The 144,179-nt window shown below is 41.4% G+C and overlaps 1 protein-coding gene and 1 non-coding gene across 5 annotated transcripts; both read right to left on the bottom strand.

The window, feature by feature from the left end:
- Positions 1–37,627: 37,627 nt before the first annotated feature.
- OPA1 (OPA1 mitochondrial dynamin like GTPase) lies at positions 37,628–139,238 on the bottom strand. Of its 4 annotated transcripts, XM_056121962.1 has the most exons (31): positions 139,040–139,238; positions 127,028–127,346; positions 126,317–126,413; positions 123,765–123,872; positions 122,368–122,421; positions 120,367–120,434; positions 109,641–109,751; positions 104,744–104,797; positions 102,860–102,964; positions 101,188–101,274; positions 96,363–96,476; positions 94,522–94,602; positions 94,353–94,427; positions 92,775–92,846; positions 92,586–92,685; positions 91,578–91,708; positions 87,290–87,362; positions 87,126–87,198; positions 85,952–86,067; positions 85,051–85,115; positions 84,398–84,474; positions 78,026–78,191; positions 75,967–76,119; positions 74,977–75,085; positions 74,043–74,122; positions 69,337–69,477; positions 66,885–67,001; positions 62,185–62,278; positions 61,759–61,869; positions 40,220–40,295; positions 37,628–37,755 (listed from the first exon to the last, which is right to left on the bottom strand). In XM_056121962.1, exons 1-30 carry the CDS (start codon positions 139,069–139,071, stop codon positions 40,231–40,233), a joined length of 3,048 nt encoding a protein of 1,015 aa, XP_055977937.1. In that variant the 5' UTR covers positions 139,072–139,238; the 3' UTR covers positions 37,628–37,755; positions 40,220–40,230. The 4 variants fall into 4 exon arrangements, with proteins under 4 accessions (XP_055977937.1, XP_055977939.1, XP_055977938.1 ...); XM_056121964.1 differs by lacking the exon at positions 109,641–109,751; XM_056121963.1 differs by lacking the exon at positions 122,368–122,421.
- LOC130030891 (small nucleolar RNA SNORA40) lies at positions 129,828–129,955 on the bottom strand. Its single transcript, XR_008793552.1, has one exon. It is a non-coding gene; the product is annotated as a small nucleolar RNA SNORA40 (small nucleolar RNA).
- Positions 139,239–144,179: the final 4,941 nt, after the last annotated feature.

The following is a 144,179-nucleotide window of genomic DNA, read 5'->3' as shown; positions in this document are numbered from 1 at the left end:
TTACAGTGGTGGTCGGCAATTAGGCAACGGTTAGCAACAGTTTCTAAGTAGGGTACAGTGATCCCTCATGACCGGCCAGACCCAACTGTCCAATTCCTTATCTCGGCAAGTTACTCAACTGGGAGTTTGTCAGAAACTACAAGTCCTGCTTTGAGGAAACAGAAACTGAGGCCTAGCTGAGACTTAATGTTAGCTGCAACTTGTCATGGCATCAGTTTTGCCTTCATATGAACTGTCAGCTAGTGACTGTGCTTAATGCACCCACATTCCCCAAGGTATGACTCCTCACCAGGACTGAAGTGTAGCCAAAATTCTTTTCCACTGGAGGTCATCTCACTACCCTTCAGGGCCGCCTCAGTAGGGTGGGAAATGGAAGGATGATTCTTTTCTCTGCAGACATGAGAGAATGAAAGATACTCAAAATATCAACAAGGCCAGAGGACAAGATGTGTGTGAATAGACAGAGGAGACATTTGGGCTCCTGTATTCATCGCCGTGTCCTTCACAACAGCCACGATCTGGAAACAACTCGCATGTCTAAGGACAGAAGAGGGGAGAAAAGCAATCTGTGGTATTATCTACACAACGGAAGACTACTTGGCTATAAGAAAATATGAAATCACGCAATTTGCCGCTCATTGGATGGAACTGGAGGATACTGTGTTGAATGAAACTGACAGACACAGAAGGATCTCTCTCAAATGTGGGATGTGAAAGAAACAGAGGCAGAGAACCAATGGCCCAAGGCAACAGAACCTGGAGGCTGGTCTGCAGAACTGAGCAGGAAGGGGAGAGGAGTGTGTGTTTAAGGGGGGGACCCTGAGACAATGGTGGAGGGAAGTGGCACTGGTGATAGGGATGGTGTCGGAACATTGTGTGCATGAAACCCTATCTTGAACAATGTCGTAAATCAAGGTGCCTGAAATAAATGTTTTAGAATAGCATGTAGTCTGCTTCGCCCTGAGGCAATTATTACTCAAGGAGAAGGGTCCTCCACTCTGGCTTCTATAAGGACCAGGTGGACCAGAGGGTGTTCTGCCAGGTTGAGGCTCAGTGAGCTGGGCAAGCCGGTGGGTAATGGACGAGAATATGGGTAGGAAGGCACCTGCTTGTTGAATCACCCGACTGTCTCCGTCTGGCCTCTTCCAGAGCTTGACCAGAGGACATTCACTAGCTTCTGGAAGTGCTTTAGGTCATTTTAGAAACGAACTTCAAGAACCAGACTTGGTGGCAATTCTCTAATGTGCCCTTTAAACAGCCCCTTCGACTCTCAAGTTTGGGTCAAGCATCTCTTATGCAGAGCATGTACCTGGGGGCAATCCCACGTTATCCCGAGTCACTCTCACTTTCTGGACACGCCTAGGGTCTCACTGAGCATCCCTTGTTGTCCTGGGACCTTGCCCAAGTGCCCCCACAGGACCTGCCACATCCCTCACCCCTGTAAAGGACATCAGGTTTCCTCTCTGTACCTGAAGATCCTGAAAGCATTGTAAAGGACCTGATGATTGATGATGCTTTGTCTCAGCGGTGCTTCTGCCTGAGAAGCCGCTGTGAGTCTGTGAACAGCTACAGACCCGCGCCCCTTAACTCCGCAAAGCTCCATCCTGTCCATTACTTGATTCCAGCTTAAACAGCCCCATAATCGATCTCTCCGATGCCCATCTTAGAGGTGAGGAAACCATGGCAGGGAGAGCAGGGCTTGCACACAGGACCCCAACTTCTCTAGCCCCTTGGGAGCATCCTGAATTCCTTCCTGTCTGTGTTCCAGAGCTGCTCTTGCTTTTCCCTTTATAAATTTATCTTTCAAAGCCTGGAGGAAAGAGAGAACTTATTTTGGAAGAAAGAAGGTGAAAGAAAAAAAAAAAACAAAGAACAGACTGGAGGGTCCTGAGAGTCTGTGGCAGCAACTAAAAATGCTCTGTGGAAACCTGAGGGAAGCAGGTTTGGGGTCTGGCAGGGAAAGTCCAGGGCCTTGTTATTGCCCCCTGCCCACGGCCTAACAGAGGCCACACACTGGCTAGTGGAGGACAGAGGGTCTGAAGGCCAGGCCTGGACCTGCAGCGCTTACCCAGAGGCCGCCCCAGAGCTCCCAAACTCCAACAGCCTCCTTTGAAGGAGGGCCAGGATGTGGCCAGAGCAGGGAGGCCCGGCCAAGCCACTGGCCAGGGCAACCTCGCCCAGCGCTGTCGTTTCTAAGTAACACAGACCAGGGAGGGAGCATGGGATCCCAGCCAGTGCCGGCCTCAGCAAGGAAGAGCTCAGTGGGGCTGCCCCTTAGCTGGCTGGGGCTTGGCTCTGAGCCTCCACCCGGGGTTATGGCGCCCTCTGCCTGGGGTGGGCCAGAGACCATGAGAGTACAAGGCTTTGTGAGCAGGAGGCATGGCAGGAGGAGGAGGTTCTAGGTGGTTGGCACCTGGTCAAGTCGGAGCACCTCAGGTGAGGGATCCAGCAGGCCAAGGTCTCTCACAGGAAACCTGTCATGGTGGACGAGGTCTGGGGGCTCATGGTGGGGAGGAACTAGGGCAAGGCGGGAGCTTCTGAGAGAAACTGTTTGTAACCTTAGAACAAGGGGACAAGAAGAACTTCTCCATCTCCTCTTCTGGGTTCCTGTGACAGCAACTCCCACCCACCCCCCAAACACACACACACACACACACACACACACACACACACACACACCAACTTCCAGACTGGTGACAGGGAAGATTTTCCTGATGGGAGGCCTCTGCTGGCTCCAGGCTCCCAGCCTGTGGAAAAATTGTAAACAAACACATATTCTCTTTTTATGTGACGAACTTGGGGATGGGGAGTCATGGAAAAAGATAATTTATTTTGGGGGGTGGGGTGGGTCCCCCAGAGACCACGATCTCTGCCATATTCTTTTGACTCAAGCTGGGTCTGGTGCACCCCCTTAAATTCCTCCCTATTTCAAAGCTCTTCTTTTAGGTCTACCCGTCCCTCGTATTTTAGAAGAAGAATGTTCTTTGTTTTTGTCTTTTTTCTTCTTCTTTTTTTTTTCTTTTTGGGTCACACCCGGCAATGCACAGGGGTTCCTCCTGGCTCTACGCTCAGGAATTACTCCTGGTGGTGCTCGGGGTACCATATGGGATGCTGGGAATTGAACCTAGGTCGGCTGTGTGCAAGGCAAATGCCCTACCCGCTGTGCTATTGCTCCAGCCCCCTCTTCTCTTTTTTTAAATTTAGGCCATAGCCAGCTGTGCTCAGGGCTTACTCCTGGCTCTGTGCTTCAGAATTAATTTCTGATGGGGCTCAGGAGACCATATGCAGTGTCGAGGATCAAACCCCAGTCAGCTGCGTGTAAGTCAAGCAACCTACCCATTGTCCTCTCTCTCTCTCTCTCTCTCACACACACACACACACACACACACACACACACCTTTTGAAAGGTATCTTTATAAACTAAAAACACACGGGAAAGGGGCTGGAAAGACAGTGCAATGGGAGACACGCTTGCTTTGCAAGCGACAGACCCAGGGTCAATCCCTGGTTTTGCAGATGGTCCCTGGTGCTCCAGGAGTGATTGTGGAGCCCATAGCCAGGAGTAAGTTCTGAGCAGAGCAGAGAGTGGCCCAATCCCTCTTTGCCCCCCAACTTTTTTTAATTCATGAGAAAATACATAGGTAAGTCTGGACACAGGGGACACAGTTGTGGAAGAAAACGTGTCCCTGGGCCCTGGGCAAAATGTGTCGCTGGGCCCCTGCAGGGACAAAGGAGACATGCAAAGCTCAGGGGACCCCAGGCAGAGCGTGGGCATGCCCGGGCTGTGACCTCGAGCCGCGCTGGAGACCACGCTGGAGACGGGGATGGAAATAGAAAACTCATCTGTCCCCGTTCACAGCGCTGGGGGAGGTCAGGCCTCCCCCTGACCCGCCAGCCCCCCTCCACTCCCTGGTCTGATCACGTGCAGCTCCCTGGGGGCCCTATTGTCTGGCCCAGGAGCGGGGGTTCATTGGGGAAACCCGTCTCTGGGAATGGCAAGGGAGATTTCAACCGTGGAGTCGGACTTTTGTGTCACGACAACTGTGTTTTGTTGGGGGGATTGTCTTTTTTTTTCAAATCACAGCACACAGAGAACCCTAAGAAAGTCCTCCCCCTACCCCCCAACCCCACCCCGCTCCCACCCTCCCCCCCTGGGCTGTGACAGACAGACGCATCGTTTCTTTTTTTTAGCCCATCAGTCAGGGGGGAAAATGGGAAAAAAGAGAAATGAAAGGGAAGAAAGGAGAAAGCAGCCCCTGGAGATCCTCCCGTCAGCCACGTGGGTCGCACAATCAAATCTCAATAGCTCCTTCCAGGGCTTTGTAGGGGCCCTCTCGGAGGGGCGTCATCCTGGGGCGCAGAGTGGCTGTGCCCCCCAACTGCTCCTTCCGGCCAGACAGACTCCTCTCATTTGTGGATTGTGTTCCCAGCCACGGGGAGCCTCGGCCAGGCCTGAATCGCCTGGGCCAGCCTGGAAGAGCTGCCCGTCCATCAGGAATGCAGCAGGGGCCAGCGCTGCCTGCAATTGCTTTTCATGTGGCTGCGAAGCGAGTTCAGCTCAAGCATGAGCTTGGCTGAGAGCAGGAGCCAGGGCACGGCTGCTGGGGGTCCCGGGGGCAGTCAGCATGCAGGGCAGAGCGGGGGTGCCTTCAAGATCATCTCAGAATCCTGTAAGGGGGGAAACCTGTAAGTTTCCTACTGATCTGCAAATCAACTTAAGAGCCTGGAACATCTTAAGGAAGTGCTTTTTTTTTTTTTTCCTGCCTGAAACCTCAGATCTGCTTAGGAAATAGGGAGCTGCCTTGCACGCGGCTGACCCGGGTTCGATCCCTCACATCCCATATGGTCTCCCAAGCAAGACCAGGAGTAATTCCTGAATGCAGAGCCAGGAGTAATCCCTGAGCATCGCAGGAAATGACCTCCCCGCACCCCCCCCCCAAAAAAAAACCCCTTAAGGAAACAAAACAAAACAAAACAAAGAAATCTCGTTAGGTCTTAAAGTTTCAGAGGTGTGTATTGGGAAGGTGTCCAGGAGATGCGCCCACAGATATGCAGCCTGCATTTTTATGGGGCCATTGATTCTTTGGACATGTCAGTTTAGCTTTTTGATACTACTTCTTCCAGAGTACAGTAATAGTAACAAAAATAACATTATTCACTGTCTTCTGCCCTTAGTGATGGTGAAGAATTATTTTATTTATTGATGCATAACTGACATATTATATATACATATATATAAAGCATACAACAGATAAGTTTCATAACATGTGAAACCATTACTGCCAGCAAGATTGTCAGCCCCAAAGTTCCCTTGTGCCACCCCGAAGTACCTTTCCCCTGCCCTTAAGTAAACATCAAAATGATGTCTATTGATCCACTGACCTATCTAACTAGTTTGACATTCCTAGCATTTTCGTTTTCTGGAAGCATGCATTATTTACTTTTTTTAAAAAAATAACTTCTTTTTGAAATAGTTTTGTTCTTGGAAATATTATTTGAAGATCCACCCATAATGCTGTCTATGTCACTTGTGTGTTCATTTTGATTTCTGAGTGGTATTCATTTGCATGCTTATATCAGAGCATGTCTGTTTCTCTGGTGGTGACTGTTGGGGTTATGTTCAAATTTTGAGAGTTGTGAGTGAAGCTGCCATTAGTGTCTGTGCAGAAACAAACCCTTATCTAGATACATGCTTCCGTTTATCTGCTGTAGAGATCTAGGACAGAACAGCTCAATCATACGGAAACTTTTAGAAATTGTCTCCTGTTTTCCAAAGTGGTTGGCAAATTTAGAAAAGATATGTAATATTCTCATGTAATTTTCCCCATATATTCTTCAGTAAAATATCCAACTCTAGTGCCCATATTTTTAATTGACTTGTTTGAGTCCTTCTGATTGAGTTTTGTGAATTCTTTGTATATTCTGAGTACACCAGATATACAATTTACACGTATTTCCCCCCAGAGTATGGCTTGTCTTAACAGTGTCTTTTGATGACCAGTTTTAAAATGTGATGATATTCAATTTATCAATTTTTTCTTTCATAGATGCTTTAGGTAAGTTATATAAGACGTGCTCGCATAACTGAAGGTTGCAATAGGCTTTCCCCTATGTTTCCTTCTGGAAGTTGTGTAGTTTTACAATTAGGTATATGATCCATTTCATGGTAACACACAGTGTATTAAAAGGATTTGTTTGCATATACAATTGTTCCAGTATATTTTGTTAAGAAAGGCTATCATTTTTTTTACTTCATTAAATTGTCTTTCAACATTTGTCAAAAATCACGTGTATGTGCGATTTAAATCTCTGCTGTCTTCCGTATAATTGATCTGTGTCCAAAAGCCAGTACCACACTGACCAAATCACTCAAGTGTTAAGTCTATCTTTGGCAGGTGGGGGCAGGAGGGAACTCAGTGCTACTAAAATCAAGTTGACTCATGTAATCATGCACTTATAGCGAAAAAAGATCCCTGCCAGCCATGTATGCCAAATATGGATGCATAAAGCTTAACTTTTTTTTTTCAGATAAAAGGGTTAATAAGCAAGGAGAGAAAGCAACTTTGATGTAAAGAATTGTTCTTTCTTTACATCAAAGTTGCTTATACGTCCCTTAGGAATTATGATTTTGATTTGGTTTGGTTTTGAGTTTAATGACAGGGTTGAGATTACACTCCAGTGGAATGTACTTTTTTTTCTCTAGATGTGCAAAAGGCTGACATTTGATGCTTTCTTGAACCGAGTTCTACCCAACTCCCTGTCCTTTTCCCAAACTCCAGGCATCACCCAGTGTCCTCACCAGAAGGGCTTTTCCTTGCCTTCTATTGTTCCTTGCCCCCTGCCAGTGACCTGGTCTCCTTTTTCTTATTTGTGTGGATTTCTTCTTGAACCAGCACCACTCTCCATCACTCGAGGCTCATCTCAGATGCCACCTCTTCTGTGAAACCTCCTCTCACTTCCCCAAGGCTGCAGCGGAGACTCTCCAACCCCCATCCCAAGTGTGCTCAGAACCTCACAGCCAAAATGGAAAGTGCAGTGTGTGGGAGTGACAACAGATTTGGACTTCAGAAGAGAAGAGAGATGAATTGGATGACATAGCCACAGAAACACAAAAGGAAAACAGAGAGAGAGAGAGAGAGAGAGAGAGAGAGAGAGAACCAAAGAGATAAATAAGAGAACAGAAAAAAGAAACAGAACGGTAGGAAGCTGTAGAACAGTTCCACACATGCTAATATATGTATAATTGGGGTCATAGAAGGAGAGGAAGGAATGCACAAAAAATACTGCATAATGACTGAAGTATTTTAAAATTTTATTTTTCTTAAAAAAAAAAAAACACCAACAAGAAACGGCATACCCACAGATCCAAGTAAGTCAAAAAACTCCCAAGCACAAGAAATGTAAAGAAAACTTCAAGGCATCTTTCAATCCAATTATAACACCAATGATAGACTTTTCCCAAAACAATAGCAATTAGAGGGGAAAAAAAAGACAGCATGCACAATGGAACAAAGAGTAGAATATATTCACATTGATTCCACACAGGAAACAATGCAATACAGAAGATAGTGAATCAATGTCTGCAATGTTCCAAAAAGTTAAAAACAACTCAGAGTTCCATACCCAGAGAAAAAAGCTTTGAAAAATGAAGGAGGAATAAAGATTTCTCCAGAGACAGAAAAGCTAAAATAACTCAGCAGCAGCTCTATTGCAAGAAACAGTCAGTGAAATCCACAAAAAATAAGATCAGATGGAAACCTGGGTCTTTAGGAAAGAATGAAAAACCCCAGGCTGATCACTCTTCCGGTGAGCACATAGAACTGTCCTTAGTTCTCAAGTCATTTTCAAAGATGACTGTTAAGAAGATGACTGTTAATGGCATATTGTTTATTTATTATTTATCTTATTTATTTATGTGGTTTAGGGGCCACACCCAGTGGTGCTCAGGATTTACATCTGGCTCAGTGCTCAGGAATCACTTCTGGTGGGGCTAAGGGGACCATATGTGGTGCCAGGGATCAAACCTTGGGTCAACTGTGTGAAAAGCCAAGTACTATGTCTCTGGTCCCAAATAATGGACCATTTAAATAAAAAAATAGTAATGATGTAGATAAAAATTCCATAATTTTTATCAAAGGATGATGATGTATAATGACAATCGCATGGTAATTAAGGGAATATAAGATAGGAGTGGACTTTTGTAAGCTTCTGATACCTTTATGTGAAGATCATATCTTCTTTTGGAGGGAGACTAACTCTGGCGATGCTCAGGAGTTACTCCTGGCAGAGCTGGGGGACTATAATGGATGCTGGGGATTGAACCCAGGTCAGCCGCGTGCAAGGTAAATGCCCTACCTGCTGTACTAGTACCTGGACATAATACCTACTTAATTAAGGATGTCATATAAACTCAAGGTTAGCATTTAAAAAAAAGGAAATGTATAGCTGATATGCCCACAAAGGAGATCAAGTTACATCATCACGATCACGATCATGATCATCCTGTTGTTCAACGATTTCCTCGAGCAGGCACCAGTAACGTCTCCTTCTCCCTAGCCCTGAGATTTTAAAAGAGCCATTTCAATGCTCTTTCAGGATTAGGAGAATGAGACCCATCATTGTTACTGGTATTTGACATATTGAGTACGACACGGGAAAGTTAAATCATAAAACATATTTAATTTATTCAGGCAAAGGTGGGTCAGGTTCACTTCAGCTCTCTCTCTGTTACTGAATCAAGCGAAAGCTGTTAATGCAAAAGTGAGCTGTGAGCTCTGGCTTTGGAGAAGACCAGTCGGTACATTGTTGCATGATGCTCCAGCTGTAGCCGCTCTTCTTCGAGGTTCCCAGTCCTGCCGTCTTGGGGGACTATTATTCCTCTCTTCCTCAAGGTCAATCCCTCCCAGCCTCAGTGGGCCCTAGAGCAGAGGCAATGCCTTTAGGTCCCCCTCTGTCCCCTCTCTGAGCCCAGTGCAGGTTAGATGCCAGAAGCCAAAGGCAGGGACCCTCCGCCCCCCCACGCAGTGCGCACCTAAAGAAGCAGCACCCAAATTCGCCCAGTGCAGTGCAGAGATAACTGCCCGTGTCAGACTCAGCGCCTCTCCTCTGTGAGTCCTGTGAGGAGGTTGGCAGGGATTTAGGAAAAACCTGAAGCTTTAAAAGCACAGGTGAGAAACATCACCAAATTCCCCAGGTTGCAGACTGTAGAGTGACTGGGTCCCCCATGCCCTGGGGTCAGCCTGAAGGTCTCTGCCTAGGCATCACCACTGCCTCTTGGCCTGATAAACGGGGGAATCTGGCGCTGGAGAGAGGGTGGAAACCTGGAGGCTGACCTGTGAGTCGGCTGGCAGTCGCAGGTGGATGAGACGTTTCCAGCCCCGATTTCAGTATCCCCACGTTGCTCACAGATGCGATAGTGGGTAGGGTGCTTGGAAAGGCCACGACTATCACCCGGCCCTGACTGGCATGATGACCGTGGAAGTACATTCCAGAAAGCTTGAGGAGGGGAGGTAGAATTTGATGTGAAATGTGAAATGAAAAGGGAAATATGTGTATGTTCTTTTTTTTTGGGGGGGGGGGCGAGGGGGTGTGTTTTCCAGTGATGCTGAGGAGTTACTCCTGGCTCTGCACTCAGCAATTACTCCTGGTGGTACTTGGGGGACCATATGGGATGCAGAGGATTAGACAAGGATCAGTCATGTGCCAGGCAAACAACCCTCCCCACTGGACCTTTGCTCCAGCCACACGTGTGTATGTCTTTGAGGTTTGACATGTCAGAGACGGGACCTTAACTTTAAGCAGTCAAATCTTTTAAAGGCCTTTAGGACTGGATGAAGTCAGAACTCGCCCTCCACCTGGAGTCAAGAAACGTTCTTCCTGTTGGGGGCCGGAAGATAGTACAGCCGGTACAGTGCTTATCTTGCATCAGCCAATCTGGGTTTAATCCCTGCATCCCATATGGTCCCCCAACCCCATCAGGAGTGATTCCTGAGTGCAGAACCAGGAGAAAGCCATGAGTATCACTGGGTGTCTCCCAAACAACTGCTCCCTCCAAAGAGTAAAAACCCTATCTTTTGGGACCTCAGTTTCCTCTCTTGTGAGGAAGTTGAACCCCCAGGTTGGGCCTGCTTTTTTTTTCCAGCTATTTCACACCTCTCTATCCCCTTCTCCCCCACACACACCTCAACTGGGGAACACAAGGAGAGTCTGGTGCTGATCAGGACACTTTCTTAGGTGCACCATACTATTCCTACCCGGGATTACCCAGCAGACTTGGGACTGGGACACGTCCCAGCGGTGCTGAGGGGACCCTGAGCTTGCGTTTCCTGTCTCTGAATGACAGGAGCCATGGCGGGCACACGGCTGCCCACGCTATGGCATGGGCCATAGCCAGTACCCCTGGGCCCACCTACCCCTCGGGCTCCGTGCAGGTGTGCAAATGTTTGTAAGTGTCAAGGGTACAATGGACATCATAGCCCCTCACCAGAGAGCCAGTAGTTCCACCCCATCCCCTGAACCCCAGGAAGCCTCCATCCGCCACTGTCACAGGGCAGGGCTGTGTTACTGGACTCTGTCTCTTCCCTGCTCTGTTTCTTCATGAGTCACAGAGGAGCAGGAGGACCTCCTGGTGTCTTTCTCCCTCTTATTTCCGCTTGCCTGACCCTCTCGAGTTCCACCTGCATTGGAGCAAAGGCAAGATTTCCCCCATTCCTCACAGTGGGGTGTTGGTCCTTTGGGTTTACACCCCAGCTGCTTCCGTCCCCGCATCAGCCACCTGGAGACCAGGACTGGCCCTGGAAAGGCCCCAAGAGACTTGAAACCAACTCTGCCCTCTCACCCCTCCACACCTGGAGCCAGAGCTGCCTGGCCAGCGAGGTGGTGCCCAGGCCAGGTGGTGCCCAGCCTCGCGGGACATCCCCAGCTGGCAGAGCCAGACGCGGGCTGCAAATACCCAAAGGAAACATTTTCAGAAATAGGGAACTTCAAACATCCAAGTGAGGCTGGGAGAGAAGCCTGCCAGTGCTCACCACGCTGCGCCTTGAGCTGTCAGGCCAGGAGCGTGGTGTGCGATGCGGGGAAAATCCAGGGGCTCACCCGGGAGGCCGCAGGGTGTGTCCCCTGGGGTGGTCTGGGGGTTCACTGTAGGAAAGGGGAGACCCAGAAAGAGAGTGGAGAGGTGTGATGGCTTTTGGGGTTTGTTTTTCACAAATTTATTTTTATTTGAGTCACTGAAATTAGTCGTGATTGGGGTTCAGGCACATGTCTCAGCACTAACCCCTTTCCCAGCACCCACTTCTCTCCTTCATTGTTCTCCCCCAACCCTGTTTGTCTTCCTCCCATCAGTCTGATTCTACAAGAGGTTCTTATTTTTATTTATTTATTTTTAATTGAATCACATGAGACAGACCTTTGCAAAGCTGTTCATGATTGGGTTTCAGTCATACAGTGTTCCAACACCCATCCCTCCACCTGTGTACATTTCCCAGCACCAGTGTCCCCCCCAGGTTCCCTCCCATTACCCCCCAACCCACCCACCCTCTCTGTCTCTGTCTCTGTCTCTGTCTCTGTCTCTGTCTCTGTCTCTCTCTCTCTCTCTCCTCCCTCCCCCCTCCCCCTAAGAAGCTCTCTTTTTTTTTCTTTTTGGTCACAGCTGGCATTGCTCAAGGGTTACTCCTGGCTCTGCACTCAGGAATCACTCCTGGCGGTGCTTGGGGGACCAAATGGGATGCAAGGGATTGAACCCAGGTCGGTTACATGCAAGGAAAATGTCCTCCCTGCTCTGCTATCATTTCAATCCCCCAAGAGGCTCTTCTTAAAAAAAATGTATATACATGTATATACATGTGTGTATATATATGTATATACATGTGTGTATATATATATGTATATACATGTGTATATATATATCACTTGATCACTTGGTACCCCCGTTACTCATCGATTTACTCGAGCGGGTGCCAGTAGCGTCTCCATTCATCCCTGTTGCGTGCTAGCGTAGCCCAATGGCATCTGCTCGTTCTAGGAACATGCAGAGCCTTAAACCGATCTTTCAGGTTCTTGACGAAAAAGTCTGACCACCTTGTAGGTGGGCGTCCACGCGATCTTTTGACGTCCCATGGAATCCAGTCAGTAATGGCTCTGGTCCAGCGGTTGTCTCTAAACCTCATTACGTGTCCAGCCCATATGATTTTTGATCATTTGATCACTCGATCACTTGACTTCCCGTTAATCATTGATTTGCTCGAGCGGGCGCCAGTAACGTCTCCACTTGTCCCTGTCGCGTGCTAGTGTAGCCCAATGGTGTCTTTTCGTTCTAGGAACACGAAGAGCCTCAAACCAATCATTCATGATCTTGATGAAGAAGTCTGACCATCTGGTAGGTGGGCGGCCACGCGGTCTTTTGACATCCCGTGGAATCCAGTCGGTAACAGCTCTAGTCCAGCAGTCATCTCTAAATCTCATTACGTGACTAGCCTATCTGATTTTTGACACCTTGGCAAACGAGACAGCGTCCCTGATTCTTGATCGTCGACGGAGGTCGGAACTCCGTATTCTTTCTCTCATTTGAGTGAAATGTGATACTCCAAGCATAGCTCTTTCAATTCCTCTTTGGGAGACCCAAATAGCATTCTCATCCTGTTTTCGCAGGGCCCAGGTCTCTGAAGCGTGTGTTAATGCAGGAAGAACAGTGGAATCAAAGAGATGTGCCTGGAGCTGGAGCTGGAGGTTCTTTGTCCTCTTAGTTATTTCTTCAACGCTCTTGAAGGCATTCCAAGCCGTTCTCTTCCTCCTGCGTAACTCAGAAGCTATATATATATATATCTTTACACTGTGGTTTGCAGTGCTGTTGCAGATAGGGTTTCATACATAACATGTTGCCGCCTGTCAGCACCACCTCCTTCCTCCTCCTTGTTTAATGCATCCTCCCACCAGAGATGTTGCCCCTCCCTGTCCAATCCCCCAACCCCACCCTCAGCAGCATGCTTCCTTCTGAATACCAGGTCTCCTGGCTTGTGTTCCCATTGTCTTTGGGTATTCGCTATTCCACCATAATCTTTCTTTATGTCCCGCATTTGGAAGTGATCACTGGCTGGGTGCAGTTTAGACTCGGTGTTCAGTGAAGCGCTTGGCCCCGGGGTGTGTCGGACAGCCCCAGCCGAGGCCGGGTGCAGCGATGGAGGGCTGTCGCCTGTGTGTATTGGCAGTGCAAATAGGAGAGCCTCCAGCTCTGAGTACATGGGCTTCTCTGTGTACACAGGGGCTGGGCCGGGCTGCCCCACGCGGCACTTCACGGTGACAAAGACAACAATGCCACCTTCTCCTAACTGTCAACAGCCTCGCTGCGCTCAAGTCTTTGGTTCAATATTTGCGGATCCAGGGGACCCACGTCTGTTTTGCAATATTGACTTAGATTCCTCACTTGCCAGAAAAAAAAATACAGTCTCCAGGCCTCTCTGCCCGTCTGCTGTGGGCTTCCAGAAGGTCGTGGCCTCGGCAGAGGAGGTGGGGTCCTGGGAAACCAGTCTGCTGACTTTCCAACGGCTGACCCTGCCAGCCTGCCCCTCTGCCGGGGGCCCGGCTGCAAATAGGGCTTGGGGGTCTCCTGGCTGTTCATGAGCCGTGCTGGGCAGTGGCTGGGAAAAAAACTTTGGCCCTCTAACCTGAGTTTCCAGCAAAGGCTAATGAGAGCGTTCCCTTCAGCAAGTTTTCTGGGGCAGGAGAGATGGTGAAGGGTTTAGGCACTTGCCTTGCATGTGGCCAACCCCTGTTCAAATCCCAGGAGTGATTTTATTATTATTATTATTATTATTATTATTATTATTTTGTTTTTTGGGTCATATGTGGCAGTGCTCAGGGTTTACTCTGGATTCTGCACTCAGGAATTATGCCTGGTGGTGCTCAGGGGACCATATAGGATGCCGGGGATCAAACCTGGCTCAGCCAGGTGCAAGGTAAGCCCCCTACCTGCTGTACTATCGCTCCGGTCCCCCAGGAGGGATCTTTGAGCACAGAGCCAGAAACCTGAGCACCTCTGGATGGGGCCAAAAAACAACACTTTAAAAAGTTGTTCTTTTTAATGTATTTGCCTTGTACACGGTGGATCCAAGTTCTATTCCCGAAAACATGCTATGCCAGAGGCGATTCCTGAGCAGGAAGTGAGGAGAAATCCCTGAGCACAGCCAGGTGTGGCCCAAACACCTAAGCCCACCCTGACCTCCAAAAATGAAAAAGGTGATTTTTTTTTCTCATAAGAAAGAGGGTCCAGAGAGATGGTATAGCTGGTAGGGCGCTTGCCTTGAAAACGTCCCCCCCCCCCCCCCCCCGCCCCGGGGCCATCACAGGCACCACATATGGGCCCCTGAACTCCTCCAGGAGTGATCCCTGAGTGCAGAAGCAAGAATAAGTAACACAGCTGTGTTTTCCCCAAAAACCCAAAACAAAAGAAAAAAAGAAAAAGAGGGGGAGCCAGCATGGCCACTCCATTCCCTGCACCAGGTCCCCACCGCTGGGCAGCCAGGGAACACCTCTTCAGGGAATCGACCAACTTCCTCCGCAGTTTCCCCTGTCAGCAAGGCCCTGGGACCGGCTGGGGGCGTGGCAGTCACACAGGGGGCGTGGCCTCCCCAAAGTGGGCGTGACCTTCTTCGAGGCAGCCGCAGTTATAGTTCCCACCCGGAGCACTCTCGACTCACATCCCAGCCTTTATCACCTAATTCTTTGGAAAAAATCCTGGTCGCCTCAACTATAATACAACAATAGTCCCCTGGCCTACTCCAATTCTAACAAAAGACCAGTACTCAAGAAGCTGTATAAGCCCAATATAAGAGAGCACCTCCTCCAATGCTTCACTAGATGCCCCTCATAAGCCACAGAATAATGCCTTAGAGGAAGGACAGATTCTAGAAAGGGAGAAGGGTGACCACTATTGACCAACCTTATTCAGAATCCTTTCCCACGATAAGAGGGAACAATGCTAGTGAATTCCAAGGTTTTACCTCTCGACAACCACAACAGCATGAAGAAACAGCACAAATCTCCACTAAGAGGAGAGGTTGAAAAAAAGAGTCCCAGATTTTCAACAGGGGTTACCCACAAATATGCTCTCTCTGATAAAGATTTCCGACATGAAATGCTGAGGATGTTCAAGGAGCTACTCAAAGAATCAATGGAGGAGACATCCAGAAAATTAAAGAAAGAAATGAAAGAAGCAGTGTAACAGATAGTCGTGAAAATACAGGAAGAAATGAGAGCAGAAATTAAAAAGCTACAAAAAGAAGTGTCACAAATAAAGGATTCGGTAGATGAAATTAAAAACTCACAGGGTGCCCTCAGCAGTAGAATAACTACAGCTGAAGACAGGATCACTGAGCTTGAAGATGAGCAACAGAAACCGCATAGGGAACAACAAACAATGGGAAAAGACCTCAAAATAGCTCTAAGGAGAATCAGAGACCCAGGGGATGATACCAAGAGGAACAATATTAGAATCATTGGCATACCAGAAAGATAGGGAGGCAACCCCAATGAAAAAGTCACAGTCAAAGAAATCATTACTGAAAAGTTCCCAGAGTTAAAGAATTCAGACATCCAGATGCAAGGAGCCAGAAGGGTGCCAGCTAAAAGAGACCCTAATAAAAACACTCCAAGTCATATCATAGTCAGAATGATGGATGCTGTGGATAGAGACACAATACTGCAAGCAGCAAAGTCAAAGAAGGAAATCATATACAAAGGAGCACGCCTTAGATTTACAGCAGACCTATCAGAGGAAACCCTCTAAGCCTGAAGACAATGGTGGGATATAATGAAAAAAATTCATTGAAATGAACTCCTCACCAAGAATACTTTATCCAGCTAAACTCTCATTCAAACTTGATGGAACCATTTTATAGATAAACAACAGCTCAGGAACTTCATAGACTCAAAAACCAAACCTAAAAGAAGGATTAAAAGGGCTCCTGTAAGATAAGAAGGAAAACACTTATAAGTACAACCAACCCTTACAGAAAGATGGCACAAAACCCCATGACAATAATCTCTCTCAGTGTCAACGGTCTAAATGCACCAATCAAGAGACACAGAGTGGCAAAATGGATCCAGAAACTGAAACCAACATTCTGCTGTCTACAAGAAACTCATCTGAACAGTCAGAGCAAACACAGACTCAAAGTTAAAGGATGGAAAACAATCCTGCAAGCAAACATCTCCCTCAAAAAAGCTGGGGTGGCCATACTAGTATCCAACAACATAAATTTCATGTTGAAAAAAAATTGCAGAGACAGTGAAGGCCATTTTCTATTTATCAAGGGGTACGTACAACAGGAAGAAATTACACTCTTAAATGTATATGCACTGAATGAGGGACCAGCTAAATACTTAAAACAACAGCTAACAGATCTTAAGGAGGACATTGCTAGCAACACAATAGCAGTCAGAGACTTCAACATCACCTTTTCACTTCTGGATAGATCAACACGAGCAAAACTCAACAAGGAAGCATTGGCTTTGAAGGAAGAAATAGAAGACAGAGGGCCAATAGGCCTATACAGGGCTTTGCACCCCCAAAAGAAAGAGTACACATTCTTCTCCAGTGCACACGGAACATTTTCAAAAATAGACCACATGCTAGGCCACAAAACATACCTCAATGGAATCAGGAAGATAGAAGTAGTATCAACAATCTTTTCAGACCACAAGGTGCTGAAGATAGAAGTGAATCACACAAAGACACCGAGAAACAAATCAAAAACCGGGAAATTAAACAACTCAATGTTGAACAATGATTGGGTCAGGAAGGAAGTCAAGGACAAAATCAAAAGATACCTGGAAACAAATGAGAATGAAGACATGAGCTACCAGAACCTATGGGATGCAGCTTAGGTCGTGTTAAGAGGGAAATTTATAGTGTTGCAAGCATTCCTAAGGAAGGAAGGAAGGAAGGAAGGAAGGAAGGAAGGAAGGAAGGAAGGAAGGAAGGAAGGAAGGGCCTACATAGATAACCTAACCTCAAAGCTCAAGATCTTAGAAAAAGACCAACAAAAGGAACCCAAATTTAGCCGAAGGAAAGAAATAATAAAACTTAGAGCAGAAATTAATGACATGGAAGCCCAAAAAAAAAAAATCCAAAAGGTCAATGAAACCAAGAGCTGGTTCTTTGAGAAAATAAACAAGATTGATGAACCACTAGCAAGATTCACAAAGAAAGAGAACCCTAATAAACCGAACCAGAAATGAAAAAGGGACATCATAACAGAAACCAATGAAATTCAAAAGATCATCAGAGACTGCTTTGAGAGTCTGTATGCCGTGAAACAAGAGAACCTAGAAGAAAGAATAAATTCCTGGATTCCTATCATCTCCAAAGATTGAACCATGAAGACCTGGAATACCTGAATAGACACATTCATATCAAGGAAATTGAAACTGTAATCAAAAGTCTTACCAAAAACAAAAGTCCAGGACCATACAGATTCACTAGTGAATTCTTCCAAACATTTAAAGAAGACCTTTGGCCAGTTCTCCTCAAGTTTTTCCAGGAAATTGAAAAAACAGGAACTCTCCCAAACAGCTTCTATGAGGTACATATCTCCCTAATACCAAAAGCAAACAAAGACACCACCAACAAAGAAAACTGTAGGCCAATATCCCTGGTGAACACGGATGAGAAGATCCTCAACAAAATATGAGCAAATAGAATCCAATGACTCATCAAAAAGAACATGCACCACGACCAAGTAGGATTCATCCCGGGGACGTAAGCATGGTTTAACATTTGAAAATCAATCAACATAATCGATCATATAAACAAAAGTAAAGATAAAAACCATATGAGCATATCAACAGATGCAGAGAAAGCTTTTGACAAGATCCAGCACCTGTAATAGATGAAAACTCTCACCAAAATGGGTTTTGAAGGAACTTACCTCAAGATAGTCAAAGCCTTCTATGACAAACCCATGGCAAGCATTATCCTCAATGGGGAAAAACTAAGGACCCAGAAACAATAGACTTGTACAGTAAAGTCGTAGGCTATAAAATTAATGCCCCCAAATCCATGGCCTTTCTATACGCAAATAATGAGACAGAGGAAAGTGACATGAAAAAAAAAATCTCGTTCACAATTGTGCCCCAGAAAATCAAATACCTCAGAATCAGCCTTACTAAAGAGGTAAAGGACCTCTACAATGGAAACTACAAAATGCTACTCCAGGAAATAAAAGAGGACATGAGGAAATGGAAACATATCCCCTGCTCATGGATAGGAAGAATTAACATCGTCAAAATGGCAATACTCCCTAAAGCATTATACAGATTCAATGCCATCCCTTATAAGGATACCCATGAAATTCTTCAAAGAAATAGATCAAGCACTCCTGAAATTCATATGGAACAACAAACGCCCACGAAGAGCTAAAGCAATTCTTGGGAAAAAGACGTGGGGAGGCATTACCCTCCCCAACCTCAAACTCTACTACAAGGCGGTAATAATTAAAACAGCATGGTACTGGAACAAAGGCAGGTCCGCAGACCAATGGAACAGGGTGGAATATTTGTACACACAACCCCGAATGTATGAACATCTAATCTTTGATAAGGGAGCAAGAAATGTGAAGTGGAAAGCCTCTTCAACAAATGGTGCTGGCATAACTGGACAACCACAAGCAAAAAAATGGGCTTAGACCTCGACCTAACACTATGCACAAAAGTCAGATCAAAATGGATTAAAGATCTCAACATCAGGCAAAAATCCACAAGATACATTGAAGACAATGTCGGCAAAACCCTCCACTATTTGAGGCTAATGGTATCTTCAAAGATGACACTGCACTGACCAGCCAAGTGGAAACAGAGATAAACAAATGGGACTATCTTAAATTAAGAAGCTTCTGCACCTCAAGAGATACAGTGACCAGAATACAAAGAAAATCTACAGAATGGAAGGGATATTCACCCAATACCCATCTGATAAGGGGTTGATATCAAAGATATACAAAGCACTGGTTGAACTCCACAAGAAGAAAACATTTAAAACCCCATCAAAAAATGGGGCGATGAAATGAACAGAAACTTTCTCAAAGAAGAAATCTGAATGGCTAAAATGATGATCACTAATCATCAGGGAGATGCAGATCAAAACAACAATGAGATATCATCTCACACCACAGAGACTGGCCCACATCCAAAAGAACAAAAGCAACCAGTGTTGGTGTGGATGTGGCGAGAAAGGGACTCTCCTTCACTGCTGGTGGGAATGCAGACTGGTTCACTTCTTTTGGAAAACAGTATGGACGATTCTCCAAAAATTAGAAATTGAGCTCCCTTTTGACCCAGCAATACCAGCCCTGGGAATATATTCCGGAGAGGCAAAAAAGTATAGTAGAAATGACATCTGCACTTTTATGTTCATTGCTGCACTGTTCACAATAGCCAAAATCTGGAAAAAAAAAAAACCCGAGTGCAGATGACTGGTTAAAGAAACTTTGGTACATCGACACAATAGAGTACTATGCAACTGTTAGAAAAGATGAAGTCATGAAATTTACATACTACATGGAAAGTATCATGGTAAGTGAAATGAGACAGACATAGAAAGATTGCATTCGTCTGGGGAATATAAAGTAACAAAATAGGAGAATAACATCCAAAAATAGTCGAGATAAGTACCAGGAGGTTAACTCCATGGCTTGAAGGCCTGCAGCATATGCTAGGGGAAAAGGCATCTCAGATAGAGAAGGGAACACCAAGTAAAGGGTATTGGGAGGATCCTCCCAGGATGGGAGATGCATGCTGAAAGTAGCCTATAGACCAAACATGATTGCCACTCAATGCCTCTTTTGCAAACCTCAGTACCCAAAAGGAGAGAGAGAACAAAAGGGAATGTCCTGCCACAGAGGTGGGATGGTATGGGGGAGATGGGGAGTGGGAGGGATACTGGGATCATTGGTGGTGGAGAATGGGAACTGGTGGAGGGATGGGTACTCGATCATTGTATAACTGAAACCCAAGCACAAAAACTTGTAAGTCTACAACTGTACCTCATGATGTTTCACAAAAAAAAAAAAAAAAGGATTAGAAACAGGGCCAGAGAGATCATATGAGGATTAAGGCACAGTGCCTTGTGCAGTAAACCTAATTTCATCCCAGCACCATATTCAACTACGACGGTCCCCTGAGCACAGAGCCAGGAGCAAGCTCCATGCAATTCTGGGCATGTCCCACCCCCATCCATAAAAGAGGCTTTTTTGGGGGCTGGAGCGATAGTACAGTGGGGAGGGCATTTGCCTTTAATGTGGCCAACCTAGGTTTGATTCCCAGTATCCCATGTGGTCCTCCAAGCAAACGCCAGGAGTGATTACTGAGCACAGAGCCAGGAGTAATCCCTGAGCATCTCCCGGCATGACCCCCCCATCCTCTCCCCCCAAAAAAGCCATAATAAATAAGTAAAAAAAAGAGACTTTTTTTTTTTATAAATAACTGGAGTTGACCCCATCAAAAAAGACGCAGTGGCAGGGGTCCCCGCTCCCTGCTCTCTCGGAGGCAGGCACTTCACTGACAAACAGAAGTGACTCCTCCCCAAGGTGCATGTTCCCATGTGTGCTCAAGGCCTCGGCCATGACCTGTGACCTCCTGGGATCCCTCCCTGCGGTCAGCTGCAAAGGCACCAGCCCATGTCAGCTGGACCAAAGAGCAGAGGCCTGAAAAGGCTGCAGTGGGGTCAGGCTCCCTATGGGGGGGCCAACCCCTGGCCTCAGGGTCCTGCCCCCAGGGCAGTCCTGCTCCCCTGTCAGCTGGCCAGGAACTCAGATGCCCCCAGGCTCTCTGAGGTTTCTCTTTTGAGTATCAGATATCCCTCCCAGCCCAGCCCTTTCTCTGTCTCTCACCCCGCCCCCCCCCAAAATGAAAGGGGAAAAAAAACCATTACTTTAGCCAATTTCCTGGGCCACACCATCCCCCAGGACCCCACTTTGCTGGGCAGCAGCAGAACAAGACTCCCCGCTGTTTCCCTTCCCTTTTAATTACACGGGGGACAAGCTTCCTCGGGCTGACTTTGGGAGGCCAAGCCTAGGCCGGCCTGGCCGCCTTCCACGAAACAATGCCCACATGTTCCGAGAATTCCCTCCTCGGCTAATCCGGGCGGGGAAGAAAAGGGCTTTTCTTCTGCTTGTCAAAGGGAGTCTTCGATGCTAAGATACCATTTTGTGTCTCAAGTCCTGTCACGGGACTTCTGCCTTGGCGCGGCCGGCGGCGCTTTGGAAATGAAAGACCCGGGCGTCGCTTCCCCGTGGACCAGAGCCCCCTGTCCTGCCCTGCTCGGGAAAGAAAGGCCTCTGCGGCCCAAGGGGAGCAGGGAAGCCCCCAGCTCCCACTGTTCCTTTCTCTTCCTGGCAACCTCGCTCTCCCCACTATTTGCCCAAAGGATGAGTAGGGAGGGGAGGCCCTCACCTGCTGGTCGCAAGGGTCATGAATATTCTTATAATCCGCTGGAAAGAAGGGCCCTTTGATTAAAAAAGGGGGCGGGGGGGGCGGGTGGGACTGGCCCCTTCTTCCTACCCGCCAAGCCTCTGAGTCAGTCCCTTGGGTTTGTCCACTCTTGGCATCCACTGACCGGCGAACCGGGTTTTTGGTTTCTGTGAGGCGTTGCCATAGGGCTTCTTTTGCAAGTCCCTGTTAGTTATAGACTAAGTCCAGGAAATAAAAACCAAGTGACAGACCGCAGCCTGACGTCCACGGAGTTGGCATCAGGCCCCAGCGGAGGGAAAACTGGGGGACCAAGGCTGGGGGCATCACAAGACCCCACTTTACCTCATTTCGTTGTGGGTTGGGGGTCACACCTAGCAGGCCTCGGGGCTTACTCTGGCTCACCCCAGCGAGACTGGCAGGTATCACAAAGAACAAAGGTGGCCAGTCCCGTGGGGCACAAGGAGCCCTCAGCCACTGCTGTGAGGAAGGCCGACTGGCTCAGCCTCTGTAGAAAACTGTGGAGGCTTCTGAAATAACTAGGACTTGGGCTCTCATATGACCCAGAATTCCACATCCTGCATCTACCCCCAAGAGCCCCCAAACGCTGAAAAGGCATTTGCACATTTGCTTATGTTCATTGTAGCTGTAGTTACAACTGCCCAGATCTGGAAACAAGTCAGAGCACCCAAACAGATGACTGGACAGAAAAACTATAGCTTGTATACACACTGGGATACTACTCGGCTCTCAGAAAATGTTAAATCGAGCGAGCCGGGGAGATAGAATAACAGATAAGGGGCTTGCCTTGCATGCTGTGAACCAGGTTCAATCCCCTGGGCACCACGATGAATGATTCCTGAGCACCACCAGGTCCAGGTATGTGTCCCCCTCCCCCACCAAGAAAAAAAAAACAAGCAAAGAAATCACGCAATTTGCCACTACATGGATGGAACTAGGGGGTATCTTCCCGCTGAAGGAATTCAGTCAGCAGGAGAAAGACAAATACAGAATAATCACTTTCATATGTGGGAACTAAAGGGAATAACGAATGGCCAATGACAGTAGAACCTGAGAGCTGGGCCACTGAACTGAACTGACCAAGGGGAAGGGGCATTGGGCACTGGTGGCGGGGCACTGGCTCTCTGAGGGAGGGTGTGCTGTGGTTCCACTGCGTGCCTGAAACACTATCACTAAACTCCTATAAATCATGATGCCACAATAAAAACTGGATAAATACATCAACAACAAACCCATCCTGGAAGTTTCGGGAGAGAATAGAGATTGGAAAGGGGCCAGCACAGAGCGAGGATGATTTTCCACATGTGTAATCGTTGCATAAGGGAGAAAAACTTGGCAAAGGAGACAGAAAACACACAGAAAGGTAAGAGGAGAATCAGAAGCATATGCGGTCCGGGAGTCTGGCCGAGAGATGCGAAGATTTCACACGCAGGTGGTCAGCAGTGCAGAGGTCAGTAGTGACTCAACTGACACATCGCTAAAGACTACAGATTTTAAGGACAAGAATGCCTGGTGACCTGGGGAGAAGAGCCCTCACGGAAGGGCATGGCTGGCTCAAACATGCATCTCGCACAGCAAACAATAGCACCGTTTCCTGGACGTCCTTCCAGCACGGGCCAGTGAGTTCAAATGAATCTTGAATTCAGGCTAAGAAACGAATAGGCAGTTCTCGTGGGGAGTGCACTGCATTGGATTTTGTAACCACAGGGTCTCCTCCTAGAGCCAAGCCTCCTATCAAAAAGCAGCAGTTTTCAAAGTTTAACGTCTTAAAAAATTGAGTTCTCTAAGGTTTTTTTTTTTTTATTGTTGTTTACTTGGGTTTATGTCTGTAGCACTGTCCTCCCGTTGTTCATTGATTTGCTCGAGCGGGCACTCATAACATCTCCTTTGTGAGACTTGTTGTTACTGTGTTTGGCATATCGAATACGCCACGGGGAGCTTGCCAGGCTCTGCCGTGCAGGCGGGATACTCTTGATAGCTTGCTGGACTCTCCGAGAGGGGTGGAGGAATCGAACCCGGGTCGGCCGTGTGCAAGATAAATGCCCTACCTGCTGTGCTATTGCTCTAGCCTAGGGTTTATGTCTATTGATATTTAATGTTTGCTAAATTGATAATGATTATCTAAAAGTCAAGTCAGCCATGTTTTCAATTACTTATTATATTTTTTTAGGGGCCACATTTCGCTGTGCTCATGGCTTACTCCTGATTCTGTGCTCAGGGGTCACTTTGATGTGTTCCGGTGACCTGAGGGGGTTCTTCGAATCAAACCCATGTCAGCAGCCTGCAAGGCAAGCAACTTATTCACTAAGTTATTATCGCTCCGATCCCTTATTAATTTATTTAGAAGGCAATTTTGGAGATAGAAGATGGCTCCAAGGGCTGGAGCATAGGGTTTGTAGACTTCAGTCCCTGGTCCTGCCAGATTCCTGAGGTTTAGGGATGCCAAGGATTGTTCCTGACATTCCCTAAGCACCACACAGAGGGAAGTTGTGTGTTGCCCCAGAACAAAAGTAAACAATAGCATATGTTAAGGGTTTTTTAAAATTTTTATTTATTTATTCATTTATTTATTTATTTATTAGCTTTTTGGGTCACACCTGGCGATGCACAGGGTTTACTCCTGGCTCTGCACTCAGGAATTACTCCTGGCGGTGCTCGGGGGACCATATGGGATGCTGGGATTTGAACCTAGGTTGGCCTCGTGCAAGGCCAATGCCCTACCCACTGTGTTATGGCTCTAGCCCCAGCATATGTTAAATTTTCCTATGAAAAAATGTAGCAGTAAGAGTAGCTTTTTAAGAGGACATGAGGAAATGGAAAGATATCCCCTGCTCATGAGTCGGGAGACTTAACATTGTCAAAATGGCAATACTACCGAAAGCATTGTATAAATTCAATGCAATCCGTATAAGGATACCCATGACATTCTTCAAAGAAATGGAGCAAACACTCCTGAAATTTATATGGAACAATAAGCCCCCACGAATAGCTAAAGCAATTCTTGGGAAAAGGAAAATGGGAGGAATCAACCTCCCTAACTTCAAACTGTACTACAAAGCAGTAATAATTAAAACAGCATTGTACTGGAACAAAGGCAGAACTGCAGACCAATGGAACAGGGTTGAATACACTGACATCTCCCCTCAATCATATGATCATCTAATCTTTGATAAAGGTGCAAGTAATGTGGAGTAAGGAAAGCCTCTTTAATAAATTGTGTTGGCATCACTGGACGGCTACATGCAAAAAAATAGGCTCAGAACTCTGCCTAACACCATGTACAAAAGTAAGATCAAACTGGATTAAAGACCTCAACATCAGACCAGAAACCATAAGGTACATTGAAGATAAAGTTGGCAAAACCCTCCATGACATTGAAGCTAATGGTATCTTCAAAGATGCCACGCCATTGACCGAGCAAGTGAAAACAGAGATAGATAAATGGGACTATCTTAAACTAAGAAGCTTCTGCATCTCCAAAGAAACAGTGACCAAAATACAAAGACAGTCTACAGAATGGGAAAGGATATTCGCCGAATACACATCTGACAAGGGGTTGATATCCAGGATATACAAAATACTGGTTAAACTCCACAAGAAGAAAACATCCAACCCCATCCAAAAATGGGGCAATGAAATGAACAGAAACTTTCTCAAAGAAGAAATCCGAATGGCAAAAAAGCACATAAGAAAATGCTCTACATCATTAATCATCAGAGAGATGCAGATCAAAACCACAATGAGATTCCATTTCACACCTCAGAGACTGGCCCACATTCAAAAGAACAAAAGCAACCGATGCTGGCGTGGATGTGGCGAGAAAGGGACACTCCTTCACTGTTGGTGGGAATGTCCACTGGTTCAACCCTTCTGGAAAACAGTATGGACGATTCTCAAAAAATTAGAAATTGAGCTCCCATTTGACCCAGCAATACCACTCCTGGGAATATATCCCAGAGAGGCAAAAATGTATAGTCGAAGTGACATCTGCACTTGTTTGTTCATTGCAGCACTCTTTACAATAGCCAGAAACTGGAAGAAACCTGAATGCCCAAGAACAGATGACTGGTTAAAGAAACTTTGGTACATCTACACAATGGAGTACTATGTAGCTGTTAGAAAAGATGAAGTCATGAAATTTACATACAAGTGGTACAATATGGAAAGTATCATGCTAAGCGAAATGAGTCAGAAAGAGAGGGATAGACATAGAAAGATTGCATTCATCTGGGGGATATAAAGTAACAAAGTATGAGATTAATACCCAAGAATAGCTGAGATCAGCACCAGGAGGATTACTCCATAACTTAGAGGCCAGCCGGGTATCCTAGAGGAAAGGGCAGTTCAGATAGAGAAGGGAGCACCAAATAAAGGATATTTGGAGGATCCTCCCAGGAGGGGAGATGCATGACGAAAGTAGACTATGGACTGAACATGTTTGCCACTCAATGCCTCTTTTGCAGACCACAACACCCAAAAGGAGAGAGAGAACACAGGGGATTGCCCTGCCACAGAGACGGGGGGGATGGGGGGATGGGGGTGGGAGGGATATTATCCATGGTGGTGAAAAATGGGCACTGGTGGAGGGATGGGTATCTGATCATTGTATAATTGAAACCCAAGCACAAAAAATTGTAAATCTACAACTGTAACAAAATAAAATAAAATAAAGGGGGGAAAAAAAAAGAGTAGCTTTTCAAAATTTTTGGATTCTCTTTAATGTCTGGCTGGAAGATAATTGCAGACCACTCATATCTGGTCTGCATTCAATCTATTGCAATATATTACACTGAAAAATATGAGGTATTTATATTTGTATGAATATACATATACTTCACAAAGAATAAAATATATTTATATGCATTCATATATACTGCGGCCAACATGGCCGACCCGAGTTCGATTCCTCCGCCCCTCTCGGAGAGCCCGGCAAGCTACCGAGAGTATTCGATATGCCAGACACAGTAACAACAAAGTCTCCAATGGAGACGTTACTGGGCCCGCTCGAGCAAATCGACGATCAACAGGAGGGCCTTTATACATATATATATACTTCACAAAGTAATGTAATTAGACAAGAGGAGAACTCAGTGGACTTTTCAGATCATTGTGAATCTTTGATACTATGTCAACACTTGACAAAGGTTAGTTGCACTGTCAAATCTGAAATGGTATCAATCACCTTCTGTGTTAAAGGATTTTTTCATGTCTGATTTGGTTCCATCATACATAAGCCATTTGAATTTTCCCCCTTGGGTTCTGCAGCTCTCCACCCGACATATTTCAAAATTATCAAATTATAGTATCAAAAAAATCTTACTCCTGGGACCAGAGAGTGTGTAGCGCTCTTGCCTTGTACAGGGATAACCTGGTTTAGAATCACAGCACTACCCAGCAGCTGCAAGAGTGATCTCTGAGCCCAGGGCCAGGAATAAGCCCTGAACATCACAGTGTGACCCAAATAAATAAGCAAAAACTCACTCATTAATACCAGTGTGACCCAAATTAATAAGCAAAAACTCACTCATTAATACCAGTTTGACCCAAATAAACAAGCAAAAACTCACTCATTAATACCATGACCCATCTCAACAGAAAAATACTGAGACACTTTCTAATAAAAATACTGAGACAATTTCTAATATTCTTTCTAATATTCTAATATTTCAAATTATCCATCGTCAAAGTTTCATTATTTATGACAACACAATAAGAGTATCTACCTGGAAATGACAGACTCACGTGGCTTGTGCTGAGAAACTATCTGCCACATGACTGCTCTGACTGAATTCTCATACTTGCTCATTCCATTAAGCCAAATGGTGATCCTTGAAATCAGCGTAGGTTACAAAGTCTTATCATTGTACCAGTTCTTTTCATCCAGATGCCCATCATATTTTGAGATTTGAAGTGTTTTATAAAAAGCCATGTGCTTAAGAGTTGAGGCTTAGTACTGGGGATGTAGCCAAATGACAAAGCATTGCTTTGTATGTATTCTACCAACACACACACACACACACACACACACACACACACACACACACAAATGATTGGATTAAATACAATTAAATTCAAATGATTGAGCTTCCATATGACCCTGCAATACCACTTATGGGAATATACCTCGAGGGTGCAAAAAATATGTAAAAATGACATCTGCACCTGTATGTTCATTGCAGCCCTGTTCACAATAGTCAGAATCTGGAAACAACCCAGTGTCTGAGAACAGACGACTGATTAGAGAAACTTTGGTATATTTACACAATGGAATACTATGCAGCCGTTAGGAGAGGTGAAGTCATGAAATTTGTTTATAAGTGGATAGCCATGGATAGTATCATGCTAAGTGAAATGAGTCAGAAAGAGAGGGACTGACATAGAAGAACTGCATTCATTTGTGGAATATAAAATAATATGAAACTAACACCCAAGGACAGTAACACAAGGGCCAGGAATATTGCCCCATAGGAGGAAGCCTGCCTCATGAGCTGGGGGAGAAGGCAGCTGAAAAAAAGAAGGGATCACTAAGACAATGATGATTGGAGAAATTGTTCGAGATGGGAGATGTGTGCGGAAAGATAAAGGACAAAACGTGATAACCTCTCAGTATCTATACTGAAAACCAGAATGCCCAAAAGTAGAGAGAGTATGGGAGGAATTGTCTGCCATAGAGGCAGGGGGAGGGTGGGAAAGGGGGGCATACAAGGGACATTGGTGGTGCAGAAAAGTCTACAAAACCTGTCAATAAAATCAGTAATTAATATGACAAATTAATCAAACAAGTGAGTAAATTTTCATTGTTCCCTCAGTCATTCTTTAAGAAAAATGGCATTGTGAGTTCTAGGTGCTGAAGGTGGCACAATGCTCTTTAATACAGGTTGGCCCATGGTCCAGAGTCAAGATAAAAGTGTGGTCTGCTTTTGCCCAAACAGTGAAGGTCAGTGTTGTGAAAGGGACAAATAGAGAACTAGGCTTAGTATAAAAGTCACGTTGGTCTTCTGACCAATGTGAAGGTCTCAATGACCTTCCACCAGGGCCACTAACCACCTGGCATCAACTGTAGGTCTAGGGAAGACCTGGCACCCAGGAAGGCAGTTGCTCACCCAGAGACTCTCCAGATGCCAAAAAAGGGAAGGCAACACTCTCCCTCTGAAAGTGTTTCCTATCCTGAATACAGCTCTGACTGCTGAAGGAGCTAGCAAGGCATCCTGTGCTTCAGTAATAAGTGGTTCAGAAATTTAATACTAAAATCAACCAATTTGTAGCACTGTAGCACTGTCCTCCCATTGTTCATCGATTTGCTCGAGCGGGCCCAGTAACGTCTCACTACAAATTGTGAGACTTGTTATTGTGTTTGGCATCTTGAATACGTCACGGGGAGCTTGCCAGGCTTTGCCGTGTGGGCGAGATACTCTCAGTAGCTTACCGGGCTCTTTGAGAGGGGCGGAGGAATCAAAGATAAATTGTTTTCTTTTCATCACATTATCCTTGCCATGTTGATATAGTCCAAGAATTAAATGGGATCACAGTTCAGAAAGCTATATGCCACACAGGGCAACTTTCATTGTGAAAGAGCAGTTGGGATAAAAGTGGAATCAAAGCCATCACAAAATGTCACAATTAGAAAGACCTTTATTGAGCATCCAATCAAACTCTCATACTTTATCAACAAGGAAATTCAGACCAGTGATGCAAAGCCTTTTCATAATTATAGCAAATCCTCTATATGGATCCAATTTTCTGCCAATTAAAGGAAATAGTTGATTATACCCGAGAACAAATGAAAAATGTGATCATTCCCACACTCAATATATTTTAGCAAACTCTAGATAGCAATAAGTATTTCTGTATAACTCCATGTCTGTATACTATATGCTTTACAAATGTGAGTGGGTCAATCAATTTTCCAGTATTTATTCTATACCAGAGGCAGGGCTACGTGTTAGGTGTGTGGATATGTAACAGGGCCCGCCCTTAAAGAGCTTTCAGTCTTTTGAGGAAAATATAAGTGACTCCACGCTCCCAGGACCTGCTGCTGTGCTGGGTGTGTTATGAAAAAGGCAGTCAATCCTGAAGGCAACAAGAAAGGGAGGAAGGGAGGCTTCATGGGCGCTTCCCTTAAGATAGGGTGCTGGATCCCATCAGAATCACCACGGCAAGGAGGACATTCCAGATGGGAAACGTGTGCAGGAGTGGAGAGTGACAGCATGCAAGGTCTGTGGAATTACAAGAGGCTCTAGTTCGGGAGGTCGGATAAGAGGGGAAGACTGGGAAGCTGGAATGACCCCAGACCTCGAAGAGCTAGCTATACTGCAGGCGTTTTTGACTCAAAAGCTTTATGGAGACAGATTTTATTTAATTTTCGAACATTTATTTGCTCACCTTGTGATAGATCGCTGACCTCAGCTGACAGAGAGAGAGAGAGAGAGAGAGAGAGAGAGAGAGGTGAAAATGAAGGAAATAGGAGAGGCTTATTGGGGTGCACTTCCAGATGGAACTCCATGAACCTCTGATGAGACTGGGGTAGAGCCGCATCCTGGGAGAGACTAAGGGGGCTTGTAAGTTGCCTTGGGCTGGAAAAGAGAAGAAGGGAACAAAGAGTGGAACTGGTGCCCTTGGTCTGGCCTATTACCGGTAGGGAAGGATGTGAGAAGCATGGGACACAGCCTGGTGGCTTCCTGTCGCCAGGTGGGCCATAAGACCCGTCTTCCACACCGGGGACAGAGGGATCTTTGATTCTGGGAATGGGTCCAGAGCAAAGGAACACATTGTTTTAGCACTAATCCCTTCACCAGTGTTCACTTTGGAGACATTTTAATCAAGTGATCCCACTTGCATTTGGGACGGTTCATTCTGGGCAGGAGTGTGGAGGAGAAAGGAAAATAAAGGCCAGAAGGAAGACTCACGGGCCTCAAAATGACTAGAAATCATGTTATTTTAGCCAAAGCCTTTGGTATAGTCATACCAATCAGCGGGGGCCAGAATGGGAAAGCTGGCATTGAAATCTGAGGTTTCCAATGGCCCTGGGTGGGTGGGTGGGGGGGGGGGGGGAGCGTGTCTTACAGGTGCTGGCCTGGCTCCTGCATTCTGAACTTTTAAGGGAGGGTCTGGCTTTAAAGGGACCGGAAGCAGCACCTTCGGGGCATTGGCATCAGGAGGCTCCATCTGCCACTAACGGGCCAAGTTGCTGCTTCTCTCTGAGAGTTTCTTTTTGCAAACTCAGAGCAAGCAGCAGCATCCTAAATTCATTCTCTGCCATTCACTTCCTAGATAAATTCAAAGCTAAAACACGGAGTGACTCCAGAAATCACACACGGCTCTAGGTGGTATGCCCGGGAGAAGAGGCTTTAAAATACAGAACCGGTTGCAATAATAAAAAAATTAAAAGATGATCCAAACTTGAGGCATGACTAGAGACCCGAGAGTTCATAAAGTTGGAACATTTTTTAAAGGAAGACCCACTCAATCTTTCATCCACCGATGATGCAAACTTCCCACGAACAGATGTACCGACAGGCAGCCTCGCTTCTTATCCATCTGCTCTAGAAAGTTCCCCAATGCCACATTCTCCTCTTGGAGTTCGGAGGAGGTTGGGCAAACCACGCCTGACCTTGGAAGCTTTCTGCTCGGTTGGCTTCAGACAAAGTTACCATTAACTCCCCAACCTGCAAGAAAATTACAGGACACAAAGGACTCCAAAATGTCCTCCTCTCCCGCTACAAGCCTGCAAACAAACCATACAGGAATGCATCAGAAAGGACGCCCCCGCCTACCCGGGCCTCTGAATTCATTTACCTACCTCAGAGTGCATTCAGAGGAAGGGGTGGGACATGAACAAGAGATGCTCGGAGGCCAAGTGGAGTTTGGGGGTCGAGCGCTACATTACAAGATTTGACAGGCCTTTGCCAGCCATCAGCTTCTTTGTGTCTCTCACATAATAGAGAAACGCAAACTGAGCAGCACACGCTCTGTGGCTACGCCCTTACCGAGCACGCTCTTTGCAAATGCTAATAGTATTGTAGCATCCTGTCACCCGCGAACACAATAAAGGATGTTGATTTTCACATGAACCAGAACAGGCCCATTGTACACGTTTGTGACCAACTTGTAGTATCTGCACATCAAAAGCGCAGCCAATCATGGCGTGCACAGCTGGTCAAATGCACCCACAGGGGCACCCTGGGGTGGTGGTGGTGGGGAGCGGGAGGGGGAGGAGGAGATCCAAAATGCCTCATCCACCCAGAAGGACAAAACACAGAACTTTTGACATGAATGGAACGCGTCCCCGTTGCTGGCCATAGCAATTAGGGTAATGAGCTAGAACAGAAATGTCTCAAGGAATTCAAAAGCAAAAATCTGAATGTATGAAAATGGAGTGACTTTGGGCTGGGGCGGAGAGGCTCTGAAAGGGCTGAAGCATCAAAAAGCAGGGAGGGCGAGGGAGACATTCCAGGGAGGGGGAGGGCTGGCCAACGAGACCCTCCCCCATTCCCCACCCCCATGAATGTTGCAAGGCCAACAGATTCCCAAGTCTTGGGAAGTAAGAGACTCTCAGGGTAAGAGAATTCCAGAAAGAATTTATATACATGTTCCAGAAAATAAAGTTAGTCAAAACTGTTAAGGCTTCTGCTAAGAGTTTTCCTCTATTGGGTGGTTACGCTGCTCAGAACCAAGGAGGCTGTCAAACCCAGGCTCGACCAAGCAGTTAAAAACGGGGATGAAGTACAGCAGGTAGGGTACTTGCCTGCACGGGCTAACCCAGGCATAGCATATGGAGCACTGCCAGGAGTCACTGCCTGGGTGCAGAGTCAGGAGTAACACCTGAGCACTGTTGGGTATGGCAAAAAAAAAAAAAAAGGAAAAGGAAAGTGGGAGTGAGGGTCTGGGTACAGCTAGAGTACAGAGGGTAGGGTGTTTGCCTTGCACGGGGCCAACCCAGGTTCGATCCCCAGCATCCCATGTGATTCCCAAGCCCACCAGGAGTGATCCCCGAGTACAGAGTCAAGTAAATCCTGAGCACCACTGGTTTAGCATGTTGAACAGAAATTGCATTTTTACTCCTGTGACTTAAGGTCTGGGAAGGGGGTGGTCCACAGGGGATTAGAATCCCTGTAGTCTTTTTATGCCCTTATGGGAAAGTGCGCATCTTGGCTACTCTTTCTACTCTTGCAATGCTTAAGGAAAACAAACCATTCCGTGCCACTTCTGCAGCTAGGTGGCTCTAGCTGTCCTTCCTAGGACCAGCACTTGTAACCAAGCTCTAGCTGGACCTTTCTACAACTGTGGACTGGCATCAATGGGCTGGCAAAAATGCAGTTTCTGCTCAACATGCCAGACCTGCTCACCCGCCCATCTTACCTAGGCAGATTCCCCAAATATTTCTGAGGCAGTCCAACTAGATAGTTTTCAAAATGGTTTTCAAAAAATGGGCCAGTTTTTGAAGACTGCTGGCCTAAGGGACTCCTGGGTTCATAAAAAAATCCACTTCCCTAAAGTATTTTCGTGAGAAATATTTCAGAAAGTACAAAAGTTTGTAATGGGACGTTTAAAACTTTGCTCCTCAGTAGAATATGATACTTAGAATCTTTGGCCTGATAACTAGCAAAGACACTGGAGCTAATTAATCTACATCCTTTCATTTCTTAGACATTTGGTCTCACGCGCGTCTAAGCTGGTAACAGCTGTCATTTCAAGACAACAGATTTAACTCAAACGTCCTATAGTGTACATTTTTAAAAAAAATCTTCTTTTACAACTGTCTTCTCTAGGATAAATGAATCCCATATAAGCTTTCCTGATCTCATCCTGTGTTACTTTGGTATTTTTTGTTGTGCTTAGTTTTCTCCAACTATTACTTCAGTCTAATACATGCAGGAAATAAGACTGTCTTGGTTAAAACAAATTGGGAATGCTTATTTTATTGTTATCACTGTGGTTTAGGTCACAAGTTTACAACAGTGGTTTTGATGCAGTTGCTGCATTTCACTCTCCCCAGTAGAGAACCTCCACCAAGGTTATGCTAATTTAGTCTACCTTTTGCCTCCTATCTCCCAACTGGAAGGTAACCTGAGCTTTGTGATCCAAGACTAATGGTCTGTCCTCTTTGAGGATGCTGATTTTACAACACGTTTTGCAATATAACTGCACAGCACATTAGTTTTATTTACAAGCATATGGCATTTGGTACTTTGATAAAAATCAATTCTTCAACTGGAAATAACACAGATTATTACATCTTCAGAAAGGAAATTCTCAAACTTCTTTGATATGTGCAGTTCATAAGGATCAAACTTAATTGAAAATACAATTCTTGTGGGGGCTGGGGAGTATTACAGTAGGTAGGGGCTTGCCTTGCATGTGGCCGACCTGGGTTCTATCCCTGACATTCCATATCTGACATCCCAGAGCCTGCCAGCAGTGATTCCTGAGTAACCCCTGAGCACCGCTGGGTGTGGTGGCCCAAAAAAAGAAACCAGAAAAGCCCCCCAAACCACAGCAAAATATTTCCCTGGCCGAAGAGATGCCCAATGAGCTGAGTACCTGCTCTGCATGCTGGAGGCCCATGTTTGATCTCTGGCAGTGTGTAAGTCCTCCTGGCCACCACTGGGAACCAAACCCGAGTCCGCAGTGGCCCCCATCAAGCACTGCCAGGTGTGGCCCCCAAATAGACAAAAATTACTGCTTGGTTAAGATCGGTATGTTGGTACTGATTAAGTGAAATAAACACTACTCTGATTAAAACATGTCCTTCACCACAAAACTTGTAAGGAATTCAAAGGTAATTTCTTAACATCTATTCAGCAGAAATCCATCTTACTTCAGCTATTATGTCTTTGAGTTTTTTCCTGGTGTGGACTTTAGCCAGCAGTATGAATTCGGAAGAACACAGACCTATACTCTGCTTATTTTACAACTATGATGCTCAACATCTAGATATTTAATGTGCACCACACATAAGGTTCCGGGAGGCATAAAACAAAAGAGATACGGGGGCTTGGGATCAGTGGTAGAAAGAATGAATTTGTTTTTAAGGTTCTTTTGAGTTCTAAGACCTGGTAATGACTTTTTAGTAAGTCTCATGTATGACTGAACAGGTCGGCACTTAAAAATGAACGAAATGATGGGCACCAGCAGCAAAATGTTGTTTTTTTAGATCCATATTTTTACCAACTAAAGTCATAAAATATTGTGACACGTTTCAAGGCGTGAAAGGAAGCACTGGTTGATCCTGGATTACAACTGAGAAATGGGAGGCTGTGAAAATCAAGCATCCGGAAAAGAGCCACATTAAGAGGCTTGTAAAACCGTGAATTCGATTTGATTCTGGGGTCAAATTATGACCCGAGGTGCACAGGTCACTCTCTCTCTCCCTCATTAAAACCGAGAAAATGTAAATGATGCTCTCCAATAATAGCATAATAATGTGATTGAAATATCTTTAATTACTCATCTATACAAATGATGACCTCAGATCAAGCATAAGGCAAAATAGAAATGGCAACAACATGTACATATAGTGTGGTTTTTGAAAAATACAAAGTTCATTCACAGTTCACAGAACATAAATATTTCAAGGCAGTCATGATGGGTGGAGAAGGTCAGCATCAGTGTAAGCACGCGTCCAAACAGCTGAAGGATGTGAGCCTGGAGCATATGCCAGCGTGCAGAATTGACACACAAAGCGTTACTTTCCCCTTCCTAGAAGACGGCAACGCTGCACTTCAGTTTCCCTTGTGGATGAACACATCTAAAATGAAATACATCTAAAACTTTTAAAGTACAAAATTCAGCAATTAACCTCTTCTGTATCTGTAGGCAAAACTTCTCCAGTGAGAGGAAGGAAGGAAGCTGGCCTCTCTGTGGGGTTCCTTACTCATTCAGAAACTTGATTTGCCTTAGGAGGCTACATTCTTTGCAGGAAGGAGACCCCAGATAAAGCCCAGGAAAAGGGGTTAATACAAAGAGCAGAGAACAGAATGAAATGATGATGCAGACTGCTTCAGCTCTGACTATCACTCCAGATGGAGCAATAGCTTACATACAGCTCTTAAACTGGTACACTGACCAAATCAGCTGTAGGCATTCTTTGCAAATTTTGATATTAAAAAACAATTGTTCCTGATCTGGTTAGAATTTACTTTTAGATAAGATAATGAATTCATGAACATGTGCAAGTCGGAATCACTCCCAAATTTGGAACTACAGACACAAAACACAGGGTTTATTGTTGTGACTGAATTTTATTTCTTTTCTGTTAATAACATCTGTGTTTAATAAATTCTTAGCTTTTAAGAAAAAAAATTAGCATGCTTAGTATGAGAACTGCTAAAAAGAGAAAAATTAAGTAATCCACAAAAGAAGTCAATTACTACGGGGGATAGAGGAATGTTTGCACTCGTGTGGTTTTTAATAATATTTTTACCATCTATTTATATATTTAAATTACAAATACTCATCTCAAATAAATAGACTCCTCGCCACCATCTTTCTGAGATTTCTGCAAAGGGATGAGAATAAGGTACTAGACTCATCAATCTTTTGCTTGGGAGAAATCTGAAGAAGCACAATTGAGGGTGCTGTATCCTATCCACAGCTCGCAGAAATAAATATGGTCCTATTTCTTTCTTTTTAATACAAGATTTACTTTGTACACTGATTGTGTTTTACAGCTGCAAACTCACTAACCATAACTGAATGACGCCTGTTTCAGTGACAGGTTTACTGGCCAGTGAGAAGTGGCAAGAAGGCATCAACCAGAGTGGACACCACCAAATGTGAAAGAGCCACAGGCATCTCCTCTATGTTCACCATCACCCTTCAGCTAACAGACCCAGAACATGTTCTCGACTATGAAATTGGCTATATTACTGGCTACTTGAAATTGGATGTATTTTCCTTATCAAATAGCCTGGAACACATCTTTGCTGCATTTCCAAGTTCTGAAATATTTTGTGACATCCTTCAGCCTTGCGCACTGTCAGCTCTTGAGAGCCGCCACAGTGAAGAATGCTAAATTAAAAAGCAAAACGAAACATGCAGGGTGGTAAGGGAATAAAGTGCAAAATTAAGTAAACTAAAAGGAAAATGATTTATGATGGCCATTTTTATGACAGTAAGGGCTTAATGAAAAGGCAGCGAAGAACAGTTGAATGAGATAAAAATTTTGTCAAGACTGGCGTATTCTTTGCTCTGAGGTCCTTTGACCAGCCAGTAAGAAAATATTTGTATGAGTCAAACGAAAACGCTGTGAGGGCATTACACTAACTGAACAGCAATGAATTAACCCTTGTCTTTTCTTTAAATATTTTCTTTATTCAGCTACGAGGGAGATAATCAATATTATTCTAATTGTTGAAATTATTTCTATTTAAAACAGTCTCACAGTCTTGATGCTTAATTGAAGTCTCTGACAATAGCCTAAGTGAAATTAGTCAATGGATTATTCTTAATCTTCCCTATCCTGTATCATAATCCAATAGCTCTGTCAACAATTAAAAAAAAAAAAGAACCACCCAAAGCCAGTAGTCACAGAAAGCCTCGCCTAACTATACAACATTCAAAGTGAATTCATTTCAAATGGATAGAGAGATTACAAAAACATCAGCTGAATCAAACAGGCAAGCCTGCTACTGAATTAGCTTCTAAGGCAACTGTCTAAACTGTCATCTGAGGGTCGACATCTCTTTCACTTAATGTGCACGGTGATGCTGTGACCCAAATTTACTTCGCAGAGTAGTTTCTCTTAGCCACTTTTCTTTCACATGGTGAATATAAACCAAATGATCATGGTTGAAGAGTTTCTGAATACAGACCATTACAAAATAGACAACAACTCAGTGGTTACCATCACGCTATATACAATCGATAGCTTTTGGAAAATGGCACACTTAATTTCTAGACACCCGGTATCCTCTCTAGAAGAACACTGGCCATAAGTGACATCACCAAAGGAAGCGGCTGGACTAGTGCCCCCATCAAGAAGACAACAGGCAGGAGAGCAAGTGTCTTATTTAAGGACTCAATGACCATACCCACTGACGGCGTCTGATCTGTTAGTTCAGTATGTGGAATCGATGTGAATGCCGTGTCCACTGTTCTTCCATTCATCTGGCAGCTTAGGTTAAAATGCCTCTGATCACGCATAAAATGATTTTTATCCCATGACTTTATTTTGTGTTTAGGAAGGCAGAATAGCAGGAGAAAGGAAAAAAAAAAAGTCAGGACTTCGGAATTTTCTCTCTTCAGATGTAGACAGAGGCAATTACAAGCAGGATTCTGCAAAAAAACAAGCACATTTGAGAAATTAAGGCCGGGGCCCACAAATACAAATTTTCTTTTGCTGAGGTCACCTGGAGGGTGAGGAGAAGGGTTTGGGTCACACCAGTGATACTGAGAGCTTACTCCTGGCCCCATGTTCAGTGATCACTTCTGGCTGCACTCAGGCATCAAATCAGGGTTGACTAAGTACAAGGTAAGCACCTTACCATCTGTGCTACCTCTCCACCCAACAAATTCAAAATTTCTAAGTAAACTTTTATACTACATGATGATAATAAAATTAAAGTGTTATTCATTTTCCCAGTTTTATTAGAATTATTTAAAATACCACCTACAATAATTTTATCTAACAAGATGTAGGGATCAACAAATACTAGAATCTACTTCTTATAGGAAAACAGTTAAAATCACTGTATTACAGTGGATCAATAGAGGAAATTTGTCTATGGCTGTGTTGAGCAAAAAATTCTTCAGTAAGTAACGTATTTAAAATACTGAAAAAGATCTCAAAGAGCGGCTGGAGCAATAGCACAGCGGGTAGGGCGTTTGCCTTGCATACGACCGACGGGGGTTTGATTCCCAGCATCCCATATGGTCCCCTGAGCACCGCCAGGAGTAAATCCTGAGTGCAGAACCAGGAGTAATCCCTGTGCATTGTCAGGTGTGACCCAAAAAGAAAAAGAAAAAAAAGATATCAAAGAAAAAGAGGAACTTTTTAGGGTTGGGGGAAAAAAAATCCAAACATGTTTGAACCAACCACTAAGAAAATATTATTTAAAGATGCCAGGTAACTCTAATAAAATGGTCACAATGAACCAAGGCTACCATTTCCCCCAGATTTATTCTCTTAGGTAGATTTGCATTTTGTAAAATAAATCAACCTAATATATCTAATTTGCAGATACTTGTGACAGTTCAGAGTCATAAATCCCAAGGACTAGGAAAGGCCTTAGTGCCTGTGGACAGAAAGTACAAGCCCAGTTTGGTGGGTTCCCTGTGCTCAGAGCCTCTCTCTGCCCATGAGCTTCATAACTGGCTCTTCCACCACCTGGACAGCTCTTGGGCCAGGCAGGAAAAAGTAAGCTTTCCATAGCAGCAGTGCTAGTCACAATGACCTCTGAGGGAAGAGGCACCATTATGCATAGCACTGGTTGGCGTTAGGTTTTCTCATTTCATTAAAAAACCGAAATACAGATACCTAACTTTCATCAATCTCTCTCCCCCAACCCAAAAGATAAACAATCAAAAGCCCCAAACCAACTCTCTATTGATAAACAAAAATACTAAGTAAACTTTGGTACTAAAGAGGAGACTCTCCATATACAAAAGGTTCTCAAAATGTTCATTTTTAATATTAATGATAATAATAATAAATGACAAACAAGAACAGATTTCACATAGCTTCATAGTTTCAAATGAAAATTTTCATACATTGAAAACACACTGTTTTTGCCCCGAGTCAGAGATGAGGAGTCTATTTTTGAGTATGTCTGTGTTAACTTAAGAAAAAGACCAAAAAAGAAAAAGACAAAATACTACTTGAAAGCTTCCCACCTCCTCCTTCTCATTCAGTGTCACAATGTTCTGGCCAGTGTTAGGGCTGAGTCCCGCTTCCCTACCGAGGCTGCTCTCTCAGTACCTTCTCTGTAGAAGAGCAAAGCAGGTGCCTGGTTTAAGGACTTTTCTGAGCTAATGGTGCCAGAGAGGGAAATTCTCATATTTCTACTCTTTTCAGTTCTGTCTTGCGGGCAGCTGACAGGGGAAAGCTCATGAAAGGGATGAATTAAATATTTCAGATAAATGCTAATGCCTGCATTTATAGTATTTCCCCTATTTCAACTTCTTCAATAATGCTAAAACCTTACATCTTAAGACTATTCAGTGATAATTAGCAATCAACTCTGCTATCAGGAAGTCCTTAATTTTATTAGGAACATGCTTCTAATGCCAGATTGTTAAGCCAGGTAGGAGAGTCCATACATTTAGAAGAGTACAAATTATATGGCTATAGGACTATGTGTAACTTTAAATAGGAAAGTGGATTACCATATATACTTTTAATGTAAGAGAATAAGAATGATTACTGAATTGTTCATCAAGCCAAAAAGCCTTTGAAGCTAAAATATACATACGATCCAACGATGATATAATGGCTGTAGTTAAATTCCTTATATACAAAAATATTGACCGAACTGCATAATATAAAATATTACAACTTCAATCCCTTCTATTCTGTTTAAAATGAGGCCTAGAAGAGTATTTTTAGGTTAGTCAGAACAAATGGAACATAATAGGATGAAAGTCAGAAGTTAGCTTCAGAGATTCCTGCCATTAAAATTAGCTAATTACATTATAACTAGTTGTAAGGAGTAAGTAAGGCTTTAGGAAAAGGAGAAACTACTAAATTAAGTACAAATGCAAAGTTTATATTTAATACCAAAGCAGTAGGAATTTTACTCACTTAATTACAATTTATTTCTCCTGATGAAGAGCTTCAATGAAAGCATCAAGTTTTTCTTGAATTTCTCTAACTTTTTCTAAGGGAATAAAAAGAGAATATATTAGTTAGAAATAAAACTTTTCAAAGACATCATAGATCAAAGAGGATAAATGGAAAGGTAACATGACAACCAACTCCACTACCCCCATGTTTTATTTTCCCCTCACAAATAAAGTTCAAATGAACTGTTGGATCTTAACAGGTTTTTTAAAAGGGTAGAAAAGGGGTATTTCGGAAGATTTTTTTTGAAAATATAATCAAAGACATGTAATCCTAAACAGAAAAACAAAGAAAGATATAAATATAATCATACACAGAATTTTAAGTAGTTCTTACATTCTCTAAAGTTCAACCAAATGCTTACAGTTAGCAACATTTGAAATGATGTTAGCAATATTTGGAACAAAACAATTTTTAAAAATAGAGAATCTGGGGCTCAAGTGACAGCACAGCGAGCAGGGCATTTGCCTTGCATGTACCAACCTGGATTCGATTCCCAGCATCCCATATGGTCCCCCGAGTACCACCTCAGGAGTAATTCCTGAGTGCAGTGCCAGGAGTAACCCCTGTGCATCGCCGGGTGTGACCCAAAAACAAAACAAAAAACAAATACAAAAATAGAAAAAAATTGAGAATTCAGGCAAGTACTTAGCAAAGATCTAACAAAGGAAAGATCTATGTGAGCATCATTCAACTGATACTTTATACATCAAACTGTACTTAAAAATTAAGAGAAAAAGAAAATATTTGTAACAAACATAAAAAGTGCAACAATATTTTCAAAATGCATGTACTTTTTATTTTGGGCTTTACCATCCTGTGCTCAGGGTTCACTTGTGGGAGGGCCTGGGGACCAAATATGGTGTTGGGGATTGAATCTAGGTCAGCTGCATGCAAGAAAATCACCTTATAAACTATACTCTCTCTCCAGCAAAGCACAGCTACTTTAAAAAATGTACTTTTCTAGTTGACAATAAGAAAAGTATGCCAGATGTTTACAGATTTCCAAATATTTTCAAGATTTCATTCAATATTTAACATCTATACCTTTTACAACTGAAAAGAAATAATATTATGTAACTGAAGCTTACAGTATGCCTACTACCCTTTCAAGATTTTGCCAGTTAGCATTAGTGATGAGTTTCCTAAAAGGGGAAGATTGTTCTTTCTATGAATTCGTATTAACAACGCAGGCACTAAGCAAAGCCTGGAATGGCTGTATACAAAGATTACAATGTCTTTACAGTACTCCACCAACAATTCCACATTTCTAATGGTAGGTACTAGACTGAGATGAATACAAGATCTACGGAGTGAAAATGCTTATTGTTTTAATCAAACTACATACCTAGAAAATATGGAAGTTATCATAAATGCAGCATCGCATCTTACATATAAAACCGGAGAATGTAGAAAAAGTAACCCTAACCTATCTCTTGGAAGTTTAGTTCATACTTTCTGGTCATCTGTACTATTTTTCAGCCAGAAGTGAAAAATCAGTAAACATACTACATTTCCTTTGTCAAAAAAGGCATTCTAATTTTTAACATTCATTCATCTAATTCCTTAGAAACAGCTTCACCTATATTTTTCAATGAAGACAGAGTTTCACATAACTGCAGTTCATTAGCTAAATGGAGCGATAGCACAGCGGTAGGGCGTTTGCCTTGCACGCAGCCAACATGGCCGACCCGAGATCGATTCCTCCGCCCCTCTCGGAGAGCCCGGCAAGCTACCGAGAGTATCTTGCCCGCGCGGCAGAGCCTGGCAAGCTCCCCATGACATATTCGATATGCCAAACACAGTAACAACAAAGTCTCCAATGGAGACGTTACTGGGCCCGATCGAGCAAATCGATGGTCAACGGGAGGGCCTTTACTTTACTAGCTAAAACATTTTTTTAAAAAGGGGGAGGGGAAGAGGAAAGAAGAATGCCCTAATTTATGTCACAGAATTTTGGAAATGGATGGGTCTTAAAAAATAATCGAATTTAAATAGCGCAACACATGATAATCTAAAGCAGGTGTGCAGAGCCTCGAGAGCTCCTTGAGACATTTGGCCGAGCTCTTTCGACTGGGGAAAGCTGTACTGTGACACAGGCGGGGAATCTGAGTCTGTTTGCGCCAAGATAGGAGACCAGCAGGCAGCTGCTGATATGCAGAGCCGGAAGCTCGTCTATCCTTCTGCCCTGTCAGTGACCTCCATCACCGCGGGACAGTAGCACCAGTCAGAAGAGCCGCCACCGCAAAATCCATTTGCATGGAAAGAGGCCAAAAGCCACCGTGTGCATGTCTGTGGACCAGAATCAAAACCCAATTTTTCAAAATCAGGATATGAACATTTCCCCCTAAGTGAAAGTAGAAAGGACCATTGAACTCAATATAAAAATGGCAATAAAAAGGAAACAAATACCTCCCCCCACTTTTTTTTTTTTAAAAAAGGGGTATTTGTAAAAACATAGAACTATGTTTTTACCGATACTTATAGTAAGTGGCTGTGCCACCAAGCCCCAGACGCCAAGGAGGACAAAAAAAGGATTTAAAACAAAAGGTAAAAATGTTACAAATAAATAATGATAGTGTGATTTTAAAATTTTTATTTATTTTTCATTTTTTTTGGGGGGGTGTCACACCTGGCGATACTCAGGGGTTACTCCTGGCTCTTCACTCAGGAATTATTCCCAGCAGTGTATGGGTAGATCACATGGGATGCTGGGGATTGAATCCGGGTTGGCCATGTGCAAGGCAATCGCACTACCCACTATCACTCCAGGACTGGTAGTGTGATTTTTAAAGATGAAATAAAAAAAACTTCAGCTCCTTTTATTCTTACACTTTTAAAATGCACTTAGTGGAGTGAAAAAGATGCCATCATGACTTTGGGAGAAGTACCTGCTGCGCTCTGGATAATTCAAATCTTATATTCTCTTATATTCTCTATTATATTCTCTTACTGCTCACTAGGTTTAGCTATTGATAAAGGGGATATACGCTGCAGAGTTAGCCATGTCTGAGTCCCTCTGATTCAGAAACACATCCTTGATCTGCTGCCGTATGAGACTCTGATTTTTTTTTTAAGGCGATTTCTTCAAGAACATTTGTTATGTTTAACCTTCTATAGGAAACATAATGTATTCTGGTAAAAAAAACAACAGCTATTGGGAGAGGGTGCATGGCGCTTTGGTGGTGGTGGAGTGCAGTAACTTACATTCAACACCTTAAATGATAACATTAGCATAACCATGTTACCTAAACTATAACAGCACTGTCCTCCCGTTCATTCATTTGCTCGAGCGGGCCCAGTAATGCCCCCATTGTGAGACTTGTTGTTACTGTGTTTGGCATATCGAATATGTCACAGGTATAATAAATTAAAAAAACCAATCAAACAAACCAAACAAGAACACACTAAGAAAGAATAGTACAAATGTACATCTTGGGGAGACTAGATCTAGTCACATCTGAGAAATCCATGGAAAATAATATGAGTCCAAAACTAGACAAAAAAGGTCCATCATCCTCAGTGTATAAAAATGTCTGGCTCATTGTCCATGGTCAATACGAAATAAACTGATGAGATGTGAAGTTCCCCAAACATATTGCACAGAAAATAAGGCCTGAGAGTTACCAAGAAGAAAAAGACCCTTGACAGGCTTCCCAGATGTTACCAGTGGGCCAGAAGGGCTGAAGCTCGTATCACAAAGGCTGGAGTAAGCCGAAGAGGAGGCAGGCAGGGTGCATATTGACAGAGAAGGTCGTGGGAAGCTGAGGGGTCATTTGAACCATGGAACAGAGAACACGCAGGTTTCACAACACAATGCCGATGGAAAAAGAAACTTCAACTTAATTATTGCACCTAATTAAGAAGGCTAACGTGGGCTGACCACACACCCACACACGCGCACATGCACATAGACACAGCTGTAGATACTCAACCAATTTCATGCTTTGCTACAGTCATATCTCACTAAAAAAGCAACCTTATTTCCCATATTTAAATCATATTTGAATCTCTTTATTCTAAAGTCGATACACTACCAGCACTGTCCGGCATACTATTGGGCTGCACAGAAAACAAAGCTAACCCAGGAATGAGACTGAGTGCTAGCACAGTACAGCATTCTACTCTCTGACCATTCCAAGTCAATGTCTCTGTATTACATTGCTTTCAATTATTACATTGTTTTCAGTATCTCGCTCTCTGGAACCACTTCACTATTAGAAACAACATCCTCATCCTGATTAGTCTAACTACTGTATTACAAGTTCCCCCTATTATTTGCAGTAAGTACTAATAGTTAGAGAATTCTCATACAATTTTATATTTACTTGACAACCCAGGAGAGGATTAACAAACTGTTATTTCTGTTACCCTGAACTAGCCAATTCTGCATGTTGTTAATGCTGAATCTACTTTCCAGTTATCCAATGTTTACTTAAAAGATAAACTATTTCAAACATCAATTCATTGTGCTCCTTGATTGAGGCATGAATATACCCATAATCCCTAACTCATAAACCGTCAGCCCCGTGAATGAAGTTCTTTCTCTTTTTCCTTTTCTTTAGATGACTTGACACCCATTCATGTTTTGGGTCTCTTTATCTCCACATGAAATGATACTACTACTCTCATTTTCTTTTTGAGTCTTCTGATACTCGCTCTAAAAGTCTCAAATATAGACTAATCTGTAATTAGGTTTTGAATACACTGTGAACACCAAAAGGCCAAACCTGGGAAAAGGTTCACTTCAGTGGTTAATAACAGCTTAGAACAGGAACAAAGAGCCACACACAAAATACTACCACATGCACTGAAATAAACTCTCTACAACTTTTGATCTTTTTAAAGAAAGCAAGAAGAAACAGGCTGCAAACTTATTCATTGTATTTTAGAAAACATATCCGAAGATCTAAATGTACCTTAACACAACTGCTTTATGACATGCTCCATACACACTTTGTACCCTGCTAGAGGTCACCTTGTAGGTGACATTCTGCTGTAAAAGGTCTTCGCTAAAGAACTGAAAGTTAAAGGAGAGTTTCTTTTATAATATATTTTGTTCCTTAAAGTGCTTGCTCTTTATTAGACAATTACACTCCAAGTGCTTTTTAGTAGTTTGTATTTAAAACCATCTTCTATGATACAGGCCTTATACTATAGAGGAATAATGAAAGAAGAAAAAGTAAAGAGTAAATAAGAAACCAGATTCAAGATTCTCAAACTATATTCAAGATCTTAAAAGCAGCACAAGAAAAAAAAAGTGCACATTTTATCACCAATGAAAGAAAGAACCAAAGAGATAAACAATGAGAGGTGTGGAAGTAAACATAACATTACCTCTGAATGCTGGTCTGCCATGTTTCCTTACACACAGGCAGGGAGGGCTATGTTTAAACAGATCCATCAATGTAGACAAACAGAATCCTACTGCTTTTTACAGAAGACGGAGCATCATTTCCTATTTTCTAGAAAGTTGCTGAGACTGGCATAATAGTCCCCTTAAAAAAATTTTTTTTTGGTTTGGGGGCCACACCCAGTGGTGCCCAGGGTTTACTCCTGGCTCTGCACTCAGGGGTCACTCGTGGCAGGGCTCTGGGGAACTGTATGTGGTGACATACATGAAACCCGGGTTGGGTTCTTCGATAATGTTCTTTACCCACATACCATTTAATCTATGATAAAGTTTAATATATGTTAGGTACAGTAAGAGATGCACAATTTCAAATAATAAAATGCAGCAATTATGATAATGTACCAAGCTAGTTATGCGAATGTGATCTCTTTCAAAATATTTTGTACTACTGAGACAGTATTTTCAGACTCTGTTACTGACTGCAGGTTCCTGACATCTCAGTAAGTCAAAATCTGAGCTGGGGCTCTGGGGCAGGCATACAGCACCACGGGGTAACTTAGAGCCGGTTCTAGATTCTGGAGGGCCACAGACGTGGTAAATGGGGTTCTCTGTGCTATTTCCTCTGCTTCGAAAGTTCAAATGGAAATCTCAGGCTTAGAATGTTATCTGTTCTGTTAACATTTATTGGGGTAATTAGGATGTAAATAGTTTCCGATGAAAAAGAATATGTGTATTGCTATATTTTTTCTAAAATGATGGATTTCACAGGGTAAACAACAATAATAAAAGGGTTAAAAAATTAATGTTTAAAATTCCTAAACTAATGCTTCTAATAGGATCAGTGGGGTGGGCGAGCACAGGACTGAGATCTCCAAGCCTGCACGGTTTGGGACTGGACCTGCCAGTAGCTAGACAGTTACACCCACCAACTGCTGTGTAACCCCAACAACGGCCAAGATCCAGAGATTATCACACTCAGCTCATTCCTACTTTGGACAAACTGGCAGGCTACCGAATGTAACCTGCCCACACGGCAGAGTCTGGCAAACTCCCCGTGGTGTACCCAATATGCCAAATACCAGTAACAATGATGGGTCTCATTCTCCTAACCCTGAAAGACCCTTGAATATGGCACTTTTAAAAAAAATCTCAGGGCTAGGACCAAGGAGACGTTACTGGGGCCTGCTCGTGGCAATCGACGAACAACAGGATGGTCGTGATCGTGATCGTGAATGCTTCTAATAACAAATGGATGGTTATTTTTTTTTTTGGAGGGGGGAGGCACACATCCTGGTAGTGTGCTTTAGGTTATTCCTGGTAGTGCCCAGAGGACCATATTGGATGCCAAGGATTGAGCCTGGGTCAGAAGTGTGTAAAGCAAATGCCCTACCAGCTGTACTATCTCTGGCCCCATGGATGTTATTTCAAATCATTTCTATAAAAACAAGAATGTAATATATTAAAAGGTATACAGGATAATGCAATTGATTAGAATTAAATTTCCAGTTCCAGCCTAGCTTTTAACCTTATAATTGTAGACAAATAACTACCAATTTATATATTTAAAAAAGATAAGAAAACTGTCAAGAATTCATAGCCCATGTTACTTTAAAACAAAACAGGCTGAAATGTACTATTCTGAGAATATGTTCTAACTACACCTTTTAAAATTTGTCAGTTGTCCTTTATTTCTTAGTATCTTTTTATTTTATATGGTAGCAATATCATAATAAAAGTGCAAAAATAAATTGCAATGGCATTCTCACAGGTTCACATAATTCACTTCAGAAAAATCAGTTTTATATTGTTTCCTAAGAACCAATGTGGGATTGTTTCTATGAACTATCTACTTTTAAAAAGTCTGTCATTTAAAATCATTCATCCTAGTACAACCCGTGTAACAGATGACATGAATAATTCATTCACTGCTCATTCATTCATTGTTGAGTGATCCGACTTAACCAATATTTTATTCACACATTCAAGATGGTCATTAAAATAATTTGCTATTTTCAATCCTCAAACAATCTGATGTAGAAAGCTACCACAAAGAAGTCTGTAAAACGAATGATAACTTATGTCTGCTGAATACATGGATAGCTCAAACTGCAGATAAATTTAGCTTTCGTTTTAAAAATTCTTTTTACTATGGCCATTTCTATCACACTCCTTTGACTAATACAATTAAAACCTCTTCACGGGGCCAGAATGATAGTACAACAGGTAGAGTGTTTGCCTTGCACACGCAGACCCAGGTTCTATTTCCAGTATCCCATGAAGTCCCCTGAGCACTATCAGGAGTAATTCCTCAGTGAAGAGTCAGGAATAACCCCTGGGTGTGCCCCTCCTCTCCGAAAACAACCAAATCAAACCAAACAAAAACACAATAATAAAAACCTCTTGAAACATATAGACAGATAGATAGATTTTGATATTCTGAAACCTCTTTTCCAAAGGACTTCAGTGTTCTGATCACAATACAGTCTTACCCTCCGGCTTTCATACTGGTCATGTCCTTCAACTTCCCTCAGTGAAGGCATCCCTAATTTCAGCTCAGCAAGCTATTCATTCCTACAGATCCTCCATGATCTAATAAAGACAGACACCATTCCAGGTATACTTCTAACACATGTAAACCTTAAACTTTCTAATATGATACTTATGAAAAAGATCAGCTACAAGCAGCTCTATTTACAGAAGAATACATGGGAATATGTAATCCATGTGTCTTTAGGTCTAATACATGTATTTTATTAGACAAAACCCAAGTCAAACAGCTATGCATCTGGACTGAATCACAGTGGTTCCCCCACCAGAAATGCTTATGATATCAGTCTACACTGAAAAAAATTATTATTAAAGCTCCCCATTGACTTTGAGATTATATGCATTCATCTGATTCCCTATGTCATAGTGCTCAAGAGGAAAGTTCTCTTGTGTGTGTGCAAGGAAGATCTATATACATGTAAACCTGTTTGCCATGTCACTCAGCCACTGTAAGCCACGCATTCAGCTTTGAGTCCTGGCATGCATCTATCACTGAGAAGTTTGGCACTAATCTGCAGTTTCCTTACAGCAAAGAGGAGAGAATCTTGAGCATACTAAATTTTGTTTTTTTTAACTTTTCTTTAATAGGGGCTATCACCTGCAGTGGGCCGGAGCAATAGCACAGTGGGTAGGTTGTTTGCCTTGCACACGGCCGACCCGGGTTTGATTCCTCCATCCCTCTCGGAGAGCCCAGCAACTTACTGAGAGTATCCCAAGAGCCTGGCAAGCTCCCCGTGGCGTATTCAATATGCCAAACGCAGTAACAACAAATCTCACAATGGAGACGTTACTGGTGCCTGCTTGAGCAAATCGATGAACAACGGGAGGACAGTGCTACATCACCAGCAGTGTGCGTGTGGAGCCACACTGGACAATGTCACAGGCAGTGTAGATTTGAGAGTTCAATGCTCAGACCTGGCTTGCCTGGCTGGGGGGTTGGGGGGGCCGGGGTGGTGGTGTGTCACCAGGTTAGCCAAAAGTGTGTCTGTGGGGAGAGGAGGGAGGAGCTCAGCGGGAATGTAGTTCTGGGACTTACTCTCAGCCTTGTGCTCTCTTACGTGAACTACCTCCCAGATGCCCTCACATGTATTTTGAGGGAATACCAATCTTATCCTAACTTCCACCTCCCCCACCCTTGGCTGAATTTTCTATTTCCTTGCACCCAGATTTTCACTTAAAGCATTTACACCTTTTTAAAAAAATTTAAAAAATTATTTTTATTTTAATTTTTTTTTGCATTTTCACCTTTTGTACAGGATCTATCTCTGTCAGCAGCTTGAAATCGTTTTGGGAATAAGGCAGGCTGCACAAGACACAGCACTAGGAAATGGATTCATCTGATACACTGCAATATTTAACAAGTGATCTCTTTAAAATGGCAAATATTTTTGCTTTGGGGGCCACACCCGGCAGTGCTCAGGGCTTACTCTTGGTTGTGCACTCAGGGATCATTCCTGGCAGGGTTTGAGACACCATATGTAATGCTGGGGGATCAAAACCTGGGCCAGCTGTGTGCAAGGCAAATGCTTTACCTGTTGTTTTAGTTCTCTGATCCTAGATGGTAAAGCTTCTAAATACGGTAGTTTGAGAACATTCTGGAGGTGGGAAGGAAAAACTACTCGGGAACATGCCTGACAAGGGCTGGATCACGCACTGCCTGGCCTCCTGAGCACACAGGTGGGGACCTGGAGGACTTGGGCACTGTGGGGCAGGACAGCCCCTCATTCTCAGGCCACAGCATTGAATTGCAGCTGCGATAGCCGAGGACTGCCAGGGTTGGTCCCTGAGCAATGCCTGGGAAGGAAACCCCCAAATCAAAATTTTTTAAAAACTAAAATCAGACAATTAACATTTTGAGGGGGGCAATATTTATCACATTTATTTTATGAATAATTTCTGCACAGGAGAAAACCAAATTATCATTTCCGTTCAATAGTTGGACATACCAATGATACCAACAGTACCAACAGTTGTATTTTTTCAACAGAAAAAAAAACATGGATTCATGACTATCTTCTTAAATGTGAGATATACTCTACCATAATAAATACATTAATTCAAAATGAATATGCTCCTTTTGTCATCACAGATGAAAAAATATCAAACAATTTTTAAAGTATGACAGATAAAAAGTGCTTTAGCATGATCAGGAAAATTCTATCTCAATCATGAAACATATTTTTAAAGTAATCTATTATTATCTTTCATTTTTTTCTACTCCTTATTTTTAAAAGCATATTTTGTTAGGAAAATTGAACCAGTTTGAGAAAAGAAAAACCACCCAGGCAGTCCTTAAAGAGGCAGGACATCATATATCACCTGCAAAGACAGATTCCTAAGAAGAGGGCCCCTTCTGTTCCTTTAAGACTGCCAAACAGATGGGAAGAGAATGGACAGTCAATGGGACAAGGAAACACATGGGAGGTGCTGCTGTATGTATGTCCCCAGAATAAGAAAGAGGTCAAGATTGTAACTGCATGACTGGGCCCTGGAAAGGGTCTTTCTTCAAGCTGTTACAAAGACAAACGCTGTTCCTCATCCTGCTGTCAAACTGTTATAAATATTGGTTTGTCAAAAGACCTTCAGAGCTGTGCCTTATAAAGGAGGAGTAACAGACAAATGAATCACGAGAATGATTCTTAAACAGTCAGCTCATTAATGTAATTTTTAAAGGGAAAGAAGAATAATACAAAAGCAGACAATGCAATTCTGATTTATGAACTGATTTACAAGTTTATATAAAGTATGGAATTTTAAATGGGAGGCGTTAATACAATGAACTGAGGCAAAAAAAAACCAAGATATATATTTTAAATGTGACATTATAGGATAAAGTATAATTATATTTATCACGAGGAAAACCTTCAGTTTTGTCAGTCTAACACTGACATTTTGTTAGGCTGATTTTGGTATATATTATTTCTCACAAGAACTTCAAAAGGAAGTATAGTATTGATATTGTTCAAAGAAATAACAACCATTTCATAATTAATTTTACATACTCATTAACTGAGAAAATCACCTTTAAAGGAAAATCAGAAAACTGAAATAGGAATAAAAATACAAAAATTTTAAAATCTGGGTTATCTTTTTGAAGAAAGAAATCCTTTTATGAATTTCTGGGGAGTTTTTTGAGTCTTTTTGTGTTTTATTTTTTGGTTTCTGGGTCATAGCCAGGAGTACTCAGGGCTGACTCCTGGCTCTGCACTCAGGGATCACTTCTGGTGGGGCTCGGGGATTAAATGGGGTCCTGGGTATTGAACCTGTTTGGTTACAAGCAAGGCAAATGCCTTCCCTGCTATACTCTCTCTCCAGCCTCTATTTTGTGTATTTTAAAAAGACAAATTCATTGCTCTAGGTTATCATTATTATTTTTTGGTCTGATTTTGGGCCACACCCGGCATAACGACTAAAGCAAAGAAGAAATGGCAAACATCTTCCTACAACTCAAAATGCTCAAACCAGGGAACACATGAGACAGCTGTTCTGAAATAAATGAAAATAGACTCCTCCAAACACTAGGCTAGCAGTGAAATAGAGAAAACCTATTATCTTAAATGGGTTGCATAGAAAAAGATTTCAACTCATTCACAGATGATGGGTTCATGATGTATCATGACAGAACATGAGATAATTCAAAGTGAATCTCAAGAAGACTTTTATAAGGAATCACTTCAAGTCCTATCAAATGTCTCTTGGTATCAAATCACCAATATGTTGCTTGGAAAAATATCCTATCACTTAAAAGACTGACCATATCATGCATTAACTGTCATTTCAAAGAATATGGTAATCATGAATAGAATATTTTAAGGAAAATTCTAAATCATTCTAATTTGGGAAAAAACAGTTTAGAAATAGTAAAACACTAAATTTCCTTTGCCATTAACTATCCCCACCACTCACCCTCAAAACCCTACTTCTTGGAGACTGCCAGTTAGTGTACACCATTTGTCAATTTTCCAAAATCTTTCTCTCATAATGTTGTGTAACATTTTACATGTGCTATTATTTAATAATGTTTTGCAATAGATTTTTCAACGACCAGGTTTCATTTTTTAAATCTCTGAAATGAAAAGAAAAATGGAAAAGGTAAGCTATAGTAGTAACTGGGGACTAACTCAAGATACAAATATGTGCACTGACACTTTATATGTAAGAATATACATATAAACATTTATCATAATCTTTTTGTTTTCCCACTTTTTGGGTCCCACCTGGTGATGCACAGGGGTTACTCCTGGCTCTGACCTCAGGAATTACTTCTGGCGGTGATCAGGGGACCACATGGGATGGTGGGAATGGAACCTGGGTTGGCTGCATGCAAGACAAATGCCCTACCCGCTGTGCTATCGCTCCAGCCCCAATCGTGTTTTTTTTTTTTTAAATCTACCCTACCTTTGTGTCATACATGGCTGTTACTGTGTTTGGCATATAGAATACGCCCACGGATAGCTTGCCAGGCTTTGCTGTGCGGGCGAGATACTCTCGATAGCTTGCTGGACTCTCTGAGAGGGGCAGAGGAATTGAACCTGGGTCAGCCAGGTTGGCTGCATGCAAGGCAAACGCCCTACGCGCTGTGCTATAGGGCGTTTGCCTTGCACATGGCCAACCTGGTCGGCCCAGGTTCGATTCCTCTGCCCCTCTCGGAGAGCCCAGCAAGCTACCGAGAGTATCTCACCCGCGCAGCAAAGCCTGGCAATCCCCTTGTGGCGTATTCGATATGCCAAACACAGTAATAACAAGTCTCACAATCAAGATGTTACTGGGCCTGCTCGAGCAAATCGATGAACAACGAGAGGACAGTGCTACAGACAGTGCTACCCTACCTTTAAAAGACTATCGATAAGTCACTAAAGAGATTTTTGTAATTTCTGTTCTTTTAAATCAGTTAAAATGAGTTTACTCCAAAAAGAATAAACTTGTTAGTAAAATACTAAATACCAGTTGCCTGTATGAGGTAATGGAGAAGTATATATTCTTTACATTTTATATCAATTTATCAATGTCCTTAGACCATGAAAAATGCATTTGATTCTAAAAGCCCCATTCTGAGTCTGGATTTTCACAGCAGTAACTGGAAAGCACCCCACTCAGACTCATCCTGTGAAATCTTGCTTATAAGTAATTATTTTTCTAACACAGAACACTCTCCCTTAAGGAATACTTCATTTTTGTGTGTAATCTTTCTCTCCTGGCTACAACAAAGCCAAATATATTTCATCAAGTTTAAAATAATCCTTCACTATCACAGTTCAGACATAGCTGCTTTGTCAATTTCTTTATGCTATAGAAAGAGAGAATTAAAATAGTCAATCCCTTATACCTGAAAAGGTGCCTCACAGAACTAAAGTCATTCTTTATTCTGAAGCAAAGAAAAATATTACAGTCTTTCCATCTTTCAAATATACTCCTTCCTATTAATAATTATTTAAAAGAGTACATGAATGTCAAAACATTGAAAATATTCGAGTCAACTTAAAAATTTCCAATAAATGTAAAAGACTATCAAAGTGCTTTGGTGACCAGTCAGTTGTGAAATCAGTGATGGTCCAGAAAGCAGTGGTGTTGCTGGGGGTGAGCCCAACTGCACGATGAAGCAAGGGAGTGCGGTATGGCACAAGTACCAAATGCAAGCTGTGCGCTAGGAGAAATACGACGGCTGCTTTCTGAGGCGAAAGAATGGAGGAAAGATTCCTCAGAACAAGAAAGTTAGCTTTCTTCTCCCTCTTATGTCTGTTAAGAGAAGGAGCTAGATTATTAAAAAGGACTAAATGGGCACTGAACACAAATAATATGAAAGAAAAAGGATACGGTGAACTGATGGAAAGAACCAAGTCATCTGGCAGAACAGGTCATAATAACGGACAATTCTATTTTCCTCACTTGGCTATTTTGGTTGATTTGCAGACCTGTAATCTCCTCCAGGGGAGACTCTTCCTTCTGTCCAAATAAACAACACTGGCAGTGCCTAAGGAAGGATTTTAATCACCAAAGGAAGGTAAATGAGGAAAGGGAAGAAAAATAATGGCTGAGGACCAAGTGATAATCATCTACAACAGAAATTCCACATGTATTTGGCCAAGTAGACCCTTTCGGCAAAATTAAATCACTCAGCGCTCCCCTGGAAACTTCTCTTCTTCGAGAAAACAAAGCAAAAAGCAAGCACCCCCGCCATTCCCTGTACCCACAATTTCCCCAGAGGTTACAATCACCCTTCTGGATATTTCCAGCACCACAAGACGCGGGCACAGCCCTTTCAGGGCAACACTGATCAGTAAGGTATGGGGAGAGACACACCAACAAGAGTCAAAAAGAAGAGACTACACAGAAATGTGTGAGAAGCTGAGGCAGGAACAACAGCACAACGGGCAGGGCACTCGCCTTGCACAAGGCCAACCCAGGTTCGATCCCAGGTAGCATAAATGGTACCCTGAGTCCCACCAAGAGTGACACCTGAGCATAGATCCAGGATTAAGCCTTGAACACCAGGTGTGGTCCCCCCCCCCACCATAAGTAAATGAATAAATAAATAACGAGCTCAAAGCTCAGAGAGAGGGGGAGTGACTGAGACTTCAGTAATTATTGGCCAAAGCCATGACCATGCTCTTAACTTGTACATAAGGTGCTTAGCTTATCCCCTTTCGATGGCGGGGTAAGCTTACAGCTTGCCCTGGGTCCTTCCAGTCCCTTCGTTGGGACCCTGCTTTTGGAGTGCTAGGAACTAAGGGCAACTGAAGCCTAAGTCAAGTAAATATGGATGCCGGGGAATAAATATTAGTTTGGAGTCAGTTAACTCTCATGCTACAAAGCATAGCATGAACTGCCTTCTTGTGACTAAACAGAAAGAACATTGTTTGCGACATAAAGGAAAGAGAAAAGCAATACAGGATTATCATTATCAGTGCTTGACAGAATTAGGTGTGCCTCAGGGGCACTGTTGTGGGAGTAACTCAATAAACCTAAGGTCCCTGCAGGAGGAGCAAGGACAACCCAGTGTTATCCAACACCAAAGACACACAATAATAGTATTTCGACTGAAATGATGCTACAGGGTCTAGTTCTTAACAGCAGATGCCTTTGGCCCAATATTTCATACTCCTGTCACTATGACTAGGCTTTAAAAACATATACCCTCTGGGTCCGGGTACTTAGAACCCTACAGTCAACGCAACAACCCAGTCCCCTTTTATATTCCACTTCCCTTGGTAACATCTCCAGAAATGAAACAAACACACTACTAGAGTTAAACGAATCCACTTCAACGGCACATAGTTTAAAAGCTTTATTCCTGTTTACAAAATGGCGAATTCTACCGCTGAGAGGGGAAAGAACAGGTTCGGGGAAGTTGGGCGGCTGGTGGCGCTGACACACCACAGGAGTCCATGGAGGCACATAAAAAACAGGCATGTTAGGGTCCCACCTCTGGCAAAAAGTTTACACAAAGGCTTCCCTTTGTATGATTTTAAATGGTAGGTTCGAAGTATAATCAGCTTTCTGAGATGACTTCAGCTTCACTACTTCATTGACTATTTTCATCTACGACCCTCCGAGGATGCGGCAGCTATGTCAGGTTAGAGATGGTGAGCAACCAGAAAAGGATCTTGCTATTTTTCTTCTTCTTTTTTAAAAATAAGAAATGTGCAAAATCAGTCTTGAGTTTCTGTCTAGATATATTATTTACTTTTTGATTCAAAGAGCATGAAAATATTCCTGTAACATCATCCTTACAGAATTACGTTTTAGAGTTAATGAAAGGCTCTTTTTAGATTTAAGGTATCTACAGTGCATTTCTCTTCCACTCTCAACCTTAAAATCTGACAATACTAGATCACCTTTTTAAAAATCACTCCAACTTCAAAAAGTGCATCAACACATACATTACAAAGAACAAAGTTTCCATTTTATAGAAGTGATTTGATATGGAATTATCTAATGGCTCAGGGGAAAACCAGAAATGTCCATATGCAGTCTATCTTTGTAAGTTTGAGAGTCAAAACGCAATCTCCTGCACACTATGGTACAAAGCTTTTTTCTTTGTTCCATTCTAATTATCAAGAGAAAGCACAGGCTAGAGGGGATATGAGGAGACTAGGAGAGCAAAAAGACACAAAGACGAGCCCTAATGGCATTGTACAGCCCCGAGAGAAACAAACTCTAAGTTTTAAGAAACAATCGCTTGCTGTCTGGGAGATGCTCTGGCATCAAACAATAAAGAACAGTCAACAGAGGCAAGAGGCCGAGCACGCTGCTACAATTCCTACTCGCTAATCCCCGCCAAGCTCCAGTAAAAAGGCCAGCTGTTGCCACCTCGTGTAGAGCCAGCAGAGCAAATGAACTGGGGGTTGCGGCGGGGAGTGGCGGATATTGGAAAATTCTCATTTGCCAAGCTCTTTAAGCGACACTGTTTCCAGCATTTAGTTCACTGGCAGTGGACATCAAACCACTGTCAGTGAACTAAACCTGCACGATTTAAGCCCAAGCGAAGAAGTGAGCACCGTTTAGTTTCCCCGGTAAAGGAGATGAATACTTACTTCATATCAATGAAGTATTCATGAAGTATTCAGTTGTGACTGAACTACACCTTTCATAAGATACTCATACAAGAAACAAGTGAAGAGAGAAAATCATGGAAGCAAACTGAAAAACATTTTAGCACTCCAGCAGGCTAGCTTAGCACTTCAAATTACAGTAGCAAGCGCTCCACTCAAGATTGTACCCGCGATCAGATTAGCCAGACCTTCAGACCCTAAGCAGCAACACGCCCACGCTGAGAAATCTTCAAGTTTGGGGAAACTTAGATATTTATTACTATGTCTACTATATATACTACCATGTGACTACGGTGGCACCTGAAAAAACAAACTTAGAGACATGGTTGCGAATCACGTAATGAAGGAAACCAAGTTCTTTCTGCGCAGTGACTTTGTACACAATGTGGTGCACCTTTACCCAGCTATTCTAATTTTTTGGAAGTTTTCACTAGAAGTTTAAATTCCAAAGCTTTTTATAGGAAGTACATAGGATGGTCATGAGTAATATATAAGTCTTCTTGGCCTAACTATGGAATCTTTTGAACATAAACAACCACTTTATGCAATGCTCTTTTTCAATGACGAAGATTTTCTCCCCCCAAATTCATTTGGGGCAGCACTTAAAAGTCTGGATTCCAATCTTGACTCTACAATTTACTACCTACTTTATCACTTATTATCAATGTGCTTTTGAATCTCCCGCTGTTTATCCATCAAATGAGAAAAATAACTTGAGATTAAAGCACTTAGCCTACTACCTGCAAGGCTTCAATGTTAGTTGTAACTGATAGAAGCAAATTTTGATACAAAATGAAAAACTGCAAAGTCAGGATGGAAAGACTACAGATCTGGTATAAATAACTGACAAGTACCTTCTTAGTAGCTGAGTACAGTAAACCACTAATTATGCACAAAAAGAATAAAAAGTGCAACTCAGGCTTTAGTGAACAAAAACGTAAAGAGAAATCTAAACTCTAAATCCCAAATAGTGGTCCCTAAGTTTACAATAACCTAGTTAGTAGATGATAAGCCATTCATAGGGCAAACAGTAAAAAACAATCCATGCTGTATTTGTTGGAACATTACCCAATTGTTACCAGAGCCCAGTTTTAGGGGTGGGACAGAGAACAAATCCCAACAAAAGTTGGTCAGATGGTAGTGTCTTATTTTGTTTTATATGAAGACAATCATAAAGTAAATTTATAAATGCCAAGACAGATCTTATAGAAAGATCAACCTGGAACTGAGTCTTGGAACTGAATCTTTTCCTTTCCAAGGAAAGCATTTAAAATATTCAGACTAGTTCAATAAATAAATTAGATTCATTACAAAAATTGTGTTCATAATTCAACTAGATTTTATCTAAATTAACACTTTAAATTTCTAGACAAATCCTTTGAAGTAAAACTTGCTACAAAATCAAATTAATTTCTTGAAGGTCATTAAGGAATTTTAAAACAGGAGACAGGTCTCAACATGACTAGAAAAATGGTGGTAAGGAGGAGCTACATAGTTTACTGAATTGTTCATGAGGTCACTTAGACTGTCAACAACCTCAGAAATCGTGTTTTCAAGTCCTCTTTTCCTAACTTAATTACACATGACCCTGATACAATATCAGTTAAAAAAAAATAGACCTTTTTTTTGACCTTTTTATGTAAAAACAATCTTAGACTTATAGAAAAGTTGGAAGATCACTATAAAGAATGCTTTTTTTCCTCAGCCATTTACTGACGTTCTATCCTATCACTTTGAAATACTCTATTATTAGCTACAAATATTATTTTCTTAAATAATACCAATTTAAGCACCAAAATATATTAGCCTCATTCAATCCTAAAAACCCACTCAAAGTTTCCCCACAATTCCAGTTCAGGAGAACACACTGAATTTCCTACTTGTGAGTATCTTTCAACGTGGAAAAGTTTTCTTTGCTCTTTCTTTCTTCCTCTGGATCTTGATATTTTTAGAGTCAGTTATTTTGTAGGCTGTTTTAACTTGGATTAATCTTGTATCTTATTTACTCATCTCAAAAACAATAAATTCAGTCTCCAAAGTGGTAAAATGACTTAAAGATAAGACATGTTGGAGACTGTCAAGATTCAGCTTTACCAATCTCTACAAATCCTGTTTCAACTATTCTCAAATCAAAGCAAAATCTCTAGACTGTCTTCCTTTCTCCAAATTCCAGCTACCAATACAATTTTGGTATGTATAAGACAGTAGTAACCATTAAACGTGTGAAACTTTCTTTACACGTTTGCTAAAAGTATCCATGACTGCTACGTTTCTAAAATAAGTCACAAGGAAAAGGTGCTCTTAAAATTCCTTTTCAACAGTTGGATGGACTTTAATGTGACTGAGGTAGCCAAGTCACTGGTGAAAAACCTGCTTCCAAATGACATCACCTGGTATATTAACATCACTATAATCGTCTATTTACAAAAGCAGTAAATCATTTCAAGAGAACCGTATGAGCACCTTGTCAGGAAAACACTGGAATACAACATGTGGCTTGATGAAGCACAAACTGAATCAAAATAAGAGTGGAACATGATGGGGATAGATAAAGCCCAACTATGAAACAAGAAAAAAAGACACTGTTCTCGACCCCTTACAAGTATATACACACTGAAGTATTTGATAACTATATCTTGAGGGGTACAGAAGAAACAGATTTGTAGCCATGCGACACTAGAGCATCTCTTCCTACGACAGAACTTAGCATGAAGTCAGAAACTGAGGCTTTCCAAATGTGTTTGAATGAATTCTCCTGGGAAGCAACTATGACATCAGTCATTTTACAATCAAAGACTCAAGTCCTTGGGAGATGCTCTGCTTAAGATAACACAGTAGTGGCTGTTCAGATAGACATACAGATTGCATATGAGTTAGCACAAACATAACTGTACTGCCAAAGCATCATTAAAAAACGAATAAAAATGTAGGTAAAAGTTAAAATAAGGCTTCAGAAAAAGATTCTTGAAAGAAAGGAAAAAGAAAAAGAAAACAATAAAGAGCTCAGGTAACTAGCAAGAAAGAGATGATGAAGGAGGCACAGAGGAAGGCCAGTTGCTCGGGCAGCGCATACATCAGAAAAACTGGTTTCTGACACAGTCTAGTGAGCTACTGCATGACAGAAACTCAGCCGAAAAACATCTCAAATTGGAAGGAATTTTATTCAATACCTGCTTTCATTTAGAGATCAGAAAACTTGTAAGACAGGCTAGTTAAGCATACAATGAAAGGGAAAACATTTTGTTTCATGGAACTGATTAAGGTAAACTTGTGAGGTATGCTCAAACAGAAAATACTTTGTAAGATTAATATGTCACTAATTTCCTTGGCTTCTCAAGGATCAACCACAAAGCTTTGCAATCCAAGTATTAATTAAGGTTAGAAACTTACAGGAGTCAAGAAGGAACCAAATCATCTCTCTCTTCCTCCCAAAGTCCTTGGGCCAACGCAGGCTGGAGGTGCGGGGGTAGAGGGGATGGAAAAGGCTGAGCCATCGCAGCCTGGTACAGAGGGCAAAGGTGTGTTGGGGGGAGGTTTGTTCAGATGGGGGTGTTGGTGGCCCTGCTCAGCAGTGAAAAGTGTCCATCTCTGAGGGTGGTCCAGAGCAGGGGGTGAGAGCCCTGACCAGTGTAAGTGGAGATCTCCACACAAGCCTGGGGGAGATGAGGGATGTTTGTGAGGGCAGAAAGAAGGGACTGGCTGGCACAGAGTTGGGTATTAGCTCAGTCTGAGGAACTGCATGAAGGAAGGCACTCCGGCTCCAGCTCTCAGAAACTAGGGAAGCACAAAGGGTGAGAGACTGGGGAGCTGCCAACGTGGGTAGCAGTGCCAGCAGGGTGCAAGGGCATTTTCACTATGACACTGTGGTGACGTATGGGAAGACTGATCAAATATATTAAAATATTAAGGATACTCAGGATACGAAGTCAGACTTTTTCTTTTTGGGCCACACCTGGCCTGGCAGCGTTCAGGGTTTACTCCTGACTCTGCTCTCAGGGATCATCCTGGTGTGGCCTGGGGGACCATATGTGGTGCTGGGGATCCGGGTCAGCCTCGTTCAAGGCAAGCACTCTACCTGCACTGAGTGACTGAGGTAGCCAAGTCACTGGTGAAAAACCTGCTATCTCTCTGATCCCAGACTAACATTTTTCATTAGCTGAAAGGTAGTTACAACTATGTGAAAGAATATTGTAACTCAGTAACACAGAATTCAAAAGGGATTATCAACTCATGCTTTCAGCAACATATAAACATGATTAGGTAGGGATAAGTGTATGTATGAACACACACACACACACACACACACACACACACACACACACATACACACACACGAAATATTTCTTCTCCACCTCTTTCCACAGAAAGGACCTGGGATCAGTGATATAATAATAAAATGAGCATGTCTAGCTCCTAGATCTTGAATTCCAAATACTATTCTTGAAAGAAAAAAAAAAAAGTGAGATAAAAAGAGAAAGCAAAAAAAAAAAAAAAAAAAGAAAGAGGGACGGCAAGGTGAGGAAAGGAACTGAATTTAAGAAAGAATGAGCTTGGAATATTCCGTCCTTAGGACAACATGAATGATGAGGTCTGAGTATAAGCTGCAAAAATGCCATATCAATAACCTAATTTTGATGGTTTTGAACAACTCTCGTTCTTTTTTTTTTTTGCTGCTTTTTGGGTCACACCTGGCGATGCTCAGGGGTTACTCCTGGCTCATGCACTCAGAAATTGCTCCTGGCGGTGCTCGGGGGACCATATGGAATCCTGATGCTGGGAATTGAACCTGTGTTGCCCATGTTGGCTGCGTGAAAGGCAAACGCCCTACCAGCTGTGCTATCACTCCAGCCCCACAACTCTTGTTTCTTAAAATAAAAATACATCTCTTCTGGAAGTACTTTAGGTTAGGTACTTCCTCCCAAGAGGTGGGTGTTGGAGTGCTTTCTGCATGCGCCTGTAACTTTTCTGTACATGTGTGACTAAAAGAGGACGAAATAAGTGAGAAAGGAGAGGCCAGAAGCAGTAGGGGAAGGCACAATGCTACTTACTAAGGTCTTCAGCTAGTTGAACGCGTTTGCCGGTGAGCAATTTAACTTTCTTGTCACCATCTTCAGCAAAATCTTCCAAAACCTCTTTAACATTTTTCTCTAATCGCCTGACTGTTCAAAATAAATGAAAAACAAACAAACACTGGAGTGCAATGCAGAGAAGGATTCACAATAACAGCACTTTCCTCATTGTTAGATCAACTACGAAGCACCCGTGTCTGTTTCACAGGCAGAGGGGTCTCTGCACACTGGTCAATGTTTTATCTCTTTTCCATTGTGACTCAATATCCCTACCATTTCAAGGGAAAATGATAAATTCTGGTTTAATTAACAAATCTGTAGTTAAAGAGGTATTCTAAAATTCTGTCAAACATGGGTTCTGTTACTACTGATTTTGATGCAGAAAGAAGTCTTTCTGCAGCTTACCTTCAGTGTTTGTGAGTTGCTGCCTTAAAGTATTTGCAGTGATAGAAAGCATTCGCTGTATTCGCCAAAACAGAACCACATCGTTGCATTCCAACTGAAATGTATAGTAATTAATATTATCAGATGCAAATTTAATCAAAAACCATCACAGATGTAACCTAAACTACTAAAGACAGTACTAAGTCTGAAGCCCTTATAGTAATATAAAAGCAAATCAGATTAATACATGTATTTCTATTCCAGAGAAAGACTATGAATCTTCTCTGCACAGGACTCAATAAATCACCTTTTTTCCCCCCCGCTTTTTTGGGTCAGACATGGCAATGCACAGGGGTTATTCCTGGCTATTTACTCAGGAATTACTCCTGGCTGTGTTCAGGGGACCATACGGGATGCTGGAAATTGAACCTGGGTCGGCTGCGTGCAAGGCTAACGCCCTACCCGCTGTACTATCATTCCAGCCCAATAAATCACCCTTTAAACAAAAAAGGTTTGTTCTGATTCCAGTAACAAAGAAAATACCATATTTTGGAAATACAGAATTTCATTACATTATATCTGGTAAAGTTCACAGCACAGACAACCGTGCACTTAGTTTACACCCTTTTATTTTTTAATGTGTCTTTAGGTTAACTTCATTTCTTTGAGTGCTCACTCAAGTCATTTTAGAAATTTACAATGTGAAAACTAACAATTTTAAAGACACTTACTGTGTAAAGGTCTTCCCAACAACCAAAGCTAAGCAAAAATCTAGCCACTATTTCCACAAATGCATATAAATACAAATAACTGCCTAAGTTTTAAAAAAGCATTTTAGAGATATCAATAACTGTTTACTTTCATTAATAAGAGAGCTGACTAAATCTCAAATAAGATAACTGATTAATAGCATTTCGTCTAGAAACTAAAAAATATTTTTGCTCAGAACAAAATGTTTTGAAGTACATTGGTTTACTGCCACCTAGAGGTTACTTTGTCAAATGTCCCATTAAGTTCTTTAAAGAATTAGCTACAGTAAGATTCTAGTAAAGGATTACAGTATAATACATTAAAAGAATATAAGAAAATTGGCTTAAGAATGATTTTCACTATGCAAGTAGAAGACTTTTACAGAAACACTCTCATACAAGCAAGTCTAGAAAGAGTTGAAAGAAGTTACTTCTAAGTGAGGGAATTAGAATTATTTTGTTTTCCTTGTATTTGTATTTTTATTTATTGAAGTTACTATACAAGTGAAATGCATTATTTTCTAAAATAAAAAAATCTAATTCTTAAAAAGAAAATTGAAGTGGCTTAGTGCTTGTTACTTTTACACACAACCTTATCCACAGGCAGGATGGATATAGTTAGCAGCAAAGTATAAATACTCTGTAAAGAATTTTTTTTTCTTTTAGAAAACCAAATGATTTAAAGTTAATGTTACACGAGAAAATAAATAAGATAGATAAACCACTAGCAACACTCACAAAGAAACAGAGAGAGAGAACCCTAATAAATCGAATCAGAAATAAGAATGGGGATATCACAACAGAAACTAAAGAAATTCAAGAGATCATCAGAGACTACTTTGAAAGTCTCTATGCCACGAAACACGAGAACCTAGAAGAAATGGATAAATTCCTGGATCTCTACCATCTCCCAAAGCTGAATCAAGAAGATATAGAGTACCTGAATAGACCCATTCACATCAAGGAAATTGAAACTGTAATCAAAAGTCTTCCCAAAAACAAAAGCCCAGGCCCAGATGGATTTACTAGCGAATTTTTCCAAACATTTAAAGAGGACCTATTGCCAATTCTTCTCAAGCTTTTCCAGGAAATTGAAAAAACAGAAACTCTCCCAAACAGCTTCTATGAAGCCCATATCTCTCTAATACCAAAAGGAAACAAAGACACCACAAGAAAAGAAAACTACAGGCCAATATCCCTGATGAACACGGATGCGAAGATTCTCAACAAAATACTAGCCAATAGAATACAACAACTCATCAAAAAGATCATACATCATGACCAAGTAGGATTCATCCCAGGGATGCAAGGATGGTTCAACATTCGGAAATCAATCAACATAATCCATCATATCAACAAAAGAAAAGATAAAAATCATATGATCATATCAATAGACGCAGAGAAAGCTTTTGTCAAGATCCAGCACCCATTCATGATGAAAACCCTTGCCAAAATGGGGATAGAGGGGACTTTCCTCAATATAGTTAAAGCCATCTACCACAAACCTACAGCAAACATCATCCTCAATGGGGAAAAACTGAGACCCTTCCCCCTAAGGTCAGGGACGAGACAAGGATGCCCACTCTCTCCACTACTGTTCAATATAGTACTGGAAGTACTTGCAATAGCGATTAGGCAAGAAAAAGATATTAAGGGCATCCAGATAGGGAAAGAAGAAATTAAGCTCTCACTATTCGCAGATGACATGATACTATACTTAGAGAACCCTAAAACCTCTACCAAGAAACTCCTAGAAACAATAGGCTTGTATAGTAAAGTGGCAGGCTATAAAATCAATACCCAAAAATCCATGGCATTCCTATACGCAAATAGTGAAAGAGAAGCAAGTGACATCAAGAAAACAATCCCATTCACAATTGTGCCCCAGAAAATCAAGTATCTAGGAATCAGCTTAACTAAGGAAGTAAAGGACCTGTACAAGGAAAACTACAAAACGCTACTTCAGGAAATAAAAGAGGACACGAGGAAATGGAAAAATATCCCCTGTTCATGGATGGGTAGAATCAACATCATCAAAATGGCAATACTTCCCAAAGCACTATACAAATTCAATGCAATCCCTATAAGGATACCCATGACATTCTTCAAAGAAATGGAGCAAACACTCCTGAAATTTATATGGAACAATAAGCCCCCACGAATAGCTAAAGCAATTCTTGGGAAAAAGAAAATGGGAGGAATCAACCTCCCTAACTTCAAACTCTACTACAAGGCAGTAATAATTAAAACAGCATGGTACTGGAACAAAAGCAGAGCTGCAGACCAATGGAACAGAGTTGAATATACTGACATTTCCTCCCAAACATATAATCATCTAATTTTTGATAAGGGGGCAAGAAAAGTGAAATGGAGCAGGGAAAGCCTCTTCAACAAACTGTGCTGGCAAAATTGGACGGCTACATGCAAAAAAGTGGGCTCAGATCTCTGCCTAACACCATGCACAAAAGTAAGATCAAAATGGATTTATGACCTCAACATCAGACCAGAATCCATAATGTTTATTGAAGACAAAGTCGGCAAAACTCTCCATGATATTGAAGCTAATGGTATCTTCAAAGATGTCACGCCACTGGCTGAGCAAGTGAAAACAGAGATAGACAAATGGGACTATCTTAAACTAAGAAGCTTCTGCACCTCCAAAGAAACAGTGACCAAAATACAAAGACAGCCTACAGAATGGGAAAGGATATTCACCAAGTACACATCCGACAAGGGGTTGATATCAAGGATATACAAGGTACTGGTTAAACTCCACAAGAAGAAATCACCCAACCCCATCAAAAAATGGGGTGAGGAAATGAACAGAAACTTTCGCAAAGAAGAAATTCGAATGGCAAAAAGGCACATGAGAAAATGCTCTACATCACTAATCATCAGAGAGATGCAGATCAAAACCACAATGAGATATCATTTCACACCACAGAGACTGGCCCACATCCACAAGAACAAAAGCAACCGGTGCTGGCGCGGATGTGGCGAGAAAGGGACCCTCCTTCACTGCTGGTGGGAATGCCGGCTGGTCCAACCCTTTTGGAAAACAGTATGGACGACTCTCAAAAAATTAGAATTTGATCTGCCATTTGACCCAGCTATAGCACTCCTGGGAATATATCCCAGAGAGGCAAAAAGGTATAGTCAAAGTGACATCTGCAATTGTTTGTTCATTGCAGCACTCTTTACAATAGCCAGAATCTGGAAAAAACCTGAGTGCCCAAGAACAGATGACTGGTTAAAGAAACTTTGGTACATTTACACAATGGAGTACTATGTAGCTGTTAGAAAAGATGAAGTTATGAAATTTACATACAAGTGGTACTACATGGAAAGTATCATGTTAAGCGAAATGAGTCAGAAAGAGCGGGATAGACACAGAAAGATTGCATTCATCTGGGGAACATAAAGCAACAAAAAGTGAGAGTGACACACAGGAATGGCTGAGATTAGTACCAGGAATTTTGCCCCATGAATGGAAGGCCAGCCACAGGCTCTAGGTGAAAAGGAAGCTCAGATAGAGAAGAGATTACCAAATGAAGGGTGTTGTGAGGGCCCTCCCAGGGTGGGAGAAGCATGCTAAAAGTAGTCGATAGACCAAACATGATTGCCACTCAAAGCCTCTCTTGCAAAACACAGTACCCAAAAGAAGAGAGAGAGAACAAGGGGGAATACCCTGCCACAGAGGCAGGATGGGACGGGGGGGGGGGGGATGAGGGGGGGGGGATGCTGGGACCCATGGGGATGGATGACGGGCACTGGTGGAGGTATGGGGACTTGATCATTGTATAACTGAAACCCAAGCACAAAATTTGTAAGCCTATAACTGTACCTCATAAAAAAAAAGAAAAAAAAAAAAACCCAAAAAAAAAAAAATAAATAAAGTTAATGTTACAGTTGAAGTTTATTTTTAAGCATACAAACATTTAAGACATTTCTCCTCGTTTTTGTAATGCTTACCTCAGAATCTACAAAATGCCTTTGGTAATAATAAAAACCTCTGCGACAAAGGTTACAATGGTTTAGAGCTGTTTTTAAGAAATGTCTTCTATAAACTTGGTGCCAAGTGTCCTTAATCTAAATTGAAAAGACAAACAGTTATTGTACATTTTTCAGGTTCATCAAACATTCTGAAAAGTCATACATGAAGTTTACTTATTAAAAAGTTAAAAACAGTGGCACTTATTCAACCAACCCTTTAAGTATAGATAGGGTTTATTACTACTCTTCTCCCTTTCAAAAAAAAATTTAAATTAAAAAATTTGTAAATATATCAAAATGGGCTGGAGCGATAGCACAGCGGGTAGGGCGTTCGCCTTACAAGCGGCCAACATGGCTGACCCGAGTTCGATTCCTCCGCCCCTCTCGGAGAGCCCGGCAAGCTACCGAGAGTATTCGATATGCCAGACACAGTAACAACAAAGTCTCCAATGGAGACGTTACTGGGCCCGCTCGAGCAAATCGACGATCAACGGGAGGGCCTTTACCTTTTACCTTTACCTGAGAACACTGCTGGAATTAGGAATTTGGTTTCATAAAAATTCCATCAACTCAATTATATTTCCTTTGATTATTATATTTGTCATTGGAGAAATATAATCAGATCATCTTATCACTATATAAATTGTTTAAAGCTCTTTCACACCACCGTCTTCATTTAGAGCATAACAATAATGTTAAATATTTAAAACAAGTACCATTAACACCATTTGATAGATCAGAAAAATAGCCAGTGGAATGTGAGGGGCCTTTACATCTCTTGACATCATAAAGATCATTCCCATATCCATTATGGTACTTTGTCATCTATTTAATAGGTTTTACAAACATACATACACACACACACACACACACACACACACACACTTACTATGCTAGGTCACAAATATATAGATATCATAATTTATCTGTTGGTGGGAATGTTGTCTACTCCATTCTCACAGGAAAACTATACAGAGACATCTCAAAACATTAAGAATGAAGCTTCCAAATGACCAGTAATTCCACTTCTTGGCACCTATCCCAAAGGCTCAAAAATAGTGTTTTGCAAAGACATGGGCACCTCTATGTTCAGTGCAGCACTATTTGTAATATTCAAGGTCCGAAGACAATCCAAGTGCCCAAGAACAGATGAGTGACTAAAGAAACCGTGGCCTATTAGATATGCAATGGAATAGTACTTGGCTCCGAGAAAAGATGGAAGCATGGCTGCCTTTATGTGGGCTGAGCCAGAGGGCATCCATCATGCTGCATGAAGTCAGAGAGGGACAAACACGAAATAGCCTCTCCTTAGATGTGTGATATAAAGAACAGAGCAAGGGAATCATAAAGGACTCTGGCTGATAAATATGCCACATATATAACAGCTTAAATTGCTTTAAGTTTTACCAATTTTCTTTTCCTTTTCTGATCACTGTGGAATTTAAAACAAGTCTACTCTAAGTATACGTTACTGCAAAAACACAGATGCAGAATCTTTAAAAGACTTCACATATGTCTCTGAAAACTCTCAGGACAGGTTTCCCCCCACCCCCTGTAGAACTACTTCTCATTGTAGTAATTCATTTAAGATAGTATGAACTGATATGAAAAGAAATTTCTGCTGTTGCACACCTGAACTGAGCAAATGGGGTCACAGTTCAGAAGTACAGCTTAAAAACTTTTTTTCCCCTCAAATAAGCTTTCTAACTGTAATTGCTCTGGGGCCAGAGTGCTAGTACAGCGTGTAGGGTGTGTTTGTGTTTGTCTTGCACATGACAGGTTTGGATTTGATGCTCAGCATCCCATATGGTTGAGCCTTGCCAGAAGTGATCCCTGAGACACAGCCAGGAGCGAGTCCTGAGCACTGCTGGGGGCACCCCCTACCAATCAACCAACTGTAACTATTTTTATTCTCATTTATTATGAGGAAAATGACCTACAATACAAAAGCCTTGTCCAATATAGTAAAATGCAATGTTCAGTTTTTCTGAACTTTATACTCATACTTAAAATGTATATCTCTCTGTGTGTATATGTATGTATATGTATATACACACAGCATATAGAATCTCTCGAGCAGTATTTAGCAGAAATTCTTTTTTGCAGTTTGAAACAGTAGTATGTGGCAGAGGTGTTGGTGGGTTCCACCCCCATTTGCCACCACTATTAGCTTAAGTACTTCTAAGGCTCAATTTTCCCACTCAAAAATTGAAGTTTTAAATTTAAAAAACCAACACACAAAATTTCAATTATATTCATAATCAAAATGACTGAGTTTTTACTGTCAGTAAACAGTACACATGATCAAAGCAAAATTAAATGTTTTAATAAATAATTAAGCCCAAATAAATAATTGGCTAGAAGCATCGAATTTGACTGTGAGGAACACAGGTTAAGAAAGGAAGCCTGGCTTCTGAGCAGATGGCATTACCAAGCTCGGATCCACGTCGACTCCTCGGGACTCCAGGTTCTTTCGGACCGTGGTGATCTCGTCACTCGCCAGGTAAGCAGGGTGCTCCTCGTTACATTTCAGCATCTTCTCCAATTCATTCTTGGTTTCATTGTGAATACTCTTTAACATGTTTAAAAGAAAATTGAGTTTAGAAAGTTCAGGTCTTAGCTCACTTGCAGAAATGAGTCCCAATTTATACGAACACATTTTTAATGCACTTAAACCCAACACAGAAACAGAAGGAAGAATATAGCATCCTAGCTGTGAGTACAAGGCACTGGGTTATGAACGGAGAATCAGCCAGACAGGAGAGACCAAAAGCAAACAAACATATAAACAAACTTGTCCTGTGTATATATCTGTTGAAATGTTTCACTGTTTCCATGATTGTTCTTGCCTGCAGGATGTGATCTAAATTTAAGGACTGTGGTGTATAACAGGGAAGAGATAATGTCCGATGAATGCCTCCTATCTAAGTACTAGATTGCCGTTAGAACTTGAAGCTACTGATATGTTTCTTTTCTGATAAATCAGTAAAATTCAGTTTGATTTTCTTCAAAAATCTTTCATCTTAATAAGTGTTTTTCATAAGGCATTGGGGGAGAGAGGTGCCTGGGTCTCACCCAGCGGTGCTCAGGGCTTACTCCCGACTCTGCTCAAGGATCACTCCTGGCAGGGCTCAGGGAAGTTTGTGTTGTCTGGGGCTGAACCTATGTTGTCTGGGTACCAGGCAAGCTCCTCGCCCCCTGTTCTATCACTCACTCTGGTCTCATCATTAAAGCATTTTCATCCTGTTTGAGGCAAATTCTGTGAGATATCTGATTCTTAAAATCATTTCTTGTCTCTTCTCTATAGTTGCTTATAATCTCTTCACCAAAGAAGGAAAACATATCCACTAGTCATCAGTTTGAGAAAGATTTTTACATCGTTTCAAGTCCATAATTTTAGTTTTCAGTCCTCCTTTCAAAATTGCATGGTAAAAGGAGATAAAACAACAACAACAACAAAGAAACCCCCAAGTTTCAAATTCACTCACATTTTGTACCAAATTGCTGGGTGTGTCCCATACAGCATTTTGTACCCAACTGTATCAAGTTATGGAATCTGAGTGTATTAGAATACAAACAAAATCATGTAATGTTTGAAGAGAGGAGGTCTGAGGAGAGCTTGATTAAGTAGACCTGACATGAAACCTCTAAAATTTTTATATATTCTTTCTGGGTTTCCCTAGAGCTGCTCAGGGGCCCACTCCCAACTCAGTCAACAGAACTAGCAGCTTGGTGCTGAGTCCCAAGGTTGTGGTACACCTCAGGCCCTGTGATGCGGGACCACTGGAGTCCCGAGAGAGGCGTCTGGGAGTCTCCTGAGCAATGCCTGGTAAAGAAAGCTTTCTTTTTATTTATTTTTGGGGGGGGTGGGGCTCGGCGAATTCTATGTGGTGCTGCAGGCTGAACCTAGGCTTGTCACATACAAGGGAAGTGCCTCAGCTGCGTTCTATCTCTCTGGCTTATTAAAAATAAGCTTTATTTTTCATGAGAAAACAAAACCTATATAGGCCAAGGATATGACTCAATGTGTGGAACTGGCCTTGGGCAAGTGAGGCCCTTGGGTCTGATCTTCAAAGCTCAACCAAAACCAAAACAACCCATCAGAAAAATGAGGAGAGAAGAGACATTTCCACAATGAAGTCACAGGTACAGCGAACAGGTACCTGAAAAAAATCTGTGACTATTAGAAACACACATCAAAATGACAGTGAAGTATCATTTCATATGAGCAAGATGGTCTATATGAAAAAGACCAGAAACGGTAAGTGCTGGTGGGGGTGGGATGAGAACGTAAATCCATTCACGGCTGGTGGAACTGTCGTAGGGCTCAGCCACTTTGGAGACAGGTTTGAAGAATTCTCAGAACAAAATGAGCAGAACTTTCAGTGATTCTACTCTTAGGCATCTGTCTACAAACACAGAAACACTTAATCTTGAAGATGCGTGTACCTGTGTTCATAGTGGCACTACTTCAATAGTGAAGATCTGGAAACCCAAGAGCCCAACAACAGATGAGTGGGTAAGGAAACTGTGGTACACAAATGTGGTATGTACACACACACACACACACACACACACACACACACACACACACAGGAATACTATTAGCTATGGGAAAAAGATGAAATGTAGCAGTGTTCTGCAAGTTGGATAGAATTATGGGGTGTTAAGCTAAGTGAAGAAGTGAGTCAGAAAGTTTAAGATAAATACCAGATGACCGTGCTCATCTGCCAAAAAAAACGAAACAAAACAAAACAAAAACCCAACAAAAAACCAAAACCCAAACCAAAGAAAAGGACTAGATAATCCGCAGTGCAAGCAAATCCTGAAAAAGAATCAATAGAACAGGGAACTGAGGGGCTGAGGGGAGGGGTTAGGGGAAAGGCCGCTGGGATAATGGTGGAGAGTCCTTTTTGAAACACTGGTCAAGGAACCGGTGCAGTGATCTTTAACTATTACATAACTTCAAAAGTATTAGAAACTAGCTGGAGCGATAGCACAGCGGGTAGGGCATTTGCCTTACACGCGGCCAACATGGCCGACCCGAGTTCGATTCCTCCGCCCCTCTCGGAGAGCCCGGCAAGCTACCGAGAGTATTCGATATGCCAGACACAGTAACAACAAAGTCTCCAATGGAGACGTTACTGGGCCCGCTCGAGCAAATCGACGATCAACGGGAGGGCCTTTACCTTTACCTTTACCTAGAAACTATGATACCTCAATAAAAAAATAACAAAAGTACCTATGAGATACACTGGTGATTCTGATGCCCGTCCCCTCTAGACCCGAGTGTGGTTTCTGTTCTGCTGTGAGCCTGGGCCTTCTGTGGGACCCAGAGAGGAAGGCTCTTCTCTGAAGACTTTCTGGGCTCCTTCTAGGCTAGAGAGTCTGACAGTGACAAACTAATCTCTCTGCTTCCTGAAGCAATCTTCTGGGAATCAGGTTCTTCAAAAATAACTTCCAACAACTTCAATACTAACTGGGAGTTGGAGAGACAGTACAGTGGGTAAGGCGCATGCAGAGGAAGGATCAATCTCTAGCAGCCAACTAGTCCCGAGCCTGCCAGGAGTGATCCCTGAGAGCAGAGCCAGGGTAAGCTCTGAGCACCACTGGATGTGACTCCCCCTCCCTCCCCAATAAAATAAAACAAATTCTTTAAACAAACAAACAAAAAAACCACCAAAGTTACAACCAGGAAAGGAATGATTTCTCTCAGAGAAATTATTTGCTGAAAGCATACTTCCACTAGCAGCTCTGCCATCACCTATTGGGGAGACACACTATGCCTAATTTCACTAAGCCCTGAAGGACAGGTACTGTTTTTCTTTGGAGTTTCTCTGCTTTACAACCATTCTTCCCAAATGCTTTATCTTCCTGTGTCTAAGTCCGAATTCTCTGACGGGTGTCTTGGAAATTTTTTGCTGCCAGACCTCCTTCCTACTGCCATTTTTAAAGCCAAGATAGCTGAGGCTCCCTGAAGACAGGCTTGACCCAGCAACTAAGTCTGCATTTCCTCAGCTTCTCCTCAGCCTTCTGATCATTTTTCCAACAGAAATCACAACAGACACAGGCGAGGAAGACTATGCTACATACAACAAGAGACTCACACCTGATAGACAACTTATGAAACAAGAAATGCATGAAATTAGAAAACAGAATGCTTGCTATACAATTTAGCTAAGACAATAACAAAAATATGGCGTATCATTTGGTAATTTAAAAAATTTTTCTTCTCTCTCAGGATATCCACACTTAAGTCTCCTTTGCCAAATGTTATTAATTGAAGAAACAAAGGAAAGGAAATTACTTTATGAATTTAATTCTAAATTCTACTTAAAATTGTAAATTGAAGGAATAAAAACATGACAAACAGGAATAAGTCTGAATGCGAGTTAGAAAAAAAGCACAAACAATAAAGAATAAAAAGGGGTGAAAGTGGGGCATTCCATGTTTTATGGATATCCCCTCTATAAACTCATTTATAAAGTTATTTAACTTGTCTTTATCATTTGGTTCTGCTTGTTGTCCTTTTGTTAAAAGTGATCAGTAAATGGGTGGATATAATAATTCTACTTCCTGCATGATTTTTTATACTTTGCATATATTGGAGCAAATCCCAAATAAATGAATAATTTTTTTTGGGGGAACATTTGGTGGTGTCCAGGGCTTATTCCTGGCTGTGTCAGGGGACTAGAGGAAGGCAGGCTCTATGCAAGGTAAGCCCTTGGGGCCACTGTATTATCTCTCTAGCCCCCAAAATGAGTCATTTGAATGAATGGAAAAATCTAAAGAGAGCAGAATGAGGAAGAACAGAAGAAGCCTTTAACATCATTTGCTCTAATTATATTCTTCCTATATCCTCTGAAAAGCTTATCATTTTCCCCTTCTATATGTAACCTCAATCACCATTGTAATCTCAAATAGGAATATGAAATAAAGGAAGTGTTTATTCGCCTCTTCCTTTTTAATAAAATACTCTACTTGAAAAATACATTTATTATGGTAGCATAGTTCATATTTTAAAGAGTCATTATATTTTAGAATGGCTGATGTAGAATCTGACATTCTTTAGTCTTGGTATGGGGGTCTAGGTCAGCAGTGTTCAAGGACTCCTTTGGGCTATTTATTTATTTTTACCTGTTCTTGGGTTCGATTTTTCCAGTACATCCATCTCTTTTTCCAATCTGGACCTATCATATTTTCAATTGCATCTTCAGCTAGAAAAAAAAAGAATAATATGAATATAATGGTAATTTTATAACTTACCAAATATATATATATTTATTACAAATAGTCTTGCTTTCGTATTTACTTTGAAGAACTTTATCAACATAACTGAGATAAAGAAAAATAAGTAGAATTGAAATGGTATATAAAAAAGAATTTAATTATGGGGTCAGAGCGACAGTACAGCAGGTAGGGTGCTTGCCTTGCAGGTGGCTGACCTGGGTTCAATCCCCAGCACCACATGTGAGCACAGCAGTGCAAAGGCAGGTGTATACGTTGAGTACTGCTGGCCATGGCCCCCCCAAACAAAAATAAGTGAAAAGAATTAAATTATGTTTACACTGCATGAAATGTATAACTGTCTAGAAAGTTCCCATTAGTAGAGAACAGAGAGAGCTTAAAGACTGGAGCACAGGCCCTGAATCAGATCCTGAGCATGATGGCATGGCTCCTGGCCACGACCAGCTATGGCCCTGGTGGCCCCAGCTCTGGGGGTGCTCCTGGTGACCCCTATTCTCTACCTACGGCAAAGTATCATCGGGAGAGGCCACCCCAGGGCTTTACTGGGAGCTCCCCATCCCACTGAAAAAATTTTTAAGAAGTTCCTGTAAGTACAACAAACACAAAAACAGTCTAAATGATAGCGCTGTAGATTATTACAATGTACAGAAGGGTTTGAGATTACTAAGCAGCTGACTGAAACAATCTCAAACAACATACAACTCTAGTATTCATGACAAATGCTTGAAAATATTCATTTTGTTTTCAGAAATGTTGACCCAAGTTGGATGGCTCCTTCACCATGAAAATGTGCAAAACTCCAATCCCTTCAGCCCCTACTTACTGTCCTTGAGGCGAGCCTGAAGAGCCTCTTCCATGAAATAAATGGCTGCATCCCACTGCTGCTTATCAGATATGGACCGATCTTCTAGAGCATTGTGCTGAATAACCCTCTGAAGAATGAGGAAAGAACAACTGAGAGTTTCATTTATGTCTGATTATTTCAGTAATTTTATGCAACTTGGCAAATACATAGAATAACAGCTGCACTTGAGACAATACAAGAGCCCGTCCCTCCCTGGCAGAGGCAGGGGACCTGCCATCTGCCCGCTTATTCGTCAGCTTTCTCTCTGAAAGATCAACAGCAGAAATTTTCTCCAAGGCCCCATGAATGAACTGACCATTTCCAATACAGCTGGGGAGCGAGAGAAGCATACTACACATCGAACAACATGAAATTCAACACGCAAACTCTAGAGTCAGAAGTTATCTCTTCCTTGTCTTTGGGCCACCTGGCCTATGTGTTACATTTTCAAAAGAGGAGATGAAAATCAAGAGGACTGCTTAATAAGTAAATAAAATAACGTTCCCCAAATACCTAGCATAATTTCTGACATCTGGTAAGCATTCAGCATATGGTAATTATTAGTCATGATTTTATGAGCCTAATACTTTATGAGTCAAATCCACTGAAAATGGATGCATCGAATTCCTCTCATTACCAGAGAGAATGAAAAATGAGAAGCAGTTATCTGTGGCTTAGGGTACAATGGAATGGCTAATAGATGACAAGAAGTGGATTTTTATAGAAGTCTGTTTATTACAAAGTTTGACCTTTTTTCCTGGTATGACAGGCAAGAAAGAAATAGTGAAGCGTGATTTTAGAAGGCCAGAAAAATGTCAAAGAGCTCATTATAAATCATACGTCTATTTTTTTCTTCATCATTTTGAATTCAGAATCGAATTTGAAGTCATAACAATAGTCTACTACAATCAAGAATCAGTTTGAAAAGCTGAATAAAAATGAAGCATTATAAATATACAAATGGCATACCAAACTGTCCTCTGCAAAATCATTCCACTTATGGCGTTTAATACTTTCTTCTTTAACAGCCTGTTTAAGCTTATCAAATATGTCATCATGTTCTTTTCCTTTTGGTTCTGTCATGAAGCGGGAAAATTCTTCTTGGAGGGTCTCCCAAGCAACCTAGAATATAAAGGGGAAAAAGTCTGTTATTGACCCTATCTATTCTAACCTAATATATAGCATTAAAAAATATATGAATTCAAGGCAAAGTGATGTGACTAACCAGTTTATCAGAAAATATTCATGAAGAACAGGCAGCTGATAGAAACTCTGGCCGAACCTCACCCTCTAGCCAGAGGGATGGATTTGGTTGGCCTCCTAATGCATTTTACTAGACATGCACAGCATTTTACGTTAAAAAAAAATGTCAATTAAAATTGAGACACAAGGTTATAAAATTAAGAGACTTCATATAAAATTTCAATTTTAAGAACTCCTGAACAGTCACCCAAGCTTCTACGCCACTGCCTGTTAGAATCACTCCTTATGCATGCTTGTCCGTTGCTTTATACTGACTTATTTCATCCTGTATGACATCTAAGTTTACATGTTTCTTTCATTTAAAATTTCCTAATGATTCTCATCTTCATATCTTTGCCTTGCAGCAGATATAAAGCAGTGCGTCAAGAGGCTCAAGCATGAATTTAGCTTTGTGCTATTAAACTTTATAGCTAACTCCTAATGATCTCAACAGTGAAAGAGAACAAAGTCCAAAGTAACTATGAGTTAAATCTACATGTGGTTAAATGTGCTATTTAATGCTGTTTTCCCCTTAATCCTCTTCATTATTTGACAAAAATAAAGGCAACTATACTACCAGGAATACTTTCCCAAGGATTAAAATCGATCTTTATGGCCCTCCAAATCGTGCTTCCATATTCAGGTTCGAAGGGGAAAGGGGACGGAGACGCAAGCACTGCCCCTACCATTCCCACTTCTGCAGCTGAGCCTGAAAAGGAAACTCCTTTCACGGGACAGGGCCTCAGAAACTCTTCGGACAGCCAGTGAACTGCAGGGAGCTGCTCTCAGATTAGGAACGAGGGGTTCGCAGCTCTCTGTCCAGGGACAAGTGGGTCTAGAACTGAGCGCGGTCAGCAACAGGAGCTCAGGCCGGGAGCGAGGGGGCTGTAAGACCAGCGGCTGCAGGCAAGTGGAGACAGGGGTGAGGAAGGAGCAGGATAAGGAAGGGGTAGAAGACGCAGGAATCAGGGAAAACTGACGTCTTGTTAGAAGGGACAAAAACCAAAACTAGTTGTCACTCCTGTTTGCATGTGAGAACAACCTCGCATGAAGAACAGGGCACTCCCAGCCGGAGCAATCTTTCTCAGAGAAGCATCAGCACGACGGGCTGCTCAGTCCGATGCCCGCGTGGGTGGCCATCAAGGCAGCAGCCGGCACTGACCGGGCAGCTCCTGGACACCAGGGATTACTAAAGCATTTTAGAGAGATGACCTTCAGATATTAACTCTTAAAGATAATATTCCTTAGAACAACCTACGTGGCAGCATTAAATGTGTTGCAGAGGTGAGGAAACAGAAGGGGTAAGCAACTATCTCAAGGGTCACACCACTATGAAGTGGCAGAAACAAGATACCTGAGAGACAGAAATATGCTCCCTCATGACCCCAGGCCTAACCTCCTGTCAGATGGGCACCAGGGAATTATTTCAGTATAAGTGAGTCCTGCAGAAAATCAACTCATCAAACATCACACCCATTTAAACTGTCTTTATGGAACTGCTGTCCAGAGAAGTTAAAGATATTTCATATCCAAGCAGAGTTTGCATGCTTTGTTAAGTGCTCTCTTTGGAAGAACCAGAACCCTCTGAACAACATCCCATTAACTAAGTAGTCACTTCTTGTATCAACAGTGACGAGTAGCAGCAGTGAGAGTAATGTCAACATAGAGATGGGGAGGAAAGACTCAATGAAAGAGAGTGGCAGTGATGGGAATAAAACCTAAAATTCACAGCTCCTGCTCCCTGCAGATAATGCTTCTTACCCATTGAATTAAATTATATCCTAACCTCTACTGCTTTATTGGGAAGCTGCTTATCAGTCCACTGTTTAAGCTTGATGTCCACTGTAGTATTAAAAGTCCCAGAGTTCATGGTCTGTGCAGCTGGGAGATAGATGTTTTCAATCACATGACTCGACACTCTTTCCCACAAAGACTGCTGAAGAATTTCCTCCCTGTAATGAAAAAAAAAGTTTCAAAGACCCCAAGTTAAAATGTAATATTTTTTCCTCCTTTTTTGGGTCACACCTGGCAATGCTCAGGGGTTACTCCTGGCTCTGCACTCAGGAATTACCCCTGGCGGTGCTCGGGGGACCATATGGGATGCTGGAAATCGAACCTGGGTTGGCCGTGTGCAAGGCAAACGCCCTGCCCGCTGTGCTATCGCTCCGGCCCCGTAATATTGTTTTAAATGACAGCTTTTTTGAGTCTTATAAACTAACAACAAGTTGCAAGTTACTTAGGGTTTTGACTATGCAGGATCCCAAACAACAGGGTGACATGTCCATTATTCCTCAAGGCTGTAACTGCCTGATCTTTTGCTTCCTGTCAATGCCAATTCATTTATACTTCACAGAATTTTACACAAATGTAGTTATAGTGCATGTTCCTTCTCTCTCTCTATCTCTCTTTCTCTCTTATTTTTGCTTAATAGGATTCCCCTGCATGGCATCTGAGTTATTTTCAATTGTTGGGGAGTTACAAGAAAAGCTGTTATGGTATTCATGCACAGGAATTATTCCTCTTGTACAAATATTTAGGAGTGGGATGGCTGGATCATATGGCAATTGCACAGTTAACTTTTAAAGACACTGTCAGACTGTTTTCTAAATGTCTGAAGCATTTATATGCCAGCAGTTTAGGAGAGTTCTAGTTTAGTCAAATCTTACTAGCAATTGGCTAGTAACGTTTAATCTTACTCATTTTCATTTGTTTGTAGAGGTACTGTATAGGGGTTTTAATTTACACTGACTAGTATTAATGGTTAATTACAGTAAGGGTATTTTCATGTGCTTAGTTGTCTTGTAGAACTCCATATGTGCTAACTGTGAAAGAGTCCAAAACTGAAAATTCTTAGTATAATTTTAACAATTTATCATAGAACAAAGCACAGGTATAACAAAATACCACTAGGTAAAATTGATCAAAACCTCATGACTAATGTAAAGATATAAAACATGTATAATCAAACTAAACACACTCCTTTAAGCTTTTATTTTTGGACAACAACATATCTTTAAATAAGAAAAAGAAAACTATTTCAATCAAAAAATGAAAATGACTTCTGTTTTCTATGGTAATGAAGTACATTATACAAACATATTTATCAACCATTATCTACAGCTCAATTCTGTAGCACTGTAGCACTGTCCTCCCATTGTTTATCCATTTGCTCGAGCAGGCCAGTAATGTCTCCATTGTGAGACTTGTTACCGTGTTTGCATATCGAATACATCACGGGTAGCTTTCCAGGCTTTGCCTTGCACGCGGCTGGCCTGGCCGACCCAGGTTCGATTCCTCCGGCCCTCTCGGCAAGCCCGGCAAGCTACTGAGAGTACTCGCCCACATGGCAAAGCCTGGCAAGCTACCCCTGATATATTCGATATGCCAAACACAGTAACGAGTCTCACAATGGAGAGATTACTGAGCCCGCTCGAGCAAATCGATGAACAACAGGAGGACAGTGCTACAGTGCTACAGCTCAATTAATCATTAAAAAATGGTTACATAAAATCATTTTAAAATGCCTATATAAATATATGCATTTGCATATTTAGACAGACATTATGTATGCTATCTTATAAATGCTTCTTCTAAACTTAAAAAGTATATTATATTTTTGCATGTCAAAATCATATAGTATGTAATTCCAAGTTGCAAAAATAAACTTTAATTTTTTTATACCTTTAAGTGAAATAACAGTAAATATGCTGTGTTCAACTTTGTCAAAAGATACCTTTGTGTTCATAAATTCCTTGCAATGTAATGGCAAGGTTTAACGGTCCTTTTTATGTAATTTATTCTTCTCCATTACCTAAATCTCGAAGATAAATCCTGTCACTTTAATTTTCTAGATATCTCAGAAATGTCTCTCAAATATATTTCTTCTTCACCTGCATAACCACAATTCAAATTTGAGCCCCACGGATTCTTGTCTGAATTATTTCAACAGACAGCTGTCTCCTTTGCTTAGAGCTTCCTCCATCTGTAGTTGATTTTTCATAATACAAAGATCTTTCACAATATAAATCTGGGAGCCTGCATGCAACTGACCCTGGTTTGATCCCTGGCACCAAGTGGTACTTGAGCATTTCAACTATAGCCTTGGAGCGGACACCAAGCTTCACTGGGTATGACCATGGAGACCCCCAAGCCAAACCAGGACAGCCTGGGCAATCCTCTATGCCACTGGATCTTAGCAGCATCACATCCTCGGACCCTCACAGTGAAACGTGGGGCTAGTTGGCTGAGAATCCCTGGGAGGGCCCCTGGGACCCCTGAGCACATCTTGTTGGTCCAAAAGGAAATCTAAACCTAATCTTCAATACCCACCTTTCCCCATGACTCCAAACTTCTGGAAATGGCCGGGAAGACCTTAATATATATCTGACTAGCTCCTGGCTTTTACTTCCTTCTTTGCTCAAACCACAGGTAACCAATTTCAACTTCAACCACAGCAACCTGTGACACCTTCCTAGCTCTTATCTTTTGGTCTCTGCAATACTCCTGCCACAAATTTTACTATTACCTATTTATCCTTTAAATATCTGACTATAGAGTTGGAGAGATAGCTCAAAGGGCGGGGCACATGTTCTGAATGTGGGAAAGTTGGATTTGATTCCTAGATAACTGGTCCCTGGGTAGTTCTGAGAATGACGCTTGAGCACAGTGCCAGGAGTAGGCCCTGAGTACTGTCAGAAGGGGTTTAAAAAACTCCCCAAAAGAAAAGAACAGAAAACTCATTTTGTAGTATCAAATTCTTGATTCCTCAGATCTGAATTATGAGACTCAATGGTACATTAATTCTGTCCTTTGGCTCTTCAGTTTGTTTTCTGGGCCACATCCAGAGGTGCTCTGGGGTTACTCCTGGCTCAGTGGACCACATGGTCCATGGAACCTGGAGCTCCTGCATCAAAGTACGTGCTCCATCCCTGCAACTGATCTCCAAGGCTTACACTTTTTATTTCTGAAATCGCAACAAAATAAAGGGAAAACTTTTGATCAAAAACCACATAGACACATTAGAACATTTCCAGCATGTATTTTCTATAAACTTAGCCAGTCCTTATTCCCAATGACGTACAACAAAGAAATGCCTATGCCTATAACCACATTTGTTAATGATATACCAAATCTCTTGCTTAAGGTCAACAAGTTATTTCTGAAGACAGGTGTACTGTGTGAAATGTTGAGGCTTATTTCTAACCATAATGTAACATATGTCAAATCTTAAGTCCCAATAATTTTTTTTAATTATAATTAAGGTACAGGAGAATGTCCACAAATGAATAACAAGTGATCAGGATAGAACGTTAAATGCTTAAAACACTGATTCAAAATTGCCAAATAGAGTTCCACCAGTCCTGTGACAAAAAGCTGATTACAATCACTTTAGATATCTATCTGAAACACCACAAATTACATGAGAAAAAGATATTAACTAAGACATCATCTTTATCATTAAAAAAATATGCTTTATTTAGATATACTGTGGTTGAATTCATTGTGGCATAAAGAGTTAAGATTAGGGACTGCTATTCTGGTATATATGGGCTGGAGCGATAGCACAGCGGGTAGGGCGTTCGCCTTACAAGCGGCCAACATGCCCGACCCGAGTTCGATTCCTCCGCCCCTCTCGGAGAGCCCGGCAAGCTACCGAGAGTATTCGATATGCCAAACACAGTAACAACAAAGTCTCCAATGGAGACGTTACTGGGCCCACTTGAGCAAATCGACGATCAACGGGAGGGCCTTAAAAAAAAAAAAATTCTGGTATATCTTTGAAGTCATAGGGCCTGAAAAAGAAAATTGATTAAAAAAAGAGACAGAATCACCTGATCCAAAAGTTGATAGAATAACAGTTCTCTCCTTCACCTTCGCAAAAGGCGACCTGGCAACAGAGGTTTCTCTGCCTCTTCACAGCTCCCTTCAGGTACTAGTGTGCTAACCGATCTTCAAGGATTGCTTTGTGTAGACATACTTGAATCTCAGACCTACTCTCCCCAAACTGACCATCTCACTTAAGGACACCAGAAAAGTTCAGAGGTAGTATATATATCTCCCATAAACAGCACTAGTAAATGTAGCTGACAAATCACTTTTCCAATTACTTGACTTCTAATAACCTAGCAGGGAAGTAGCAGCATACTTGTTCTGTGTGGATACACATATGCATCTATCTTTTGCAGTTTCAAAAGTGAATTGGTTGACAGCAATAGAACTGGCTTAAAACAGAAACAACTTTTTAAAAAAGGTAGCACTGCACTGTAGCACTGTCCTCCCGTTACTCACTGATTTGCTCGAGCGGGCACCAGTAACATCTCCATTGTGAAATTTATTGTTACTGTGTTTGGCATATTGAATATGCCATGGGGAACTTGCCAGGCTCTGCCGTGTGGGCAGAATACTTCTGGTAGCTTGCCAGGCTCTTCGAGAGGGATGGAGGAATCGAACCTGGGTCGGTTGCATGCAAGGCAAGTGCCCTACCTGCTGTGCTATCGCTCTAGCGCTTTAAAAAAAGTAACAAATTGGGGGCTGGAGTGATAGCAGAGTGGGTAGGGCATTTACCTTGCATGCTGCCAACCCGGGTTCGAGTCCCAGCATCCCATATGGTACCCTGAGCACCGCCAGGAGTAATTCCTGAGTGCAGAGCCAGGAGTAACCCCTGTGCATTGCCGGGTGTGACCCAAAAAGCAAACAAACAAAAAAAGCTAACAAATTATACTCTACATACACACCAGATTAGTCAATCAGCATATCTAAAGCAAAAACTCTCTTTTGAATAGAGAGATTAAAACTTTTGATTGCTTGAGGAGAGAAAAGCAAGTGCTCAGATGGGGAAAACCAGACACCGAGTTCAAGCTTAAGAACGATACACTACAGTATGGGTAAAATTCTGATAATCTTCAAATGAACAAACACAAGAAGTACAGAAAATATATAAAATTAATGGCAGTCGGGATAAGAGTGATAGTACTAGGATAGTACAGTGGGTAGGATGCTTGCCTTGCACATGGCAGACCCAGATTCGATCCCCAGCACTCATATGGTCCCCCAAGCCTGCCAGGAGAGATCTGTGAGCACAGAGCCAGAAGTAAGCACTGCTAGGTGTGGCCCCCAAACAAACAAAAAACGTATAACAGCCAAAATAATAACATCAATAATAACAAATTCTTAAAAATGACACAGATTTCATTAGGAAGATAACCCATGCAAAAGGAGATGGTTAAATTAAGATACAACTGCAAAGATGTCAAGGTAAATTTTTGTATAACCTGCATGAAGTGTATAAAGCCTATGGTTAAAGTGTACAAAGCCTTGGGTTACAAAGCCATGGCAAAATTTGCAGAAGAGATAAACGGAAGGATCCAGGAAGACAGCTCCACAGGCTGAGTGCGTGCTCGGGATACAGGAGCCCTGAGTTCGATCCCTGGCACTGGCAGGAAAGACTGAGCCAGAAGCTGCCCCTGAGCACTGCTGGGTGTGGCCCAAGAACAGAATCAAAACACCAACTGAAGGTAATAGCTTGCTCTGAAAGGGATTTGCATGACTATTCTTAAAAATGATGCACTTAAGGCTATTAAAGATATTCTCAAGTATGATTCTTAAAAAAATAGTATTTGAAAGGTGATTTTTACATAAAATATTAGACACATGCTACAAAAGTTCCAACTGTCATTACTCCAAAACAAGAACCTGAAAATAGACAAACTGTTTCTTTCTATATCTGCATTTTCTGATTACTTCAGTAAGGGCAACCAGGACCAACACTTTGATACATACGTAAGTCATATCTTGATGAAACAAGGCCTACATTAGTCTACAGAAATACAATTTATGCATTAAGTAAAATATAAAGAAAAGGCAAAATGAAGGAAGACTTAAAAAGAGCATGAAGAAAACTATCTCTTAGATTAGCTCTTCTCAAGATACTTAACAAATAATTTACCATCCTAAAAAATATAACTGGTTAGACAGACAACAACATAAGTTTAAATTTTGTACAAAGACATACTTCTATTTCCTGTTTACTAAGTGTTGGGGGGTGTGGATGAGCCAAGGCTACAAGGCTACAATAAATCATGGCCTTATCAATCTATACTTTAGTATTTCATTATAATTCTTTGAATAAAGTCTCTCTTAGAAAAGGTCAAATACTCACCAATGTTTTGGTGTAACCTGGCTCAGACTGATCACCTCATCAAGGATTTCATTTTTAGCTTTTTCGAATAGTTCGTTCTAGGCAATAAAGATAGAGGTTAGTGTAATTTTGAGAGTTAACTAAAGGCCTCTAACAGATTAGCAGGTGAAGATTAAGTTTGAAGCAACTATGACCATGGTTTCTTTCTTAAGAATGTACCAGTATTCAGAGAAGGTCAAAAAAAATGATGAACTGCCTGCTTATTCCCTCAATTCTAAATGTAGTTTTTTACAAAACATTTTCTTTTCAGATAAGATTTTCACATAGCAACGTTGTACTAACGTATCAACACACTTCAAATGATACTCAAGTCAGAGAAAGCAACATTCAGTCCCATGACAGTCTGAAGTTTTACACGAACTTAGTAAAACCTTTGAAGAAATCGTTTCTAAATACTTGTCTTAACAGCCTATGTTTCCAAATTATTTTTAAATAATCATAATAAAGATTTTAATTATAGAAGAGAACAACGCTCTGAGAACTATATCTCACAGGTCTAAATTATTTATGGTTAAAACAAAAACAATTTTGATTACCCAATTTCTCTCATAAACTGAAATTCGTTGGGTTAAACATGAAATATAAGCAAAACACATGAAGTACATAGACATTACCCGGTCGAGTTCTCGGAGGCGAGGGTAGTTATTCTTCCACTCCGTTTCAAGGTTAAAACGCGTTGCTGGGGAAGAAAGACAGACGCTCAAGTTTAAAGATTCCCACTCTTTCTTGAAGCAGTGGTTGAGTGCTGTCATTGGCTAAATTTCTGGGTGTTCCCCTAGCACGCTGGGTTTCAAATCTCTCAGAATTCCGCCTCTTGGTCAGAGCTCTCTACACTCTGTGACTCTCGCTCCTCCACATCCAAGCCCCCAAATACACATGGAAGCAGCTGAGTCCAGCCGCCGGGAGCAGGCATGCTAGCATCACACCAACAGGGTCAAATTCTGAGTTCTTTTCTGTTGCTGTAGGAAACTGGGTGTGTCATTGGCTAAGTTCACTCGCTGCATTGTTTCCTTTTCAGTAATAGGGGCATAATCGTCAATCACACTCAGAGAGTTGCGGCAGAAATATCTAGTATAACTAGGTAGGATGTCCAAATGTAAAAAAAAAAAAAAAGGTGCATGTTCATCAAGTAACACTATGGAAGCAAATTCATAGATGAGGAAGAGTAGGGCTCAGGAGGAGTGGATGCCAGGGGCGCACGGAGGCTCGGCACCCCACAGCTGCTCTCTCTCCCCTCAGATGGGGGTGCTGAGTCCTCGATAGTATAGTATAGTGGGACCTTTGTCCCAAATGCTCCTGCAAACTACCCGTACGTCCAAACTTCACAGGTGGCTCCAAGGAACATTTTCTTTGAATTGGGAAATTCTACACTTACAGTAGCGCAAAATGGCATTCATCCAAATTTCTATGAATTATCTAGTAGTAAACTAACAGAATGATTCAAGAAGAGGAGTACTGGGTCCAACTGATGCTAACAAAATGTTTAAATTTGCTTCGTTTAAAAATCCTACTTACCTTTGAAACTATCAGCTTGTTGTTCAACTGACTCTCGTACCATTTTCCAGAAACAGTCTGAAACAGCAAGACTTAAATTTCTTGTAGTCACTTGGTGTGCTTTCAGCATGCTTGTCCTATAAAAAGCAAAATTGGGAAAAAAAGGGAGAATGCTACTACTACCATATTTGAAGATTAAGAATGATTTTTCAGAACAAGAACAGTCACACACATACATACCAGCACCATCCAATAACACTTTCTGTGATGAAGCAATCATTTAGTGTCTGGGTTATCCAATATGGTTACCAGTTACACAGGGTTACTTAACTTTGTTTGTAATATGTGACTGAATCACTGAGGAATGAATTTCAATCTTGCTCAATGTTAAATAATTTATATTTGACAAGTGCATAAAGTTAGTGACTACACTACCACACTAAATAGTACAATTTTACACACTTATCAGCTACCCTTACAATAGACAAATCAATATTCTTTGTAAGAACCATCTTGATATTTTATTTGATTAATCTAGAAGCAAACACACTTTTCCATTTCAAGAAACCCTCTACGTATAAATTTTTAATATGATCCAATTATCCTTTAGCTTTTTCCCTTGTCTCTCAATATTTTACCTTCCATTTCTATAAATATCTTTTTAGTGATTCTTGATAGTCCTACCCCTTATCTCATCTTCCCTTAATACTCTAAGAGAAACATGTATACAATATTCAAAACTGAGTTATGACTTTAAAAATCATTTTTATAATTTAATATACATTTTCATTATGTTTGTACACATCCCAAACAGCAGTTTAATTACAGTATTTACTGTCACATGTGATGATTACTCCTAATTATGACTAAGTAGCTTAAGAACTTGTTTTGGAATAAACGTTAGAGGGGCTATAGTGATAATACAGTGGGTGGACACTTGCCTTGCACACAACCAACCCGGGTTTGATTCCCGGCATCACGTATGGTCCCCTGTGTCCCACCAGGAGTGATCCCCGAGTGCAGAGTAAACCCTGAGCACCGTTGGGTGTGGTCAAAAAACAAAACAAAAACCAAAAAACCCCAATGTTGGAAAATCAATTATTAAACTAATAACAATACAACAAATGTTTAGATGCAAACAGTTTGAAGGAAACTCTCACTGTAAAATCCTTCAATATTCAAAGAAGACACTTACTTGAGGAGCTTTGAATTCTGAAAAAATTCTTCTTCATACTCTCTTATAGCTTCAATGCTTTCAGAGCTGCTTCCTAGGGAGAGGTGACTGTAAATTTTCATCCTTATATTTGGGGAAAAACTAAAATTCAATTATAATAATCAATAGTACCCATGCATTCATACCTTTTCCTGTAACAACAGCAAAATAACCTAGAGCTTTCATTGGGAAAAGCTTTCCTTCAATTATCTGCTGGATCTATATTTAAAAGGAGAAAAATAAATGTGAGCTAGAGCCTTATGTAATTCTTTAAAAGTCTAATATACAATTAGAAATAACAAATGTACGCTTAGTCTGTAAATGTTTAAATGCTCATGTTTACTTTAAAATATATTGATCAGTACAAGAGCATTAAAATATATTTCAAATTCTATTAAAAATAGATTTTACTATACTGAAAAGGTATTATCAAAATAGAAGGTCTGAAAATGCAAACAAGGAGAGGGCTGGAGGGCTGGGCTGGGCTGCAAGTAGGATCCCTTGGCTCCTACTGTTTCCAAAGGACTAGGGATGTTCCCCATCCAAGCACTGCTGGGAGCAGATCCCAGAAAATATTTTAAATTGAAACTTGGAATGATATGCAGCGCTTTGGAGCATGACTTCAGTTTAAAGTTCAGTTCTGCTCTTTACTAGCTAGAAGGGTTTAAGTTCAGCTTCTGTAAGAGGCTGAGATGCCAACAGCACTGGGCAGTTAGGCTATAAACAGCTACTACTGTCTTCCTGTGTTCTTCAATTTTTCTAAATTCTTATCAAATTGCACTGTTTATAATTACTTTCTTACTTTGAAATATTTGGACCCAGCAGTTCTCAATTCTCTTGAAAAATCCTTTCCCAAACATAACAAAAACACTGGAAAAACTGTACTTTGTCCCTAGAAAAATTTGCATTTATATACAAAGATGGATCACAAAAACATGTAAGAATTTCTCCTCCTAATCCTCCCTGGATGGGAGAAGCATGCTGAAAGTAGACTCTAGACCAAACATGATTGGTGGTCAAGGGGCCACCCATTGCCTCTTTTGCAAACCACAACACCCAACAGGAGAGAGAGAACAAAAGGGAATGTCCTGCCACAGAGGCAGAGAGGGATGGGGGGACTGGGGGGTGGGAGGGATACTGGGATCCATGGTGGTGGGAAATGGGCACTGGTGGAGGGATGGTATTTGATCATTGTATAATTGAAACTCAAGCACAAAAATTTGTAAGTCTACAACTGTACCTCATGGTGTCTCACTAATAAAAATAAAAAATAAATAAATAAAATAAAAAAAGAATTTCTCCTCCTAGAAGCCCACTCAGATTAATACAGATAATAAAAATGCATCCTCTGAAGTTGATGCTCTGGAGAAGGATGGAGTGTTTAAATATTGCATACATGAAACCCGAACATTACCAATACGATAATTCACAAATTAAAAAAGTAATAAATAAACCCATGGCACCAGAGAGATAGTCCAGGGGTTAAGACACTTTCATTTGCCTGCCATGTAGTACCATAAGCAGTCCCTTGGGCACCTCCAGGAATCATGCTGGAGCACAGAGTCAGACACAAACCCTGAGCACCACCAGGTGTGTCCCCCAAATAAAACAAACGAAGAAAGGAACCCTACTCTAAGATAATACACATCTCTAAGTCAATACTAAATCTTCGGCATAAAAAAAATCTTCAATTAATATTGTATTAGAGACGGAAATGAAAGAGAGACATGAAATCACAGAATTTGCCACCATCGCTCCTCTACCTCTTTCCCTCCAGCACCCCCCCCCCCCCCCCCAATTTGGCTTTACAATAAGGCTACGTGAAAATCACAAAGATTGAGCAGAAAAGAGCCAACTCAGAAGGACCAGGCCCCACTGCCCCCAGACAGGCCGGCTTGCTCTGCTGGCATCTGGCATTCCAAAGTTGTTGAACCAATCAACATTCTGCCAATAGTTTTCTCCAAACACTGGTTGTTCTGATGTGTGCCAGTCTCACTAGTGTAAAGTGTTATCACACTGTTGTTCTGATCTGCATTTACTGTTGTTAAGTGATACAAAACATTTTTTCATATACATATGAGCCACCAGTATGTTGTTTTTAAGGAAGTGTATGCTCATCTCGTCTTCCCAATTTTTGATTGGGGTTGATTTTTTTGTTTTTAGTTCTACAAGTGCTTTAAATATCTTGGACATCAGCCCTTCCCAATAGCCAAAGTCTATACATAACCCAAGTATCCAAGAATAGACTGGATAAAGAAGTGGTTTATATACACAATGAAATACTACTCAGCTATAAAATAAAAAGGTGAAATCCTTATGGATAGAACTAGAAGGGATCATGCTGAGGAGAGACATAAATTCAGAATAATCTCTCTCATAAGTGGCCCCATACTGAGTCAATATCACCGGGGTACCCCAGATGGAGCAGGTGCAGTCTCTCTGCCTACTCCAGATGGAAACCCGGTGACCAAGAGCTTCAACAAGCAAGGCCCAGGTATGTGGGTCAGGACTAAATCTCCATGCCTCGTAGCGGCAGAGGACCTGGGCTGCCCCTCCCTGGGTACCCACCCACCCAGGCTGGCTGTCATGCCCACAATTTGCCTCCAGGCGCCATTTTAGCACACTTAGCTTTGGCCCAAAGACTCCCAATTGAATCCCAAAATGGATTAGTGCCATAGAGAGATGTCTCTGGAACCCAACCATTTAAAATCTAGAAATTTACATTTACAATCATGGCCACGAGAGTGCTCATGATATTCAAAATGAGCAATGGAAAGTAAATTATCTAGCGTCTGCCCCTAGCAGGTAGGCTTGAACAGTGGTGGGAAAATTCGAGCAAAACATAATGCTCAAAATTAGAGAGAGAGTATTGGGGAGACTGTCTGCCACAGAGGCAGGGTAAGGACTGGGATGTGTGTGTGTGTAGGGGGAGGATGCTGGGAACATGGGTGGTGGAGGGGATGGGTGTTGTTCCATCATTATATGGCTGAATCTCAAACATGAAAGCTTTGTAACTCTATCTCACGGTGATACAATAAAATAAAAAAGTGATGTGGAGTTCATGCGCAATTCAATCAACTTAATCAACGGCTGAACAAATAGCAGTACTCCTACATTATTGAAAAAACAAAAAATCTCTCTCATATGTAATATATAAAGAAACATAAGTCAGCACACGCCCCAAGGCAAGGGAAACTGAACTTAGCTGGTGCAGGGTGGGTGGAGGTAGGTGGGGACACTGAGACGGTGGTGGAGGGAGGACTCTGGTGGAGGGTGCAGTGTTGGAACACTTGCATGTATGTAACTCTAGCATTAACAATAGTGAAACTCACGGTGCCTCAAATGAGACTGAAAAACAAACCCAAACACCCTTAGGAACTCAGTCTAATGAGTTGGTGCTCAACTTGGTGCTCAAGGGATTACATGTGCCTTTGTTTTTGGCTTTTGGACCACACCTGACAATGTTCAGGGCTTATTCCTGGGTCTTCTCTCAGGAATTTATCCTGGCAGTGCTCGGGGGACCCCATGGGATACCAGGGATTGAACCCAGTTCAGACACGTGCAAGGCAAAACATCCTCCCTGATGTGCTATGGCTCGGGCACTGCTACACATGTCTTAGACGCTCTTTTGAGAGAAGGTTCTGGGAAATGTAAACCTGGGTTACCCCAGACTTCTTAGCCCCTTTCCCGTTGTAACTGCCTTAGTATACTATCATCAGGTCGGAGCAATAGCACAGTGGGTAGGGCGTTTGTCTTATACGCAGGTAACATGGCTGAGCTGGGTTGGATTCCTCTGCCCCTCTCGAAGAAGAGCCCGGCAAGCTACCGACAGGTATCTCGCCCGCATGGCAAATCCTGGCAAGCTACCCATGACGTATTCGATATGCCAAACACAGTAACAATTGTCACAATGGAGACATTACTGGGCCCGCTCGAGCAAATCAATGAACAATGGGAGGACAGTGACAGTGACAGTGATACTATCATTGTAGGCAATCTTAGGTACAAGGATGAGTATCTATACCTTCTGCAGTGGCAGAAGGTATAGATACTTAAGTCTAAGGTTGTTGTATGGGGAATAGAGTTATGATAATACACACAACAGCCACATGCTTATTATACTTTTGTGCAAGCACTATTTCAATAAATAGTTAACTTATTAAACATCCCCAACTTCTTGAGATTATAGCACTAATATCATATCCTGGGAGCCTAAAGCACTAAAAAGTTAAATAATTTTCCCTAGGTTACAGGGTTAGCAAAATGCTCAAGCAAGATTTTAAACCAAATAATTTTCCTTCACAATTAAGTAAAAAATACTCCCGTAAGTCGAGACTTGGATTTCACAAGGAATTTGCTTTATAAAGAAGTCACTGCTGTTGCTGGGGCTTCTATACAGAATCTCTTCTCTCCCCAGGAAGAAAGTGTCCTCACCCTGCTTGGACTAGCCACATTTTTCTCCGCTAGGTCTACTTTGGTCAAAACAAATATCGTCCTTCTTCCATGAGGATCCATCTGACTGACCAAGTCTGTGACAATGCTGCGCTCAGCATCCACAGATCCATCTGAAAGAGATTGAGAAATGACACCAGAATAATTGTGAAGGGGATTCTTAAAACTTCCGCAAGAGATACCCTTGTGTTAATTTCACTGGAAGAAAATAATTCCTAGCACACTTATTTCCATAATGAAGAGAAACTATACATTAAAATTTCTATGACATCTACAGTGAAATTTATGAATGAAGTTTCAGCTTCAATTCTATTTACTAGTATAATGAGTGAGAGGTCAAAATATTTACATTACGTATTTATGAAACATGACACTTAGGGAAAGTCTGAATTGTTAAGAGAAGGAAATAAATTAAAAATCTTTTCTTTTTGTTTGACTGTAGGATAACACTGTTTTGTCCTTCCTCAAGTAGCTTAGGTTTATCGGGTCACACCCATCTAAGGACACTAAACTTGTATTGTAAGCAATGTCCTTTCTGTATGGACACAGGAAGACAGTTAATATTATGCTTTGTAACTTGGGAGTTGATTGACTCCGAATAATATTTACTCCTGGGCATCTGCTTTCTCCATTCAGTTGCCCTTTGTTCCTAGCACCCCAAAAGCAGGGTCCCGACGAGGGACTGAATAGACCCAGGGCAAGCTGTGAGCTACCCTGGCATCGAAATGGGCCAGGCCAAAGCCCCACGATACTCAACCATAAGTTGAGGGCATGATCATGGACATTTGACCAGAGGTAAAGTGTGGCATGGAGGGCATTTGCCTTGCACAGTTGACCCAGGTTAGATTCCCAACACCATACACGGTCCCCTGAGCCTGCCAGAACTGATCCCTAAGTGCAGAGACAGGAGTAAGCCCTGATCACTGTTGGGCGTGGCCCAAACACCAAAAGAAAAAAACAACATCATTTTGTTGTAAATTCAAGACTTACCTTGAATACACAGTATGATTGCATTCGGATTCTGCATATAAGCTTTGCTAATGCTGAAAATGGTTTCTTTTGTGTCAGGAGCCATGCCTGCAGTCACAGTCTGGGGGAAAAAAGTTTAAATAAAATCACTATAAATGTTTTCTCCAACAGGATTAAGAGAAAAGACCTATTCCGTATGTATATACTTACATTAATCACACCTGGTAAGTCAACAAGTACCATCCGCTGTAGTCCGGGGCCTTTGACATTTAAGGATATTGTCTGCTCAAAAAAAAAACAAAAAAAAAAGAAAAGAAAAAAAGGGAAAAAAGAAAGAAAGAAAGAAAGAAAGAATGAATGAATGAATGAAAAAGAAACAATTTTGGACAGGAGTTAGAAATCTTTTGCTAATACATTTGCTGATGACATTGTTTTAATAACACCAAACATCAGCCAAGCGGCACAAATGCTGGCCGACTTTGACCATGAGTGTGGAAAGGTAGGACTACAGCTGAATCTTACGAAGACAATGTTTATGAGAAACAGCCTTGTTCCTGACGCCCCATTCACTCTCAATGGAACGACCATCTCCGAATGCAACAGCTATGTGTACCTAGGTCGAGAGGTCAACATGAGAAATGACCTGGCACCCGAGCTGCACAGGAGGAAGAGAGCGGCTTGGAACGCCTTCAAGAACGTCGAAGAAATAGCTAAGAGGACGAAGAACCTCCGGCTCCGGGCACATCTCTTTGATTCCACTGTTCTTCCTGCATTAACATATGCCTCAGAGACCTGGGCCCTACGCAAACAAGATGAGAACGCCATTCAGGTCTCCCAAAGAAAAATAGAAAGAGCTATGCTTGGAATAACACGTTTCACTCAAATGAGAGAACGAATCCGGAGTTCTGACATCCGTCGACGATCAAGGATCAGGGACGCTGTCTCATATGCCAAGGTGTCGAAAATCAGATGGGCTGGTCACGTAATGAGATTTAAAGACGACCGTTGGACTAGAGCTGTTACTGATTGGATTCCACGGGATGTCAAGAGACCGCGTGGCCGCCCACCTACCAGATGGTCAGACTTCTTTGTCAAGATCATGAACGATCGGTTTGAGGCCCTCCATGTTCCCGGAGCGAAGAGATGCCATTGGGCTACACTAGCACGCGACAGGGACAAATGGAGACGTTACTGGCGCCCGCTCGAGCAAATCGACGACTAACGGGAAGTTAAGTGATTATTAAGTGATTCAGAAAATTCTGTATCTCATCTATTTGTGCTCGGAGAAAGAAGCCATTATTTTTCTGATTCTAAAACAAATTATCCTAAAAATAATGGGGCCCAAGACATAGTACAACAGGCAAGGGGCTTGCCTTGCACACGGCCAATCCAAGTTCGATCCCTGACATCCCACATGGTCCCCTGAGCACAGTAAGGAGTAATTCCTGAGTACAGAGTCAGGAGTAACCCCTGAGTATCACTGAGTGTGTCCCCCAAACAACAACAAATAATAAAAGTAATTGTTCTAAAAATATTATTTGGAATACTAAAAAAATCTTTATCTTAGGCCGATAGTACAGTGAGTAAGGTGTTTGCCTTACACGCACACAGTCGACCCAGGTTCCATCCCCAGCATCCCATATCATGCCCCCTTAGTATCACTAGTAGTGATTCCTGAGCGCAGAGACAAGAGAAAGCCCTGAATTCACCAGATGCATCCCCAAACAAAACAAATAATGACAATACTGGGTTTCCATTAAACATGCTAAAACGAATTACAAGACTTACCTCAGAGCTCACTGTACAGCCTTCTTTCACGCTTTTCCTCATTCGGAGTTCTATTTCATGCCTTAGTGCCGCAAGCTAGTATAAGGAAAACAACAAATACACTGTTTCTTTCTTATAAGCTTACAGAGATTGTGATTATACACATGAATCCTACACGAGTTCTACTTACATCTTCCTCCTTGGTAAGATCAAACTCCCGAGAGCTATCCTTGAACAGGGCCACATGGTGAGGGCCTTCACTCAGAGTCACCTGAGAGGAACACAACGTCAAGATATCAGGACACATTTGCAATTTGTGTTCATGCACATGGTTTGTACAGGGCCACTGCAATGCACAAATCTGGATGCCACCCTCACACTGTAAATTACATTAATCGCAGTTATTAATCACATTAACTAACTGTGATTACCAGTTAACGGTAATTAATCACATTAATTTCGATCAGTGGTAATTACCAATTAATGACATTAATGACTTTGCAAATTACTCTATAATTATCCAATTTTATTTTAAAAATATAACTCCTTTTGGCATTATAAATTAGGAGCACCCCTAGGGGCTGTCAACAGTGACACAGAAATCACAGTCCTTTGCAGTGCATGCTGGTCATTTCTCAAAGAACTGCTGGCTACTTTATCATCTTCCATGACATAAAACGCTGCTGCTCCAAAGACCAGAATGCCACCAGGTCACGACCCACAATTTATGACATTTGGTTTTAGACTTTCCTATATCCTGGGAGAAACTGACATGAAGGTAAGGGGTGAGTGTGACAAAACCTAGAGTGATCTGTAAGAAAGGTACAAATGTGGGAATTTTCACCCGTGGCATGACAGTCAAGCAAGAAATAATAACTCATATATCAACAATGAGGGTTTAATGAGAACTTCTAAACTGACCACAAGCCAGTTGGAATAGTGGTGGGTTCATGCAGTGAATTCTGCAGCTATATTCCCTCAGGACACTGCTGATTTCACAGCAGAGAAAAGTATAAAACCTGCAGCATTCTTACAGCTTAAGGCAACGAAATCAGCATTCAGATTTCTCAGCAACCATAATTTAAAGTAATAATTTTTTTAAAAGGTAATAAAGTAGTAAGAAAACTGAAGCTGTCTTATGTGTCTGGTCCATGCTCTGCCTTCTGTGGGAACAGTTAACTGAGAACAAAATAGAGTTCACAATGTTTTCACAATCGTTTTTAGAGCGTAACATGGGGGTGTGGTCAGTTCATTTTCCCACCCAAATTAGAAATGTCTCAGAATCAATAAGCAAACCAGATCTGCTAAGTGTGGGACAATCACAAAATACAGAGCAAAGAAAAAGCAGCTAGGTTCATACAACATGACTGGACTCACAGCTGACTCAGACAGTGCACTCGAGGGACTACACCAAGGTGCCTCAAACTCCTCTTCACTCCATTTATGCAGTGCTTTCGGAGATCTCAACATTGTCTCATTTTCTATCACCACTGTGGCCTTATTCTTGATTATTTTAATTTGTATTCTCACAAATGAAGTAATTTGTATTTCATTTTAATGTTAACCAACTGAACATTAAAATGAAAGAACAACACCCGAAAATGCAATCATAGTGAAGTACTAACACTGAAGCCCACAGACCTTCATGGGGATCTCAGTACGATTCTGCAATCCGAGGGCTTCCCAGTCTTCATGACCTACTCCTGGTGTCGCCTAGAAGATTTCCAATTCTCCTCTTGCCTCATTCATCAATTCTTCTCCCTCTCCCCTCTCATTCCACCCAGGAAACAGAAACTATCGGAAGGAAACTTCAACCTATTCTACTTGTCTCCATGGGTAAGTTCAATAATCAATCCTCAATCTTCATCTTCACTGGTTTATTTGGCCTTTTTCATCACCCCTTCCTCTGGATGGTTTTCCTTTTGTTATTAGGTTTTGGGCCACCCCAGCAGTGCTTACTCCTGGCTCTGTATTCAGGGATCACTTCTGGTGTGCTCAGGGAACTATAAGGGGTGCCGGACACTTTCTTACCTTTACTGGAGAACGAGTCATCATCTCGCCCGAGCCTCTCGGGAATATTCGTGCCTGAGCAATCATCTCCAGCACGCTGGTTTTCCCAGCACTCTGATCTCCAACCACAACCACCTTATCAAAACATAAGTAACATTTATTCAGCATTTTATACCAACTCAAATTTAAATAAAATAAGCGAGTATTACTGAGATTTTGTTCAGCCTTTAAAATTCACCTACAATTAAGAAAGAATGGCATGCTATGTACAAAGAGTTGGAAAACTCAAACCAAGACTATTCAACCTGGCTAGGTCATTGCTCAGATTTAAAGAGGAATAAAAAAAAAAGCTTTATCACATGAACAACATTTAAAGAAACTGTTGCCACTAAAACAGTTCTCCAAGAAGTACGTTAAGGACTTTCATAAAAGGAAAAAGAAAATCCACTAATAAGTAGTAAGACCCTAAAAGTCATAAATTGTGGAAGAAGAACTGTCACTATTTTCAAATTCACTCTTATTTCCAGTCCGTTTACTTAGAAAAGTTTTCATTTCAGATACCCTATTTTTCATTTATATTTGGTTCTTTGCAGGTCTTATTTTTCTGTTGAAATAACATTTTTATTAGCATATTTTCATTCCATCACTAGTGTAATAATAACAATAACAGATTTTAGTAGTATTTTGTTCATTCAAATCAAAGTTAGCCTATATTGATTTTCTACTCTTTTTTCATTTCTAATTTTTTGGGGGTTCTGGGGTCCCACCCAGAAATGCTGAGGACTTACTCTGGCTCTGCACTCAGCAATCACTCCTGGTGGGGCTTGAGGGACCGTGGGTTCAGTAAGCACCTGATCTACTCTACTAATCCCTATCCCAATTTTCTCCTCTTCTTAAAAATATATCATGTTGTTCCAATACTATTCTTGAATGATTTTAGACTGTGTCTGAGATATTTCTATATATGCTATTCTGAGTCTTCAGATTCTCTTTCATTTCTCTGAAAAAAATGGTGCTTTCTTTATTTTCAGTTCTTAACTCAGACTCACTACAAAGTCTGTCTCTTGGGTAGAGTTCAAATTTCTACTTAACCTTCCCTGGGATACTATACTCTGACCAGTGTATGTGTAACTTAGGGTTCAGATATTTAGACAGAGGTTAAATAAAAAATCTGTTATAATGTTCTCATCACCTTTGCTTTCTAACTCTGCTAAGTACTCACTACTTTAAATTTTCAGGAGCCCTTGTCTCAAACTCTGTTCTCATTTTCTAAAGTCAGAAAGATACTCAGCTTTCAGTTGGAGTATTAGCCATACAGGTGTTGAATGTGACCCGGCCTCCGGCCAGAAACTATAGAAAGAAAAGTTTTACAGAATACACAGTTACTCTGCAAGAGTACTAAGGTAATGTGAACTTATTATACCATAGAAGTGGGCTTACAATTAAAAATGAAATTCCTTTATAGTGCTTAAGAACCATTAGACCTGACACTTCTATCATATCTTGCTCTACTCTCCATTTTATCAGTTTACGAGCCACACTAACCTACTATAAACAATATAGCTAGATCACTTTTAGGATTTTTTTTTGCTTAATTTTTTTCTGCATGGTATTTCTGATTTTAACTCATAACCTGTTATGAACATTTTCATTAGATTATCAATTTATATGTCGTAAAAATAATACAAACTTAAAATTTATCAGCCAAATAATTTTCAGAATAATCATCCATGGAAAGAATGACTGACACATCACATATAGTAAAAATGTAAACAGCAAAACAGTACTTGGGGGAATTGGGGAGCTGGAGAGATAGTACAGTGGGCGGGGTGTTTGCCTTGCACAGATCAGACCTGAGTTTGATCCCTGGCATCCCATAAGGTCCCCTGAGCACTACCAGGAGTAATTCCTGAGTGCAGAGCCAGGAATAGTTCCTGAGCATCACTGAATGTGGTCCAAAACCAAACAAACCAAAAAACTCCCAAAGAGTAATTGGATGTTTACAGTCAAATTTTCATAAAAACATGTGCTAAACTATTTCTAAAACTTGATTATCAATGTTACAAAAATATTTTCCATAGCTAATTTACTCTTAAAAGCATTTTCCATTCTTATGGTTAAATTTCTCTCCTGTGGACAGAGAACTATGACAGGAGGTATGCCACTAACTCCAGTTCAAATTTCTGGCATCACATATGGTCCATAGAGCCAGGAGCACTGACAAACCCTTCCCTAACACCCTTTCAAAAAAATTTTCACTCCCATACCTAATTTAATTCCTTGTTCAGGCATTTTAGAGTCATGGTTATTATGATTCCATCATACCAAATATCTGACAGCTATCCTTTGTTATGTAGCACTAGCACTATAGCACTATCCTCCTGTTGTTCACTGATTTGCTCGAGCCAGTAACATCTCCATTGTGAGACTTGTTACTGTTTTTGGCATATCAAATACGCCACGGGGAGCTTTCAAGGCTCTGCCGTGTGGGCGGGATACTCTAGGTAGCTTGCTGGGCTCTCCCAGAGGACAGAGGAATTGAACCTGGGTCGGCCGCATGCAAGGCAGATGCCCTACCCACTGTGCTAACACTCCAGGCCAGTATGACAATAATATTTGTAAATGATCACACTGGAGAAGAAACTGAGTGTTGAAAGTAGGTAAAGAGATATCCATGATAACCTTTCAGTACCTGTATTGCAAACCACAATGCCCAAAAAGGGTGGTGGGGGAGGAGGAAGGAGGAGGAGGAAGGAGGAGAAGAAGAGGAAAGAAGAGGGAGAAGAAGAGGGAAACTGGGGACACTGGTGCTGGTGGAGGGATAAGTGTTGAAACACCGTATCACAGAAATCCAATTATGAACAGCCTTCTAAGTGTCTATCTCACAATGATTCAATAAAAAATATCAAATGGGGGGGAAAAAACAATCATTTTTTAATTTTTTTGGTCATACCCAGCAATGCACAAGGGTTACTCCTGGCTCTGCATTCAGGAATTACACCTGGCAGTGCTTAGGGGACCATATGGGATGCTGGGAATTGAACCCAGGTCGGCCGCATGCAAGGCAAACGCCCTATCTGCTGTGCTATCGCTCCCGCCCCAAAAAGTCATTTCTTAAGGAGCAACAGTATAGTGGATAGGGCACTTGCTCTGCTAGTTGCTGATTTAGGTACAATTCCTGGCATCCCATGTGGTTCACTGAGCCCCGCCAGGAGTGATCCCAGAGCACAGAGTCAAGTCTGAGCACCACTGGGTGTGGCGTTCAAACTAAAAATGAAATAAAAACAAAGTTAGTCTTCATTTCTTCCCTCCGCTCCCCGATCCCCACCACTAATCTATCTTCTGACTGCTCTGTGGCCCTCAGGAACACAGTCCCCATCCTCCTTCTATGCCATATCCTTAAGAGTAGCCCAATTTTTTGTTTCCTGAGCCTCTGAAACTCTTTCCTGCCCCAGGGCCTGGACCGCCCTCCTGTTGAGCTGGTTCTGGTTCCCTCACACCCTGCGTCAGGCTTGCCGGGACCCATGATGGGATTGTAGTACCTGCTGTTTCACTCCCAGTGCTAACCACCAGCCTGACAGTTTACTCTGCTCGTGTAACAAGATGATTAAATGCGACTCCTGAGTCTGGCGGTGCTCAGTGGTTAGTGCCAGCTTGGTGTTTGGGAGTCATGCCCAATGGTGCTTGGGGGACCCATGTCAGGGATCAAACCCATGTCTCCTGTATGCACAGCAGGTGCTCCGACCTGCTGCCATATTTCTCCAGCCTCTGAAGCAACTCTTTCCCTCTCCATGGGTTCCCTAGCTCCAAGAACTTGCGAGAGGGGGTGAATTTCAAAGCAGCCCCATTTACCATGTATAAGTCAGTGATGAGCAGTGCTTTTGCGGCTGTTATACTCTCTGCACTTGGGGCCTCTAGAAGGATGGAAGGAAGGGAGGGAGAGAACTTCATCTGGAGATGCTCACTGAAACCCTCTCCTGCCTTTGATTTCATCCTAGTGACAAGGGCTGAGCATGCCAGGAATCTTGGCTGGTGGTTGCCACCGGCTCAGAGAGCCTGAAAGCAAGCCATGGCGGTTGGAGCTATGTACCTGACAGCAGAGCTAGCCGGACGGGGTGCTTGGAGCCCCAAACCCACACGCCCTCTAGTTGCTGGCAAAACTTTTCTTTTTCTGCAAGCTGGTTAGAAGGAAGTGGGGGAGAAGGGAGGGGGAAGACAGCCATTCCCCCTGGTCAGAGAGATGAAAGCAGCTTCTCCAAGAGGCAGAAAAGGGCCAGTGGAGGGAAGAAGCTCCCAAGGCAATGGCATCCCAGCGACCTGCACCTCACCATTTCTCTCCCCCTCCCCCCACTTAAACCCCAGAAATCGGGGGAGGGGCATGTGGAGAGGGGAAAGGACCGCCCCCTCAGCTCACAACTCACTCACTGGCCCTTTCTCTCTCTCTCTCTTAATTGAATCATCATGAGATACAGTTACAAAGCTTTCATGTTTGAGTTTCAGCCATACAATGATGGAACACACATCCCTCCACCAGCACACATTTCCACCACACATGTCTCCAGTATCCCCCACTCCCCGCCCCCATCCCAGTCCTCACCCTGGTTTTATGGCAGCCAATTTCCCCTAGACACTCTCTCTGCTTTTGGGCATTATCGTTTGCTCAAATTTTCCCACCACTATGTATGTTAATACAAGTAAATAAGTGGATCAGTATTCTCAAAAAATATTCCATAATGAAGACATCAGAAAGTATACCTAAATCATTTTATATAGGTTAAAAGACATATGCATCTTGGTCTTTCTGGTTTGTTGGTACCAGCAAACTTACCACTGAATTTTTACTTACCCTTGGCAGATGATCTTGTGTATTATAACTGGCATCATAATCAGAGAGAACATCAAGAACTTCAGAATACATGTCAATCAAGGATTTCTACAAAATTAAAATAAATAAACACTTAACACCATAGATGTAGTAAAAGACAACAAGCTGAAGAACTCCAGAATGTTTTCCCATAAACACTATATTTCTCTACGTAAATATATATTCATAGTAAAAGTGGAATAGTGTAGAATAAAATTTCTTTTCTTCTTATAGAATTTACTTAATTAAGTGATGCACTGATTTAGTAAGGTACATCAGGGATTGCCTAGCCTTTAGATTAAGTGGCTAGGGAGTTACTGTTTAATGGTAAAGGCAAAATATTAAATATTCAACAAAGGAAGATTGTTAAACACCAAAGAGGTCAGGTGACCAACTGATGAGACATTCACCCTCTACCAAGTTGGGTGTGTGGGTTGGGGAAGAAGGAAGTCAGAGAGAGATACAGACACAGACACAGGCCGTAGGGGAAATGAACAGAAGGATAAATGTAGCAGTACTTAAGTACACTCAGCCAACTGATCAGGCTGAAATCAGAATAACATTCAGATATTACTTAAAAATAAAATACCATCAGCCTGGAAGTTTTAAAAAAATTCTTCAAACTTTTATTACCTTTAAGTAATAATACTTTACTTATGAGGAAACTGTTTTTGAAATATGCTCCCAAGACATATTATTGCTTGGGACGTGACTTTTTCTTTCAACTGACATGAGTGACTTAGAAGTAAAGTCAAAGTACTGTCTATTTTCTGGTGCCCTGAAAGTCAGAACATGCTTTTTGACTTGGAGCTAAACATCTTTGGGTCTTGGCTAGACTTTATTGGAATTTCAAAACTTAAATTATATTTACTTATAAGAGACACAAGTTAAAAACAATCTAATTTAGCATATACAAACACAAGTTACACAGACACAAGTTAAAAACAATCTAATTTAGCATATACACTTTCAAAATTATTCAATTCTTTAAATTATTGAAAAATCTAAGAATTTAAAGTTCTTAACTGTGAAGCAATATTTTCCCATCACATCAAACATTAGTGAAAATGTTTATGACAATTTATGGGCAATGAAAATTATCAATGTGCTGGTGATAGCAAAGTATATGCTTGTTCAAAATTCCTCAAAATTTAGAGAAATAATTCTTTTAAAATGAAAAAGAGTCTAATTTTTCAATGGAAATACAATTAAGGCAATGATATCTGTTATATTTATATGTCTATCAACTCACAACTGATTAAAGCTACAGAAATTAAATAAACCTATAGACAAACTAGGCACTTAAGAAAAACAAACTGATTCACAAGAAATAACTTAAGATTGTGAAGACTTTTTTTCCTCATGGGAATGACCCTGAGCACAGAGCTGGGTAAAGCCCACTGCCAGTTGTGGCCAAAAAAAGAGTACAAAGACTTTATAGGGTTAATATAAAACAACCATTGTGGAGACAACCATTTGCAAAATATCTTAATACAGGAAGCAGTTTCCTTTCACCCAAGGATATGAGAGGTTAGCAAGAAAAAGATGACTGAACCCTTCACAGATTTCCTTAAAACTTGGCACTGATGAACGAATGCAAGTATCATGCTGGCAAAGTTCTAAGAACTCAAAAGTCACGATCAACCAACAATACCTTCAGCTTCCTATGGTGGATCCCTTTGTCATCTTTCTGCAATACTATTTTTCTCAATTCTTTGTTCTCCTTTTCTAATCGTTCCAAGATTCTCTGGTACTTCAACTTAAAAAAAAAAAATCACACACAAAACTGTATTAGGGGGGAAAATGGGTTAATAAATAACATTAAGTCTAAATACAAATCTTTCAAAACCTTAAAACTGTAACTTCTTATTTGAAATTTCATTAAAAAGACTTTGGTGAAAATGCTGAGAAAAGAATTATGCCTATTATTTTACACAGTAATACTCATTATAGTTTTATTATTACAATTTGGTATTTTACTTGGAAAATTCTTTGCTACTTACAATTGAAATATTTTAAAACACCTTCAAAATTATTAAATTCTTTAAATTATTGAAAACTCTAAGAATTTAAAGTTCTTAACTGTGAAGCAACATTTTCCCATCACATAAAAATTTTAAGTTTTCACTTACAGGGACATTTGACAAAAATCCAAATTCTTCTATTTCTCATATAATGTTTTAATTAAGATACGCATTTTAACCTGAGTGTTATGTGACAGGTCCTTTACTGTTTCACATGCATTAATGTTCTTAACCATCCCACGAGACAGAGGTGACACAGATTAGGAGCCTGAGGCTAGGAACGCCTGGCAGTCTATCCAAGGATACAAGGAGCTAAAAAATTATAATTAAGGACCTTATTATTAAGGAGTATGACTATTATTAAGGAGATGAACTAACTAAAAACTAATGAAATTATTTAAAAATTATTTTTTAGAAAATCAGAGGCTTCATTCATGGGTGAATCTGCTCTATAATCGTATTCTAAATTTTAGAATTCCTGGAGCAACCTCTCATACTATACCACACTGATGTACCAGGAGTAGCAAACACTTGACTGGGTTTAACACATATGTTTGTAATCTCTTATACAAGGATTTAATGGCTCCAGGATGAAATACAACAATCTTCACACCCTTTCCTCTTATGGTGGTGGGATTGGTATTTGAAGGTTAAATGTAATGGATCACTGTAAACAACTTTATAAAAACAAAATAAAATTAAAAACAAAAAAACAAAAAAACCAGGGGCTAAGACAGAGCGGTTAAGCCTTATCAACCAGACTCGATTCGTTCCCCAAGACCACATATGGTCCCCTGAGCTCTGCCAGGAGTGATTCCTGAGCGTAATAAAGCCAGGAGCAAGTCATAGCCAGGAGTACGCTATAGCCAAGAGAAAGCTATAAGCACATCTGGGTTGGCCCAAATCCTCCAAAAATCCTGTGCTTCACTCAAAAATAGTTTATACAATGAAGTAAGTTAACCTGATACTCTCGCAGTTCCTCCTCTACCCCTTATTTTGCAATTAGTCTTTCACTTAGTTGCACATACTGACAAGGTTCTATCATTAAACCATTCTTCTAAATCTTGCTTCGTTCAAAAATAAAATCAGTCTTTTCCCCTTTCAAGAAGCCCATTTTCTTTCTTGAACACCTCTCCACCCCCCCACCCCGCTTCCGCCTCCAACTTAAGTGAATTTCTTTCAACAAAATTATTTTGTTTCACAAACACATTCATTTTCATTTCATTTCATCATCCTGTTAATCGTCGATTGCCTCGAGCAGGCCCCAGTAACGTCTCTTTCATCCTAGCCCTGAGATTATATTCAGGGCTCTTTAGGAGAATGAGACCCATCATTGTTACTGGTATTTGGCATATTTGGTAGGCCACGGGGAGTTTGCCAGACTCTGCCCTGTGGGCAGGCTACATTCGACAGCCTGCAAGTTTGTCAAACACATGCACACTAATAAAATAAACCCAAGAAGCTTACATTAGAGTATATGTATAAAAAAAAAAAGCCCTGGTTTATTTTTATACCTGGGTATGCAGAAGTTCTTCTTGAAGTTGATCAATTTTCTCTTTGTCTGACACCTAAATATTTTAAAAAAATATATTGAGTAGAATCAAGCTTAGACAGAATAAAAGCAAACTAAATTTCTGAAAATTGTAATTGAATAAAAATGAATGGATTTATTAACATATTAAGTCAAATTTTAAATCAAGTGATAATTAAAAAAGTAAAATATACATACAATTTACCAATAATAGCCCAAGAGAATTTCATATTAATAATATTAAAAAAGCAACCACTTTCCTTTTGCCATGCTAGTCATTTCATATAAGGGGCTTGTCAGAAAAATAAGGGATAAGTACTTAAGGTTACTAATACCTTCACAAACTGTATTTTATTCAAGTACAGACACTGATGGTCACATATATAAAGTATTGATATCCCTACAGAAATGTTTTAGGAAATCAGATCTATATTATCACTTAGAGTTTCTGAGTAAGTCCATTTGTCAGAATGTATCCTTAAACAAATACTAACCAGTCCTGTTTTATGAGTAGGGAAGTATTTATTAAGTGCAAAGAAAATCTTGTATTTTCAGAGTTTTAAGTGGAGTCAGATGTTTGTTTTTAAATTCTATTCCACTGCAAGATCTGCTAACCCATAATACAGTGAATGTATCAGTAGCAATGAAGAAATATAAGGCAAACAAAATTGATACGAACATAAAATCAAATGTAGAATAAAATCCACAGGTATTGTGGAAACTACTTCAAATGGTATTAATACTAAGAGCTGAAAGATAAAATATCCAAAAACAATGAAGAATTTTATTCAATTCAAAGTATAACAAGCTTTAAAGTGGTCACAATACAATTCTGAATATAAAATACAATGATCAATTATAACTGAAATGATGCCAGTAATGACAAATCAACATAACTGTGCCTGATTATTTGGAAAAGTGCAATTCTTATCAGCAGTCTGTCAAGATACCTAATTTCAGACAGTCAAAATTCATAAACAAATTTATTTTATAGGAGACAAAAATCAAATCAAATGTGAATCTTTGTTCACTGGCCATTTAAGCAATCAAGACATCGTGGTAGCAAATGTATGTGAAAAAATTGTGAATGATTTGCTCACCGAGGTAGACATTAATAAGACTTATCCATGCATCCAAGAATCATTTAAAATTTTAATTTCTATTTCTAAATAATTTCTCAAAAATTTCACCAAAGGTTCTTTTAAATAAAAATGCCAATGCTTGCTAGAAATAGTAAGTATATTTTTCCTCCCCTAAGAGCCTGCAGCTAAAAAGCTCTAAATCTGATTCACTAACTATATAACAGGAAATATAAAGCAAATTTTGAATTACTGTTTTCTCATTCCTGTATAGAAAATGAGACTTAAAAACTTTTTTTTCTGATCAAGTGTTTGTGCACACGGACAAGAATTATTAATAATCTCCCAAAAAGTAAGAAAACAAGCAAATAGAGGAGCCCACAATCCAAAGAACAAAATCTTAAAGATCAATGAAGTAATAATTCCATACTTTGATCAGACAGCATGCTCTTAATTGTAATAATATAGTCATCAAATTCTGTTAGGTAGATTAATCTCCCAATTCATTTTAAAAGTTATTTAATTTTGTTCCATTAAATATTCATCCACTGTAACTAAATTAGTAATAGATTATTTAAATCATATTAGTATAAACTAATTTAGTTTTGAATATAAATATTTACTGATTTCATGTAATATGTCCTAAATTACAATACAACATTACATCTGGGGCAATTATTAAGACACTAAAACAAGTATACAAAAAAGTCAAAATGTTCACTATAAGTCAAGGGCTATAAAAGGATAGATAATGTGACCTGGTATAACAAACAGGGTATATAAAAAGTTAAAATAATGTTAGGCAGTTAGAATATTCTAAGTACAATCTTTATTCTAGCATTAGAACTTAGTGATCATGACTTATAATTTTTATATTCAGATTTTTAGAAATATTTGATTTCCCCTTTGCTTTATGGCATTTTTGTTAGGAATAATTCATGCAGTTTTACCAATACATTGTCTATCTTTGTAGATTAGTGCAACATCAAAGACAGGAAGTGGACTGAAGAATTATACCAGATATTTTCTAGGAGACATGATAAAAATCTTCAGTTTTATAAAATAAATATCAGACATTAAGGAGAAAACTGCGAATATCTTAAGAGAACAGCACACACACACTCTTCTTAGTCTGTCACTCATTCAAAGTCTCAACTAACAATAGAAGTATATTTATTTTGTACCACTTCACTGGAAATTTCAGTTATAACAAGAATGAATTCTTGTTCTGTTTGATGAACTCAGTTTGTGTTATGAAAATTTTTCACTCACCCTGACAAAAATGGGAATCAATGGTCCTGAAACCAGAGCTTTTCTACAATTCCAGGCTGTGAACTATGGAAAAGAGCGGAATCCTCCGCAGAAACAAGCTAAGGCTGAAAGAGAAACACCTTTACTGGCTCCTCACAAAACCAAACTTGTTGCTAAAATAAGATTCATAAAGATTTTTAAAAAAAATTTTAGAGGGGCTCGGGTCCTGGGGCCACTCCACGCAATGGTGGCTAGCTGATTAGAGCTAATGGCTCAGTGCCCACCACGCGGTACCAGGGACCAAATTCAAGACCTCACATAGTGTCCTATGGGTTGAATGTCTCCCTGAGCCCCCAAAACTTTATGTATATATACATATTTACAGTGGGAAAAATGAACAATGTCAGTTTTAATCTGTTTCTGTATGCGCTCCATTGCTCAAAAAACAAAAAACCAAAAAACACAGGAAAGCAGTATTAGCTGCTTGTAAGTAATATAAGATACCCAAAACCTACTTATTTTTCAAGAAGGTATGAAAGAATGATTATAAAGCAACAAACAGCTCCTGTGGTTTTATACCTTACCTACATCTCAAAGGCCTGGAATGATAATGATCTCATCAATTGGGATTTTGATCATTATGGCAGGGAAGGGATGAAAAACAATCTCTGTACTAACTAAGGGGGAAAGGAAAGTACATTAGGAAAAATGTCTTTCAAGACAGTAAGGATGCTGTCACTGTAACAGAGGGTTTTGTTTTGACAGTTACATTTAACTTCACATAAGGTTACTCTAAAGCATGCAAGAACAAGCTCTGTTTGGTGTTCCATTACGTATTCCTTAATAAACAGAGGAGGTGGAGGTATAGTCGAACTGAAAAAAGGGGGTGCCTTAATGTTAAATGATTAAGTATTTTAAAAAATATTAGAAATAGGAAAGCTATCTCAAAGTCTAAAATAGGCCAAAAAAAAAAAAAGGCCTAAAATAAACATTCACCTTTGGCAATATAGCAGATGAATAGCATTTAAAATTAATATTTAAGGGTAAACCACCAGATTTAAAAGCATGTCAATATCTTACACCATTTCTTACAATGTTAAAACAATAGGCAAATTGGACTCTTTCAAACTCATTTTACCATTAAGAAAAAAATACTAATAATTGTTACTAGAGCTGTATGATATTTCTAACACAGTAGTTTCCTCCTCCCTCCTTTCTCTAAAGAAGTAAAGGAAGGTTGAGCCAAAGTATCTAATCTGGTCTAATATGTATATGCTCAATAGCACACAGGGGTTAAAAATAAGCACTTCTTTGAGCTTACTTAAGCCAGGCAGGAAAATAGCTCGTTTTCTATTTTCAACATGTTATTCGCTGAAAGCTAAAAAGCATACATGAGTTGTATACTGTTGTATACACAGCCATGGAATTGAGAAAAGTCAAAAGTGACAGTGGAAAAAAATGGAATCATAGATAAGCTCAAGTGTTAGCCATCACCAAGTGAAATCAGGTTAGCCAGCAAAATCGTTGCAGTAACTGCCTGTAATATTGGTCATGATTCAGTATCAGAACCTAAAGTTACGTATGACTCTTTTTTTCAGTTAAGGTTTGAACACAACTTGAATACTATTCCAACTATATATATATGTATATATATGTGTGTGTGTGTATATATATATATATATATATATACATATAGCTGATTTCAAGTTCTCAGTGCTTAACCTTGAAATCATATTCATGTTCTGACTCAAAAGTCTCTTTAGAATACAAACTTTGGGATCTAAACTGCAGGATCATCCAACAGTCAAAAGCAGGCTTAATGTCTTCTTGACAGCACATAAGGTCAAATATTTCTATGTTTATGATGACTTTTCTTAGACTGTTCTTAAGTGGGCTGGAGTGATAGCACAGTGGTAGGGCATTTGCCTTGCACACAGCCAGCCCGGCCGAGCCGGGTTCGATTCCTCCGCCCCTCTTGGAGAGCCTGGCAAGCTACCGAGAGTATTCAATATGCCAAACACAGTAACAAGAATGGAGTAACAGTCACAATGGAGACGTTACTGGGCCCGCTCAAGCAAACTGATGAACAACGAGAGGGCAGTTTGTTTGTTTGTTTGTTCTTAAGTAAACAGAATCATACCAAACTTCAAATGTTCAATCCTTCAGTGGTTCAAGGTGAAAATTCATTTCACTGACTTTACTAACATGAAAAATCTTTATGAAATGAGTTTATCAAAGCATCTAAGAATAATTATGTCCAAAAGTGGGGAAAAAAATAGTTACAAACATAGGCTGACTCAAAAACTGAACCAAGTAAATAGCAGTTCATAATTCTTTTCTAAATACAAATCTTTGACCATCTTAATTTTTTTTTTAACTAGCTAGGTTTATATTTTAAGATTTGTTTGTGCACTCCAGGAGTTACATGCCTATATTTTCATTAAAATGATTTCACATACTGGAGTCTGTGAGTGGATTAAGACGGTACGATCTTGTAGGAATGGTTGATTAGTATGCACACATCATTAGCCCCCTTAAACCAGCCATCACCTTGCGCTTCTGTTGGGCATAGTTCGTGCTATATTGGCCAGCGGCTCTGCGGGCTTCCTCTTCATGCTCTTGAATTTGCTGTTGTAAGAGAATGAGCTCACCAAGCAGACCCTGCCATGAATTTACAATGAGGAGAAGAGGAAAATTGGGAGGAGAATAATGTTAAACCACAGGGCACAAGAAAGGAACAGATGTAAGTTAGGGAGGCATGAATAGCTTATGACAAAAATGGAAACTCATTCAGGTACCTTTAAAGTCAACATTTAACTGGGATCAGTAACTAATTTCCATTTTCCCTCTCTGTGAAATTAGGGCTCTCAAAGATATAAAATAGCATGGATCATAAAGTGAAAAGAAAAATGCAAAAAAATGCTCGAATAAAACATACCAGATATAAAATACCATTAAATAGTAAAATCTAGACTAACAGTAATAGTCAAAGCAAGTGGTTAACTCCTTGCTGGGGGGGGACAACAAAAAAACTTTAAGTTTTATTTGGAATTGCCAATGTAAACTATATAAACTACTGCCAATATATATAAACTGTACAATATAAATGATGCTTCTGATGATACAGATGGAAAAATTAAGACTGTTTTTTAAAAGTTCTATTGTTCCTCAGCCAACTGGGCCAGCAGTTCAATGCTAAAGTCGAAGGATTCAGCGCTGCTTTGGCCCTAAGGTGCTACACCCAGCAATGCTGGGGAGGCCCCAGGGACGGAATCCGCCATGGAGGCCAGGCCTGCCACATCTCTCCCGGACTCCAGGTCTACATGTTTTAATTCTCAACAGACAACAGATCGGAGGTTACATAATAGCTTATTATTACTAACATTTTCTCTTGAAAAGCAACATCTTCAATTAAAAGTCAATCCCCCCAAATGCTATTGATCTGAGTTTTGAACATCACATTAATCAAAGCTTTAACATTTATTTCTATTAGCACAAGCATATCTGACTAAAATTTAGGGTTCATTTGTTTAGCCTAAAAATAATTTTTCAGTAGTTTTAATTTATACCACAGGTGGGTAGCTTGAATTTTCCCTTTTTTGAGTGGTTCTGACATCAAACAAAAATAGTCCTTAAGAATGTAACAGATAGCATTAAATCCAAAGCACAATATAGAAGATAATTAGATATAAAGATAACGTGATTACAAAAATTAAAAAGGAAACAAAACCCAGTTTGGATCTATATACAAATCAATAACCTATACTTAAAATCCATTCCTCTTAATACTAATAAAATATTAATTTGATATAATATTCATCACAATGCATTCATGAATCAAGATACCAAAATACCAACTCACTACCATCATCATTCCCATAACTTCTGTCATTTACAATTCTGCTACTGCTTTCACTAAGCAAAAAAGAAAAATGTGGTCTAAATTTTTTTATTCATTTAGACATTCATTATAAACACTCCTCCAATCTATACAAAGAACTTTATTTTCTGCACAGTATTTTTAATTACTAGTATAGATTATTGACACTGGGGAATGTGGAAGAAAAGAAAAAGAAAAAAACAGTCATCAACAATGTCACGAACCTAATATTTTCTTACAGAGAAACTTGAAAAAGGTAAAGTTTCATGGGATGAGATTGGTGATTCATTTACATTAGAACAGTTCTGGAGAACAATACAATTTTACAAAGTCATAAACATTGAAAAAATTAGAAACATCAGTTTAAAATATTAATGAGAAAGCTTCAGTTTCAGAGCTTTTGAAAATGACTATGTTATTTTTACAATTAGATTTTATAAATACAATGAAAAAAATCTCTTCAAACTGGGGCTGGGGAGGTAAAACAGTGGTCAAGGCTCTTGCACCAGACACAGTCCCCTGGGCACGGCCAGGACTGACCCCTGAGCAGAGCCCGGGGAAACCTTGGAGCACAGTAAGGAGTGCGGCTCCCCCACTCCAAATAACAAGGAAGTAAAAACCCCTTCAGAGAAGACTTTTTAACATCACATTTATATTTTAATTAGTAGACTTACTCAAAGGCTTAATTTCTTAGTTAAATTTATGTAACCCAAAGACATAAAAATTTCCCAGAAAAACAGAAAAGCTAGCATAATAGTAAAGCATCCCCTCAAATATTAGCACATAATTTGAAGAATTTTGTTTGATCCTCAGTTTTAATGCATTAGACTATGATCACAGCTAACAATAACAGATCTGGCTAATCCTTTATAAATCAAGATATCCGTTATTTCTGTTTAACAAGAACATTATAGTGGCAAGGGATGTAACTGAAATTTCAGAGTTTTTGCAAATCTAACACTTGTATAATATGCAACAGTATATAATACATTTATAGAAACCTGTAGCTATCTCTAGAGATAAATATTTTGTGGACATAATTTTGTGGTCACTGAAAAAATTCTATCAAGACACAGCCTACCCACTCACTTCCCTCTTAAGCCCCTAGCTTTTGGCATTTATAATTCTTCTTACTGCTTTTACTAATCAAAAAGAAAAGGTAGCCTAACATATTTTTATTCATTTAGACATTTATTATAATCACTTCTTCAATCCATGTGATTAAATTTTCCAAAATAATTCCGATCCAGAAATGCTTCACATTTTGTTTTATCCAGTAATTTAGCTGCTTTAATTAGCATACCTTCAATATTCTAATGTATATGTTATAAAATTAAAAAGCTAAGAACTCTATTATTAAAATAATTTGAATGAGAGTAGTTTCAAAAACCATCAGATCTATTAAAAATAACCACTACAAAGTATTTTATTTTTACAACTGGAAGTTCTTCCAAAGTAAATATAACGAGAAAAGTTAATAAATACAGTTCAAAAATATACTGTCAAAGAAGTGAGAAAATATCCCACATTTCTTAACTGTGCTGGTCTATCGGGCACAGAATTCTCTTATCCATAGCTTATACACCCCTCCCTGAGTTATTGCTTAAATCTATTGAAATTGTGTCGCAGATGCTCTGATATTCATTACATTAGAAGAAAACACCCTCTGTCTAGTGACACCTCACTTTCCTTCCAAGTCTGTTACTGAAGCACTGCTATGTGAAGATAGTTGAAATTAACTGTTACCTCCTGAAAAAAGTAGGAAGAAAACAAGAATTAGACACAGAAAAAAACTATTGCTACACTATACAATTTAAAGTTTCCCTTTTCTGATTTTAGACATCATATTTTACTCTAAAAAGCAATTATTTAGGTGGCTTTTCAGTTAAGGCTTTGGGTAATATGTAAGGGGAAGAAATATGTGTGCCAATTGAGAAAAATTTTTTTTAATGGGAAAAAAACCCCAAGTTTTTCTCCCAGGTTGTAATGTCTTAATATCAGGAGCTATTTCTCTTAATAGCAATAATTATTTAAAAAATTATATATTATATAAAACATAACTGCTATAAATAATACATTTTTATGAACAAATACAGATAAAATATCTGGTTATTGTCAACTTGAGGTTTTCATATGTCATGAAGTTTTTTGTTTTGTTTTGTTTTTGTTGATTAGGAACAAAAATTAGTGGTAATTCTGAAAACCAAAATTTTGTGATAACCTAATAATAATGTTAGGTAAAAAGCATTTCAAATAATTATGACAGTATGTTATCTTACGTGAGGACATTTGAAAATACCTTTATCTTGGTTTGGGGGCAACACCCAGGATCTACTTCTGGCTTGGTGTACAAGATTCCTAAAAGTTGCCCCGAATCAAATCCAGAACTCCTGCATGTAAATCTTGTGCTCCAGTCTACTCTGCTATTTCTCCAGCCCTCAGACACTATGTTTTCAATCGCATCTTAAGCACAGTATACAAGGCTCCAGAGTCTACTTGTTTTGATAACAAGTAACTCCGGCATGGCCTGACACATAAGATGTGTGACAGGCAGCACCCACAGCAGGGCTGATGGCAGGTTTGGGTCTTAAATAAATCGAATTACAACCTACTTTCACCCAATAATGTACACTTAAGGTTTCTAGCACAAAATCCAAGTTGGATTTCCTAAAAAAAAAAAAAAATGCTTTTTCTATTGAAGGAGCTACACTCAAACCTTCCAATCTATTTCCCCATTTTTCATAATTCCCAAACAAGCTCCACAGAAAGAAAGAAAGAAGTAATGTTGATACGTTGTTAACTCAAACAACAATTCAAAGTGTACAGCAGTAATTGTCATCTTTATCATCCTGACAGCCAAATGTTTTAGTTTTATGTGCCATTTTTGTGCTAAAGGACAGACAGACAGTATATCACCTTCACATCTAAATTACATTCCAGTCCTTTACAAAAGAGGAAAGAGACAATCCAGAGGCAGGAAACGGCATGTCCAAGGCCACCCAGTTCAGAGAGCAGGAAGCATCAGACCTGAGTGCAGACAATGGGACCCCAAAGTCCCAACCACCTGTGTCACCCTGCTAGAATTCAGCTCCCACCAACTTCAAAGTCCCTGTGCCCATCGGATTCAACCTATACTTCAAGAAGGAAAGTGGCTAGCCTACAGTACGCATAATACAATTACCCTTTAGAGAGGGAACCGGTCGGCTGCCTCCAGCCTACAAACCCGTATGGCCCTTAGAGAAAAGAAGTTTACTAACTCCTGCATAAAGGTAAAGTTTAGAAGTAACTTGGGTTCAGAAAAGAACCCCATTCAGGTCAAGAGGTCTCCATTTAAAATTATTCCAGGGTATACACTCCTTTTAATTCTGCTATCTGATTAGCTAGAAAGCAGCTTTTTCCTATTTTCCCCTCCCACTTACACATTACTCTGCTCAAAGTAGTCACAGTTAACCTAAGAACATTTATTATTGGTTATAAGAAGGAAATGTTCTGCAACTTGGATTTATTTCACTTTTACTACTTCAGGCAGACCGTATCCCATCTTTTTATTTGAACAATCTATACAAAAAATGAAATGGGGGAGGGGGCTCTTACGCTGTGACTGTCTGTTCTGTCTGGGGTGGGGCACAGGCTGACTCCTGCCTCTGTGCTACTGTGGTGCTCTGAGAGGCACGTGCAGTGCCAAGGATGGAACCTAGTCAGCGGCATGCGAGGCAAGTGCCCAACCAACCGTGCTCTCTCTTTGGCCGAATAAAAAGGCCCTCCCGTTAATCATCGATTTGCTCGAGCGGGCCCAGTAACGTCTCCATTGGAGACTTTGTTGTTACTGTGTCTGGCATATCGAATAGTCACGGGTAGCTTGCCAGGCTCTGCCGTGCGGGCGAGATACTCTCGGTAGCTTGCCGGGCTCTCCGAGAGGGGCGGAGGAATCCAACTCGGGTCGGCCATGTTGGCTGCGTGCAAGGCAAACGCCCTACCTGCTGTGCTATCGCTCCAGCCCTTCTTTGGCCGAATAAGTAATTAAAAAGAGATGGACAAATAAGTCTTTTATGAGTAGTTATCAATATTATAAATTCTTTGATTTCATTACCTAAAAATTGACACACACATAAGAAGCACTGAGTTTTTTTTTTAACAACTTAAGAGTGGTATGCTTAGGATTGGGAACAAAAGTCAAATGCCCACCTGCTTTCCTGTCCCGCACCTACTACCCTACTGCTACCCCCACGCCTCCCTTCCTGCTTCACTTCAATACAAAGTAGCGCAGCTTCCTGGCTAACAACCGACCCAGCACTGTTTCGGGCAACTCAAATTTTCTCAACTTATGACTACCAGACAGTGCTGGTTGTGTGCCACACTTCCTACAAAGTGCACACTTTGATGGTGGGTGTGGTGTCGGAACACTGAACGCATGATCATTAACGGTACTGTAAATCAGGGTGTCGCAACAAAAATTGGGGAAAAACAAAAGCAGTATCTCCAGAGGCTAGGAATCTCATCAATAGAGCAAACGCCTTACTTATATGATAGAAGAAGCCTTAGGTTCAGTCCCTGGTCCCCAGAAATGGAAATTTAGAATAAACAAAACAAAAAACCCACTGCTTTATAACAATTCATATTATCTTGAAAGATGTAACCTTTCCTTTTCTCTTTTCCATTAACAGTTGCCAAATGTTGAAGGCCAAGAGATATGTATAAGTAAAAAGATCTATTACATAAAGTCTTTGGGCCATTCTTGTTGGTGCCAATCAAAATGATTTATTTTGAATTAGCCTTTTCCACTGAGTTTAACCAATCAACTAATCCAGCTCAGAAGCTTAGCACTGACCCAAGATTCTGTGACAAAGCAAGCAACCCATTAAATTAGAAGAAAGAAAGCAAACCAAGGTAAATGGTGTTTCAAAAACAAGTGTTTTAAACGTTAGCAGCTTAATTAAAAGAAGTAAAATAGCAATTGAAGGCTTTATGAAAGTGACAACCAAGCTTTAAGGATAAGCAGAATTAGGTAGAGGAAAAGAAAAAAGGATTTCAGCTTGGAGATACATATAATGCATAAGTACAGCCTTACAAATATGAATTACAAGATCGAGTGGAAAGGAAGAACATTTATGTATTTTCAAGAATCATACTTAAAATAGTAATGCCACTTTAAATGATTTGGATTTTCTAAAGGTCCTTACTTTCTGTAATTATAAATATGATTGTAACCGTCATGACCACATTCCTTACTCTGTGAGAAGTTTATGATCAATCAGAAACATGGCAGGATAAAGGCAGAAATCATTAAATATCCCATTTAGCAAATTAAAATGAACATAATTAGAATGCCACATTATTCCTGATACACCCCCCAAAAAGATATAAACAAAAAGTCTTGTAATCTCTTTATAATATAACCTATCTTCAGAAGTCTGCTGATTTACAAATCAGATGAATAGATTAGTTCACTGAATCAGGCTCATCACTCTAGTTCCCAGCATGTCTTAAAGGAATTTTGAAGATCTCCAAGTAACAGAATATTATTTAGTTCACATAAAGGGCTCTTTCTAGTATTTTCCTCCAGTGAATACAAGATTTAAAATTTTTTCTTAATGAAAGAATTTATTAAAAGTATTTTCTATTATATATAAAAATATAACATAAAAATAATAACCAGCGTGAACACACTGTGCTGCTATATAAATGCAAAAAACCCCCCACAAAAAAAACAACAAAAAAGAGAAACCTGACTAGTCCCTTTTGGCATGTGGAAATATCTGCTTTATGTAGCCATGTTGAGGACGTCCCAAGTTTCTAATGATGCCAGACAGAACCACAGGCAACCAAATTCATCAGTAGATTGTTCATTTGATCTGACTTCATCAATAGGAGTGAGCCCTGTGCTCCCTCCAGTCTCTCGCTCCAGTGACTTTAAAGGCCAGGAATGTTCCTTTACATCCCTGCATTTCTCCACATACGCACTCTTAGTCAAAGGAGAAATCTAATTTTAGTTCTAGTTTGAGAAATGCCTTTAATTACTACTTTTAAAAATATGATTAATATCGACCTTTATATTTCTAGAAGTGTAGCCAGAAGCCAGTACAAACCAGATCATTGGAAGGCTGGGGAATGACTGCTTCAAACCTGAATACCAGTTTAAAGCTTGGGCTTTCAAACACCTGCCTCAATGAATCAAAAGGTGTCTGTTAAACTCTGAATGTTACACCTACCACCTCTGATTATTGTCTAATGTTTCACATAATGCTCTAGCATAGTTTCATAAAGGAAAAACCTTTCTACTAAGTTCTCTCTCCTTCCTTCCAATCAATAATCAATTTGTAGAAAAGTCCAATCAGTGTATCACTATCTTGTCTGAGAAGTTCTTTATTCTCAGATATCAAATTTGTCAAGCCTTAACAAATTAGTACAAATAACAATAGAATTTCAAAGTACTAGTCAAGGCTGAAAATATGGTGCCTGTATATTAAACATTCCTTCATTCCTCCTTTCTTTGGGGGCCACACCTGACAATGCTTAGGGACTGATTACTCCTGGCAAGGCTTGGGAACCATATGTGGTACCAAGGAACAAATCCGGTATGCTGTGTGCAAGGCAAGCATGCTGCCCACTATACTATCACTCCGGCCCCTGTACAGTAAATTTTAGCGTCAATAAAATAAACCTGGGTCAGTCATGTAAGAAGCACGCACCTCAACCCCTGGTCTCTCTCCAACCGAATTTGTGCATTTTTAATGGGTAAATAATCCCAGTTAGAAAAAATTAATAGAGAACAGTTTATCAGCACGTTTATCCTAAACAAAGATGTAAGTTTGGAAAATAAAGCAAGGAATTTTTCTTGTGTAGTGTCTGAAATGAAATCTGTACACATAATGAAATTCTCAGAGATTCATTCGGGGAACTCAGGCTCCAAAGTAGGCTTCTCATGCACCAATGTACTCCTGGCCATGTACAGGGAAGAGTAGAGATCAGAGGTCCCCTAATATGTGGGGTGCTTCCCATAGTGGGGTTCACGTGTGTGGGGTGGGCATTGGGGTCACAAAAAAATCTGTAAACAGTGAAAGGTTTCTAAATATGCAATGATGAAAAATTATTTCAAAATCAAACATGTAATGAACACAAGGTCTTCTTGCAGGGCTCAGAAACTTGCATTTCTCAGGTGAAAAGGGGTCTTGAGTGGAAAATGTTTAAGAAGCCCCAATCCAGTTTAGACACTAAGAAGTCCTGTAACTCACATCATACTAACATACCTGTAACAGAAGTTCCATCTCCCCAATGATACCCTTTTCTTTTTTTCTGCTCAGTAAGTCTACTTGCATTAAGATATACCTTGGCTCAAAATAAGCTGTGCATAACAGGATAACTTCTCAAATTATGCTCCCTGGAACATAAATAGCTAAGACTCTTTCTTGGTTAAAATAATGCCAATGTAATAGGTATAAAAAATGACCAAGTTAAAGGAAAACTGACATGTACACATATGTATACAGATACATTTAAAAATATCTTTTCTCTAAAATATAAGTTGAAAGGCAAAAGAAAAAAATATATTGAAACATAGACTATCAAGTAAAAATGCAAAAGCTGAAGGACAGGAAGAAGATACAACTTCATATTAGATAATATTTACTTCCTAACCTCCCTCCCCAAATAGCCATAAATTATTCCCTTCAATATATGAAACCTTCAGTATCAAAGCTATGTGATGTGTATTTAATCTTAAACTGTTTATAAAATATTTTCCAGAAATCTACCCAGACTTTTGGGGGGGAAGAGAGGAATTGGAGCCATATAGGATAGAGATCCAGGGGTCAGTGCTCAATGCTACTCCCGGCTTAGAGCTCAGGAGAATATCCAGTGCCAAGTATCCAATGGAACCCAGCGTCCAGCATGCAAAGCTCAGGCCCTTAGAGTTATCTCCTCAAGCCATTAAATATATTTTACATATATATTTTTTTCATTTTCAAGGCATCAGTTTTCTTACCAATTCCCCAAAAGGGGAAAAAAAAATGGAGAGTAAGAAAATGCTTGGTAAAAAGAAGTATAGTTGAAGTGACATCTGCACTTGTTTGTTCATTGCAGCACTCTTTACAATAGCCAGAATCTGAAAAAAAACCCTGAGTGCCCGAGAAAAGATGACTGGTTAAAGAAACTTTGGTACATCTACACAAGGGAGTACTGTGTAGCTGTTAGAAAAGATGAAGTTGTGAAATTTACATACAAGTGGTACTACATGGAAAGTATCATGCTAAGTGAAATGAGTCAGAAATTGAGGGACAGACATAAAAAGATTGCATTCATCTGGGGGACATAAAGTAACAAAATAGGAGATTAATACCCAAGAATAGCCAGGAAAATACCAGGAGGTTTACACCATGGCTTGGAGGCCAGCCGCACACTCTAAGGGTAAAGAAAGCTCAGCTAGAGAAGGGAGCACCAAATAAAGGGTGTTGGGAAGATCCGCCCAGGATGAGAGATGCATGCTGAAAGTAGACTATAGACCCAACATAATTGCCACTCAATTCCTCTTTTGCAAAGCACAGCACCCAAAAGGAGAGAGAAAAAAAAAGGGAGTGCCCTGCCACAGAGGCAGGGTGGGATGCGGGGGGGGGGGGAGGGATACTGGGATTAGTGGTGGTGGAGAATGGGCACCGGTGGAGGGATGAGTACTTGATCATTGTATAACTGAAACCCAAGCACAAAAATTTGTTAGTCTACAACTGTACCTCATGGTGTTTCACTAATAAAAATTTAAAAAAAAAAAAAGAAAATGCTCGGTAAACATATGAAGAGTGATGTATAGATTATTCTATCTCAGCACTCTTCTAAATCTTTCATATGAATTTTGTCAACACATGTAAAGAACAAATATATCCTAACTAATATAATTTTGTTGGCTATTGATGGAACCGAATCAATTTGTCTGTCTGACCCACTACCTAAGCATATGCCTAAACATATTTATCCTAAGCATAGGTCATGAAACAGACACTATATTTCACAGAAAAGGGATTCTATTGCTAAGTAAATTTGTACAACCCTATGTACTATGACTTCTCTTGGAGATTCACAACACACATGAGTATGTTCAGGTCTGAGAAATTACGGGGAAAGAAAAAAATACTGCTTATTTATTTATCCCAGCCTTCCCCACATGTAATAAATAAAACCCTCTGCTGAAAACAACCTCTGAAAAGTACTTAAAATGTATTTTAAGAAATGACATTTCCCATTTCTTGAACTGTCACCAAGTACCTTGTTTTTTGTACCAACAATACCTGTCTTAATCACTTTCACATTTGCTCCTCAGATAAAACCATTTTCAAATCTCCCAGGTAAGTAAAAACTACTTAAAATTTTTCAAGATTAGCTATGAGAAAGATTCTCCCCTATACTTACCTTTCTATATAGCTTGTCACTTTCAGATGCATGATCTGTTGCTCTAAATGCTGTTTCTCCCGGTGAACCTTAAAGACAAAATACAAAGTCCTGTAAATATTCCAATGATGTCAACTAAATTTTTTAAATTGCATGTAGTTAAATTATAACTTATGTCAATTCAATTAAAATGTAATAGAGGAAAATCACTTTCCAGAAAAGTATTCTTGTCTTTAAAGATCTTACTATTAAATTACATACACAATTACATACACAGAGAAAAACTACAACAGGAAGTGTAACCCATTTTTTAAAATACCACTAAAAATTACAGTGAGGGAAACCCCCAGCAGTCGCACCCAAGAACCACCTCCGCCACCATGTAAGCTCATCTTTACTGTCGCCCTGTGTCCAGCCGGACTCCAGCACCTCAGGACTGTTGAGCTTCACAGTACACTCAACCCCGCAGAAACTTCCAGGGCAGGGTCCCAGTGGCTGAAAGCGCCAGACCTTCTCGGAATCAGGGAATCAGGATGGGCTACTTTCCCTACTTCCCTGTACTTCGGGAAGCCCTGGCAGTCACGCCCACAAACCACCTCCACTGCCATGTAGCTCATCTTTACTTGCTTTGTCCCAGAGACTCATAAATAAATCCTGAAAGAGATCAACTAGCCACAAAAACTCGGGTAGCCGTAACTGGCTGAGACAACAGGGCACTCTCAGAGCAGGGCAGGCTAGCGTTCACCCACACAGAGCCCCAGAAGACGCTCACTTCCACACCCCAAAGTTGTCTATGCCTCCAGCTGGACTCCACAGCCTCCAGAAATGAACCTCACAGACAAACTCACCCAGCTGAAAACCTCAGGCTGAAGGCTCTGGGCCTTATCAGAATTGGGATGGGCTACTCCCCCCATTCCCTGTACTTCTAAGCCCCAGCGATCCTACCCACAAACCACCTCTGCCACCATGTTAGCTCAGCAGTAAAAAGTTCAACTCAGCCGGGCTGAGCAGTTAAAAACTGGATTTTCTGGACCATTCACAGTCACACAACTTCTCCAACTCTACTACACTGACAATCCAGTGGAGGCACACCAGACTGGATGAGATGTAGCGTGGAAGCCCATCAATCTCAGGACACAAAAACAACACAGAAGCTTAACTGTAACATCTTAGTCATCTCTCAGACAAGGACTTAATATCTGCATGGCTGAGATACAACAATTTTCACTAAATTTCTCCTAAGGAAGTATTTTTTGATCATTCTGTTAGCCACTTATAGGTAACAAGCAATATAAAATAAATTTCTGAGGGCCTGACACAGGGGGCAGACTTGAGGGGTGGTTGGGAAATGGAGCCAGTGGTGGAGGGATGGAGACAGTGGTGGTGGGATTAGTGTTGGAATACTGAATGCTTGTAACAAATCATCATGAACACCTCTGTAAACCACAGTGTTTAAATAAAGGGGGGGGGGGGGGTATTTTTAAATAAAAGTTTAGAATATAAAAAAAATTACAGTGAAAACTAAAAATATATTAGAACATTTACTCTATTTTTAAATACCACTGAAAATTACAACAAAAATAAGATAGTATTTGACAAAGATTCCTTTAAGAATACTTACAGTTCAACTAACTACCTCAGTCACTAAAGGCCATATACAGTAGAATAAAGAATTTAAAGTGTCACCATGACACGAAAGATGAGACAAACTACAATTACTTTTCATTTCAGTTACCAAAAACGGTCAGGTCAACTTCAAGAAAATATTTGCGTTAAGCAGACTTCCTTTTTAACAGTTTTAATCTTTTCATACTGACAGATACTTTAAAATTCCAGTCTTACCACAAAGTAACTATTTCATTATTTCTATCTGAAGGATAATGATCTGCCCAATAGAGTTTGGGGATTTTAAGACTCAGCAAAAGCAGCATTATAAATTTGGTTCACAATTTTATTTGCAGCTAGTTTATTAGAAGCATTGAAGAGGCATGTTAAGGTCAGCAAAAATGTCTGTTTACACACCTAATAAGAGAAGTAGGTCAGAAGCTCCTATGACTTCACTAACCAATTTGTGACCTGTGAAAAACCAGCAAAAAGGGAAATAGAAATGTAAAATTTAACAGAATGTGCAAACAAAGATGTCTGAGATCTCAGGTTTATATCACGATAGGGCAGTAATTGGGCAGATATGGCAGGATTAACGTTAGTAAATTCTACTCATGATGGTCTACCAGGATTAAATTTGTTTTACAATTAACAAATGGGCTCTCTCCCAATCATGAAAAGCAAAAGCATAGGAAGTCTCATCTATTTTAAGAACAATTTATTTTTCCTTCCCAAATAAAGCCAAGTCTGTTGAATTTCTCACAAATTTTTATTTTGTTGAGCTAAACAAAAATTTGAAATGCTGTGTAAAGCTTTACATTTTTCTCTTTTCAAAAACCTGTTTTCATTTGTACGACATATTTCCATAGAGGATGGGAACATATAACTGACTATGGCTAAGTACAATCCTCCTTGTCTTAAAATGGGGTTATAAATGGGTGACCCATCACAAACTGAAAGATCTTAAGTCAAAAATATTGGCAACACAGTATATTGCAGAGTATGATTTGGTTGCCCTCGTGATGGGGTGGCTCACACCACTGTCCAGCATTAGGAGAGAAGTGTCATGCCACATGCGGCTGGACTAGAAAAGATCAAACTTAGAAGTTCTGTTTCTCCTGAAAGTGTTTCACTCACTTTTACACCAGATTATTTCAATACTTGTTAAGAATCATCTGTAGCTTTCTTCGGCCACTCTATTATTTATTGACTGCTAACGATAGCACAGCGGGTAGGGCGTTCGCCTTACAAGCGGCCAACATGGCCGACCCGAGTTCGATTCCTCCACCCCTCTCGGAGAGCCCGGCAAGCTACCGAGAGTATTCGATATGCCAGACACAGTAACAACAAAGTCTCCAATGGAGACGTTACTGGGCCCGCTCGAGCAAATCGACGATCAACGGGAGGGCCTTTACCTTTACCTTTACCAATAAATAGAAAAGATTCGTTGGAGGGTTGAGCCACATCCAGCAGTGCTCAGGGCTGACTCCTGACTGTGCTCAGGGATCACTTCTGGTGGTTCTCAGGAGACCATATGTGGTGCTGGGGATCGAAGCAGGGTTGGTTGTGTGCAAGTGCCTTAACCACTGTACTTTCTCTCTCACCCCCTGAAAGCTTATTTTTAAACAAACTTCTAAAAATTGAGTGATTATAGTTTAGAATACGTTTGCATCAGCACTGACATCTTTGGTGTCGGTGCATGGAGTTACCTCACCTTACCACCACCACAATGCCTGGGACCCTCCACCAAGGCCCTTTTGCATTATTCCCAGTAGTTGCCAACATTTAAAGTGAGATCAAGGGTCTTTCCTGACCTGTGGTGAAAAAGCTCTTCAGTAAGCTGAGACTTTCCACGATCTTGTCAAGGTCAGGTGCCAGCTTTGCAAGGTCTTCTGAATCAGGAAGAGCTTTTCTAATTTTCTCTGAAGAAAAATACGTATTTGTTAATATTGTCATCTTATTAAATTTGACAGTTAACACATTCATTAAATATAAGTCATCAATCTGATTAAAATTATGTTTTCCACTTTCCTCCTTTCAAAACTGCTACATATGACTGCAGCAATGATGTGTTATCCAGATAGCCTATGAGTGATAAATATTTTTTAATTTTTTTTGATTTTTTGGTTTTGGAGTCACACCCGGCAGTGCTCAGGGCTTACTCCTGACTCTGTGCTCAAGTCTCACTCCTTGGGGGACCACTGTAGGGTACTGGGAACCGCACCCAGGTTGGCAGCATGCCAGGCAAGCACTCTACCTGATGTACTATCTCTCCAGCCCCCATAAATTTTTTTTGAAAGAACAAATGCAAAGCTTAGTCATGTTTAATTTATAAACAAAACGCTTTAAGACAGAAGCACTGTATTAACAATGATCACAATGGATTGGAATTAAAATACTTTTTGTGAGGAAGCCTCGACAAAGAGTCAAAGGAAAGAGAAAAACATCTCTTTCAGCAGGAATAAAGAAAAAGGGACCAAGTCCCAGTATAAGTTCAAAACACAATTCGTTACATTTCTCCCTCTTTTAATACCTAAGATTTATACCAGTTGGAAATAATTGAGATCATAAGGCAATTTCTTATTTTTGCTAGCTTCATAGAAGGGTCAAAGTGCTTGTTTAACAAAATGATTTTTTGTCTAAATCTGGTATAACTTTCACAGGTTATTTCAATTAGAAATGATTTCCCATTTTTCTCCCACAAAGATGCTATGACATAAAAATTTCAGTGTCAGATATTATTCTAAACACTAGCATAGTAGCTGCATCAGACGGCTATTATTAACCCCTTTTTACTAAGAGAAACTGGAGCCAGAAGTGGCAAGGCTTGCTTGAGGCCACAGCAAACAAGCAAAGAGGCAGTTCAAGCCCTGGTGCCTCACTTCGAGCCAAGCTCTCAGCCTCTTAGACCAAATGCTGGCAAATGCATCAAGGTTTAAGGCTCTCCTCCGCACCAAAGCAGTACTATAGCAGGTAGGGTGCTTGCCTTGCACACAGCCGACCTGGGTCCGGTTCCTGGCACCCCATAGGGTTCCCTGCGCCCACCAAGACTGACACCTGAGCACAGGGCCAGGAGTAAGTCTCAAACACTGCTGGGTGTGGCCCCAATGTGAATAAATAAATAAAAGCTTTCCTCATATTAGAAAAGCATTCTGAAATAGTGCTTTTCTTGCAAGTATTTTTGTTAACACAGAACAGTTCTTTCTTTAAGAAAGTGATGTGAGGGCGCAGAGAAATAGTACAATGGGAGCTACTTGCTTTGGACAGCTTGACCCAGGCTATCGAGCACCCCGAACACCATAAAGGAGTTCCGAGCACAGAGCCAAGAGTAAGGCCTGAGCACTGCTGGGTGTAGTCCATTTTTTTTTTTAAAGTGCTGTGGATTTAAGCATTCAGAGAGTAATTCTATCCCATATGCCTAAGCAAAAAGAACAAGACAAAGCCTAGAGGGAATAATTTTTGTCCTTGTTTTGGGTCACACCTGGGAATGCTCAGGGATTACTTCCGGCTCTGCACTCGGGAACTACCCCTGGCACTGCTTGGGGGACCATATGGGATGCCAGGGATGGAACCTGGGTTGGTCACATACAAGGCAAAGTCATAGCTATCAAATATGCCCCCCCACCTTATTATTACTAGAAAAAGGAACAACGGCTGACCATGAAGAGAAATTATTCCAGACTCTAGCAGCCATTTAAGAAATCTGTTACGGAAGGTGTACGGTAGCAGGAATAAAAGTATCCTCACAAAGCGCTAACTAGGTGGGTCACGTTGCCTCTGTCCTGGGTAATAAAGAACAACGCTGGGAATGATTCCGGGAAGACTGTGTGCTATATGGAAAACGCTGGCTAGGTGAGTCTGCCAAAGATACCAAAGGATAAGTTCATTATGACTACATCGTTTCATTAGTTCATTCTATTTTTTCTTTAGTTGTTACGACTCTTTATTCCACAGTGCTTAGGGGGGCCAGGAACACGCCTCAGGGGGCTCAAGTCCACCAGACCACACTCAGTCATCTGAGGTGAGGAAGACGTGAGGCATCAGGGATCAAACCCACGGCCACGTGTATTTCCTACCTGAACCACATCCCTGGACCTTATGCAATTTTTAAAAGAAATTAAAATACTAACCCCATCGACACAACAGGTAGAGTTAAGAAAAGATGAAGCACATGAGCCACTCCTTCCCCTGAAACAAGGGAAGGAAAATGTCCCATGTGGAACAATGGATCCCCCCCTCACAACAGTCTGGCTTAGTATTCCACTACTTTTGTCATTCAAATCAAACGCCCCATATTGGACTGTCAGTACCACCATTTCTCTTTTCTAAAGATATAACCATGAGAAGCATACGAAAAGATACCAACCTAAATCGATATATTCATCAATCTCCCACACAATGTCGGGCACGATCCATTTATAGTCACTAAGGTCAGGTACCATATCTTTCCACTGGTCAAAAGTCTAAAAGATAAAAAATACGCCAGTCAAATGCTCTGGATATCATAAGAAAATGTAAAGAAAAACTACCTTAACGAAAGCTCTTAGGCTACTAAGAGCAATATGTTATGTTCAAAATGTTCAGAAACAATAGTGGATTCAACTCTTCAAAAAACAAATGGGCAGGCAAGCACACAAATTACATAAATATTCCTTTACTAAATGTGAAAAACACAAAAATTCAGAATTCTAGCCTAATTTGGTTCTAATCGGCACTGGGAGAGATGGAAGACAAATCCAGGGTTAGGGTACACTGCACTACCCAGAAGTGGTTATGTGCATAAACCACAAAACTTTCCTGTCTAGTCTACCAATGGCAAAACTGAGGATCAAACCTCGGTATTCTCAAGCCCCTCGCTCTCTCCACTTGGCTCTTTTCACCTTTCATTATAACTAAGGTTCAAGGGCAGTTTACTACTAGAGCCATTAAAAGAACTGAGCACACTGTAGAGACCCATATAAAAAGACTCAATACCCAGTTGCAGTTACCACACTGAAGAAAAAAAATATTTCCGCTATCAAATCTTAAAGTAATAATGATGGAACAATCGAAAAAGCAGTGGGAATAATGAACATACCTTTTTGGCTGTATAGCCACCCCCGACAGCAGATCCCAGGATGAGATAGCGAAGTCTTAAGAGTCTTGCTGCTAATCTTGCAGGCCAAAAATTTCTGCGGGGCTGGTAGCCACATTTCATTGGCGAAAGTTTCAATTTACGTAAAGGAGGGTTAGTCAGAGAGGAGAACTGCTGAAATGATGTCCTTAATTGGGGCCTTTGCAGCTTTAAGGTAGGATGACAAAAATGGTAGTTACTTCGGGAACCCAGATGCAGTTTTTGTAGTGGTAAGCTTCCTTTCACTCCGGAGCTGAGCTTCACTAAGGACTGGCAGACCTCACTGAAAGAAAATCGGGTATGGGAGAAAGGTCAGACAGGTCATCAATGCAAAGGAAATAGTATTCAATTTCCTGAAATGAAAGGATGAAGACAATTTTCAATTGACAATAATAGGAACAGGAAGCTGGAGATAGTACGCATGGAAGACTCCTGCCTTGCATGCAGCGGACCCAGGTTCAATCCCCGCACCCTGTATTGTCCCAGAGCCCACCAGGAGTGATTCTGAGCGCAGAGCCAAGAATAAGCCCTGAGGACCTCACAGTGTCACGCCAAAATAAATAAATGAAGGAACGGGAGCTGGTCTAAGGGCATATCAGTATAAGGAGAAAGGTGGGGTCCAAAGCCAGCAGTGAGGAGCAGAGCCTATCCTCTTATTTACCACATGGGGGTAACAATCCTCTTCCAAGGAACTGAAACCACAAAGAAAAACGCAGGAATGGCTCCTATTTTCTGCTCTTCACTGACAGTGAAAGATGAAAACAAAACACAAATAAACTTGTGATTTCTAGCACACGGATTTCAGCAGCTCAGAAGAGTGCTTCTTTTCTCTCTCATAACGCTATGCTAGCCCATGGGTGGAAATTAAAGAAAAATCATTAATACTTGAAGCATCAAGCTCCCCAGTATAATGGAAAACAGCAATGAGGGCAGTATCCAAAAGGAAAAAAAAAAAGGAGTAAATAAGCAAACATGAAAAAGAAGAGAACCCAAATGTACACACCACTGTTTGGCCTTTTCCCTTTTGTCCTTCCTGACAGAGATCATCCACCACCAAAATGGATGAAGTATCTCCTACAACACACTTTCCCAGGGCTTGTGATGGACCAGGAGTGGTTCAAGGTAGTTTGGAAACATCAACTCATTTAGTAACAGTAAGGATTCAAGGAGCACAGAAACAGTGGTGTAGGAAAATGGGGAGAAGGGGCGCTTATGTGCCTGTCACTACACTGCTGCTTTCACAAACGCTATGGAAAAATCCAGTGAGGTAAACGGCCTTGCTTTACCAATTAATAGCAACAATAATGATGTTACAGGGTGGAAGAGGAGTTGAAACAGTTAATCTGAGTTTGACTTTCCAAAAAATTCAAATCTTTTTTTCTACAAGAGATACTCGCATGTAAGAGGATGGGAAGCAACGGATGCATAGACGAGGGTGGTCTCAGACAGGAGGCTGGGGCGACACTTTATAATACCTGCGAACCCCGGGAATGACAAGGGATTTTGCCAACTCAGGAAACCCGAGGGAACAGGGATTTGCTTGTTGGAGAAAATACACATCCCAAGTGCAGGGAGACTGACCATTTGAGATCCCACATGTAAAGGTTACTTCTGGTCACAAAATCATTTATTTTTCCTTTTAGAAGGTGGCAAACGTTCTACTTTCTTTTTATTTATTTTAATTTTATTTTTTACTTACTAATAAACTTTATTTATTTATGCCATCCTGTTGTGGTTCCTTTGCTGTGGCAGCTCCAGCGTGGTGGAGTAGGCAGTGAGCAGGGGTCACACCCACCAACTGGCCCCCTGGCGCCGTGTAATCCCATCAACGGCCACGACCCAGAGACTATAAAACCCAGCTCCCGGAAGCATTTGCGGCCGTGCGACATCTTATTTTCTCATTCTTACTTTGGACAAACCAGCAGGCTACCGAAGGTAACCTGCCCACACGGCAGAGTCTGGCAAACTCCCCATGACGTACCCAATATGCCAAATACCAGTAACAATGACGGGTCTCATTCTCCTAACCCTGAAAAAGCCTTGAATATAGCACTTTTTAAAATCTCAGGGTTAGGACGAAAGAGACGTTACTGGTGTCTGCTCGAGGCAATCAACAAACAACAGGATGATCGTGATCATGATCGTGATCCTGTTGTGGTTCCTTTGCTGTGGCAGCTCAATTTCTTCACTTCCAGCGTGGCCCTACGTACCAATGGCCAGTCTGTTCAATCCCTATATTGTCACCCCAAGAGATTGAGGTTCCACTGATCTGGTCTTCACAAGGCCACAGTTTCCCAGCCTTGGGCGCCAAGGTTTTAGCTACCAGCAAGACACAGGGAAGGAGGCGAGGGCCTGGGCCCATGGTCACTTCAGCCCCATTTCCCAGGGTCACGTGAACTGAGGTGCATCTCCATATTAGGTACCCTCAAAACATGATTTGGTTTCTGTCATTCACGCCTGACTTCCAGGCTCCACACGCCAGTACTGACCCCTCCTCGTTGACAACACCCGAGTTACGTTTAATGAAATTATAAGTCCCGTTTTAGATTGCGCTTTCTCAACAATAAAGTATATATGTCCAAGAATATCTTCAATTTAGTCCTTTTCAGAGTAGGCACCCAGTGCTGTCACTCAAGTCATGAGCCTCAGCATGTATGTTCAGGTGTCTGATGTCCAACGAAGCTGGCTCAACTGACAGGCGCTTGTTGTCCTCAAAGACCTAGAATTGCTATTAACTCTCAAACTTTTCATCTGTTCTGGGCGTCATGTTCCTTCTCATCTGTATCAGAACTCATACCAAACAATGAGTTCTGGGTTGCAAAAGAGGATTTAGTTTTTGCATCTGTCTCAAAGTCTTTGTCTACACATCAGACAAACACTCACACAGATGCTGGTACTCTTTCTTTTTACAGTTCTGCCTCTGAGATCTACCAAAACGTGCCTGATCATGGAAAAAGTAGGTTTCTTCCTTCATTAACGAATAACTACATAATTGATAGAGAAATATATATATTTCAGAGAGCCCAGCAAGCTACTGAGAGTATCCTGCCCGCACAGCAGAACCTGGCAAGCTAGCTGTGGCGTTTTCAAGATTGCCAAAAACAGTAATAATAGCGGGTCTCATTCCCCTGACTCTGAAAGACCCTCCAACACGTTGGGAAAGACAAGTAAGGAGAGGCTGCTAAAATCTCAGGACTGGGATGAATGGAGACATTACTGCCGCACGCTCGAGTAAATCGAAGAATAATGAGATGACAGTGACACAGTGATACAGTGTGATACAGGAAAATAACTATTTTCCTCATCTCCAACAGATCAAATAAAGCCACGTCTTTGTCTTTAGACGCTTTAGAAGAGATGTAACCTCAGTAATCATATACCCAAAAAAACTAATAATAGCCACATCAAAGAGCAAGAGAGATTTGTGGCTGGTAAGAACTGGCCAATGAAAATGTCCCAGAAAAAGTAAATCTTATGCAGAAGCGGACAGGGTGCTTGCCTTGCATTGTGCCAACCCAGACTCAAATCTTGGCACCTCATCTGGTCCTCTGAGCCTGCCAGGATTGATCCCTGAATGCAGAATGTAAGCCCTGAAAAGTACCAGGTATGTCCAAATACATACATAAATAAATAAATGGGGGTAGGGGTGTATGTGTGTGTGTGTGTGTGTGTGTGTGTGTGTGTGTGTGTGTGTGTGTGTGAAGAAATTCCAACTAGAGAGAATGGTAGAACACTGAGACAACGAAAGGGCAAGAAACCCAGAGAACTTGCAAAGGTTTAATGCAGGAGGTGGAACTGAAGAGATAGCCAATTTCCCACAACAAACTCCAGAGCCACTAAATAAATGTCACATTGGGTCTCTTTTTTATTTTGCAATAACAGAAAGCCACTGAGCCTTACTGAGCAGAATAAATAGCAGTTAAAGAAAGCATGAAAGGGAAGTGCACAGACTAAAAGTTTATGAATAATCACTCCCCTCAGATTACGATATTGTAGCTCCGTGTCCAATGTACTAGTCCGGAGGTGCGGGCTTTCAGAAATCACGAGGCCTGTATGTGGTCATGTTGTAGAGATGGACTAGAGCCCTCACATAGCACAGAAGCAGGGAAAAGCCCCTCAGCCACGGCGAGAAGGCCCGCAGGGAAAAGTCACAAGTAGGCTTTTGCCAGACGCCAGATGCCTTCAACTGGGACTCCTCAGCCTCTAAGAGATAAAGGTCTGTTGGACTGTGATCTGCTGAAGACACCGTGCTAGGCACTAGCAGATCAGAGTGGGGCCAAAACTGTGATATTATTTGAGTAGACAAGTTAAAAGAAACTTGAATGAGATGGCAGCCATGAGCATGCAAAGGGACACTGGACAAGAGAGAGAAGGGAAAGAAGTCAACCTGGGGCAAGGAGTCCCGGCACTCAGGAAAACCTCTCGACAGTGACGACGAGGCACGCCACACTGTGCGCTCAGAGGCCGAGGGCTCAGCTTCCTTCTCTTCTAACTAAAGACTCTTTTCCAGCAATCTTTTGGCTCTGTCACATAGTTCTGCCCTCTTTCGACAGTCTCCCTCCAGCCACTCAGTCTTCTGAGTCAGAGCACTTTGGATATAATCATATCTTCATGGCTTACTACTATGCAACCAAGGGTGCACTATGAATTTACCAAAGACTTTTTTTTATATTTAAAAGGATAATGGTATCATTTGTGTTACTTTGAATAATCACTAATCAAGTGTCCTATTCTTTTTACTCTTTAGACTACAATCCACCTCCACCATGAACCATCTTTGATTCGACTGGGATAATCAAGTCACTAATCTGCCTATTTTATAAACCGGTGTGCACCTTAACTTTCTTACTCACCCACCTTAGATTTGCAACATACAATTTCAGTTAACACTTGGGCCAATATCCAATAGTCTCTAACTTTTTGATTCTCTTGTCTGACAAACCCCAAGTGAACCTGACCACTATTTTCTCCCTGCCTGCTCCGGGGAAGCAACGCTAACAAAAAACATACCAAATGAAAAGACATCTGAGCACAGCCCTCAAGGCAACCTGCCAAGCTTAATTCATTTCTCCTATCAGTTATCTCTCCTCTCTCTCTCTCTCTCTCTCTCTCTCTCTCTCTCTCTCTCTCTCTCTTTTGGACTGTTTCAGAGGCTCTTCCTCTCTCTTCTATATCCTCCCAGAGGCCCCTATTCCCACTCCTTGCCATGGTGTCAGGGCCCCTAACTTTGTAGACAAAGTAGAAGCTATCCCAAGGAAATGTGACACTCACTACTGCATCTACCATTCACCTTATTCTTGACTTCCCTTTAAGATCACACAAAGTCCATCTCCAACAGCAAACCCCTGTATGAAATTCTCATAATCTCCTACAAGTTCAAGCATCCTAAATCAAATTTCTATTAGCTTAGAAAAGAGAAAAACAGAAACCCCACCTTTCTGCTTCAGCTGTGGCAGTAAGCCTACCAATCTGATTTCCATTGTATCGTTTCAGTGAAAGAGTTCTTAGTAGGTACACCACAGCTTCCAACAGATGCTTGTTTTTTCAATTCTGATTTTCTCCCTCTCTGCAATGTCTGACAACACTGACACGCCTCATCAAAGAGTTCTCTCAGAATCCAAGACAAAGTTTATTTCGATTCCATAACCTACTACTTCTACTAGTTTTTAAAGACTGGGAGCTCATTCATGTTTAGAAAACCCACCTCTTTGGGGGTTTTATGTACCCTTGCTAAGCAGTCTTATCTATTTTCTCAATTATCATCTACCTCTCATCTTTCACAAATGTACATTTAAGATAGACAGTTAAGTCATGGTTCCCTACATTTAGGTGCCTGTGCAAAATCATCAGAACACGCATATACCAAAAAAAAAAAAAAGCCTTCTTTCAAGACTTTCAAAAGCATAATTACCTCCCCCTTCGTCCAACCCCTGATCATCCTATCACATTCCCTATCTCCAAAATGGAATCATTGGATTGCTGTGCCTCTATCAGTAAATTGCACCTACTCCAGTTACATAAGCCACACACTTGGGAATCACTCTTGACACCTTTCTTATTCTCCAGTTCTTTTTGTTTGTTTTGTTTTGGGGCGATACCCAGTGGTGTTCAAGGCTTACTCCTGGCTCAGGGATCACTTCTGGCGGGCTCATGGAAACCATATGGCTGCAAAGATCCAAATCAGGCCAGCTGCGCACGCAAAGCAAGCACCTTACCTGCTGTCCTATCTCTCTGGCTCACCTGGAGTTCTTTTAACCCTGCTTCCAATACAGAACTGAATTCTTCACTTCTTCCAACTCCACCGCCACCACTGCCTACCTGGGGAGCCACTCGGTCTGCACCTAGGAGCTTTCAAGAGAGCAATGGAGTGCTCCTCTGAAATGAAGAGCTGGTCACTGCACTCACCTGTGTAAGTCTCTGAATGTGTCCCTTTCAGGAAGCCCAAAGTCTAGTCCACAGAGCCCTCCAGTTTGGCCACCCCTTTTTCCCCGCTGCCTTCAGACTCCCCAGATGAGTGTTCTGCTTCTGTGACAATGCTGCCCTCCTCCCCTGAGGGTCTCCATCCTCAGTGCTCAGTGCTCTCAATTGGCTTAACCTCAAGCGTCTCCTCTTCCTGGACCTTCACTTTGATTCAAGTCCCCCAGCTAGACTTCCTGATTCCCTGTACCTTTTCTTCATTAATTATAAAATCTGTATCACATAATACTGTAAGTGGACTGAGATGTTTCTATCAATAAACCACAATGTTCATAAAACCTGGGTTCTGCATATTTCACCTACCAGAGTATTTCTGAAGCCCAGCCCCATGCCTTACAAATAACAGACACTCAATAAGTTTGATAAATAAGCATGCTATTGAGAGTATCTGGAGAAAAAAAAAAAGATGAAAGAATCCATCAGTGACAACAGAGCAATTGCTCAATAAGCATCACTTAAAAATGTTTTGACTGTATGTCATGAATCTATGAATAGTCCTTTAACCCTCAAAAAGGTATCCAGGGCCAGAAAGATAGTACAGAAGATAGGTGTCACCTTGCACATGGCCGACACGGTTTTTTACCCTGGCATTCCATATGCCCTTCCTGAGCATCACCAGGAGTATTTCCTAAGCATCACTGGGTGTGCCAAAATAAAAAAAGTATCCTACTACATGAACTCTAGACCTAAGTGGTCATATCTCCAGGCAGTTTTACTTCTATGACTTGCATCCTTTTTTTAACACCCAGCCCCTCTGTTTCCCATTTTCACGACTATGGTAACGATGGCTGTGAGAGAAGACAGGCAGTGGAGACAGGACAAGTGGTGGTCCAAGTCAGCAACCACACGGAAAATGTTCTCCCATTAGCTGCCTGGAAGAGATCACTGTCTCAGTAAAACCCCTAGAATTACAGCCCTTCTACTCTAAGGCTCGCAAAGTGGACAGAGATGACTGTCCACACCATGGCTCCGAGATGACCATCTGAGACTGGTCGGAGAGTGAAAGGAAAATCCAGTGGCTGACTGCCACACCATATGGTGAAAGGCTGCGTGGGTGCCTCTCTGCCCTGCTCCGAGGCAGTTAAGCACTCACAAGGCAGAGCAATCAGGCAGGGGAGTGTGAAGGGTCCTGTTGCGTGCAAGTGTATATGCGCATGTGCACAGAGGAATACGGGCAGTTCCACAGACACCAGTTAGACCGCCAGTGTCTAAAAGCCCTGAGATGCAGACCGTCAGATCAGTCAGTGTTTCCCCAAACAGGCTAGCTGGTGGTCACTAGACTGAGCCCAAAATTTTTTGTGGGGTCACTGGAATGATCCAAAGGTGGACAGTTTGCTTGCTTACAGAAGCTAAATTTCCAAGGGGGGGCGCGGGGGGAGTAAATAACATTTTCTTTTTCCCGAAAAGGGTGTGGAAGATCAAGTAAGTTTGAAAACTTCTATGCTAGGTGTTACAACCTATACCTAAAACCCTCAACTAAACTTCTCTTTCAGAGGTAGCCCACATGAGGCGTCTATGTTACTAGTCTTTTAAGTCAATATGATTATTGAACCAGCTTCTTGTAGAACACCAGAAACTCTTAAGATGAGGGTCACGATGAACATTATTAATACTGGAAAAAGCAGATAATAATAAATTCAAATTAGTATTCTCACGAGGATTCCTAAAGATACTGCAAATATAAATTAAAAACAGATTATTTAAAGAGCAGTTGAACTCTCATATGATCCAGTAATTCCCCAAAGCTACCCCCAAAGTACAAAAGTAGGTATTAGAAAAACAAATATGCACAACTTTGTTTAATGTGTGCTGAGTACAATAGTCAGGGTATGAAAATGTCCAAAGACAGACAGAAAAAGAAACTGTGGAAATTCTGTGCAGCTGAAAGGAAAAATAAAATCTTGCAGTTTGCTGCAACTCGGAAGGAACTGACCAGAAGGTATCATGTTAAGTGAAATAGATCAGAGGGAGGACAAACATGGAATGATCTCATCTGTGGCATACTGTCCGACATCAAGGGGGCAGACGTATCTACTGATGAGGAGCACTTGGCCTTGGATTACAAAGGATTAGCCAAACACACTGGACAGGACAGGATGGGGTGTGGAGATTAAGAGGACTAGAAGTAACATAAAGACACTGGTAAAGATTGTGGGCAGTTTGGAGATGGTGATGGTGAAGGTGAACTTTATACAGCAAGGCCATAAAGGCTAACCATAAAGGCTAACACTATTATAACCATGTTTCCTAAACTAAATGGAGGGTGAGGAGGAGAGAAAGAGAGCAAAGGAGGGAAATGGGAAAAATAGTAACTGAAGGGCAATACAAAAATTCATAGAATCTGGGGACCCACAGGAGATAACTCAATACAGAGTGCAATCCCTACCACTGCATGGTCTGCTGATCACTGCCAGGAGTGACACCCAAACATGGTGCCAGGAGAAGCCCCCTGAGCACCACAGAGTGTGGCTTAAAAACAAAATAAGGGAGCAGGGAAGACAGCACAGCAGGGAGGGTGCTTGCGTCACATGCAGCGAACCCGTTCGGTCCCCAGCATCACATATGCTTCCCTGAGCCCTGCCAGGAGTGATCTCTGAGTGCAGAGCCAGGAGTAACCCCTGGTATACTGCCAGTGACAAAGAAAGAAAAAAAGAAAGAAAGAAAGAAAGAAAGAAAGAAAGAAAGAAAGAAAGAAAGAGAAGAGAAGAGAAAAGAAGACAAAAATGTACAGAATGTAAATGAGAGCCCAAGCTGGCTTTGAAGTCATCATCCCACTGTCTACCAGGGTTGATGGTTTGTTTGCCTCCACGTGCATCCTTCCCAACGCTGCACACGAAGTTGAAGAGGGTGGCACATACCCGCCACGGATGACAGGCCTTTCGTCTGTGGAGGGTATATGGGTAGCTGTGTTCCTTCCTGCTAGAACCTTCAAACACTCTCAGTTTAGAGAAGTTAGTAAGTCACTTATGGAAAGAAAGATGTAATGGCCAATGAAACAAAAATAAAGAGCAATAACAGAAAACTGAAGAAATTCTCCAGAACTTAGAACAAAAAAAAAGGTACCAACCACGAGAGAAAACTAACTCATAGAAGTGGTATCCAAAATTGGCGTGTTTGTGAAATGCAGCCCCTTGGGATGTACAAAATGTTCCTCTGGGATTCCAGAAGAACTGATATTTCTAGATTTGCAAGATAAATAATTCCATCTATTATAGAGATATATAAGATATATCATGCATATATGTACACCATTTAAAATTGAATATTCAAATATACAACAGATTTTTTTAAAAAACATGACACAGATATTTCTGAAATCATGAACATGATGGATCAATCTAGAAAGATCAAAACTCAATTAACAGGTATGTAGCACTGTCCTCCCGTTCATCCATTTGCTCAAGCGGGCACCAGTAACGTCTCCATTGTAAGACTTGTTACTGTTTTTGGCATGTCGAATGCGCCATGGGGAGCTTGCCAGGCTCTGCTGTGTAGGTGCGTCCTAGAGGGACGGAGAAATCGAACCCGAGTCGGCCGTGTGCAAGGCAAATGCCCTACCCGCCCCAGTCCAACTGGCATGTAAAAGGACAAAAAGAGGAAAAGTGAAAGGAATGACACAAGAAATAGAAGAAAAATCCTCAGTGTTGAAGAATGATTTTTAGCAGAAAGGTCAACCCAGTGCCAAGTCATACCTGGGCAAAATATAAAGTCATATCTTGAAAAATATAAGGCAAAGATCCTAAAACCTTCCAAGAATACAAGGGAGATCACGACTTCTACATAACACGTGAAATGAGACTATACTAAGAGTTTGTATTGTAAAAGATGTAAGGAGGAAAATGTACCAATGCTCTTATATTCAGGAGAAAGAGGATCATAAATACAGATTTCATATTCAACTGAACTGAAAATCAAATGTAATGTTATAAAAAAGTTCTCCCACGAATCACTTATTCTCTCACCTAGCATCTCATTTAACAGCCTATTATATAATTCGTTTCTTAACAATTTACACAAACATTTGCTGCACTCTAATTTTGGTCACTGTTTGTATGTTGGTCATTGTCTGTATGGACTTAAAATAGGTACGGCCCAAATGTTTGTTTCCATACATTAACGTTAAATGTATTCTTTCATAACATGTGGAGGAATTACAGCAAAGGCTTAATTCTAGAGCTCGGAGCTTCTGCCATTTCCACATTTCCAATATTGCAGGTGGTCAACCTATCAAACCACAACACTTTGAAGTCACTACTCTCTTCACAGTAACTTAAAATATAATTTAATCCAATGGTATTTAACTGAATAAACAAACACCAGTTACTGTTTACCTTTAAACATAATTTTAAAGTTTTCCTCACATAATTCTAATAAAAATCTTGCTTTCTGGAAAAAAAAAATCAAGCTTCCTAGTAAAAGTTTCAGTGTATACACTAAAAGGTCACAAATAACTTACTTCCATCCCACGAACAGTGGATTTACCCAGACAGCAAAATTTCACGAAGGCCTGCTATAAATTCAACTATTCTCACTGCCTAAAAGCGGTAACAATTGTATGGCATTCAGTTCTGAGCTGAAGGATGGACCTCAACCTTCATCCAACAAATGAATTCCACCTTTAGCATCACCACAAATCATCCACATCCTAGAAAATATCTTTGGAGAAAAACTCAGACAGGTATTTAGTGGTTAAGTGAGTTACCCAGGAAAACCAGACTTGCCCGACTTTGCTGGAAATTCACTTTACTTTTTTTTTTTTTAAGCGACTGCAACCAACACCTTAACGTGGGAAAGCACCAAAGGAAAGTGGCTCTTAACTGCGTGCACGGGCTAGAGTGCTCCTTAAGTGCATACAGTAACTAGTGGCTTAAAAGACGCAGAAGGAAGCCCAGGGCAACAGTATCGGTGCGGCCCGGGCAGGTGGGGGGAGAGGGGCCCACTGACCACCTCCCACCCCCACCCAAACCAGCAAGTCTTCTTCCGTCCGCCCTGGGGGAGGGGGAGAAGGCTGCTAGCGGGAAGGCACCCCGAATGACAGGCAGAACCGACTGCCAATCACGTTCGCCCCGAGGACTGGCAAAGAGGGGCAAGCCCTTCGGCCTGGGGGCAGGAGGAGCGCGCGAGATGGACACGGGGCCAGGAGGTGGCGGGGGCAGGACCGCGGGCTGGGGGCGGGGGTCGGCGAGGCCGATCCGGGGCGGGGGGGATGGAGAAAGCGGGAACCCGGGGCAGCCCGGGAGGGGAAGCCGCGAGGGCAGAAGGGTGACAGGGGCAGGGACGGAAGGACAATAGGGGCAGGCCCAGCGGCCGTCGAGTGACACAAGAGCCGGGACCCGAGCCAGAACTGGGGCCGGCCCGGCGGGCGAGCGCGCGCGGGGGGCCCAGCAGCCCGGCCCCTGGCCCGAGAGCGGGACCTGCACGCCGGGACGTCCCGGGGCCGACCGGCCCGTTGCTCCGCGGGCCCCCGGCTAACGGGGCCGGGTCACGGCGCTCACTTACCAGGCCACGGCGGCCCGGCGAAATCGCCACATCCCGCCGGCGACGAGGCCACCCCGGCGCCCAGCGGGCCACGCCCGAGCCCCGAAGTCAGCCCCAGCCAGGCGCCAGAGCCGCGAATGACCTAGGCAGAGGCCCTCGGCAACAAGGGCACCGAGCAGCCGCCGCGGCCCTCCCAATGGCGCCGGGACTTCCGCGAGAGCCCGCCCGGCACCCGTACACGGTCCGGCAGGCGCACGGCCGCCCCGCCCCTCCTAGGCGGGCGGCACAAAGGTTCCGGGCGGCACCGGCGCATGCGCCGACGGGTGCTTGCGGGGCTGGAGCCGCTTCTCAGGCCTGGCCACTGGCGCCCGCTTCTTTGCTTCCGGCCGGGTCTTGGCGCTTTCCTGATTGGGGCTCCGGGTGGTGGGGATGTGGGGAGGGAAAGTTTCCTTCACGCCCTGATTGATAAGTCCAGATTGATAAATTCCCCTAAGGTGGCTCCCTGATTCAAGGAAATTTCAGCATAGGGCCTTGCATGTGGCCAACCCGGGTTTGGGCCCTGGCACCTACCCCCCCCACCCCCACCCCGAGCGTGCAACAAGTGATCCCTAGGTGCAGAGCCAAGGAATAAGCCCTGAGCACATCCAGGTGTGGCCCAAAAGCAAAAAGAAAAAGTTGTGTACACTGGTGGAGGCATGGATGTTGGAACACTGTATGACTGAAACCTGATCAACAGCTTTTTAAGTGTCTGTCGCAGTGATTCAATAAAGATAATAAATTGTTCAATAAAATAAGTAAAAAGACAATTTCAGTATTTAAGGACTGTGCAGAGGCAGTATAAAGTGATGACTAATAAAATAAAACCAAGGGTTGCCCCTTTGCCCCACTTTTGTTTCTGGATCTGTGTTTACACAGGACAGGGTGACTGAAGGGCAGTCTTAGGCAAGAGTCTGGGAAGGTGTCTTAGAATCAGATCTGAAAGGAGCCAAGTAAGTGAGGCCAGTTATGGAAAAAGCTCCTATAGTTTATAAAGGCACCAGCTATTTTTTTTTTTAATCAGTGACACACCATGAGGTACCGTTGCAGACTTACAAACTTTCATGCTTGGGTTTCAGTCATACAATGATTGAGCACCCATCCCTTCACCAGTGCCCGTTCACCACCACCAATGAACCCAGTGGCCCACCCCCCCATTCCCTCCCACTCAGCCCCTCCTCTGTGGCAGGGCATTCCCTTTTGCTCTCTCTTTCCTTTAGGGTGTTGTGGTTTGCAATACAGGCACTGAGTGGCCATTGTTTTCGGTCTATAGTCTACTTTCAGCATGCATCTAGCAACCTGAGCTAGTCCTCCAAACACCCTTTACCTGGTGTTCTCTTCTCCATCTAAGCTGCCCTCTCCCCCAGCATCTGCTGCCAGCTTCCAAGCCATAGAGTGAACCTCCTGGTACTTATCTCAGCTATTCTTAGGTGTTCCTCTCCCATTCTGTTACTTTATATTCCCCAGATGAATACAGTCTTTCTATGTCTGTTGTTCTCTTTCTGATTCATTTCACTTAGCATGATACGTTCCATGTAGTACCACTTGTATGTAAATTTCATGACTTCATCTTTTCTAACAGCTGCATGGTATTCCATTGTGTAGATGTACCAATTTCTTTAGCCAGTCATCTGTTCTTGGGCACTCAGGTTTTTTCCAGATTCTGGCTTTTGTAAAGAGTGCTGCAATGAACAAGCAAGTGCAGATGTCACTTCGACTATACTTTTTTGCCTCTCTGGGATATAGTCCCAGGAGTGGTATTGCTGGGTCAAATGGGAGCTCAATTTCTAATTTTTTGAGAATTTTCCATACTGTTTTCCAAAAGCCCCAGCTATTATTTTTGTCCCCCAGTGGCATTCATCAGCCTGTAAATCTCATCAGTTTTGTTGAAGAGCCTGTGCCCAGGTTCCATCAGGTCTCTGTCACTATTGTGTTTCTGTCTGTAGACCCAGAAACGCTCAGCTTGCAACGCTGGCTGCTAAACTCTGTGCTCAGTCCTCTTCACTTCCTTCACTTGGAATTCAGAGCATCATGCTCTCCTTGTTTCCCAGGAGTTTCTGCTCGAGTGTCCGCTGCTGGTTCCTCCTCTCCCATCTTCTCACTGACATAGGGTCCCCCGTCTCACACAGCTTGAGCCCCTTTCTTGTCTTCTTTCTTCATTCTCTCCTTATGTAATGTTAGTCAGTCCTGTGACTGCAAATGCCCTTTCCCTTTCCGACTCATAGATCGTTTTATGTTTTCCGAGGAAACCGGGCCTCATTAAAGGGAAGTGGCCTCTAAAAGCTAAGGAAGTCCATTAGTGGCATATCCAGGAGCAAAATCACAAGTCCCCTCTGCCCTCTGTGTGTTTCATAGGTCCTCCCCCTCCCACGGGCAAAGCAGAGAAATGTCCTTTTTCCTTCGTCACAGGAATCATAAGTCAGCTTCTGTTTATTTTTTTCTTCTTATATTTATTTATTGAATCACTGTGGGAAAAGTTACAAAGCTTTCAGATTTAAGTCTCGGCAGTGGTAGGGCGTTTGCCTTGCACGCTGCCAACATGGCCGACCCGAGTTCGATTCCTCCGCCCCTCTTGGAGAGCCCGGCAAGCTACCGAGAGTATCTCGCCCGCACGGCAGAGCCTGGCAAGCTCCCCGTGACGTATTCGATATGCCAAACACAGTAACAACAAAGTCTCCAATGGAGACGTTACTGGGCCCGCTCGAGCAAATCGATGATCAACGGGAGGGCCTTTACTTTTTTACTTTACATACAATGATCAAATACCTTTCCCTTTACCAGTACTCATTTTTCACCACCAAGAACCCCAATATACCCACCTCCCACCCCTCCCAATGCCTGTGAGGCAGATGATTTCCACTTAACTATTCTCTATATTGATTACATTATTCATTATTTCGACAAAAGATGCACCATTATTGTTTAGAATTCCACCCCCCCACCCAACAATCAGAATTGCTGAAAAGGCATTGTGAAATACTTTGTTTTCTATAGCTGGTATGAGAATCATACAATGTCTTATAATAATTTTGGATTTCTGCAAAGAGCCAGATCATTATGAGATTGGTTTCTGTGCGTCTGGTGTTATGGCTGTGTCAGAGAGTCACTCGTGGGAGGCAACTCGTGACCTTGGTAGGGTGTAAAGGATGAGCCAGTACCACCCCCCTTCCCATGAGACTGCAGTTGCCTATCATCGCTGGCTCATACCTGGCTTTCCAACAAGCTCTGAGGCAGCAGCCACCTTGCTGCAGGGGGTGGGGGAGAGGCGGAAGGGAGCAACACCCTTTCCCTCTGGGGAGGCATGGCGCCGTAGTTGAATGCATGGTCCATTCACTTTTCTGCCACAAGTTGCTGGGCTCTGGATTAAGTCCTTTTGCCTCTGGAGCCATGGCCGTGCCAGAGAGCTGCTCGTGGGGGGCAACTCGTGACCTCGGTAGGGCACAAAGGACGAGCTGGTATTGCTCCCCTTACCATGAGACTGCAGTTGCCCTGTCACCGCCAGCTCATACCTGGCTTTCCAATAAGCTCTGAGGTGTCGGCCACCTGGTATGCGGTCCAGATGCATTTCTGCCAAAAGCCTTTGGGTTCTGAGATTCGTTTCTGAATCTCTGGGATCATCGCCATTAAGCAGTTCGATCAGGAACCAGAGAGGCCATGCCTCCAATTAGATAGCTGATCCAGAGGTGGTTTGTGGGTGTGTCTCCCACATACCTAACTTTTGGCCATTTACTTTCTTGGTAAACTTTGCCCCAAGTTGTTGGGGTCTGGCAAAAGGCACAGCAGCAATTTTGGGGTATCTGAAAGTCTGAAGGTGCCCTCTGGCTGCTGATGCACTCGCCTCACAGGTACAAATTTACCTGATGGCGGCACCATACCCCCACTTCTGTTTATGTTTTATCCCAAACAGACAACAAGTCATTGGAAGTGAATGCCCCAAATGCAGAACGCTGAGAATTTATTGGATCCTTATGGTGGCTTTTTTCGTTACAATTATTATCATTGAATTGATGTTGCTTTATATTGTTATGCATGTTTCATGAGGGTTTTTTCACACCATTTTCACAAGTTTGCACACTGTGCATTATCAAAGTGCCTGCATCCCTCTACCCATTGGGGCCCCTTCCATCCTTGATCTTGTGGCACACCTCAAGTGCTGTCCTTCTGTAACTATTTTTTCCATTTTGGTAGGAATCATGTCATGGAGTTGAATGCTTCTTTGCTAGGGAAGACTAGGGGCCATGCCAAACCCAGCACCTCCGGTAAAGCAGACATGGGCACTATCTCTGTCCATGAACTGTTTCTAATGGCAGCTCCAGATAGAACTAGCTCTCCCCATACCTGTGCAAACTACAGATCTTTCCAGGTGTAAAGAGTTGTACATGTTTTGTTACTGTTGATTCCTAATTATAATAAAGAGAAATTACAGTGGCCTTTGAGGTATGCATTATTTTGTAATTTATAATGCCTTTGTTTTTGAAATTCTAGTTATTCTTCCTTAGACTGGAGTGACAGCACAGCGGGTAGGGCGTTTACCTTGCACACAGCAAACCTGGGTTTGATTCCTCTGTCCCTCTCAGAGAGCCCGGCAAGCTACCGAGAGTATCCCACCCACACAGCAGAGCCTGGCAAGCTCCCCGTGGCGTATTCGATATGCCAAAAACAGTAACAACAAGTCTCACAATGGTGCCCGTTACTGGTGCCTGCTTGAGCAAATCAATAAACAAGGGAGGACAGTGCTACAGTGCTACAGCTATTCTTCCTACAGAATCACTCCTTGCGTGCAAAAATGTACGTTTGATGTATCTTTCCTCCCTTCCTCCCTTCCTCCCGCTCTCCCTCCCTGCTCCATCCCACCTCCCTCCCTCCTTCCTTCCATACTTTCTTCTTTCTTTCCATCTTTTTTGGAGGGGGGGATTTGGCCACACCCAGCAGTGTTCAGGGTTTACTCCTGGCTCTGCACTCAGAGATGCCTTTTGATGGATTCAAGGGACCATATAGAATTCTGGGGATCAAACCCAGTTTGGTACCAGCAAATGCCCTACCTCCAAAATACCTATAGAGCCCCCAGGTTTTGACTTCTTAATCTTGTGATATTTATCAATTTAGGTTTTGGTTTGTTTAGTTG

Source organism: Sorex fumeus, unplaced genomic scaffold, assembly GCF_029834395.1.
Source record: "Sorex fumeus unplaced genomic scaffold, SorFum_2.1 ptg000044l, whole genome shotgun sequence".
Taxonomy (NCBI): domain Eukaryota; kingdom Metazoa; phylum Chordata; class Mammalia; order Eulipotyphla; family Soricidae; genus Sorex; species Sorex fumeus.
This window is presented reverse-complemented; position numbering and strand designations above follow the sequence as displayed.

Coding starts and splice junctions, on each gene's coding strand:
- OPA1 (XM_056121962.1), bottom strand. CDS start 139,071: ATGTGGCGATTTCGCCGGGCCGCCGTGGCCTG. Junction 102,965..104,743: donor AAGAACTTCTGCATACCCAG/GTATAAAAATAA, acceptor TTTTTTTTTAAG/TTGAAGTACCAGAGAATCTT. Junction 87,363..91,577: donor ATGTGGCTAGTCCAAGCAGG/GTGAGGACACTT, acceptor TTTTAAATATAG/ATCCAGCAGATAATTGAAGG.